This window comes from Astatotilapia calliptera, chromosome 11 (assembly GCF_964374335.1).
Source record: "Astatotilapia calliptera chromosome 11, fAstCal68.1, whole genome shotgun sequence".
NCBI lineage: Eukaryota > Metazoa > Chordata > Actinopteri > Cichliformes > Cichlidae > Astatotilapia > Astatotilapia calliptera.
In genome coordinates, this window is record NC_137432.1 from 32,810,888 (window position 1) to 32,916,929 (window position 106,042).

The following is a 106,042-nucleotide window of genomic DNA, read 5'->3' on the forward strand; positions in this document are numbered from 1 at the left end:
TCTATCATTTCTACTACACTGCTCCTCAGGTTCATGTTATTTTGTCCATTATCTCTGTTAGCATACCCTCCAGTATTTTGTATGCATATTTGTGATACCACTGTGTTCCTTTGAGCTCTGCGTAACATCACCTCGGCTGGGGGCCTGTTTTCTCATGTGCTGTGTAATGACTCAGATGGTCAGAAACTCACCTAAATAACACATAAATGCATAAACTTAATTTCATGGTAGAAAATAAAAATAATAACATTGTGTTTGTGGTTTTTCTAAGACCTCAGAGTAATGTCTGTGTGTGGTAGGGGTGTATCAAGAAACGCAAGGAATGCTAACAGACGGTTAGTCTTTATTTGGTCTGGCCCTGAGTGTTATCTAGTTCTGCCAACATTGTGCTTGGTTGTAACCAATCACAGTCAAGTTTAAGTTTCACTTCAAATGGGAGCAGACTAAGAAAGGCAGATCTTGTTTTCTTTTGAATGAGAAATCAAGTGTATACAATAATAGGTTCAAAAGAATGTAGTTTGAGATAGCAGGAGAAAGGGATACAAACATACCGTCTACATGATATCACAGCAATGAACAGGCAGCAGTTTGAAGCATTTTACTCTAAACCTGTATTTAAAGCTGCAGTGTTATAGAAGAGAAGGATCACTGCAGATAGAAAAGTATGCGTCTGTTATTATGTTCTATTAAAGGGTTTATTACAATTGCATGAGGTTAGTCTTGAACAGGCAAGCACAGGAAGTGCCACTGGACAGACATGTGAAAGAGCGGATGTTTCAAAGAACAGCAAGTAAGCTGAGTTAGCACACGAAAGCTCGAAAGCAAAACACGTGGGCACAGAATTAAGTTGCTGCTGCACTGCTGTGAAGTGGTGGAGTGGTCCACTGCGGTTTATACACAGCAGCTGTCTCAGACATGGTGAAGGATTACTATATACCTAAAATGCAGGAAAGAGGAGGAATGCCAGATGAGTGACAGTCAAGGATCCACAGGTGCATTCTTTTTGGAAGCGCTTTTAACCTTGACACATAAAATAAGCACGCTGTATTTCTTGACTATTCAAAAAAACAAAATAGAAAGAGGAGGCTTTAACAAAGACTTGTTTGTATTCATAAGTAATTTCAGTTCTTTAAGATGATCATGTGTGTTAAAACTTTCTGTCCTTAAACTTTCTAATCTTGTCCATCCAGGTCACTCCCAATGAAAATCTCCATGTTTTTATCTCTGCCACTTCAAAGTCAGCCTTGTGTCTATTTGTTAGTGCCACCATACATCATACTGTAAGAGGCCTCACTGCCATCTTGTCACCCCTGACACTTCTCTCCACCCTGCCTGCACTCCCTTCTTCACCTTTCTTGTGCACTGTCTGTTGTTTAGGTTGATTTGTGTTCATACACTTAAAAGTTGCTCAAATGAGAGCTTTAAGAATAGATAAAATATATAAAAAATATATATAAAATATTGTAGTAGACTTTAATATACAGGTATGATATTTAGTAGCCAAGCTACTAAATTTAACAGATATTGCTATAAGTTCGTGGCTCTGCAGCATTTCAAAATATCCCATTTCTGCCTCTTCCTCAGCTTGCCCACTCACATTGTTGGTAAAAGGAATTAAAATGGAAGGAGTGGAATCAAAGATGTACAAACTGAGAAATAAGAGGAAGTGGGGGTTCTATTGCTTACATTTGAAAGCCTTAAAGAAAATAGGGTCACTAACTAAATTAAACTGGAAAAGAAACCAAAAAAAACAAATAAGGAAACTTGGATATTTGGGTGTAGTCTGACTATTACTCCCAAAAGAAACAATCCACTGAGTCACAGGTGTGTAACTCATTTGACTTCATGACGTTACATGCAGCCCACTTGATTCTTAAGGGGTCTGACCAATAGAAATCACTTTATAATAACCTATAAAAAATTCCATTCCTTCAATTATGAAGTTTTTATAGAAAAATAAAACATGCAATGAATGAATCATCTATGTTATGAAAAATAAATGCAATTTCAGCCTGTCTCAATTTCTCTGTTTTCCATCAGTCTGCTGTCATTAAAAAAAAATAAAAATAAAAAATCCTTGTGAAAGAACTGTGTTGGCAGGCTCTTCAGCTTATACAACTTATACCTTAAAAATAAATAAATAAATAAATAAAATAACTTTGTGATTTTTACTATTTGCCAATCCATCCAAGAGGGTGGACTGGACTCTTTGGCCAACCACTGTAGTGTTGAAAAGGCAGATGAATTAAATCCTCTCTGAAGACCTGCTACAATGGGCTTGAATACGTGGCTACATGCTTAACAATGCTGATGTTCACTGACAAGCCATGACTTAACCAACTATTTTACCTTTGATCACTCAGGTTATACCTTCGTGTTCGCACCTCTTCTGTGAGCACGTCGGTGTGGTGTTAACAGACAGTTTTAAAGAAAACACTCTGAGCGAGAGCTGCTGGCATCCTCTGATCCTCACACTTCAAAGACCATAAACATGTCTCTTGTATTGCAGCACAAATTGCCATACGTACCATTTTGGTATTCATCTCTATGGATTTAAACAGTGTCTGTGTTGTTGAGGGTGCAACTGCAGCCACGGCCCCGGGGAATCCACTGGCTGAGAGTCTCAAAGCCACACAAGAGGAGCTAAGCTCTGCTAAAGAGAGGCTGTCATCCTCTCCAGGCTGCACCTGTGGAGACTGGCCTGCTTCTCCAAAGTCCTGGACGGGAAAGAGAAGGGAGCTTTGGGAGGATTTGGGTGAGAATGGGAGCCCACTTTGCACCATGACACTGTAAATGCCTTGAATGGATCAAAGATCTTCAGGATCAGGCCCTGCGGGGAAGAGATGAAGATGACACTGGAGCCACAGAGCTTGTACAGCTGTACAGACAGGAACAGGATGATTTAACTCAAACTAACTTATTATTCCATCAGATTGTCACACATACTTTTACAAGACGCACGACTGATTGTCATCAGTGGATTCTGAGGGGGACTATTTGTGAGTGCATAAATACAAAATGAATAAATCCACCTAATTTTCACCACTGTACAGTGTTTTTCTTTTTTTGCCTGCTATTCTTTTTTCTCTGTTAAGTCCATGGGAATAATTCCCTGCTAAACAACTCTACATTGTGTCAGGGGTCTGCGGTGGCAGACCTTGTGTTTCTGTCAGCGGACCCAAACGCAAACACTTGAGGCAGGAACAGTTCAATAAAAGGTGAGCCGTTTATTAGGAAGGGTGAAGATAACAACTAAGACAGGTGGATACTAAAGAAAAACTTAACTAGGACTAAACAAAGAGGAACTAAATGGTAGCTCAGAAATATGACGTAACACAGCAGAAAAACCAACAACAAATGACAGAAAACTCACACACTAAATACACAGAGAGGAGACGAGGGGAGTGGAAACACCTGTGAAACACAGCTGAAACACATGAACATGATGCAAACAGGGGAAGCAAAACTAGACACACCAGACATGAAACATAAGACTATCAAAATAAAACAGGAACCATAGTTGACGTAGACTGACACATGAGCTTGACACAGGAGGAAAGGCAGATGAGAAAGGGAGCGAGGGAACACAACAGAGAGGGGACGAGAAAGCACAAGAGAGAGAGACATGACGAGCTGGGGAAACATGGAATAAACATGGCCGACAGGGGAGGCATGGAATGACATACAGGAAGGGGACACAAGACATCTCGACAAGACAACGGGAAACGGAAATATATACTAAAAAAAAATAGAAAACCCAAATATTACAACACACAAAAAAACATAAACTCAAAATCTGGGTCAAATGACCCAGAAGCATTACACATTGTTATATGTCTTTAAAATAAAATGTCAGAGTGACTCTAAGCAGTTATAGTAAACTTTTTCCGAGATTTGTAGCATAAATTGTTGGTGCGCCATAAGCTGCAGCAGGACAGGAGATTATTTTTTGGAAATTTTAACTATGCTATACTATATATATTGCTCATAGTCTTCCAGGTACTCTCGATATTGTAGTTAAAAATGTTGAAACAAAGTTACAAGCGAGCAAATTTTAAATGATAAAAGCTCGAGCTAATTTGTTATTCTTGGAGGACAGATGTAGTGTCAACACTGAATAACTATGCATCTGCAGAAAGCAGCACCAAGTTGATCTGATGCCTAAATAATGAACCCTGACACTAAGTATGGCTATGGAATAAGGTTATGGTGGCAACACTGAGGAGGAAGAACTCCCTTTTAATGGGAAGAGCCATCTGCCATGACTGGTTTCTTTTAATGTTATCAGTCCTTTGAATTGGTGTCATTATTGGTAATTAGCCCAGGAGATATGGGTCAGAAGACACCAACTACCTAGTCAGAAGGTTTGTTATCATCAATTCACATAAAACTGGAACAGATGAAGACACCAGATCCAGTCCAAGGATTAACAGCCTGTGCCTATAAAAACATAACTCAAACTATGGTTCAAGATCACCTGATCAACCTGATTTATCAGAATCAGAATCAGAATCAGAAACTTTATTGTCATTGTCATGAGAACAACGAAATTAAGAATGGTCCCCGATCATTGCATCATCCCTAGCAATATCAAAATATAAATAAAACAATAAAATTCAATAAATAAAATAGATAGAATACTTAAAATACTAATAAGATATAACAGTAAAACATTCACATACATTCCCACACACATGCTTCAGACCGTGCATAGATTAACACAAGAGTGGCGTGATGGACATTTTTTTGTAGTATTCAGATGTGTTATTGCAGTTGGATAACAGCTGTGTTTGAGTCTATTAGTCCTTGCTCTGATTGCCCTGTACCGTCTGCCTGAGGGCAACAGTTCGAACAGGGAGTGGCCAGGATGTGAGGTGTCTTTTATGATGTTTTGGGCCTTTTTAAAACAGTGGGCGTTGTGTAGAACTTCCAGTGTGGGGAGAGGGCAGCCAGTGATCTTTTGGGCGGTGTTAATGATCCCTTGGAGTGCTTTCCTCTGAGCCCCTGTGCAGCTAGTGTACCAGATGCATATGCAGTAAGTTAGAACACTCTCAATGGTGGCTCTGTAGAAGGACACCAGCAGTCTCTGTGTGATGTTATTCCTCCTGAGAATTCTCAGGAAGTACAGTCTCCGTTGGGCCTTTTTCAGCAGCTCGGAGGTGTTCACACTCCAGGAAAGGTTCTCCTCTATATTGACTCCCAGGAAGCGGAAGCTTGCCACCCTTTCTACACAGTCCCCATTTATGAATAGTGGTTGGATCTCTGCCCTTTTCCTTCTGAAGTCTATTATGAGTTCTTTGGTTTTTGAAGTGTTGAGGAGGAGGTTATTGGCCTTACACCATGACGTCAGCTGCTCCACCTCGTCTCTGTACGTAGACTCGTCTCCCTTAGAAATGAGCCCCGCCACTGTGGTGTCATCTGCAAATTTCACAAAGATGTTACCTACAAGCTTTTTCAAAATTAAAAGGAAAGCTTTAAGACCCATTTTAAAAGCACAGAAGGTGTGTGTCCCCTGAACCCAAACTGGAAGCTCATTCCCCAGAAGAAGGCTCTGAATCACAAAGAAGTCTGTGGTGCTATTACTGAGATATGTTATTATAACATCTTTTTTCATGTTCGCTTCTAAAAAAGAAAAGAGACAAAGTATTTATGAATCACCACTCCTGCTTGCCTGTCAAAATGTATCTAGAAGATATCCTCACTAGGAATTTGGTAAACATCGTCATCTGAGGTAAATCTCCACAGGGTGTTTTAATCCTAAATAAGAAATGAGAGGTGAAAATTGATCTTAAACAGTTTTATATTTTTGTCTCACTAAAACATGCCTACTTTTATTTAACAAATCAGGATGAACACAGGTCTGAAACCAAACAGTAAGAAATATATTGTCATGTTTAATGGCAGTTTATTGTTAGTTTTATTATGGCTTTTCTCACATGGATGAGTTAGACATACATGGCTTTAAATTTACTTGATTTTCCCATCTTAATCTCTCCACAGGAGAGCATTTCACAGTCTGGTACTGAAGACATGTTTACACACACTTAAGCCTCACTGTATTTATTACCAGCACGATTCCCAGGTACTTATTCAGTCAGCCCAGAATTTAAAAACACTCCAGCGCACACTCTGACAAATAGGCTCACACACACTTATGAATCTCATGAAAACCACATTTTGTACACACACACTTTTTTCTCCAAACATGCAGCTAAGTATGCTGCTCCAAAGTACTTAGCGCATTAGAGAAACAAAACAGATCGACCTCTCAGCACACACTTTAATCCTCAGGCATCCAGCTCTGGGATGGTGTGAGAGTGTCTGAGGCTGAGCTCTGTATCCCAGCCGGTCTGCGCTGACAAACAGCGCTCTCTGCAGAGAAACAGGTCACCAGTTCATGTGACCTGTATTTGGATCGCCATGCTGTTAATCAAGCCATCCATCTTTGATATGCTGTCATCAGGCAAGTTAAGCCAGAAAGTGTAAGGAAACATGGTGATGAAGGTTGGAGTATAAAATTATCTCTAAACATACAAAATTAGTAACGAAAAAGTGTTTGTTTTTTTGTTTTTAACTAATGATAGCTCTGTATTAAAACTCTCTGCTTAAGTGCTCACAGCAGATCTTTCAGTATCTTGTGTTTGGTGTATGCATCTCATGTTTTAGCCACTGAACATACAACCCTCAAACCCTCAGCCCGACTTGATTTGACAATTGTTTTTAGGGTTTTCCATTATGTGGTAGTACCTGGTACTACATACTTTTTCAGTACCTGCTCAGCCAGGGTTCCAAGTGAGCTGAACCGATCCAAAAATGTGACGCTGTGACGCCATGCCACCAACTGGCCAGTCAATGACATCACTTGATGAGTCATGGAAGCGACTGTTACTCAGCTTGAGTTAAATGACTAGTAAAGAACTTTTTTGCTTTATAGTGGATATAAATATATAGTTGTGTTTAGATGTGTAAAAACATTTAGTTAAGGTCAGGATTTCAAACCTAAGAACACTGTGCCAACTGTCAAGCATGGTGTTGGTAGCGTCATACTCTGGGGTCTCTTTTTTACTGGCAGCGGTACTTACCTCAAATCACTAGCTATCAGAGTTGGGTTGTTCCAGTGACAGCCATCAATGGCAATGCCCCCAAACACATATAAACTGATTTTGGAATGGAAAAGTGGGCATTTTCATTGCGTTTCTGAAATTGCCCTCTCATTAACCTTGCTGAAAATTTGTGGAATATGCTTAAAAGCTGGATCTATGCTATAAAACCAACCTGTATGAATAAACTCCACCAAGCCAAAGTGCAACTTGCTAAGAAACATTAGACCAAATATCAGTGGAGCTCTATGTATAATTTTGAGGGATGTGTTAAAGGGAGAAAATCCCAAATAAACTTTGTGCACCCAATTTCTTGTTTTTTAAAGCCATTCAATTTGTTCAAAGAAATCATTCATTACCACACAATTCATGCCTATGATGAATAAATAAGCATCAGCGTTAACTTGTGATGATTTTAATGTTGGTTGATTTAAATGTTGGTTGCTTAACCCACAGATCGCCAGCTAGATGGCTGAAACTGATTTAAATGTTGGTGGCATCATCAAATTCCTTTAAGCTGCATACACACTGGAAGCGATTCATGGCAAAGAGGCGACAAGAGACCATAGAAAGTGAGCTATATTTGACAACTTCATGTGACTACGGGCGAAAAAAAAGTGCTGGTAACGTGTAGTAGGCAGGACATGCGAGGACCCCTTCTCAACTTCCAGGTGAGTGACTGAAGACACTACCCAATGAAACCGGAGAATACTGGTGACATATTATCTTCTTTGAACTCTTTTCCTTAAGCATTATTTTCACCTTTGATCAATTTTGAGTATGCTTCAAACATGCTAGATTAGTTTAAAATCTTTAATGCTTTCATCATTACAGCTGGGTGGGTTAAATCATAAAGTATGGATGTAAAACTAGAGGAAAAATAGCAGGCTTTATGTCAAACATGCAGCTGAACCAGGATCCACTCAGTTACACCACATAAAGATGTTTGCTGCAAGAAGTGGATGTGGACAGTTTGAGGAATGGAAGCGTTTATAATCTGTGCAGGAACAAATGGAGGGCTGAACGAGCACGAGCAAAGTACGTGATCGATCATGGAGCGGGAGGAGAGGATCGGAGGCGGGGGGAACGTGTGAGTGAGAGGCTGGGATGGAGATGGAGAGGCGGCCAGGGAGTGGAGGAGTCAGGGGGCTGTGTAGAGTGGGTGGGTGCAGATAAAGTCGAGCTCTGGAGGATTAACTTGTCTTGAGTATGTTTCAGAGCCGGCATGGTTGAGGGACAGGCACTCTGCTCTTGGAGGGCTCTGGATGTTCTCAGCAACATCCAGACGCCCTGTCTGCCTTCTCCCATTCACATACACAAAGACACACAATCAGAAACATAAAAATAACATCATGAACACCAAAACATCAAGATACAGACGTTCAATGTATTTCAGACCGAGTTTTAAGCCTGTTTATCTGCATGGCCCTAATTTTCTTCATTCCTCTTCGTAAATGGAAAACATGTGAATGACTAAAATAATCTATTTTATATTTACTGACATTTTTGCTGTGATCAAGACTTGGAAGAAAAACCTTCCCCTTCATCATTACCACCACTAACGTACCCTTGAATGAGACATAAGTTGACTGGTGACCCACATATTAGATTGTGGTCATCTTTTAGCACCCTCCAGCATGTCATGTGAATGAAAAACACATCTCAGTTTAAATGTCCTTAAAGTTTTAAAACTATTCCCCTGCAACTTATAACATCTCTAATACTCTTGCATGATTTTCCCGCCTCATAACAACCATTCAATCTCTCAGTAGCTTTAAAGCAGTCATCAATAGTATTGCCTTTATCAATTCAATTTCAGTTCAATTTTATTTATATAGCGCCAAATCATAACAACAGTCACCTTAATGTTAAATAATTTTTAAAGAGTCACACAAAAGTGTATGATGTCCAACAGCTCATAACTCATCATGTGTGCTATAGTGTGCAGATGATCTTCTGGTAACATGAAGGTAATTTTAGCGCCTGCCTTCCCATCACCTTACAGGTAAGTGGGTCAGAAATGTCAGAAGTAATTTATGAGTAATGATGGACGGTTTCCCTATTTGCAGATATTTGTGGACGTTTAACAGATCTGATCCGTGCAGCCTTTAATCAACCTAACATGAGTTAGCAGGTCTGTTTCACACCGTGACACTCTTGGCTCTGGCTGCTTCACAGGTGTCAGCTGAGGAAGGTGACAGGCGACCGTGTGAAAGTGCTGATAGGAGCGTGCTTTTCCAGAATGTTCCCACCCGGAGCATCTCCAGAGCCACTGATGCTGACAGCACAATGGGTACCGAGTCGGCCATGCATTCACATTGCTCCCGATGACAGTTAATTGATATAACATTGACTTTTCTGAGTTTTGCATCAATAAAAAAAGCATGGTGGTGTCTAGGTGGTGAATAAAGCGATGGTGGGTAAAGTCTCACTCAATTATGCCGAAAAAGAGCAATAAGTAAGGCCTTGCATATTTGTAGACTACATGGAATGCAGTTAAATACATTTTTTTCACTTAAAAATAAACAGAAATGTGTTTAAGGTCTAATAAATTTCAAAGGGTGTTGGTAAATATAAATAATCCATGTATTTATGGCAAAATGCATGTATGATTCAGTAATACAGACCATTTTATCTGCTGAGTGGACATGATTGGAGGAAAGATTCTGATTGTCTGCTAGAGGAAAAACTTTAATACAATATTGTAAAAATAGTGAATAGTGGATTAATAGTGGATCTTTTGTGTGTGAGGTAAATGTGATAACTAAACTATAGAAGCCACAATATGGCTGAGATGGGACTACTGACTAGTAGTAAGATTTATTTATTTATTTATTTTGTATCTTGATTGCTCCTGCCCACTAAAATTAACCAATTTGTCAAAAGTGACATGTTCAAATGTTAACAACAATGTTTAAAACAAAAAATTGCAACTACATTTATCAGAAAGTAAAAGTATAAAGTATCTACTTTAAGGTGTGCATATGTTTCATTTTATGTGCACACAATATGGGAACTCATCCTCAAGAGGAAGTCAGATTCAGACAACATGAAACATACAGTGAATTGACAAGCGTGTGTAAAAATACACAGATTCACACATACAAAGACACCTGCAGTCTGGATTATGTCTCTATGTAGAGTGTGTCTGTTTTCTGTGGAAGGACCTGCACTGTGTATGTGTGTGTCCAAACAACACAATTTGTGTGTTGTTTAGATGGTCATTATGGTCACAGTAACAGCGACACACACACGTAGTGCTGAGAGGACGGGTGTGTGAGAAGCCTCAGGCTGTGACAGGCAGCTAATTGAACCATTACCCTGTTTAGATAATCTCTCTGCTTTATAATCTGACTGATGGACAGTATTCATATGAAAAATATTAGTTAGCATTTATGACTGTGAAAGAGACGGCTTGTATTTATGTTGTGGGGACGCAAATCTTTTTATAGTCACATTGTGGGAAGTTGATATGATAACGAGCAAAGACAATTACCAAAAGCAAGTCCAGCTGCTGATTGAGGAGCTGTGCTGTGCTGAGAGTAACACATTACAAAGCACAGACTCCTCAGTTTACTTTTTTGTCCTAACAACTAACATAAAATATTACTGTTACCGTTCAACAATTCTTTCTTTTGATACTTTTACAGAAACACAGTGTCTCATTGGGGAAACTTTATCATGTTATCTGAGTTTTCTATTTTTTCATCATTTTTCAGAACAATTTGTTTTCTTGCCGAAATTGCCGAAAGGTGAGTAATTTATTTCTGTATGACTAAAGCTTACAAATGTATTCTTCTCATATTCTATTCTTTATATTTTTCTATACAGTCTGAATTAACCTGTTAAACTAGTAATCTCTGATGTTCTCCTGCATTATAATGCTCTTCTACTGAGGAAGCAAATAAAATTTCTTGAAAAAGACCTCTTCCGTCAGCCTTTTTCTGCAGTGGCTGTTCGCTCTATTGTGTCTGTGATTTGTCATCTCTTTTGCTTCAGGACACTTGGCCAGGGGACAGCGGCCTTTGTGCCGTTCTGGTGTTGAGCCCTGGTGAAAAGGCAACAGAGACGAGGCAATGAGCTAAGTGATATTTAGCTCTTTGCCTGTCTGAAACTGACACACACACACACACACACACACACACACAAAGACACACAACTACATCTACAATAGATCTACACAGACACAAAGTGCACACGCAAAAACCCCAAAACACTCACAAAGTCATGTTAGTACACTCAGCAGCTGTCATGGCTGGCTCCAAACCTTCATGAGCACACACACAGACTCACACACACATACTCGGTCAGTCTCGAGTTGACGTTGACAGGCCGCTCTTTTGTCCATCATTCACCCGCAGACGAGAGTACAAACAAGAGAGAGAGAGAGAGGGAGAGATAAAAGCCCTCCCCCCTGCCCGCCGTAATCCAATTACAGGCCTGCAAATTTGATTGGCGCCCTGGGAGTGTGCCTTCAGCTGTCCGTCATTAGCGACTAGAGAACAGGGGGGCTCGCTGAGGGTGCTATAAGGGAGGTGTGTGTGTTGGTGTGTGTGTGAGAGAGACAGAGCAGGACTTACATTTTATCTCTGTTGGCTCAAAAGCGTCTCCTCTGTCTTCATGTGCCAACGTTCGATGTATACTTCCCATTAGTGGCCATTAGAAAAAATAAAGCGCATTGAAAAATGCCTTTATTAAACATTTGTCAGATTATCAAATGTTCTGTAGATTCCTTTGCCAGGCCACCTATTCGCAGCAGGAGTAATAATGTATATATAGAGTAATAATATATATATATACATATATATATATATATATATATATATATATATATATATATATATATATATATATATATATATATATATATATATATATATATATATATATATATATATAAAACAAGGCAATAAATGCAGAAAAAAACACAGGGCATTTTCTGTGGTTTGTCTGATAAATCTCAAAAGTCCTGGCAATCTGGTCAGCTCAGCGTCGCAGACACTGAAAAGAAAAAACAGCGGAAATGTAAGAGATCTGGAAACCGATTGGCTAAGTGAAATGGCCTCAGTAGAAGCTTTGAAAGACTCACTTTATGACTGCATTTGTTTTTTTATTCACAGATTAATCATAAGATAAGATAAGATAACCTTTATTAGTCCCACACGTGGGAAATTTGTTTTGTCACAGCAGGAAGTGGACAGTGCAAAAGTTATGAGGCAAAAATTAGAATACAATAAGAATAAATACAGTACACAACTGTACAGAATAGAATAAAATAACATACTATATACAGTAGAATAAAATAAAATAAATATACAATAAGATAAAAATAGAATACAAATACAAATACTATATACAACTGAGTAAAAATACAACGATGACAGAAAGGATTATTGCACTTAGTATTATTGCATATGTATGGATGTGTGTGCTTGATCAGTTAAAGTCTTTATTATGGAGTCTGACAGCAGTGGGGAGGAAAGACCTGCGAAATCTCTCCGTCCCACACCGTGGGTGCCGCAGTCTCCCACTGAAGGAGCTGCTCAGTGCTGTCACAGTCTGCTGCATGGGGTGGGAGATGTTGTCCATCAGGGATGACAGCTTAGCCGCCGTTCTCCTGTCACTCACCACCTCCACTGGGTCCAGAGGGCATCCTAGAACAGAGCTGGCCCTTCGGATCACCCTGTTCAGTCTCTTCCTGTCCCCATCAGAGATGCTGCCGCCCCAGCAGACCACACCATAAAAGATAGCAGAAGCCACAACAGAGTCATAGAAGGTCTTCAGGAGTGGGCCCTCCACTCCAAACGACCTGAGTCTCCGCAGCAGGTACAGCCTGCTCTGCCCTTTCCTGTAGAGGGCGTCTGAGTTATGAGTCCAGTCCAGTCTATTGTTCAGATGAACACCAAGAGTAAGAAAAACGTTTCCACATGTGACCACATGAAAATTCGTCCTCTAGTTCACTCATTCACAAGTTTACCTCATTCACAGTAAAAAGGTAAATCACAGTAGTGATAATTTTCATTATTGATTCAAGATTTGTTTCTAGTTTTGTGCATCAAATTGAAAAATGCCATAAAGGCAAGGCTGAATACCCAGAGCCCAAAGGGTCCCAAAAGCCAATTGAATTAATCACACATTTGTCAGAAATTTGCATTACTTAAGTCAATTTAAGGTTAGCCATCAGTCTGTCCATTGGCCTCACTCATGCACAGAGACCCTCACAAATCAAGCAGTTTTAGCTTATGTTGACGCAATTTGTTGTTTATGTCCCCTAACACACAGCTGTTTTTTTTTCTAACAAAGATAAAGTACAAAAATAGTTTTCAAACACTGTGACCATGCCCAACAAAGTTTATTTGGGGCAAAGGGTGTGTTTGTATGGGATAATGTGGGACGAACTAATAATGCTGCAATGATGTAAACAATTTTTGATACACCTAACTATACAAAATATAGACTTTGAAGGTTATGACAGTTAAAGGTTTGGCATCAATCAATTACAAATAAGTATTTCTTTTGAATGCAGTCTTCTTACTTTTCCTACAATAAGTAAATAAGTTAATCTTAAATAGTGAATAAAGGTGACTTTGCAGGCGTTATAGCATCATGATTGAAACAGAGCACCGATACCAAAGCAGCTACACGCCCTTGTTTCATTATTAGAGGGTCTGCATATACTTTTCTGTACTCTGTAGGGGTTGGGAATATCTGTTTGGTGCATGTCATAATTATCCCCATAAGAGCGTAAACAACAACATCAAATCAAGGTTTTAGTCTTTATTTGGAAAGTAAATTAAATCTAATTATTTCAGCTCTAGGCTGCAGGTTGGTTTCTCAGTGCCTGTGTAATAATAAAACTGCCATGTCAATAAGGATCCAGCAATGTAATACCTTCTTCTTCTTTCCAGCTTCGTTTAGCTATACAGAAAGAAGGATTGATATTTGGTGACTTAAAAGTTTACTCTTTAAACTTCCAAACTACGTATACATTTCTTGCTGAGGTAAAGATGCTGTCCCAGTTTGTTTAAAATCCTGTCTGAAGAACTATGCCTAATGACCTTAGTCATAAACCTTTCATTATACCTGATATGAATGATGAAAATAACACCATGAATTCAGGTTCAGCCTCAGATAGGCCTTGCTCTTTGCTTGAACACCTCCATGTGAGCAGTGTATGTTTGCTTTCTCTGTGGATGCCAGTGAGACGCCAGACATATCAGTGCGGTGCCTTGTATCTGCTAAAGGAAGATCAGTGAGGAAGTCACAGACATGCCCAAGGTCTTATCTTTTATTGGCTGGCTCCTCTGAGGCTTATCTTTTATTGGCTGGCTCCTCCGTCAAGCTTATCTTTATTGGCTGGCTCCTTCTGAGGACAGCCTGTAAGCTGTGCAGGGCTGAGGTGGAGCTTGAGGGGTGCACTGCCTGCATGACTAGGACTGACACAGATAGCTCTATCACCAGTGTGGGAAAAACACGCAACCTTGTTTCCACCTTCAGGACAAAGGGACAGTCACTACTGCTTCTCCTCACTTCCTTTCCTTCCTAGCTCATCATCTGTCATTGTTTTGACCTCACACCAATTTTATGTTTCCCAGTTTTTCACAAAACGGTAACAGCAGTGTGACATTTTTTTTCTTAAGGCTAAGTCATCCCAGACTCTGATAAAATGAATACACTTAAACAGAAATGCAGAAATACAATCTGTCTAAAGTTTTTGGTAATTTTTGAATTTTGAAACATTTCAAATTTGTTTTTGTTTTTCTAAATCAATAGTGCAATAATTTTATCAAACTGTCTTTACAGTCTGTGTTTATCATTGCATCTCACGACCTTCTACTGTACAAGTCAAGGCAAGAAACACATTTAGCATTTTGCTAATAATTCATTACTTAGTAAGTCACGGTTAAATAAACTTTCACTTTTTGGAAATAGAAAAATAACAGGCCAGAAAGTACATTTGTAAAAAAAAAAAAAATTATTATAACTTTCTAACAAATCAATTACTTTACAAACAGTTACACGAAAACAAATGTTAGAAAAAATTAATAATAAAATATGTGTTCTGACCATAACTCAACTTATTGGCTAATGCTAGCTAGCTTGGTTACAAAGGTGGCTGTGCACTGTGCACATGCTAAACACATGCATGCATATCTGCTAGTAAGTAAAAACTGATTTCTTTCACCTTCAATAAAATGGTCAGTGCTCTCCCAGGTGTCACAACAAAGTTTAACATCCAGGCATCCATGAAAAACAGGATTTACAAAGTTCGTACACAGTTAAATTTTAGCAGGAAGTTAGCTCGTTAGTTTCCATCTAAAGCTGATATACCATTCTGACTGACAAATTTCTAAATTACTAAAATGCACAACTTTGCTATCACTTTGGACATAAATGAAGACAGAAATTTAAACAGCAGCAGTGTTTGTAGAGTTTCTGAATTTGGATTAGTTGGCGTATAATGGTGTGTTACCTGGTGGGTAACTACAGAACTATGGTTAGGTACACATAATCACATTAGCATTGTGAAGCTGGAGGATGAACATTAGCTTTTTTCCCTCAATAAAAGTTCATGTGAGAGTCTCCAATGGGAAGAGACAAATACAATCATATGGGAGAAAAAGATGCTGAAAATGGACCAAACTTCATTCAGGGGAACACTTGAGGATGGATGAATGTACATTAAATGTTATAAACTGAGCATATGCTTTTTGCAGTGAACCTAATAATAGAGATTATATGAGAGACAATACCATCATAATACTGCTGACATTTTGCTTCTAAAAATGCAAAAAGGTATTAGCAATATGCTAAGTGGGTACAGACCATATATCTCTGGTTTACTTTAAAGAATTATTTAGAAATTAAATGGACAAATGTCCCTGTAAAAGACAATGTTTGCTGTGTTGTCTATTTTCTGATTTTTTTTTTTTTTTAACATTTCCTCTCAATATCTCTGGTTTCCTTGAACAAACACAGGCTGACAGTCTGATGTGCTGCTTTCAGTCAGCAGCCTCCTTGTTGCTCATCACCTGTGGGATCACTCTGTCCTCTGTTAATGTGTGTGCGTGTGGCTGTCTGTGTGAAATGACAAAATAAGATGCTATTCTCAACACTTGTTTCCTGGAGTCTGGCCTATCAGCGAGATAAACAGCAGATATCCTTCAGCAGGTCTGTTACAGGAACTGCTGTTCACAGGCATTACGCTTTTATCATCCACAGGAAAGCTGATAACTGAACCCAGCAGACCCCAACTAAGTGTTAACAATAATTAGCATTCTAAGAAGACTGAGACACCTGCTGCTATTGTACACTGTGGAAAACATGATAGTTTCTAAATATGCAAACACCCTTACAGTTTGTATTGTTTTCAATACATTTTAAAAGGAACCTTCTGTCACTCATTATAGTCTGCAGATTTAGTGACAATTAAAACTATACAAACTGGATGTAGCCAGATGTCTAGTAGACATCTACTAAGGAGCTCTACTAAATTTTAAATGAAACTTTTTAAAAAAGAACATATTTTAGCCCAGTATAATAAATAAAGTCGGAAAATGTCACCTGGAATGCCCGAGTCTTTTTTAGAAAGTCAAGAGTGTTTGAATCCTGAAACAGCTAGCAGCAAGAACAGGAAGTGACTAGCGGCAGTGTGATGACAAGAGACCATAAAATGACAGTGTCCGTACAACAAGTGAAAAAAACCACTGGCAAGGTGAAACAGATGAGTGACAAGGAAAACATCTGTAAACTTTGAGGTGAGAGCTCCTAATGACTAACAAAATATACCACTGATTGCCATTTGAGGAGATAATAATTACGTTACCTCGGTAACCCGAGCCTGACCAGCCATCAGCTACAACGTGATGATTAGATGGGGTTTAGCTGAACAGATGTCCCATAATTTTAATGACTGAAAGATTTTATTGTTATAGAAAACTGTATATTTTAAAAAAAAACAGCTTAAAAGATTGATTAGTTATCAAAGCAACAAAAAATGTTCTCTCTATTGATGTTCAATTGTTCAGATAAATTCACATTCAGGGACAGTGGTCAGTTTTGATCTTAATAAGAAATTCTGGCCCCCTGAAGAGGTTTCTCTGCATCTTTTATCCTCTCTGGCTGTCCTGTCAGCTCTCAGTGAGGGGCTACCCCCTGTGCTCAGGAACCCAAGACCTCTTTATCAGCCCCACAACCAGCCAAAGTCCCCTTCAAACACCCATTTCTCCAAAAGTCCAGATAAGTGAGCGTGTTTGCATTATTGTGTCCTGCTGTCGCCTCTGTCTGTCTCCATGTCTGGAATGACATCACTCGACCAAAAAAAGGGGGAAGTGTGTCTGGAGGTGGTGGCTTGTCTCAAGGTTGCCGTGACAACAGCATCATCCATCCCGAGGGAGGGAGAAGTGGAGGCTTATCACTCTGAGAAGCTTTTAAAACAGAAAAAAAGAGTTGTGGCTTTAGGAAGCAGAGCCTGATGGGTAAATAAGTTAACCAGGATCCATGTCCGCCATTTAAGACCAGTTCCCGTATTCTCTCATTATTAACCGAATACTGTGTGAGGGTGCGCTTTTGTGTATCTGTGAGGTCCAGTCAAATTTCTTTCAACTTTCAAAAAAGGACAATGAACAGTAAATGTGTGCACATTTTAGAAGCAGACAGTAGAAGGAAATGTCATCTAGTGCAGAATATTCACTTTGCTTTATTTAAGGGGCAGAGCTGCATCATCACATGTGTTTCATTTTGTGATGATAGAAAATAACCACGATGTGATGTGAAATAAAGGGGTGCTTTAGGGCACAGCATGACAATCATGTCATGAGTTGTCATTCCAGCTGTTATATAACACCATTTTACCAGATGTCACCTGTTACTAACCCTTATCTCTACCCTCTTGATAGCGCCCCTTGATGCCACTACCAAGCCAGCAAGAGACCCTCTTGGAGACTTATAACATCCATTTTAGCAGACTAAAGAGTTGGTGGTCTCATAAGTTTCTGATTTGTGATGCATATTGTGTTGGGAGTTTTCTGTTGTTGTGTCATTTTTTTAAACCAATGATCAGTTTGTCCTTCCACAAATGCTTAATAGATGTGGGCACTGGAAAATACTGTGATTTCCCGTAACAACTCACCACATTCATAAAGTACGAGTTAAAAGTTACATTACCTTCTCACTATCACCACAACCCTGAGTGTTCTGTAACACCACCACCAAAGGATGCATGCCCAAGTGTGACACAGGTGGTGTCTTCGAAAAACAGTATTTGACAACAACAACCAAACTCAAAGGCGAGGCAAATCAAGCCCAGTTTGTACACACAGTCCCAAAGAGAGGTCTAATAAAGCAGTTGAGTAAGGCCATACTCACACACAGGCCAACGTGTCCACGTGATGGACCGAGCTGAAAAAGCAGGAGTCACAGGAATTATTAGAAAAATAGGGTTTCGGTTTATTTAACCCCAAAAAAAATGGCTGATCAGACCACTGTGACACACAAGGTGCAACTAAACAAAAGCACAATTGTAAATAACAAACAATGCAGTATAGTCTGGTTTGTTAATAAACTAAACATCAAAGAAGAAAATAAAAAAATACTAAACCCTAAATTCAAATATTTAATTAAGTACAAATACTTTGTTTTTAATTAGAGAAAACACACATTCTCCACCTCAGCAGGAAGTGGTGGTGCGGTCCAATTATCCCTCTTTGTATTTAATGGCTCTAAACCCTGGCCACCATCTTTTGTCTGGCACCTCCCAGGGTTGATGGCAGGTAAGAAGCAAATAAAGAAACAAGGATAAATCAAAAATCAAACAAAGTAATAAACTGGTATGCATACATAAGTAAACTAAATGTGCGCGCTTACAAATAGAACAAATGTACCCAAACCAATCAATAATCTTATTGGAAACTAGTGTGTTATTGTGTTCAAACAAAGGAATAAAAATACAAGAGTTACCGCCTTTAGAGTGTGGCCATGGGTTTGGCCATCACAGCCCGGGTTCAGCAATCTCACTTCTCATTGAGTTTGAATGGACTGACATCATGCACTGCCAAATTGAATTGTGGATCTGTTGCTTCACTTTGCTTTTAATAGAATGTTAAGAGGAGTTTTCAAGCTGCAGCGTAGCTCCCAACCAATCAAATTACATGACTAGTGGCATGACTGATCGCTGCTATAATCACAGCAGGCTCTACCACAATGAAGTGTACATGAGTTCTGCTTAATGCATTAAGCGAAGGGTGCAGTCAGTCTAAAAGAAAACATGTAGTACAACTGTCATTCTTTCTGGAATATTTTGGCTAAATGAATGCAAAATATGTGTGAGCGCCTCTTTCAGCTTTGTTTCATTGTTTAAATAGTATACTGGTGCAGATCCTAACACGCTACTGCCATAAAATTATGTTGTTTGTTTATATTTTAGATTCGTGGAGCACACTGAGGTCACAGTGTTCAACTCATGACATCTAACATCACTTCAACTTACACATGATGGAGATTCTCTGTTCAGTCACGTTATTGTGAGGGGTTTTCTGTGAGATTTTGTGGCGTTTTTTTCTATTTCTGTAGGTTTTTATTCTACTTCCATTATGTTTTGTGCGCTTTTGCCACATTTTTCTGTTTTGCCAGTGTTTTCTTAAGTTACAGTGCATTTAACCTCTCCGGGCCACCACACTTTTCTTTCCAAAACACGTTCCTCTGCTTTCATACTCCTAAAATAATTTTCTTCTCACTTTGTGCATCTTATCCAGATTTTTTTGTAAAATCAGGAATGACACTGTGCCATGACAATCTGCAGATCTCTCGCCTCATTGGCTAAAAACAGGAAGTTATCCATGCATTGAGTTTCCATACAAAACACAGCATTACACTTAAGCTTTAGATAGTTGTCATACAGCAGACAAACAAATGAGAAAAAAACAAAAGAACAGTCAGAATAAATCAGAAATATAACTCTCTTATGTGAACACACACACACACACGGTCTGTTAAACACACATACACCCTGTCCAGACGTCCCTCCTTATCTCTCAGCTCCTTGGCTGCATCTTAACACACTAACCATGTACAAATATGGAAAGAGCAAAGCACTGTCAACACCATCCCAGTCATCCCAGTATGGGCCAGAGCCCTGCTAGTCCCACTCAGCATGCACACACACACACACACACACACACACACACACACACACACACACACACACACACACACACACACACACACACACACACACACACACAATCATAGGTTCAGAGACACACAGACGGTGACAGAAACACTGTAATGCTCAATAACTAGCCAGAGATAACACACACTCAGTTTCACTTCCGCAAAAATAAACCCACATGGGCTGACTCACAAACACAACTTTCTCTTTCTTACAAGATGTTCAGACACTTTCACTCTCACAGTCTTAAACAAACAGTGATTGAGACCTGCCCAGTTCACCCCTCCTCCCTGGGAAAGGGTGAGAGGACAGCAGGCCATCACTATTAGCGCTACATACCACTCAGAGCGCGCTCAGATAAGACAAGCAGAGGAGCCGAGTCCTTCAGAAGACCACAACCAGATCTACACTGAGCTGCCCACAAGGCTGTTGAATACTAAAAAAATATAAATGCATAGCCAATTACTTGGTTATTATTAGTAGTAGTAGTAGTAGCAGTATTATTATTATAGTATTTTTGCACCAAAAACATTCTGTCTCTCTAACTTTACTGTTTAGACTTTTGATATCCAATTACCAAAAGAAAGAGGCATGTAATCTTTACAAAAATGGTGCTATTATCATTTTATCATGACTATTTTTTGTTTAGGTTTTTAATTTCACTTGAAAATGACAAAAAAAGAACATTATAAACACACACAAAATGAAATCAAAGGTGTTACAATGGAATATCTAAATAGTAAATCAAAGTTTGAATCAATCTAACCAAGGAGATTAGAAACAAGTTGGGGTTGGGGGAAGTATGATGGCCAGAGTAGAGCTGATAAAGGGAGGACAAGGTGTTGCATTCTCTTATTTGCTAATTTAAGACGTTCTCTAATTGTGGCTCTGTGATGGGTTCTATGGCTGCTCTTAGGATTGGTGAGATAGTTTATCTATGAACTGACAGGATACTCTATCTGCTAACAGTTAGCTAAGCTGTTAGCTGTCCATGTGCTTGTTTGGTGCTCGCACACAGAGAGGAGTTTTATGGGGTTTTCTTTCAAGTAGAACCACTTGTGGGAAAGGAAGCAGCTACAAGAGGCTTCTTCTTCTATCATAGTTTATTAAACACATTTTCTCTGACTCCATGGTGATAGTGATAATACTCTCTAATCTAATCTAAAATACAATTTGATCCAAGGCTCTATCACTAAGATCGTATTCTCCTCAATGATATGTAAAGTATTAAAGTTTTTGCTTAATCTAATTTTTTTTTACCTCACTAGAAAGATGCAACTTTCACCACATTAACATTAGTGGTTAAAGTGGTGAAAGTGCAGTTGGCCTTCAGTGTTTAACTGACTCTTTTTTGTGATCTAGCAGTTTGCAGCTCTGAGGTTATATCAGAGTTTGGGGTGGGGGGTCAGCAGGTCACTGTGGGAGGCCAGAGCGTTCAGGGACAGACTGTCTGTGGTCTAATCCTCAAGCACACACACTCACCCATAGACCTGACCTCTCTACCAGCAACACCTTCACAGACTGGACCTGGAAATTGGGAGTGAGTTTACATTTGCTTTGTGACGTTTGCATAAATCTGTCCTGACTGCACGTTTGTCACATTTGAGCACGAAAGAGTCCATATTACTGTGCATGTGCACTACAAAGTCCAGCATCAATCATCATGCTAGTTGCCAGATTGCAGTCTGCTGCTGCTGCTGCTGGCGAACAGCGACAGACTGGGAGGCAGGGTGAGGGTCAAAGGTCACAGAGAAACAGAAGTCCCTGGCCACATCTATCTATCATCACTCCATCCTTCTGCACCTCCTTCTTCTGAGCAGTGCAGAGGAATGGTCAGCAAAGTCATGACAGAGTTATCAACACTTCATCAGAAAAAAAACTGACGTCTGTCGATTTGTTTACATCTTCTGTTTGCGCCACATCATTAACAAACTCAATACACTATTTGTAAGTAGTCACCAATCCTTCGAGCTTCACTGACAAAATGGATTTCTACCACAAAAAGTTTTCTCTTTATCGTTTTACTGTTTTTACAGTTTCTAGACAACAGTCGAGCTCTGTGACAGAAAAGGTGAGCAGAAAAGCATCCTCACTGCTATTTCACTGCTAAAATTGGCCTCATTTTTGTGACTGAGACTATAAGCTACATGAACATGATGGATTTATGACGTCACTCGTTGGTGTCGGGACTCTCGATTTAAAGTCTTAAAGCAGTTATTAAGGCCATTGCCGTTCTTGGCTGGAGCCATAAGTGCCCATTTTTGGTATGATGATGAAGATGATGGTAACAGACTAATTAATAACTAGAAATAAAACCAGAGGCCAAACCTATTTGTGACAGTCTACAGTTTAGTACAATTACCCACACAGAAAGCCATGCTGTTTGCTGCATAAATCCATTAAAAATCTACTAACACCAGCCAAAGGCTCCAGTTCAGTCCATGAGGCGAAGCCCAACAGAGCGCTAACATGGTCAGAGCATCCCTTTCACGACAGTACATACATACAGTTTAAACAGTTTAAACTGGAGTGCTTTAAAATAGAGTTACAAAATATAACCAGCTGAACAGCTGTCAGAAGCTCTGAGTGTATGACTAACTTACCTTACTGATCCAACTTAAAGTGAGCATTTGGACACATTTTCAGCCATGGCGGTTGCTGCTTGGCTAAGGCAAAACTACAAACTATAAATATGTCATCTGGTGCGTTTATACCAAAATAACTTGGATTTAATATTTTCCCTAAAGAATACTTTCCAAACGCTGAAGCAAATTTGTGTGATTTTCTCCATCACTTGTAAAATTAGCATAACTGATTATTGCTGGCTAGCTCTGTGGCAGGTTGGCAACCTGTACCACACCTCAGCTGGCTGAGAATGGACAGGAGGCAATTTATTTAGTTTGGCCTTTACACAAAACAGATTTGGTGAATATTGTAGCGATGCTTTAAAATGGGATGTGTGGTGAGTCTCAGACACAAACTATGTGCAAATATTGGGAAACTGTAGTGCTTACACTCAAGCCCAAAGTCACATATGGAAATAAATCAATGATTAATGAATATAAAGTGGTGGCACCTGAATGACACTGGTGTTGAGTTGCATTTCTGACAGTCTGGTCTTCAGTTTGACTGTGAATGGGCTTGTGATGCCTAATAATTTGCTTAAAAAATAGGCGTCAAAGCTATCGGAAGAGCAATGAGACAGAAATTTTCAGAAGTCTATCCTCTTTCATAACTGCTGCCAAAAGATTTGGTGTAAAGTGCCTCGAGCTTGATTTATTTTTAGTGCTGTACATAATGTCCATTTTTTCTTTGTCTTTAAAACAATATTGAATTTTGTCTGTCTTTTTTTTGTTACGTTCAGTGTTGAACTGATGCTGTAAGGTTTTACCATTAAAGTCATTCAAGTTAAAGGCAGTAGTAATTCAATTCAGGAGGCAAATTAATTCATTTCTTTACATCTCTGAAAGTGAAGCTGGAGACATCAGTCATGCATGCTTTAAAACCTGATAAAACATTATTTTTATGTAGCGATTGATTTTCATTCCTCAGCGTTAAATGCATCAGCTGACAAAATGGACATAATTTTTATTTGTGTCGAGACTTGTGGGCTGCAGGGACATGTGATAGTGTGTATTTGTTGTCAGCCACAGATACAAGTTGTGTGTGTATGTGTGTATTGTTGGGGGACCATTAAGACGGGACAGTGTGTATGTTCAGTCTTCTCTCGATTTTAGCAGCAATGAGCATCACTCAGTTCTTAACAGTTAGTGTTTCTCCAGAGGCCTGCAGACAAAGTGTGTGTACATACAGTGCAGTGTGCACACAGGTTTCCCTTAAGACTTTCTTGAATTGTTCTTTCTTTATTTTGTAAGCTTTCAAATATTATATTAAAGGTTATTTGTACATGTGTGCACTGTAACATATTTTTATATATTAAATGTCAACTTCATAAAACACCACAATTGTGGCTGAATCAGTGTTTTTTTTTTAACAGTAGAAATCAGAGTAATCACAAAGCTTTTCTGACTGTCAGCAAAGGTATTTGTGTTGTTTTATTTGTAGGAAAAAAGCCGAAGCTTGTCCAAAGCATGAAGGACTGTATATATGACTGTTGATTTGTAATCCTGACTGATTATTGTAAAACTGAGACATTGTCTCTTAGGAGCAGTATGTAAGCCATAGACAGGGTTAACATTATAGAGTTAGACATTTGAAAATGAAACAAAATGTATTTTTAAGTCTTCACACTGTTCATCAATGCATTTAAGTATGTTTGTCTGTCCTGGGGTTACAAAAAATCAAATAAGTCATATTTTATTTTTTTTATTAATAAGGTTACAGTGAATAAAATCTTTCTGTATAAAGTAATACATTTAAATACATCCTCCTCAGTTAAGTGAAGGAGTGAGAGCTTTCTTTAACCCAACCAGGAAGCCAGCATCACCTTAGTTCCTTTGATAATAAATCTGAAAGGAGTTTTCAATAAGGTTTTAAATTATCACAGAAAAAAAAGTCCTGTGTAACATGAATATTTATGATTCTTACATGTTTCTGTCAGTAAGAAAATCCCCTCAAACTATAACCTGTGATTCTAAGTATAATTTAAACTGAACTAAAATGGTAACCTTGGGCAAATAAACACCGCGGTCCATGAATAAATCTGAATTTATGGTACTGGAAATGTGTCTGTCTGCACATTTCCATTCAGACCATGAGAGTAAAAGGGTTTTCACCCACTCACCAGTGTGCTCCAGTGCAGACCTCCAAAATCCCAATTGCGCATTGCTGATAGTGGACAAGGTATACGTATGTTGAAATTTGATTGGTTGAGAGGTGAAGTGAAGAGTTCACCAGTATTGGGAGAACCACAAAAAAAGATTTAAAAAAATACAGGAAAAGCACTGACAGTGGCTGGAGTGGACACTAACACTCGTTGTCATTTCAGCTCTTGGTAATATATATATATATATATATACACACACACTAACAACACCACTCTTTGCAGGTACATCATCCTGGGCTACACCTGCTGAGCCATAAATTCCACTTTTGTAAATCACAGAGTTAGACTGCAATTATACTTTCCACATGTCTGCTAGACACCGCTTGGGTCCATATAAGTACATTTCACAAAATGGTAAGAATGAATGTCTGTGTGGATGTCTGAGTGCCTGTGTGTTATTTTGAGGCTATGTGGATTTGTCTGTGGAGAATTAACATTATAATGCATCAACTTTGCATGCACCCTAGGTGCATTTCAACCAGGTTTGCAACCACCAAAATAAATAAATAAAATTTTAAAAAGAAATGCAAACATTTGATCTTTTAGGAGGCATTCCTGAGAAAATCTTAACATTAGTCTTTCTTATAACAGTATAAACAAAAACTGAACATTATTAACTGAACTGAACATTAAAATTTAGCTTGACATACCTAATAAACTGGAAACTGAATATACAGTAGAAACAAAAAGATTCAAGTGTTCTCTCCAGAGGTTACAGCAGTTCTTTGCAGCTGTTTGGTGTTTGGTATGACACCTCTTCAGGAGTGCTAATGCTGGAGAGGCATTTAACAGCCAAGCAGTCCGATGATCCCGCTGCTCCTCCTCGCTGCCAGGAAACAGTAATGGATGGCTGGACAGTGAGGGGGGGCACGAGTGAGGGAAGATGTTGTTAGGAGGAGTGTTCCTCATCCAGATCCCATGGCGGCTCTCCTGCTGCGCTGGATGAAAGCTCCCCGACCAGCAGTCGTCGCGGTAACTAATTTGCTGAGATTTTCTGCTTGACTGGAGGCACGAGGAAGAACCCCCTCCCCACCAAACCCCACCTCATCCTATCTAACAGTCAAGTTCCCCTCACCTCCTCCTCCTGCCCACTCTCTAAATCTCTGCTCTTTGTCTCTATGCATCCTCTTCAGCTTTTCGGAGATCTAAATCTCAATTCTGATCATGAATAATTGCAAATGAAATTAAGAATCACATGAAAGTATGAAAAAAATCACAAAACTTCTTTGTTGTCAGAACGTGTCAGAGTCATTTAAATATTCTTAGAAGTTGACCTGTCATGCTTATTTTTTAGCTTAGTTTTCATGTTTGGACTTTATAGCAATAGCATTGCATAGTTCGAAATTCTAAATAATTGGATTTATCATATACTGGGTCTTTGTGCAACAACTCATCCACTGCTTTAGCTGAACAGAATGTTTGGAAAGCAGCTGGGTGGCCTGTTGTGTTCACAATCAGAGCTATGCGAATGAGACAACCTTTTTAGGTTTATCCACTCTCATCGACATCATACAGAGCCAAGAAAAGAAAAGAAAAACTGAAACAAAGCCTTTAGAACAGTCTAAAGTCTGAGCTTTTGGACCACGAGCATTGTTGAGTTCATTCTTTGAAGTTTTGATCATGTTTTATATGAAGATGCAACATTGTAACAGTATGTATGTGACAGCAGATACAGTAAGTAAAAGTATAACAAATCTCCTTTAACTTAAAAGAAGAAAATCAGTTTTTAATTTTCTGACAAAAGTCAGTACAAAACGTTTTTTCCAATAAAACTCACGAAAATCTCAAAGTAAATGTTGAAATCAGTCTCTTGGAATGAAACCTCTGCTAACTGAATTATGATTTGGTTTGCTAACTGATTTTATGAAAAGATGCATCCATCCCTTTTCTGTACCATTTATCCACTTTGCGATCACAGTGGTGCTGGAGCCTGTCCTAGTTGTAACTGGGCAAAGGACAGGTTGCCAGTCCTTTGTAGGGCCACTCCATGTATGGTACTGTCAAATCTTGCCATCCACATACAAAGAAAAAAACACCAGTAACTTAAACAGAAAATGCGTGAAGAAGAAACATTATACTTATATTTTAGTTACAATGCAATATAGTAATATGCTGCTGTTATTAATGGCACTGATGCAGGCATGCTCTGTTAACAGAAACGTAAGTAATGCAATTACTATTGTTTGTGTTATTCACTGATCACTCATCAGATCCTGATGAGGGTATGGGCTCAGTCACTCAATGTGGGGCATAGTGAATAAAACATAAAGTTCATTTTCAAAATTTTGGTGATTCCGCACATTGATTCTCACAGTCAGCGGAGCCTCTTGCTCACTGTGTTGTCATGCTTTGCCATGTTCATCATCTTAGTTTAACCTACAGTATGGGTATTTGCTAATTAGTAATTACTGCATATTTTGTGTATTTATTATCTCACTCTTATTGCCTGTTTATGCCCTGTCCTTATCTTCAACATCATGCTGCTCTGTTGTATCTTAATTGCCTCTTGGGGATAAATAAAGTCTTTCTGATTCTGAATTGGCACTAAACACACACCACAGCTACATCTTAAAGAGATGCACATAATTAATCGTAAAGTATTGGTTAACAATTTACTTGGTGGCGAAAGGTGTAAAGCCAAAGGATCATCATAGTGAGCTTAATTTGAGGATCTGAGGATGGTAATCCATCCATGTTGTAGTTGTTGAGCTTTTTCATACTCAAGCCAAAGTGGAGTCAACAGACCTGCTGCTAGCATGGCTCAAGATTAACATGCAGCCACTCATAAAACCTCTTTCACCCTCTTCTCTCCCTATTATGTCTCAGCCCCTTCATCTTAATAATATTCACTAATTACCGTCGTGGCACCCTTTAGGGTTCAAACGGGTCATTGGCAAGAGGCCATAATCCTCTTTCTGAACTCTGACCCGCGACGGCCATTTTAATGGGGTCAAATACTGGAAGCGGATCACATCACAACCCGACCAGCGTTGCAAACTTTGACATATCGGCTGCTGGAGGTGAGAGAATGAAGGCTTTTTGTGTCTTTCACACTTTGAATTCAACAGTTATGTACCAGGAGAGAATAAACATGAGGATTAAATGCAGAAGGATCAATAATATTGATTGAGACACAGAAGAAGATGTGATCGCTCTATGAAAACCATGTAAGGGGCACCTGCGTGTGTGTGTGTGTGTGTGTTATTAACAAATCTAAGGGAACTGTGTGAAAACTGCAAGAAATGATCAATGTTGTGCTTGTAAGTGCACAAGTCTGTACGTGTCTTTGTGCATGTGCCCATGTGTGACACTATGTGTGTGTGCATTTTGGAGTTACTAAGCACAGATAATTCCAAGCATTAACAGCACTTGGACAACAATAGACCTTTTCTTGGGGCTGTTTGGCTCACCTCCAGTTTCCTCAGTGTTATTATAGCAGTAAGGCTAATCCCACATCTAGCAGTGTTCAGGCTAAGAGACTGCAAGATTATGGTTTATAGACTGTTTTTCTGCCTGACATGTAATCCATGTAAGCTTGTGTAACCAAAAGCTTGTACAAGTTTACGATTATGAATGTCATTCTTATAAAAAATACAATAAATGAAAAAAAAATTGGCTGAAGTATTTTGAACTTTAATAATATCTCTAATATCTTTTGGTCTTTATTTCTAGGGAACATTTAGCTAATGTTTTTCTGGTTATCTGAAATAAACTACATGGACATAACGAACAGGGCCAGCTACAAATTATACCCACAGGAGTTGTTGAGCCATGGAAATCTATGTCTTGAAGCTCCACTGCACAGTTTTTCTGCTGATGTTAATGCCAGAGGAGGTTTGGAGCTCTGCTGTTATTGAGTCAGAGACTTGGCAACTTTTATGCATTTTGCATTTCAGCACTCAGTGACCCCGCTCTGTAACTTTATGTGGTCTGCCACTTTGTGGTTGAGTTGCTGTGGTTCCTAAATGCTTCCACTTTGCATTAATACTTCGTCAAGAGAGCCCCAGGTCTAAGTTCTGGAAGCTGGAATGGGTTCTGTCAAAAGAGGATGGGTAGACTAAGAATTGTTACCAGTGTACCACAATTTCTGGCCCAAATTGGGAGACAGCAGAGGGTGGACAGGCTGGTGAGTTTCTTGGTGAGCTTTCACAGGAATGCACCAACACAGGATTGCAGGTGAGTATTCTGCAGAGGGAGTTCATCAGTCGGTAAGGAAGGCTACACGACATTCGATAGTGTCGGTAAGGAGTCATGCACTTTCCAGTATATGTCTACATTTTATGTGTGTGACAATTTACAAGACACGTGTTTGTTACATTTGTCATTAAGAGTATTCCATTGAGTTAAAAGATTTCATTGTTGCAGAAACCAAAGAGAGTCACTGCGAACTAAAGCAATTTTGACTCTAAGATCACACTATGTTTTAAACAAACTTATGTGTGAATTGAGGAAAAAATCTTCAAAGCAACCTCAGAGTGGTGGAAGAGCTTCAATATGGGGGAGGAGAACAGGGGTGATGGGTAAGGGAGGGTACTCGGGGTTGTTGAGGTTATTGGATAAAGGTTAAAGTCAAACTAACAGGGGCTCTTTGCACATGTGGTGCCTTTGCTGGTTGTTAGCACCTCAGATCCCATTGCTCTCCAAGTCTGCTGGCCCCAACTGCCCCAATACACAGCTATGCACAAATAACCACACACATACAATTGTTAACTGATACAGATTGAATATTAAACTTCTGTTATCTGACTTTTAGTGAGCTTTAAGACATAGTCTGTTGTTCTGCTGGAAGTAGCCATCAGAAGATGGGTATAGTGTGATCATAAAGGGATGGACATGATCAGAAACAAAACTCAGGCAGGCTGTGACAATGGTCAGTTGGAACTAAAGGGAACAAATTGTGAAGAAAATGTTCCCCCTTGCAATTACACCACTACCACCAACCCAAACTGTTGATGCAGAGCAGAACATGCTTTCATGTTGTTTGCACCAAATACCCTACGATCCAGATGTTGCAGCTGAAACGGAGACTAATCAGTCCAGGCAACATTTTGTAATCTTCTGTTTTCCAGGCTTTATTGGCCGATGTAAATTGTAGTTTCAGCCTCCTGTTATTAACTCATAGGAGTGGCTCCTGGTGTGGTCTTCTGTTGCTGAAGCGAACCTGCTTGCAGGTTCTGCATGTTGTGTGTTCATAGATGCTATTCTGCATGCATTGGTTGTAATGTTTATTTGCTCGAAGCAGTTTAGCCATTCTCCTCTGACTTCTGAAATCAACATTTTCACCCAGAGAAACTGGAGCCCAGTGGATTTTTTTTTTTTGGACAATATCTGTAAACCCTAAAGATAGTTGTGTGGGAGAATCCAAGTAGATCAACAATTTATGAAATACTTAGACAAACAGATTTGGAAAACCATACCAAGTCCCAAATCACCTAAATCACCTTTCCCTCCACATGCTTGAGCATGCCTACATGCTTAATTGCATTGAGTTGCTACCATGTGATTGGATGATTAGATATTTGTGTTGAATAACTGAACAAATATATTATTCATATTGCGTACAAATGTTGTATTTCTAATATATTCACAGACAACGTCTCGTATTCTTTTCCAAAAAAAAGCAAGGCTCATATTAGAATATCTAGTGATAGTATCAAAAACATTTCTTCAAACCGCATGACCCTAAAAGACTTTTTTATGTTGTGCCATTTTCAGTTTTCTGAAAATTTGCATCAGAAGCTGACCTTATACTGTCCTTGACTTTTCAAAAGATGACTTTTGTCATCTTGTTGCACCCTGTTTTTCAACACACATATGACACATAACAGTATATCTGCAGAACAGTAGATGAAGACAGGTGTTAAGTGTGTATTGTATTTTGTTGATTTTAGTGAGTTTTAGCTGAAATGTGCACTGCACTTACTTGGAAACCTCAAATACAGTAATAAGTATAATTTGTAATAATTTGACCTAAAATTAGTTTTATATATTTATGAAATATTCAAATGATCTGCAACTTTAAAATAAACAAAAAAATGTAAACACAACACCAGCTTATCAGGACTCTAGGAAATTAAACCCAGAAAATACATGAAAAGTAAGTTTCCTTTTTTTTTTTTTACAAGTTGTAAAATAACCTTAACTTTTAGTTTGACTTGTTATGTTTGGTGTGAAGGTTCCAGTGAGCACATCTTCTTTTCTCTCTTTGTCAAAGTGAAAATCTGTGGAGCTGAAGTGTGGAGTTCTGAAGTTGAGGTCAAACTAATACAAGGACATGGAGGTGAAGTCTACAGTCTAACATGTGGGGATAAATCCCCCTCACTCTGGCCATATTTAGAGATGTGATCTTGGCACATCTCAGAAAAAGTCTCCCTGGAGGTTTGAGAGGGTCGATCCGGTCTGGAGGACCACAACACAATTACAGTTCTGTTTCTTACAGAGATGTATAAAAGGGCTGAGGTGCACAGTGGGTGTATGTCTAAAATCCCACTGTTAGCTTTTAGCACCACACCCCTGTTGCTAAAATCTCCTGGATGTCCCTGCTATGTTGCAAAAAGGGTTCGGGTGTTGCAATAAGCGTGTTATTAACCTCTTGCTTCTGGCGTTTGTCACACCCTCTTTCTGACAAACACTGCAGGATCCTGTAGATGTGCATCAATCTGCCTTTTTCGTAACCACCAAGCTCCTCAATTATTCAGGAGCAGTGTGCAGTCAAACATTCCCATCTAAAGATCTAACACTTGTTTGACCAGCAGAATGTCCAATAGTCGTGTAGAGACATATGGAGGAAATGGCTCCAAAAAGCACATAGAGGATGGACCCAAAATTTTTTCAGGCTGAAAGACAGTCTGTATTTCATTTCATTTGAGCAAATATAAGCTAATGTTAATGGCATGGTTTTTTTTTTTAAATCTTCTATTGATATTTTGCTGTATAGGTCAGTTTTTTAAAACTGTACCGATGTACTGATGTACTAATTCACAGTCCATAGTGTCACATGACAGAAAACCATAAATATTCACCAAAGTACTGAAATGTTCACTGATACAGGCGTTACTAGTTACATGTGTTCTAACGAATGCCCGGACACAAAGGTCAAAAAGTAAATTAAAGCCATAGATGTACACACAATTATTATAATTTCTTTCCCCTTCAGATGTGGTCCCAACTCTGCCAACAGGAGTTGAGGAGTTGCCCCACAGAGATCCTGAAATATGTACGGAAGGGGCCGTGATACATCTTCAACTGCTGGATTAAACCATGAAATCTGCCTTGCTACTGCCTTCTCATGAGAATGGAATGAACCCAGATATTTAGTTACTTACTGTTCTTGTTTAAAAACATCGGGACCAGTTCATCATTGCTTGATGTCGATTTTGGTCTTGGGTCTGTGTGTACAAATTGAATGACAAGTTTGTATCCAAAAACTTGGGAATTTCGGGTTGTTTTTTTCACATCATGTTCAGTGTGTAATGGCTTTCAGAAAGATAGAGTTCATGTATCACTAGCAATACAGCATAATACTTGTTTTTTAGTGCTTAAAAACAGCACTGCAGCACATTGATGGATAGAACCTGATCAGTGCTCTGTATGTGCCTTATTTAGTGAGTCAAAAATACAACAGTGATGATGTTTTTATTTTCTTTTTAGTGGCTTTCAACTTTTACTTTCAGTCAATAGATATATTTATTCACTAAAATTACTTAATAAAGAGAAGAGGGACCATCTGGCTTGTTGACGCCCTCACTTCAAAAGCCTGGTTTTCTGGTGGTATTGAGGCACATCAGTGCCTAAGGAACTGGCAGCATTTCCTGGAAAGGCACCATAAAGGTTTTACAGCTACATACACTCCCTTCCAGGTCACATCTTGCTCTGGAAAGATCTTGTGAAACAGCACACTTCATCTAATTCAACAGCATAGATTCACAATAGAAGAATCTGGGTACTGAACCAGGCTACCTGCAGTCCAGATCTTTCACCAAATGAAAAGAATTTGGAACATTATAAAAAGCCAAGCTACTGTTTCATTGAGAGGGGATGAAGGGGGAATGCTGCACAGTCATAATGTGGTCAATAGTAATACGTCCCCATCAAATTTAAAGTTTTTTAATTGTTTCTTAAAAAGAAAATTTTGTCACTGTAGACATCTGATATGTGTTCTGTTTTAATAAAATTCAGATTAATAAAAAATTAATTATTGCATTCTGCTTTTATTTACATCTTAAAAGGCATCCCAACTGTTTTTTGTAAATAGGGTTGCATAATATATCATATATGCCTTTTTTTTTTAAGTCAAGAACTGTAATTAAAAATACAGCTTGCTTGACTCAATCAATTGTGATCAGGCAGTGTAGAAAGGAACAAACAAAAAATAAAGAAAGGAAGATTTAGTTCTTCAATAGTTTTTGCAGGTGACTTTGTGGCCCTGTGATGATTCGTCATCCTCATCCCTCTCCTACACCCACCCCCTTCTCTTTTCGTTTGACCTATCCTTCACCAAGGCCCAGTGTAATCCCTTTGAGTTTGGGCAAAACAGAGTTTACAGGGGAAGGAGGGGTGAAGGTTGGACTGAGGTTAAGAGAAAGCCTGCTTGTTTATTAAAGAGTCAAAGATGTGAGCTTCCTGCTACAGCAGTGTTCTTCAGGGAATTAATGTATTAATGTACTTTATGTATTAACACTCTCCAGTACAATGAAAATGGTTTTGAAAAGCATTTTCAGCATTTTGCAAGTATATAGTAGCAAATACAGTGTTCTAGATCATCGTTCAATTGTTGCTAGTCAACACTGCATAGCATGAAGAGTGTGCTCTGTTTGGACATAAAAAACATGATCATATTGACATCACTTCATTTTTCAACTCACAGTTCAGTTTATCAATTAACTAAGCCGACAAACAAGCTTTGGTTGGGTGTCTTTAGAAGACTTTACTCTCTCATCTGTCAAGCCAGCATTCTTCTGATTGGTTACAGCAGGTAGGTGGGGCTTCTTCGCTCTCAATGACTTCATGTAGAGCTAAGAGTAGAAAAAACATTCACAAACCATGAACCCTCACTACCACCCACCCCCACCAAAAGAAAAAAACAATGTAATATGCATTTGAAACATTTAGTGATGCATTCAATATCATCACTTTGTTATTTGTTAATACTTTTTTCTCATTTTCATTGAACTATACAAAATTTCATTGGATAAAAAACAAACAGAAAATGCAGTTATTTAGACTGTTACAAAGACCAGCTAATGCTGAAACCCAACTCTGCTTTTAAATCTTTGTTAAAATGTATACAAATGTAAATAAATGTATGCAAAATAAATAAACCTAATGGGTGGGATATGTAGCCTTGGTATATTCTTGACTCATTTCTATCCTTAGCTCTTTTGGGAGGGGCAGGGGGAGAGAGAAGTTAGTGGAGACGTCGGTCCTGCATTTGAACTTAACCTGGCTGTGGCCCGGGACTGACGCAGCAATTAGCACCAGGGATCAGCATCAAAAGGAACGGCACAGTGTGAAGCTGGTCTAATTAGTCATATGAACGGAGGCAACAGACCGACCACTGCATGCCTCAGGTTGTAGGGGTGTGGGAGTGTGTATGTGTGTGTGGAGGTCTGACTAAGTGTAGTCAACAGCAGGTGAATGAGAGTCCATGTTGGTGAAGACATGCTTCAGATCAAAGCTTTCTTATGTGTGCTAAGTGACCTGATCTGATCTGTTACTGAAATAAAGCAAAACATCCCCACTGCTTCTCTGCAAACTCTCACTACTCCAATAGGATTATTATTTTCATGCTTTGGCCTTGTTGCTTATCTCATGAGCAAGATGAATTCTTATCAGAGATTATTTGAAATGAACCATGCAACAAATTAAAAGAAGCAGAATAAGGTTTTAATGGTTGAGACTGGCCCTGAACAGTTTCATAATTGAGTACGTAAGTTGTGAACAGTTCAGGTGAATAGTTGAATAGTCCTTGCACATTTGTTACATTAATTTACTTATCTTGAAAACGGTTTTATTGCCAGGATTAAGAAAGTATCATTTAAGTAATAATTCTTAAGATTTTAAATAAAGATTATAACAGGTTATTAAAATGTACATTTTATAAAAAGCAAGCTGACTGTTAACAGTAAGCGAAACGGAGGAGGAGGTTAGTGAGGAAGAGAGTAAATTAATTTGTTGAAAGGAGACAGGTTTTTTTTGTTTTTGTTCTTTGAAATCACTAATATAAAATTTGTTTATAAAGAGGTAAACAGTGCTGAACTGAAAATTTATTTGGTCTAACAGTTAACCATGGTAGCCCGTAGTCAGCAGTAACAGTAATAGCAAAAGGGTGCGGCACTAAAAAATGTTTTAATCAAAAAGATTGCTTTAATTGTTAGAAAACTGCTGCTTCACCTGTAGTTTGCATGAAAGAGTTGTCCAACTTATGCAACTTGTCTGTAAACAATCCCAAGCTACTTGGCAAGCGGTACTGAAACTGGGAAAAGCACCACGTAAACCGGAAAAAGAAAAATGTTCATCTTGTAGGTAAAAAGTATTTTGAAATGTGCTGGTTGCTGTTTTTGAGGCACAACTTTTACTTTGAAAGTTACATTTCTTGATTTCAGGTTTATTTCACATTTCTGTATGTTTCACAGCTCTGTGGGGAAATGGCAAGTGTGTGCAGACAGGTCGACATCTTCCGTGCAACCACGGCAATCTTCTAATGATCAGAGCAATCACAGCAAAGCTTTTTAGTGCACCACACTCTTTGCAACCAATTTCACCTGAGGACAGCTAACAAACTTCAGCAACCACTTTTCAACCAGCTACCGGAGGTTGCCAGGGGGTCACCGATTGGTCTCTGCGCCTAACTGAGCCCTAGAACTCTTTCCTTTATTAACATATTCTTGGTCAAATATTAGTAGGAGAATCAGCACCTCCAAATCTGAAGCCATGGTCCTCAGCCAGAAAAGGGTGCAGTGCCCACTACGGGTCAGGGATGAGTTCCTGCCCCAAGTGGAGGAGTTTAAGTATCTCAGGGTCTTGTTTACAAGTGACGGGAGAAGAGAGCAGGAGATTGACAGATGGATTGTACCGGTCCGTCGTGGTGAAGAGAGAGCTGAGTGTAAAAGCGAAGCACTCAATTTACCGGTCGATCTACGTCCCTACACTCACCTATGGTCACGAGCTGTGGATAGTGAGAAGAACAAGATACAAGCGGTGGAAATGAGCTTCCTCCGAAGGGTGGCTGGCCTCTCCCTTAGAGATAGGGTGAGAAGTTTAGCCATTCAGGAGGTGCTCTGAGTAGAGCCGCTGCTCCTCCACATCGAAAGGAGCTAGTTGAGGTGGTTTGGACATCTGACAAGAATGCCTCCTGGGCGCCTCCTGGGTGGGGTGTTTGGGACATGTCCCACTGTGAGGAGGCCCCAGGACAGACCCAAGACACTCTGGAGGAATTATATCTCTTGGATAGCCTGGGAACACCTTGGTGTTCCCCTGGACAAGCTAGAAGCGGTGGATGGGGAGAGGAAGGTCTGGGCTTCTCTGCTGAGGCTGCAGCCCCCGCGGCACAGCCCTGGATAAGAGGAAGAAGATGGATGGTTGGAAATATTAGTAGGTGGGTGGCTATACTTGACTTCTAGTGGCATAGTGGTTTAATACCTAAACAAACAAGAAACTGGGAGACTACATGTGACCATCACTGACTTTTACTTTTCAAAAGAAATTTCTAACTAAATTCTACAATATGTTTTTGTAATAGACAATAGCTATACTAGCTGTTCAATAATACAGATCTACCACAATTACTGTGGTTAAATATTATTACAAAACTACTGCAATATCTACAGAAAGTGTAATAAATATAGCAGACGTATCTTAATTTTTAAATACCACTTTCATTGTCAATATATATTTATCATTTCATCTGTCAACCACAGCACCTTAATGACAAAATCACCTTACAAAAAGTGTCAGTGTGGAGTTTCTCCTGAAGTACCAAAGGGTTTTCAAAACACTGATGACCATTAATAGTTCTAATGCTACAGTGAATAATGGGAATTTGAAAAATCCGAATGCATGGGTGCAAAAATGTTCACAAACCACATGTTTTCCACACATTCTTGGTCAATTTTAGTCAAAAACAGTGAAGAGAACATTAACAAAGAAGGAGGGATGCTCTTTATGGTTCTGATGGATGATCGTGCAGGCATTCACAACTCTTCTGATCATGCCCACTCAGCAGAAACACTGGTATGCAATGTACAACATAACAATGTAATATATGTATGTAGTATTTGTATTGTATTATGTACCATCTTTGTTTGAGAGCATCTTTGGAATTTGATGCACAAAGATAATAAAATATATGTAAATTAGATAGTTTAGAAAAAGCTTCACACTAAGGTATACACACTGCTGTTAAAGTACAGCCATTGACTGGTTGTGCATAAATCAGGTTTCTCAGCCCCCCCCCCCCGGTTCCCCTTCGGGCCCTGTAGGTGAACAAAGACATGTAATATGCAGAAGTAGCTGTGATAATTGGGATTTACATTGGCAAAACAAACCTATGCACATATATTAAATATATTCCTGTAGGCAAATAGTCGCCCCTGCTGCCTGCCCTGTAATCTGGTAAAAAATCGTCAGGGAGGTGAAAGGGTTGGGTCACAACAACAGCCATTTCATTACTGTGGCTCAAATGTCCCAGGATTCAATTCAATCACAGGGCGATTATTTTTACTCAGTTTCCACTCTGCGGGGAATTGGCTGTCGTTTGTTGCTGACCTTTTCACACGGCGGCCATTTATCCCGAGGAATAATTGTTTAGATGGTTTCATTGTCATATCCCTGAGTGCTTGGGGCTCTCGTTGTGGTGAGATGTCACCTATCCTGTTATCTCCTGCCACTGATGCGTCGCAGGAAAGTACTGCAAACACTTGTATTGGGTCAAGGATTTTTTTCTTTCTTATTTTTAAAGAAACCTGTGAAATGACAGTTTTAGTCTTTCCTTGAAAACTTTTGTTGAGGTACTTTCAACAGTTTATGACTAAAAGTCACTGAAAAAAGGTGTGTTTTTACACTCAAACATGCAATGAGTATAAAAGTTCCTCATTCCTTTATTGACTCCATGTTACTGTTGTTAATTTGCTCCATGTTTATTTTTATCAGACTGCGAGGAGTCAGTTTAGGAAACCGTCAACTAGATTGAAGACTCATGGTGCAAACCACCAATTTTGTTAAGAATGCAGATACATATGAAGGATTTCATAAACTGAGATAGGATATGAATCAAATCTAGAGCAACACAGGAAGTTGATCCAGATCTCAAAATGTTTTAAAAAATAAATGTGTCCATAAACTTTGAAAACAAACAAACCAAAAATATAAACAAAAAGTATTTGTGTTATTTAAGCACAACCCTTTTTCAGTACAGTGGCAACAACTCGAGTTCTCTTTAATGATCACATTAACTCCTTAAGTGTGTTTACCGAAAGACTAAATATGAACAAACATGGACTCAGTGTAGGTGTGCTTGTTCCTTAAGCTTAATGCCATAATGGTCTTCTTCGGTTTAGGACATCGAAAGTGTCTCTCGTATGTTTATAGGTAATAAGATTTTTAGGGAATATTTAATGTAAAGTTTGGTGAAGATCAGAAAAGATTTAAATGCAGAGTTGGAGGGTGTGTGTTAATCTTAAAATGATGTTAAAACTGTTAAACATTGATGTAGGTTATATACTTTATAAAGAGTAAATCTTAACAATGCTTTTTCAATCTGGCCCAAGATTTTGAGGCAGGTTTTTGGGTCATTTGGCTTTGAATCAGCCACACAGACATTTTTTTCTGTTTTCTCTGTGACTCATCTTGTATTCAGGCACCAAGTCTAACCACCATCTGTGTCTCACTTCCAGGCCGTCTGCTTCTTTAAGGCTGCACCGGCCCCTCAAAGTGTGAATAATATTCAGTAAGGAGTAACGCTTAAGTGGGAAAGCTTTTAGCACATTATCCACTAGCAATTGCAAGGTAATCTAATTTGCCAGCGCAGGTCTCTTATTAAATATCTGCAGCAGCGGATTTGCATTCAGGAGTCTCCTAATGGGTTTAGCTGCCCGGCAGAGCTCTGGCTCAGTGTTTATGTAAGCCTCCATCTTTGAGAGAGAAGAGAGAGTGACATTGAGGACACACACTCGCACACACACTGAGAGAGGAGAGAAAGAGATACACCTTTAGAAGAAAAAAAAGTAGTCAACGCTTCAGAAATACGATGCTTTCAGGTGCTCTTCGAAATCTCAGTTTTCCGAGCTCAGCTGTGGCTTCCAGTGGTCTCTGTGATTGGTTGCTAGTGAATCAAGCAGTGCAGATGTTGTGTATCCAGGAAGAAAAAAAAGAAATTGTCTTGATAAACACTCTCCATTAGGTGACGTCTAGACCGGATTCAGTCCCTATCAAGTTAAAAGCAAGGGAAATAAAAGAAAAAAGATTTATTTAATCTGTCTTGAAAGCTTTCTTCTTTGATATAAGATTGAATGAGTGACTAAGGACAGTAATAAGATGATAACAGTAGGGGATCTGAGCCTGGCAGACCTGCAGTATAGACTACAGGCTGGACTTGTAGACCTGCTGGTGGGCCTCTTAAAAATAATGTGAATTTCCTGTTGTCACGTGAAAACTGTGTGTGTTCAAGATTAGGTGATTACTGGTGTGTGTCATAGAATGGATTAACTCCAGCACTCAGTAAGGTCCCTGTGTGTGTGTGCTTAAGGCTATCTTTGTGCAGACCAGTGGTGTAAGTTTTAGACCTTTGGAAAGTGTGGACATTTTGGTTGTTCCATTTTGTAAAGCACCCTCAGAGGGCTGATGGTGGGTTCATTCTTAATTCAGGTTAGAATTAGGATTAAGACTTGGGCATTATGCCAGTGTCAGAAAAGCAGAAGTACCAAAAATGATGGCAGAAACCCATGGACTGGTGCGCCTGGTTAAACTGGAGTTCAGTTCAGAGGACTTTGTCTGGATTTGGAAAGGTTAAAGGGTATTACACTGCAGTCAGCCAAAGATATTATTTGCTAATCAAGTAAATAAAAAAGACTTAAAATAAATTGGACTTAATACATTTTTAAATTTGGGCTAATTTCCACCTAAAATTAAATTTCTCATTCATGTTCACGTTGACTCCTTTTATAAATCATAATAATCTCATTGTTTCAACTTTAACAGCAATAACAACGTAATTTTACGCTTTTGTTTTTTATATATATTTAAACCTCACTAACTTGTCCAGTTGTAGTTTGGGGCCATATTTAGCATTCTTTAGTTGCTGGATGTGCTAGCTGTTATTCCCATTAAACAACACAGAGCCACAATTATTGAGCTTGAAGTGAGGCTGGGGTCAGCTGTAAGACAATGAAATCATTGTGGAAGATTTTTTTTTTAAATTACAGAACAACTATATAACTCAAAAAATGATAACTTCTGGCATGAATAGATAGTTTCATCTATAAATGAATTGTGAGTGAGTGTGTTCACACACCAGGCAGCACTGCAGGAAGGGGTTAGTATATGGAACACCCAGTCATCTCAAAAGGATGGTTAGTACCCAAAAGAAAGAGTGACCCAAAAAGGTTTTAACCACTTTAAAAAATGTGACTAAAATGCTTCAGTGTTTCTTTCATATCAATTCATAATTGTGACAGGAGCAGATATTGTGTATGTTAAGCTTTCCTCATCATCTCACTTCTGCTATTAATTATCAAATAGCTCCATCTTGGGCAAACATCTCCTGGAAAATCTCTGTTGTTGACATTTTGGGTTTGTGGTTCCCAACATGTGGTCTGGTGGGGGTCCTTGAGAGGGCTCCAAATATAAAGTACATTTCTCTGTTTATTTCTTTCCTTTGTGTTGTGCAATGACAGCAAAGAATTACATTTTCCGAACCATATGTTTGTCGTTTCCTTCTGTCATCACCCGAGTACAGACAGTCATAAAAATCTCACATCAGCCCTCTCCAACCACACTCTCTCCGGGGTCTTTGGCATGAAAAGGAAACCCTGTCAGGGTATTTAATTGGCTGCCTGGTAGCAGGGTGCCTGTGGGACAGTGGGACTGTGACGTGGAGAAAGAGGCAGCGATTGGAGGACAGACTGGAATTATAAGGGGAGCGTGAGCCGGAGTGAAGCGTCCCATAGAGCAGCCGGCCTCAGATCTGGCACTGCAGGACGCGCACAAGTCTGTGGAGTCAGCCCTCCTCCGCCTTCTCTCACCATGCATCCAGCAAGACTCTCAACTCGGCAGTGACAAGCGTTTCCGAAGTGACAAGTTTTAAAGCTGAGTATTTGCGCAGAAAGGCCGAAATCGAGGAGAAACTTTGCGTATTTCCCTGCACATTTTTCTTTACGTCGCTGGCAGTTGGAAGCAGGCGGAGTTAAGCCTTTCTGGGGATTTTTTTTCCTTATTCAAAGGGGAATATTCTGTTCCAGTCTCTTCACCAACATGGAGTATACTTCATCCCCGAAACCGCAGCTCTCATCCCGGGCAAATGCTTTCTCCATAGCAGCCCTGATGTCCAGCGGGAAGCCCAATAAGGACAAGGAGGCGGAGGAGAACACCATCAAGCCTCTGGGTAAGAGAAGAATTGAAGAATTAAATCAGAAAACTTAAACAGGCTCAACGTGAGTTTAGTTTTGGGGTTACACTTTCGAATTACTTCGAATTGCAGTTAAACATCCAATAATAAAAGCGAGTTTATCAACGAATGGCGTTTGTAACCTCAAAAATGTGGAACCGTAAAACAAATCAGTCACTATTTTACAAATAACGATGCGTTATAATAAAAGGAAAATGCTGAAGAAACAAATTAAATAAAGATGAACTGTGATAGCAGTGAGGTGAGGTTCTAGTCTGTAAAATGTAAAAGGAAATTCACGAGGATACATAGAGTGACAGTAAACATCCATGCAATTTATTATATACGTTAATCAAAAAGTAATGTGTTCAATGAAAGAGTTTTTAATATTTAAATGATTGCAAATAAAAAGGCTCTAAATTGACCCTGCGCATTCATTGTTCCAACATTTAATTTCCCTGTATTTTAAAGAGCATTTTCTTTTTTAATTCTTTATATTTTGTTTTGCCAATCGAATCAAAAGACGAGCTGCTTCTCCAAAATATCTTTTTATTTTTTTTAAAGCGGGCATGTCAGACAAGTATTACACTTTAATTTTCAGATTTTCTGTAAGAATGTAAATTGTGCTTCTTCTCATTAACGACAGACGTGTTCTACAGAGCTGATATGTGTGTTTATTTTATTTGACCTTATCCATGATAGAAGCCGCTCTAGTAGAAATGAGGTATTATAATAAAAAGATTTATTACATTTATTATGCTGCAACACAACAGCATAGCAGGATATTTTAGCAGACTGTGGTTACATACTTGCTTTCCCTGTTTAAGACAAAATCTTGCAGTTGTTCCTGATGACATCAAAATCAAATGAGAATAATCATCCCTGTTTCTCCACAAATCCACCTTAATTAAATAAAACAGAGCAATTCGTGGAGAAGTCCTCCTGCAACCAGCAGTCCCTGGCTGACCTGTCCTCCCTGGACGGGCATGGGGACTTCAGCGCGCCCGCCGTGTGCACGGAGCCGCTCATCCCCACCAATCCAGGCATCCCAAGCGAGGAGATGGCGAAGATCTCGTGCAGCCTTGAGACCAAAGAGCTGTGGGACAAATTTCACGAGCTCGGTACTGAGATGATCATCACCAAATCTGGAAGGTAAACTACCGCTAATTTTATTTTCATATTTTGATGTAACCTATTTATTGTCCCATAAATAGGCTATAAATATATCAGAAAAAAAGACGGGTGAGAGAAAAATAAAAGACGATATTGTGAGAAATACAAATAGAGAAATGAATTATGGTTCGTTTTTGTTTGGAACTTATTTGTGAGCCTTTTGAAAGTTGAAAAAATAAAATTAGGATAAAGCTCTTCTGCAGCTCTGTCTGACTTTTCTTTAGATAGAGCAGCGATCTAAACAGGAAGCTGCAGACATCTGATGACTTCCCGCAGGTGCTGTGAAAGGACATTTACACCGTGATCTAATGTTTCACTGACCCAAGAGCCACCTGAAAAACACACCGCAGGTTACTTTAACATAAAGGCAGACACTGCAGCTGGTCGATGTGAACCTTATTCACAAAATTAATAATAATAATAATAATAATAATAATGATATATATATATATATATATATATATATATATATATGGGTGTAGTTTTAAGGGAAACGTGAGGCAATGTTAAGGACCTGTGAACGAATTCGTGAAACTTGAACTGCATTTAACACATTTACGGACATTGGTGAGGCGTAGCGTCAAACCCAGCAAATGCAAATTAATAATTCACTACTCAGAGCTGTATTCCTGCACTGAGTATGGCTTGAAAACACAAACTGTTTGTGAATATCCGAAAAAAAAGTTAACTGTGCATTTACTTTATTTATTTTTATTATCTTTTTAGCAAGCGCTACATTTAGAAAGACCAGTGTTCTAACTCAGCAATTATTTCTTTCTGCTCTAACAAAACACCATTAGGAGGATGTTTCCAACCATTCGAGTCTCTTTCTCCGGGGTGGACCAGGACTCCAAGTACATCGTGCTGATGGACATTGTCCCAGTGGACAACAAGCGCTACCGATACGCTTACCACCGCTCCTCCTGGCTGGTAGCCGGCAAGGCCGACCCCCCTCTCCCCGCCAGGTAGGCAGACCTAAACTCCCTCTCTCTCTTTTTAAAATATGTATACCCTTTTTTTTTAAATCCTCTGTGTAGACTATTATTTGAATATGAAAATGTTCCAAAGACATTTTCAATATTTTGAACGACTTTCCAAGTTAGATGAAATGACCGTAATTACGTTGGAAGAATGGGTGGATATTCGAAAAACCTGAGAACAATTCGCTAATAATTCTGCTCTTTTCTGGCACTTATGAATATTTTATACCTGATTTATTTCAGTTGCAATATCAAACTTTATTCTTTATGAAAATATGGACACCGCTGACTCTCTTCTGGTAGGCTGTTGTTTATGTAACCTGACAATCAGTTACATTTTGTCTTACCTTTAACTAAATATAATCAACTTATAAAAAAGTGGAGAGCAGACTTATATTGATTTGATTCAAGAAAGAGATCATTTGGAGGCCTCTTTTCACTAACTATTTATTCTTATTTATTTATTTACATAGCTAGCCATTTATTTCAAGAACCTGGATTTTAGAGCCCATATGAAGATTGTAGTCTTCACTTAAATGCTGTTCAATTAAAAAATGCATTGATATGTGCTTATTAACGACTTTTCTATAGTTAGCCTATTAGGAATTATTAAATCTTACAAAATAAAATAAACACAACATATAATAATACTGAGTAAAAAAAACATTCTGACAAAGGTGTAATGCTGTTTGGCATTAATTACTTTTTGTGGTAGTTTTACATGTAGCGTAGCTAATTCGATCTCACACCAAGCGGCTGTTGTGAATTTATAAACAGGGCGTGTTAAAGTAGGCCTACTTAACCTCATAATTATAAATACAAATTCTTATAATTCTTATTATTATTATTACATCACAGTATTTATTGTAATTCCAATTAATTGGTTAGTCGCTAAGCGATTCTTAATTTGCCAGTTTGCTGAACGTTGATTGGATAGGAAACGAACGCCTTTCAGCCAATTAGAGGTGCTGTTCTTTTTCCCCGCAGGTTGTACGTCCACCCAGACTCTCCATTCACCGGCGAGCAGCTGATGAAGCAAATGGTTTCCTTTGAGAAAGTGAAGCTGACGAACAACGAACTGGACCAACACGGACATGTGAGCACCTGATTTTTCTTCTTTCTTTTCTTTCTTCACATCTTTTTGCCTCGAAACAACACGTCAAGTATTTATCTAGCATCATGGAGGCTTTAGTGTTTCGAAACCCCGTGAAAATGAGTTAAGCTAGCTTCATTTCAGGCGAAATATACGACTTAAGGCAAATTGTTCTTTTAATCCTCCCTTCACTGACATCATCATGGCAAGGACAAGCAGAGACCAGAACAGTGCCGAAAAAATAATAATAATAACTGTCATCCATTAATAAGTCAACAGAAGGGCACAGTCTGGGAAACGCGGCAATTATTAGTTTAAAGGGTGTGTGCACTTTCTCAGTCCAAAAATAGCACCTCAATTGAATCTATTGAGGTGGATGTCTCCAAAACAAATATACAATGTGATGAGCACATAAAATTAAAAATGCTCTACACTCCTTTTATTTATTTTAGTTTTGCCAGATTCTTTCTTCTGCCGAGTAACAGTGGAATGCAGCAGTAAAAATAATGCAGTGTATACATATAAATACATATCATGCGTTTAACAACGTATAATATATACAAAATAATACATTGCAAGACTATTTTAAATAAAATAAAAAATAACAGTAATATCGCTTCTTACCCCAATAATTCTTCTCATGCTATCATATAAACTGAATGCACACAAATTCCCATTATATACTCATCCGCCATTATTTCTGTAACACTGCAGCTTAAGTCTGATCATTTGAAAGGTCAGCAGCAACGGTAAAGACATGAAATTTACTAAAATATCACAAAAATATAATGACATTATATATTTAGAATTTAGAAAGCGATTTAAACATTAATTTTTAACTTTATAAACAGAATAATTGCCCACATATACACATGAACACACACCCACCACCACCACCAACAACAACAACAACAAAAAGTGGTGCAGAAATATAACTTTGTACTCTTAAAGACTGAAGTTATGTGCATAATATTCTATAAAATAAAAAATATTCGGCATAAAATTTTGATTACCTGTAGCAGAAAATTACGTTTTCCAATTTGAAGACATCACTTTCAGGTATAAATGAATTTTTCATCTCTGGGCTTCTTGAACCTTTTTTTCTGACAATGAATACTTGAGCCAGTTACTGTGAAGCAGTGTTTTCATATTGCATTATACTTTTTATACTTCATTTATTTTATTTTCCAAAACTACAATTCATAGTAAGGAAATAAAGAGAAGCAAGAAAAGAGAAAATATATCATAACCAAATGTAATATACATATAAAAAATTGCATATATAAAACATAAACCACAGTATGACAGGGAGGGGCTAGATTAGAAAGACTCAGCATTTGTATACAAATTCACTTTATTTAGCTTTACACACCCCGTGTTCATAGCCTTTCAAATTTATACTAAATGCTTAAAATGATTTTTTTTTCTTTATGGTTTTAATGGCAAAATTATCCTCCATGCAAATTAATCTTTTCTCAAATACATTTGTCAATTCTCATTTTGTGGATCATCTTTGTGGAAATCTTTTAAAATGAGTCACAAATGTCAGTGTAATTTGGTTTTTATATTTGTAACTTTGATGAAATGTTTGGGAACTATTTTATGCTGCACATTAATAGAACGCTTGTGGATTGCCGAGTATATCCAGCGGCAAAAGGGTGTGAATTGGATTGGGTAAAAGTAAACTGAAGTTTGTGTGTTCACACAATGAATAGTCACTGCGACAGTATGACTCCCTGGTATGTTTTAATGGACAATAATAGTGCTTTGTGGTGCAGAGATGGAATACATAATCGAATAGAATATATCTGAACTTGATCTTGATGCACTCTGACTCCAGTGAGCTTTCACATCATCATCATCATCATCATCATCATCATCATCATCATCATCTTCATCATCTACATGTCACTGTAAACTAATTCTTGCTCTTCTTGTCCTCTGCAGATCATCCTCAACTCCATGCACAAATACCAGCCACGGGTCCACATCATAAAAAAGAAGGACCACACTGCCTCGCTGCTCAATCTCAAATCTGAGGAGTTCCGCACCTTCGTCTTCATTGAGACTGTCTTCACAGCTGTCACAGCCTACCAGAACCAGCTGGTGAGTGATTGTTGACTCCTGCAGGCTTAAGGACTCTGCCAAAAATCTGCTGCTGGTTCCCATGAAATTTTTAAATTATAAAGATTGCCACAAACTCCATTTAAGAGTCAATCTGGAGCCTTTGATTGTATCACATGGGCCTTATCAGCACAGCGAGTTGTGCTGCCTGAGCAATTTAAGGACTTCTCATCCTTGGAAAGGGTAAAGGTTGAGATTAAAAGTGCACTTTAGACCTAACGAAGATCGAGAGATACCAGGTAAAAGCTCAAGCGTGCATCCACTTCTGCCTTTAAGACAGTATAGTGTAAATAATATATACAGTACAATATAGCGAACAACTTTGTTATTTGATTGACACCATATACCGTAATTAAAGCTCATCTTTGTTAGTGCCTCATTGGTGGGTGTATGTGTTGGACATGTATACAGTTGGTTGTTTCTATACCTATTCAGTTTAAAATTTCATCTGTAATAAACCCCATGACGCTAACCTGAATGTGTAAATCAAATAACAAAGTTGTTCTGCATAATGAAAGTGCTGAATAGCTTGTCTGCTGTCTTTATCCCCTTCTTTGTGCACCTTGTAAGTAGGTGAAGTTCATCCAGAACAGAATTTCTATAAGAAAATCACGTTTCTTATGATTTTTAATTAGTTGTGAAATTCTCACAGTTTTCCCCAATAAAACTAAAATAATTGATTAAAATTTTGTGACCTGCAAACCTTTTGGTGCTGTGCTGGTGGAAATAAATAAATCTGGTCATTTAGAATTTAATCAATTTAATTGTAAAAGTGTCAATGAAATAAGAGCTGAGAAACTGTGCTGCTTTTCCTGTGTGTCCCTTTATTTACTGCTTCTTTTGTAGCACAAAGAGGAGACATGCATACAGACATTAAAAAATATAAATAGCTTTAAAACCTGGCTATGCTTTGGGCTTCTGTGGATGTGGTAGCTGCAGAGAACCAGCGTGAAGAGACATGTTGACTCAAAAAAAACCAAACAATAAAATGAGGTGTCAAACCTGACCTGACTGACTCGTTTCACTCTCCTGCTCCTGTGTTTTCCCAGATAACCAAACTGAAGATTGACAGCAACCCGTTCGCCAAAGGTTTCCGGGACTCCTCGCGGCTGACGGACATGGAGAGGTACATGGGATTCTGGGTCCTGCACTGTTTGTTTACCTCTCTCCCCACCGCTACGGATAAGATACACGATTAGGGGGGAGTGTTAGATAGCCGGGGTTGCTGCTCATTAGTAAATACAGAAGCTGGAGTGTTTATTTCCCTCTGTTTGTGTCAGTGGAGAACAGATAATCCATGCTCCACATACTGTACTCTGTCATTCTTTCTGTTCTTGCTTTCACATCTTTTATTCTTGTTTTCTGGTGTCTTCATACAACCCTTTTACTTTTTATTCCCTGTCTTTGCTTCAATTTTCATTCATCCATTTTTTAAAAATAGTTTATATATTTCTCCCCAGTTTTGTCTTTTTTCTTTTACTTGGTCTCGGTACTTTTCTTTATTTTCCCTTTTTTGATTCCCCTCAATCCTTTTTCATTGTCCCCTTTTCTTTAAAATTTTCATTTTACTTTTTCTTTTCCAGTTTTTTTTCTAGTCTGTGTATTAGTTGTATCCTTCTTCTTCCTCGTCTCTATTTTTATTTATTAGTTCACATTCTCTTTGCTTACCTTCTTGATCATCCTTCCCTTGTATTTCTTTTTTCTTTCAGTCTTCCCTTTCTGTCCTCCCTCTTTAGCTTCTTTGTTCTTCATTTCCGTCTGTCTTATCTTAAACAAATTTTAAACACTGAAACTCCCAGCTATCATCCTTGTTTCTTTCCCCCATCACTTGTGCCCCCCCCCCCCCCCAGTCCTTTTATCTTGCTTTTCCTTTTGTTATATGTTCTATTTTCATTTCTCTATATTCTGCATGAACAAGAATAGTTTGTCTGTCCTTTATATACACACACACACACACACACACACACACACACACACACGTAGAGTTATAAATCACCCCTCCAAAGGATTTTTTTTATGAACGCTGCCAAAACACACACTTCTCGTAATTCCCGATTCCGGCACTACGGCCAAAATCAGCTGACAAAATCAGACCATCTGCCCATTTCCTTCAATCAAATATCCCAAACAGAGACTGTCGAAAAACAGCCAGACAAACACTCCTCCCTCCTTCTTCTCCTCTGTCTTTCTCTTTTTTGAGGGCTGTGAATTAGACCAGATCAATTGATCTTAGGGAGCTGCAGAAATCACATTAGTCTGGAGTCGGCCACTGCACTAAAACACACTGTAATTCAATTGGCTGCAATGACTGATTGAAACCAGCATGCCCCGCCTCTTCCCCTCCTTGTTTGCCTCCCGCCTGATGCTGCGTATTGTGGGAGTTCACGGTGGCCCCTCTGCCGGAGGGGCCCGACGCTGATAAAAACACACACATTTGTACTCCTCTGCTGACAGATATTGCACTTTCCTAACCTAATTGGAGGCAAAGGGGCTGCAAGGAGGGGGGCTGCTAATGTGAACGCATGGCTCTCGTGATGCAGACCACTTGCCTGTCCACCCAGCCATGCACATGCACTCGTGAACACTCACTACCCCCAACCCCCCGCAACAATTTGTGTCACTGTGTTTGAGAAGTGCTGTCTGACAAGACTCAAATGAGCTAATGCACTTTGTTGGATAGTAAACACACACAGAAGACGCACACACAAACCAAAATCTACATGCACAGTCAACACAAACGTTAAAATACACAAAAGGGAAATTCACACTTAGACATGCTGCCAAAAAAACATCACGTAAAGAGGAAAGATCCTGTTACTGCACAGAAACAAAGAATGGACCAAAAGGCAGATACTAGAAAATTGCACTGGTATTAAAAATAAATCTGTGACCTGTCAGTTTCAGTGTCACTAACCCCTGAACATTATCACATTAGATTATAGGTGAAAAACCCAACTCATTTAAAAAAAAATTTATTCTGCTCTTGATGTTGTATCTGTTTTATGTTGTCAGACATTAATGGATAATTGAAGTTTCTATCAAAACGATTCAACAAAACTATTCTGCAACTATTTTATTAAGCTCCTAATCAAATATTCTAGAAATTATGTTTTACAAAAAAAAAGTGACATAGTTTCTTTTTTGTTAAGTCTGCATCTCATCAAATAAAAAATGTCTTTTAAAATATTTAAAATGACAAAAAGAGATTTATTTTGGGGCTCTCTCTTCGGCTTTTGCTGTAGGGAAAGTGTTGAGAATCTGATCCACAAGCACTCATACGCCCGGTCGCCAATCCGAACCTACGCGGGTGACGAGGAGAACCTGAGCGAGGATGGACACGCCTCACACACCAGAGGTAAACACTCATAAATGCAGACACCACAGATCCTGAGAAAGCATTATATTTAGTAGATTTCTTTCATTTCCTTTTTTTTCCATCTTCCATATAAAATAGAAACGCATCATTCTCTTCATCATTTTCTGCAGTTACAATTTAAGTTAAGGAAGTTTACCATTTAAAAAAATATAGGTGTACTAATATTTGAGGGATAATTACAGTGCCACTGATAACCGAACATGACCTGGTGAGTGTATGTGGGAAGAAAACACAAAAGAACTACAAAATGCATAATAAAAATAATATAGAGGCTATTTGTCATATACACAATATATGACAAATATGATATTTTGATATAGTATTGAGATGAAGACCAATATCTGAGTTTTCTACTAAATGTAAACCTGTTTGTTTGGGGGGGGGGTGTTTGGAGCTTTATAACGTCATAGAGTCAGGAGAGAGGACTTCATTTTAGCTGATGCAACATCCAAAAATAACTGAAAAGAATAAGACTGCAATGTCTACACAAAGCAGGAATCCAAAAAACAAGCAGCTAAGTAACAAAAAAGGCAGAAAATAAAACTAGAACAAGAAACTCACCTTTAAAACAAAGCAGGAAGTATCACAGTATAAATAACTAATACTGAGACATGAAGACAAACACTTTACATAATGAAAGATGCAGGAGAATAAAGTAGATCAGGGAAACTAGAAAGATGGCAAAACAAACTAATACAGCAGATGTAGTACAAAAATCCCAGAGACCATGACAGGAATTTAAAGTTGGTTTAAATCCAGTTTTATTACATTTATGTGAGCCTTTTTCTGAAATCTATTTGTATCCCAACTGAACTGACATTCATCTGTCTCTTGTAGGCTCAGCGTTCACCGCCTCAGATAACCTCTCCCTGAGTTCCTGGGTCACCACGACTTCAGGTTTCTCAGGTTTTCAACACCCACAGTCCCTATCGGCCATGGGCACCGGCACCGCTTCCCTGCCCCACCCCATCCAGGGCTCCCTGCCCCCTTACAGCCGACTGGGCATGCCGCTGACACCCACCGCTCTGGCTGGAACCATGCAGGGCAGCGGCCCCTCTTTCCCCTCCTTCCACATGCCACGCTACCACCACTACTTCCAGCAGGGCCCCTATGCTGCCATCCAGGGACTCCGCCATTCCTCCACTGTGATGACACCATTTGTATGACTCTATCTTGGGGAGGAGATGGATGAACCTCGCTCTGACACTCACCCGTGTTTCGGAGCATCAAGCTCTGTCCTCACTCCTCATCCAGTTTGTATCTTTCCCTTCGGTCTTTGTAAATAGTTCACCTACAGTAAGTGAGGTGACGGTCATGACATAAAGAGGATGAGGTGTACTGACAGCCAATCAAAAAAGGACTGTGGCGCCATCCTTTGGACCTGCGGAAACACCAGCAGATCCTGTGGTTTCTACGAATGCTTAAAAGACACTGTACAAACACTTGTGACCTCAATACAAACTAAAAAAATCTAATGCAAGGTGATAACAGGAGTATGTTTGATCTTGGCCCTTCTTGAACAGAAAGTGGATCTTTGACTTATTTAAAGAAACAAGTAGAAAACCCTGTCTTCCCTTAAACAGGCACTAATGGTAGCAGGGGCTCGACCGGCTCTAAAGATGGCAGGCAATTCTGTGGTTCTCCAAAATGACTCACAACTCCACCGGATGGACACCGAGGCTCAGTCTGTGAACATTTCAGCATGTCATCAAGCCGGAGCAGCCATCTCAGGTTTCCTCTGTTTTGGAGAAAACCAGCCATATGTACAGTTGAAAGTTAGAACTTAACACTGTTTCTCCCACAGTGTTTCGAAAATAATGTCAAAAAACATGTTAAAATGCATTGTACAAAGGCAAACGTGCTACATTTACTCATAGGAAAATTGTCACTGTGGAGTTAAACAAATAATAGGACGCATGCTGACCGCAGTAGACATACACACTTTATATGGAAAAATATGAGCCAAAAAAAAAATGAAAAGGTGCTTTTTGCTTTGTTTAAAGAACCAGTTAATGGAAGCAGCAAAGTTGCTCAAACCACAGATGTATCGAAAGAGCTGGATACCATGCTACTACTGCTGATTTTTTTTTTTCTTTCTTGGTGCCCGTTTAAATCTCTATAGACACCTGAAACTCAAGGTTAATATGATTGCTGTTTGTTTAAATAGTGTTTAATCAGTGATCTAGAGGTGATTTGATAAGGTTCCTAGCAAGAAGATATTTTTGGCATTTTTAGGCAATTTTCCTCATATTTTAGTATTCCTAAAAAAAATGGCACTCAAGTGTCATTCAGAGGAGTCACTTTTAATTATGTGTAACTTCAAGACAAAGTACAGTCTAAATTGTTGAGTTACATAACAGTTCACTTGCACCACAGTTGTCATGAAAGGGGAAATTAGCTACAGAGGCCAAAACCAGTTTTTGTCACAGGCTGTAAACCTGTTTAATTCTCCTGTAAAGTTGGGCATTTTAACCTGGGTCAGCACTGACTCACTTTAGCAACAAGCCTCAAGTGGCCATTTAGGGAACTGCAGTTTTTGGCACTTCAATTTATTCCAGTTCTTATAACACGTCCATGGTAAACACATGCAGACCTTTAATCTAAGATTCATCTTTGAATTTAACACAAGTCCCACCACGGACCAACAGCAAACTTTCTAGACAGAGGTGTAGATAACCCAAAGCTATCATGGCCTCGTAATCACCACGTTTATCTGTGATAGAAGTGTCATAACGTCGAGTTCTTCAGCATTTAATTTTTTAAATACCTGATCAACTTTACTTCAGCATACAGTGTAGCTCAGTAACTTGTCCTTGACATCTGAAACCAACGATCCAACACGCCGCTTGCTCATCTCTGTGGAGTTGAGAAAGTACGCTTGGTTTGACGAAAGTCGTTCGGTTTAAGAATGATTTCACACAGACTGATGAATTTCACTATCTTTGTATAGTGACTGGACTCTAACTAAAATCACTTCAATGACACCTTTTTTATATAGCTGTATATTAATTTGCTTAGGTTAGTGAAAGTGGTTGAGTGGCCCTTATAAATCTACTCTGACTGGCCTCTAATGGGCTGAATTACGACTCATTCACTGTAGTCTGTTTTATATCAAAAGGCACATAAAACAGCGTGAAATGTACAGTAGAAATATAAACCCCGACTCCTCCTTGCTTTCAGCCTTTTGGTGGTCTGTCTTCATTGGGTGTTACAGAGGCTGAATGTGTGTATGTGGTGACAAGACACAGCTGGAAATATTGGCTCTTGGGTCTCATTTAAAGCATGCAGAAATGAGGAAGTTGGCTCACACACTCGGTTACAGTCATTTATTTTAAAAGCTCTGATGACACACAACAAAGTCATTTTAGCCAGTATCTGTGGTCTATAACTGAGTCCTAAAAACTGCAGTTGATGATAAATCATCCAGGCCAATATGCAGACTGACATCAATGTAATCTGAGCCTTTATGCCAGAAAAATCAAATTAGTTTGTACTCAAAAAGTGAAACGATTTACCTTAACAGTTCGATTAGTTCAACCTGTGCTGTGGTACAGACTTTCATTTTAAAGATGAACTCAAAAAATAAAAAGAATAATCCCATCACTACTGATAAAATGTGCGGTATGGATGGAGTTTTTTTGTTTGGTTTATTTTGTGTATTTTGATTAAAGGTGTCCCTTTAACACTTCTCTGCAGTTGCACAGCGATCAGCACAGAGAAAAGATTGAAATTAAGCTGAAAGAGCAACATGAGTTGGTTAAACAAACACTGTAAATGTCCCAGTTTGACTCATACCATATATTAACATCACATGTAGCCTAACGCAGCAGAACATGGGTGTAAGAGTTGGCAGTACTTGATTTTATCTCAGCTGTGTAGTGAGCAAGACGGGGAAATGTACGTGTTGTGGAAATCAAAGTCCTTTTCTGTTGTTTACTGAATGGTGATTTCCATGTTGATGTAAATGTTTAACACCTCTGAATCGCAATTCACCACTGAAAATGATTTGTTTTTGAAATTGTTTTGTTTTTAATGCCATAATCCAAATACACCCAGTGAGATTGTGTTTTGATGATTTTTAAGTGCAATATATTTATTTTATTCTGCTGTATGGAAATAATGTGTAATGTACTATGCCGCATCTAAAAAAAAAAAACTAAAAAAAAAGTTATTTGTAAACCATGAGAAATATATATATATCACCACCCAGACACTGAGCGCCTTTTATTGATGTTTTTTCATTTACATCTGCTTGATCAAAATCACAGATACTCAGTAATGGAATGAAATATTTATGTTTTGTCTTTTCTTGAAAAAATAGATTATAATCAGGTATTTAGAAAGGTTTGTGTAATTCTGAAATAGAGTAAATATAAAAGCAAAAACAAAAGTTCAGTATAAAAAAACAAAACAAATGAAGCATCATCAGGATTTAAGCTGCTTCAGCACATCCTGCATCACCACCTAGTGGTCAGTCTGCATCCAAGCCTCACTTAATGCTGATGGTATTTTTTTTGCTCTCTGAAACTTTGAAGCTTCATGCACTTTGACAGCTGCACTAATCAAGAACACCACAAGTCCAGATAATACCAAAGAGCTTTGTGGTTTTGGTTATGCAAATGATGAGAATTTTAACATTTTCAAACTAAGGCTGTGAGTTACAACACAGCATTTAACTGCATTCTATTAGTGTTGTGGTTTATCTCTAAATACTGGAAAGGTAATCAATTTCAGTTCAATACAGAACTCTTTACTTTACTGTGACACTGGGCAAACTAATACCAAACTATAAGCCATTAGGTTGATTTTAGGTTTATAAATTGTGTTCATTGTAAAATGAAACCATACCTATGTTACAGTTTGGAGCATGGAGCGGTTCACAGGTGATAGCAGGAACTGATGCCACAGGTTAACCGGAGTGAATCTGAAGCAGCTACATGAAACTCAGCTGCCATTTATTCAAGTCTTTACATCTGTGCTTCTTCAACTGACCTCCACAAAATTGCAGTGGAAGGGAAGTCGATATTTACAATGGGGGCGGGATTTTTTAATTCAGTGGTGTAACATCAGGCCACTGCTGCCCTGCTCCGACTGCAGAGTATAGAAAAAAATGTGTGATGTAAATGATCTAAGCAGGAGCTAAAAAAAAAAAATCACACTATATCATCTCTTTAAAAAAGAAAAGTGTAATTTATTTCGAATAATTCAGTATGTTTATTTATTTATATATATATATTGATTACTAGGAAACAAATGAAAGTGGTCACTGCACTGGTATACATATCTCAGCTATGTTTAAAAACTACCGTATTTCCTGCTTTTCATAAGCATGGCAATGAAACCCTGATAAAAACCAGGACATAGCAGTACATAAAAACTTTATCTGGGTGCAGAGGGTAAGAAAAAACATGGAGCACAATTAAGATGATACAAACTATAATCAGGACCAGTGTTGGTCAAGTTACTTGAAAACAGTTACTAATTACTGATTACTTCTCCAAGAAAGTAATCCAGTTACTTCACTGATTACTTATTTTCAAAAGTAATTAGTTACAGCAATAGACCTTTCAGCCCAATTTCTGCACAATCCATCATATAAAATTGAATCAAATTATTTTCAAAAGTAATTAGTTACTTTATTACTTCTATTTATTATGCATAATACAATTGAATCAAATGCTTTAAAAATTGCTTTATGAGTTTTAATCTTTTAAATTTATGCACATTGCATCAAGCAAAAATTAAATTATATGTTACTGTCTTTGTCTTGAAGAAATGTATTTAACATTTAAACCTATTTTCTGCTTATTCCACCATATAAAATAAAATAATGGTTTGTTTGCATTCACTCTTTCAAATAGATGCAAGTAAAACACAGAAAAAAGTAAATAAAATCAAAGACTCAGCGTCAGTAAGTCCTGTCTCTCCTAAACCTACTGTCACCTGTTTAGCAGGAGTGGGGCCGGTGGAGGTTTGCCCGGTGCTGCAGTGGTCATGTCAGTGGGGGGATCTGGGGGTTTCTCTGTGAAGTTCACATTCCTTTGGCAGCGTGCTAGGTGCTTGCTCAGATTTTAAGTTTAATTTTTCGCTGTAGAAAGAAGTTTTCTTCCCATGCAGGGTGTACAGCGGACGCTAATGTTTTTCTCACTTTTTAAGGAATCAAACTCAAAGGAATGTCAGTACGTCCACGCTTTAGATGCTGGATGGTCGTACTCTCTCCCGCACTCCATATTATCCATTGTTAATCTGCACGTCTGTTGCTGCCACAGACTTTGCACGCTCCTACGTCATTGTCATGAGACACAAACAAAATTACGGTTTTGAAACGCAGTAATGCAGTGTGCTTACGGGAAAGTTACAGTAATCTAATTACTTTTTTTGCAGTAGTAATCCCTTACTTTACTCATTACTGAAAAAAGTAATCGAATTAGCGTTGCTGCCCATCTCTAATTTAGTACGAACTTAAAATCCTTCAGACTGCCTGCAGCAGAGTTTATTCCTACTTGTGATGTTTTACTTCCATGAAATTAGCCTTTTAAATTCATAATAAATACAAACAACAAACATAAAAAGAAAAAGCATCAAAATGTGTGCTTTATGCCATTCTGGAGCTTCTTTCACTGCATTTGGACTTGATTGGACTTTCAACAAGTGTCCAAGGCGACTATGACAGTTAGCCATCATGAACAAAACAAGGAAATTACTACCATTGTTAAATAAATGTCCACGTGTCCTTTTCCTGATAAGACACACTGAAAACTGACATAAGGGTGGAATTTTTGTTTCCATTATTGTTAATAGAAATATTATGCAGGAATTGGGTAACCATGTATTTAAAATATCTTGAGAAAATGATTTAAGGTTTTACCAAAACTGTGACCTAATTAACAGCTGATCTAAAGATAATACGTTGCAACGGATGTTCATACTTATTCTAAACGTTAAAATAAATGATGCAGATACCTGAAGCCAAGAAATTTTAGTTTTTAAATTTGAATTATTATCTATTAAAACATCTAAATGCTTTAAAATATATATATCTTCTTCATCACACTATGTTTAAACACTTCACCACTAGCAACGAAGAAATATCTGATGTAAATATCAGCCAACAAAGCCGATATTGGTACCAACATCAATATCAAATTTCATTTTAAACAGTTAAGAGGAGGTTAAGGTTGCCACAGACAAGAACACAATCATCCACTCAAGAAGTCGTTCAATTAGCTTATTGTAGTGAATCGACTTTTGCAACACCTGTGAGGTGATGTGCTTTGAAGGTCAGTTTAAATCAAAGAATTGCAACTTCATGCATTTATGTTTTTTTAAGGAGACAATCTTTATGGCAGTGCTTGAGGTAAATGCCTGAATGTGTAAAAAAAAGTCATTTCTAGAATACATTAAAATAAACAAGTGAGAAATGAAATAATCTCAAAATCGACATCTTTTAATGCAATCTAGAACATTAAAAAAAAAGAAAACAATGTGTGCACTGATGACTCTGTTGCACACTCGCACATAAAAACACAAGCAGAAAAAGTCTTCTATCACCAGACGCATCACCCGCCACCGCAGACGAACTGACAGATCGATGGCTGGACGTTAGTCACTGTTTCACCAGGAAGAAGGCCCTACTTCTGCCTTGATAAGAATCGGTTACATCCTTTGAAAATAAATAAATAAACAAATAAATAACATCCAGCGTGGCTTTGATTGGATTAAAGGGAGAAGGGAAGGGCAAGACAAGCCACCATGAGGTATGGCCCAACAAATTGGAGCTAACAGTCGGGCCAGAGAGTCCATTTTGGGGCATAATTTACACAGTGAGGAGCATGAGCTGAATCTAATGTCATTTCCATCAATTTTGCATTTTGGACCCCTTTTTTGCCTCCCTCGGGCTTTTAGCGGTCATTTGAATCATCTGGCAGAGGACAGTCGGCGAGCATTACAATGTCGGAGACGACATTTAGCAGCAGAGTGAGAGGTGGTTCTTTATGGTGTGGTGACTGGCTGCAGCACAGCAGCGCGTATCCACGGCTGCACCATCTCACAAATGGCTAACAATATGCTAATAGGTTAAGAGTACTGAATTGCTCCAGACAAGACACTTAATGGATGCTTTATCTGCAGGTCAGGAGTCTCATCAGCTGCAATCTCTCCTGCCAAGACGTGCCAAGTCAAATTTAGCGATAAAGTGCTTTTAACAAACAGGCCGCAAAGTGCTTCAGGCAGGACAAAGGACACAAACACACGGGAGAGTTTGTGGTGAAATGTGAAACCTGTTGGCAAACAATGGAAAATTGTTTTAGAGGAAATACACCTTGAAAGCAAAGTTGTCCGAGGACAGACAGATACGACAGACAAAGTACAGTCTAATTTCACTTCCTGCCCACAAACGCTTGGATTTCTACTCAAGAGCAGATGATTTTGCCAAAAGGTTTCCCAAATGTAGTCTGACATTGACGCTGCTGCAGTGGTTTCCAGATTTCTTCTGATATATTAGTTTTAGTAATGCCATTACGAGATGAGAAAAGTAAGTACAGTACCTGACTTCTTCCGTATGCTTCGCCACATTTCAGAGGGATTTTATACCATTACATTACCCCGACAGCTATGTTTACATGGGCGATTGTGACTTTGAAGCGTAGCATTGCTTTGAATATGATTTGACTATATAAAGAACAATAAAAAGACCTACTTCTTATAGATAGGTCATTTTATTGTTCTTCACTAGAGGGTAAAAAAGAATATATAAAAAAATGATTTTAGTTATCATTTAGACATCCATTAGTAGAATTATTAACTGTTATGCGCATAAGTCATAATTGCCCCCATTTTAGCTCTGTTTTGGTCTCCACCAGCTTCTTTTCAGTGAAGGAGGTGCTTTCCCTGAAAGCAGATTCAAATTATTTTGGAACACGAACTGAGAAAACAAAAAGCATCAACAGTAAAGAGCAGAGCAGTGATAATTCCCACTTGTTACCAGAGATGGGCAGTCACATGTTAATAGTAACACGTTACTGTAATCCAATTACTTTTTTCAGATAACTAGTAAAGTAAGGGATTACTATTGCAAAAAAAATAATTAGATTACTGTTACTTTCCCGTAAGCACGCTGCATTACTGTGTTATTAAACCATGATTTTTCTTGTGAGAGTGTCTCATGACAATGACGTACGAGCGTATAATGTCTATGGCAGCAACAGACGTAACAACCTATCACGCTGCCAAAGGAATGTGAAATTCACAGAGAAACTCCCAGATCCCCCCACTGACATGACCACTGCAGCACCAGGCAAACCTCCACCGGCCCCACTCCTGCTAAACAGGTGACAGTAGATTTAAGAGAGACAGGACTTACTGACGCTGAGTCTTTGATTTTATTTACTTTTTTCTGTGTTTTACTTGCATCTATTTGAAAGAGTGAATTCAAACAAACCATTATTTTATTTTATATGGTGGAATAAGCAGAAAATAGGTTTAAATGTTAAATACATTTCTTCAAGACAAAGACAGTAACATATAATTTAATTTTTGCTTGATGCAATGTGCATAAAGTTAAAAGATTAAAACTCATAAAGCAATTTTTAAAGCATTTGATTCAATTGTATTATGCATAATAAATAGAAGTAATAAAGTAGTTAATTACTTTTGAAAATAAGTAATCAGTGAAATAACAGGATTACTTTCTTGGAGAAGTAATCAGTAATTAGTAACTAATTACTATTTTTCAAGTAACTTGATCAGCACTGCTTGTTACTACATGCAACACGGTAATGTCACAAGCAGCCATTTCATCTTTTGCTAATACAGCACCCCCTGTTGTGTAGATTTGGCATTCGGGAAATACGTGGCTCACAAACCCAAACCAAGTTCTGTATCATAAAATGCAGCTCTCAAAATGACAGTCAGCTTATAACTTACTCCCTTTTAACTGTTTTAACCTGACCCAGCACTGGGCAGTGTGATGGCGGTGCACTTTATTTACAGTCTGCTTTACTTACGGTGCTTTTCAGCTCCTCACCGCCAGCTCAGCGTTGCTTGCCTGCAGCTGTTGCTGCTACTCCTTCTCTTCCTTGGGCCCCAGCATGCTACTAAAATAGGAGAGACATGATGGAATTGAAGAAGGTCAGCTGTGACATCCAGCCTCCCCTAGCACTGCCCCTGAACCCCCTGCTCCACCCTTCGTCTGCAGCTCAGCCACAAACAACACCCCACCACACAACTGTTCACATTTACATCAAAATGATACACGATAGCCAGAAATTGGGTGAACTTGAAAGAAAAACACAAACAAGTACAAATAAATTGGATTAGAAAAAAAAAAATATATATAAATTATTTATATAAAATTTATATTAAAAATGTATGTATTGAAACTCATTAGTGTTGTGCAATACTGCAAACTTCAGTATTGATCTGATACCAAGTAAATACAGGGGCAGTATTGCCTGTACTTCTCACTTATAAAGGCAGCTTATGAAGAGAGCAGTCTGTTTTGCCTTTTGAGATTAATTCTCATCAATTTGCACATTTGGAACATGTTTGAGGTACTTTTTTCATTTCTAAACAAAGCTAATAATGGATCCAAAAAATTCACTGGGCTATATACTGAACTTAGAGGATAGTTTTGATCCTATTATTACGGTGGCCCTGAGAGGCCAAACGGACTGCAACTTAAGAAAACACCAGCAAGAAAAATGATACAAAAGCACACAAAACACAACGGAAATAGGAAAAAACAGATTTCCAAAAGCACAAGGGAAGTGTTTCTGGGGAGACAATACCGACGGACCAGTTGCAGGAACCAAAATATGCTAAGAATTGCGCAGGGAGACACTTAACAGAAGTGGAGGATCTATCGGTTTTGTGAGAAAACAAAAGATGAGAGGTAAGTGTGTTAGCCTAACTATTAGTCTAAAACTCTGTCATCAGTATTATATGAATCATGATAAAACACACCTACCATTTTTTCAGTTCCTGCAACTGGTCCGTCGGGTTATTGTCTCCCCAGAAACACTTCTTTTGTTGTTTTTTCCTATTTCCGTTGCAGTCCGTTTGGTCTCTCAGGGCCACCGTATATTATGCTAGTACCGTCCAATATCAATATCAGTGTTGGTATCGATACTGTCGATATCTGGCTCAATCCATCCACCTCTATCTCACATTTACACAAAGAATGTTAACCTTGTGCAAATAAATCCATGAGAAGAGACTGATGGCTCTAAACTGACTGCTGACTGTAGGTGTGAATGTGAGAGGATGTGGTTGCCTGTGTACATCTCCAGGGTGTACAATGACTTTAGCCCTGTGTGATCTGGGATAGGCTCCATCACCCCAAAACTCGGTTAAGAAAACAGATATGTGGAATTCAGCATTAAACCAAGGAATTTAAAATCAGGCAGAAGTAAAGACAAAATGGGAGACAAAATATCTCAAAGTCTCAAAAAAAGGGATAGATATTAAGCTAATAAGTCATCTCGCTTCCCTATTCCTTGGGGAACTTCCCATTGCCTGCGCCTCCTGAACAGAAGTTCTGAACAGCAGGTGGGCGGGGCTTCTGTTCTCACATTCAGAGCTGTGTACCCAAGATGACCATATAAGAGATCCCTGGTCTCCTTTACAAAACCAATAGTAGAAAAAACTTTACTTATTACTCCACTAAACTCATTACTTAACATAATCATGTTTTCTTTGAACATCAACCCCTGCAACAGAAAAATATTTTAAAAAAATTTCTGTCATATATGGTCAATCTATTGTAAAGTTGCCGAATTGTAATAATGACTTTGTCCTGTGTTCTTGGTTGGGTCTGTCTTGAAAAAGGTTTTAATCTCAGGCAGACTTCTATTTGGTTAAATTAAAGGAAAATTGAATTATACTCAGTATGGGACACTCCTTGATCAGTACAGTGAAACTCAGAGTAAATATCAAATTTGAGCTCTAAGCATATGCAAAAACAAAGGGATTTTTTCCTGATGTAGATGCACTTATGTTGGGAACCAATTGAATCACAAGATAATCACGTAAATCACAACATATCCTGTATGCACAGTGCTTCTGACAGTCGACAGCAGCACAATTACACTGGCCAAAAGACACAAACAGAAGTTTTACTTGCATTAATGGACACACCCAAAGAAATCCACTTAACATGTAATATAATTACAATGAAACCCATATATGCTAGCCTACCACACATATACTGTATATTAGTATCGACAGATATGCTTTACATGAAATGTAGGAAAAAAACAATTTTAGTGGTCTTACAAGCACAGCAGGCAACATTAGCTAAAGGCAGGGCGGCATCAAGAAGTGTCTGACCATAAACTAGCGAAACGTTCATAAATAATGACTGTATAATTTTTTATTTATTTTTGTATAATGATGGCTGATATGGCATAAGTATTGGTGTAATATTGATTGGCTCTAAATATAAAGTTACCTCTGTCAACTGCCTGAGGCTAAAGTCTGAAGTTTCAAATGTAATATATACTCACCAGATGCTTTATTAGGTACGATTGCTGTTACAGGGTTGGAACCCCTTTTTCCTTTAGAGTTGCCTTAATGTCTTTGTGGCAAGATTCAACATGCTGCTTAAAAAATTCATGAGAGATTCTTTTGATAGATATTGACATGATAACATCAAACAGTTACTACACTTCCATGATGTGAATCTCCCTTTCCACCACATCTCAAAGGTGCTCTATTGGACTGAGATCTGGAGACTGTGGAGGCCATTTGAGTAGAGTGACCTTACTGTCATGTTCATGATGATCTGAGCCTTGTGACATTATCCTGTTAGAAGCATCCACCAGAGGTCTAGAGGAACACTGCCATAAAAGGATGAACGTCATCAGCAACAACACTCAGATGCTGTGGTGTAAATCGTGTTCATTGGTTCTGAGAAACCCAAAATACCCCACACACCATGACACCATCATAAGGTAGGTTGGATTCATGCTTCCATGTTGTTTATGTCAAATTCTGACCTTACTATCCAAATTGAATAAGAGAAATTGAAATTGAGACGATGTGATAAAATACTGTAAAATGCACCCACAGTTCCTCTTAAAAACTAGCTTAAGATATTCAGTTTATGGAGTAAAGCTAAAAAATCCCACTGTTGTTGGGCTAGGTTTGCTGTGAAACTGACAGAAACACTATATGAAGTTAAAACTATAAATATGACTAAACTAGATCAGTTTTGTCCATTTTTTAAATCAACTTGCACAACCTGTTTTTTATATATTGTTAATCCACCTTCCATAACTGGAAAGCATTTTGAGTCAAGCTTTGTTGTTTTTTGGATGTGTTTGCAACAGCCTACAAAAACGTGTGACTTAACTTGAGGATAAATTTACAGAGAATTCACAGCAATTAGTTATTTACGGTCTCTCTGTTACTGGAGCAGCAAAGCAAACGTAGGTGTTTTTCACTGTGTGACATATATGGATACATCCAAAGTAACACCTGGCCTAAACACACTGTACCACGTTTACAGCATGTGCTCAGTCAAGGCACTTTTACTGAAAGCACTGCATCCCCATATCATCCTCACAGGTGTCACACTCCATCTCTCCTCTCCATCTCCTCCGTGTTCACCTAATGAACTCAGTCTATCTCTTCTCCCCCCGCTGTGGCAGGTGTCCAGCCCAACTGCTGCCTCTCCGAAGACAACGAGGCCTGATAGCAGGGAAACAGGAGTGAGCCGGCTGCATAACAAGGACTTATTATGATGATGAAATGTCCTACAAGGCCCCAAACACCCTCTTAAAGAAATCTCTCCCACTGATAAGGGGAGTCTCAGCCTCACCCCGGAGCTGTGTGGAGGTAGAGGAGAAAGTGTGTGTGTGGTGGTGCGTCCTAACCTGATTGGATCGGCGGCTCAGAGGGGGCGCACGTTACAAAATCAAATGGCCGTCAAGCCGCTGTCATGCATAATTAATTGGACCTTCCACTCCCAACTACACAAAAATCCATGGTCATTCGATTAGGGGTTTTTGGAGGACTCTCTGAAGTGCATCGCTGTCTGAGCTGCTTCCCAGCTCACCACTCTATCAGTGAGGATTGTGTCAGCCTGCACATGTTCAGCCAGGTAAATTTTAAACTTTCAAGCCCCTAATTCATTGTTAGGCTGTTTGTTGTAAGGACCAGCTTTTTACACAGCTCGGCAATCGAAACATTTGCTGATAGTCATTAAAATTTGTAGATGCAGAAAGCCTGCAGGTCTCAGCAGGTAAAGTTGGGGAAAAAGCCATGCTCTGTGCTGAAGGCTCAGTTTGTAGTGCAAGCAGTCAGAAGCAAGCTAACCCTGTATTCAAATCTTCCATTTTCTTTTTACTTTTAGTATATAGTCTTCTGAAGCTGCCTTTGCCTACTGTAGGGGTTTTATTTTATTTATTGCTTGTTTCTGTACAGTTATGTTTCTGGGTCAGAAAAAAGCATGTAGTAAAATGTGACCAGATGGAGCATTCAGGTTCACTGGAAGCAAACAGGAAGCACTGTTAACAGGACAAATGTACTCTGTAAATGTATCATTATGATTAACTTGCTGAATCAGGATTGGACTGCCAAACTGTGAGATTATTGGTGCCGCCATTAATGACCATCAGCATCTGTATGAAAAGAGAGCGTTCTCAAAAGGCAGAGACCACCACTGTGGACCCAGACTGCGAATGCAACAGTATATCAGCTGATCTACTGTCACATCCATCATCACACAGGCTTTGTATTAGAAAGGTTAAAGACCCGCTAATATTTTCATTCTCACATGCACTCCTGTTGGGATAACATTTAGGAAAGTTCAGGCAGCAAAATATGCGTGAAAAAGATTCAAGTGTTTGTACTTGTTTACATTTCCCACTTCAAGCAGAGATAGGGAGCCCAATATATTTTATTTTCAGCACAATCAGTGGAAGCTTTCTACTGACCTTTTAAGTTGGAGAGGTTTGTAATGGCCAGGCATCTTAATTTTCCTCTCTGTCTTGTACTGTCTTTACCTCGTGTTTTAATCTGACCCCCTTTTGCTTTTTGCTGTGAAGAATTTTGCACAACAGTTCAGAAACAGAAATCACACACTGATTAAGTGCCCGAACAAAATTTGTGTAAGATGGGACATAATACATAAGGAAACAGAAGAAAAATCAGAACTGACTTCCTGCAGACATCGAGCTTAGGACGCCATCTTTGAAAGACATCTCAAATCTTAAAATGCATCTGGAGAACAAAGTGATGAGAAGAGCTACAATCAAGGATGCATCCTCTGTGGAAGTGTGGAAAAGAGATGAGATGCACAGCTGTAAAGGCCAGCACAAAACCTGGCCAGAAAAGGCTTTCAGAGACAGAACCTTTATATTCTTATTTTTTTTGTCATTTATTATTTTATATGTTCAGTCAAACTCTCTACCCTTCAACTTTTTTATCTGTATATTCTTTAATATTAAGCTACACTGTAAATTTAATTAAAAATAGATTTAAATATATAAGCACATCTGACATCTGAGGTCATATGATACATTGGTATACTTATATTTTACTGAAATCACTTTAAAATGACGGCCTCAAAGCACAAGGGCGTCTTATTTTGTTGCCTCCTTATGTCTTTTCCTCAACTCCTGCTGCTCCCATATCTCTGATGGATGGAATAAGAGTGAGGAAAGAAGGAAAGGAAGAAAGGAACTGCAAAAGTATAATCTGGGAAACGAGAAGAGGAGGATACAATATCTGCGTGTGAATGCCGCCCCCTGCTGGACATCAGTGGAACTACATCAACTGCGCACTAGAGAAAGTACACCACAGCAGGCAAATTAAACTGCAGCAAGATTTTTTATTCAAAAAAAGCATATATTCAGGAATTAAAGATGCATATACTTACATGTGTAAATAGATATTTAAAATACACAAAGTGGGAAAACAATGTGCTTCAGTAGCTGCAATGTCTATATGCACACTGTGTGCATACATGAAAATGTCTTTGAGGATGTGTTTTCCATGGTTTGTTAAGGAAACGTTTCCCTATTATTTTAGAGAAATTCCTTACTTTGTTTTTCTTTTTATTTCTGGGTCACATCCATTATTTAAAAAAATAATGAAATAAAATATTCACAAGCATAACCATATCACAGCTCAAAATGGAAGACAACTCCCTTTAGCGTCTCTCGTCATCGCCAAGTCTTAATGAATTCACAAGCGATGAAACAAAAACAAACACTTTCACTGCTGAAGCTTTTACTCCATTAACACAGCACAGACATGACTTTACCAAAGGTTCCATTACTGCAGCAACACACTGCAACTGCTCTTACACTTCATTCATTGGTTGAGGACAGGAGGCTAGGCGGGCACTTCGGTCAAGGAGTATTTGACCACATGGGATTGTGTGAAGATGCGTTTGGGTTATTTATGGCCAGTAAAGGTTTGGTGGGGGTGGGGGGTGGGGGTCCTGTAGCAGGAAGAGGAAGTATTTTTAGAAGCAAGGGGGTCTACCTAGTTGTCTGGGTGGGGTCGTCCCTCGGGGATCAGTGAGGTGAAGAAGGTGCTGATGAAGGACCACGCGACTGTAATGAAACTCGGCTCGGCAGCAGCAGCCGCCGCCCGGCCCTGATCCTCCGCTCTTCCACCTCCATCCTCGCCACTGTCATCGTCCTCCATTCCTTCGTCCATCAGTCGTTCCTTTGCCACAAACAAACAGAGACAAAAAAGATTAAAGACGTTCTCTTTCAGACATATTCTGGACTGATTGCTTTAAACTCCACCTTAAAATGACAATAAGACCATTTATATTTTGAAAGCGCTTCCTGTGAGTTGGCAGGATATTATGTTGCATAATGCGCTGCAAGTTTATGTTTACTTGACACATCATCATGTACACAAATGAAACACTAAAAACCAAACGCAAACGAGTGAAGCTTAAAGATGAAGTCAGTGTTAAGAAACAGAGAATAAAAGCACTCTGAAATGCCAAGTTCCTTAAACCATTTTCCCTTTGCAAACAACCCTACAGCAGAAACCTTCCTGCTTTCATTTCTGTTTTTATCAGCACATCTCTCTGCTGTACTCTCATGTTAAGACTCAGAAAAGACCTGAAATTATTTGAAAAGATATGAGTGAATAAGAAGTTGCCTATTAAAAACAACTGTCTTTATTTTTTCCAACAAAAAAAAATAGGCCTTGTTAGAATAAACAACTCTCTTGAACAATTGGTTTTATATTAGAGATTAAACTGCTACATGCTTAAACAAAAGACATTCATTTGGCCAAACTCCAAGATATTTATAATATCTAGTGACATCTACAGTCTTGTTTTGAGTTGTCACATTATCAGCAATCTGAAATTCTTTTTTTAACAAAGGATTTTTCTGTTTACAGGTAAAGGATCATCCTAGGACTGCTGTTGATCAGCTGTAAAAGCTATAATCTATTCTATAATTTAATACCAAAAATTATGATTTTCACATTGTATGTATCCACTTCAGACATCAAGGTAGCAAAGAAATGCACAGAGATCAGCAGGCCAAGACAAGAAACTCAAAGTACAGTGCAAAGTATTCTGCAGTCTCTGCACATATTTCAAGTGGGGCAAGTGCTGATTTTTGTCACATCATCATTGACTTCCAAAGATGGGAAACAGTCCAGAGTGTACTTGGTGTGATGCAGCCAAACTTCATCAGGTCGTCTGTCAGTCTGAGAAATTTTAATTGATATTTGTCTTTGAAAACAACAAACTAGAAAAGTAAGGCAGAAAAACAGTGACAGACAGTGCCCAGCTCACCATTTCCTGCATGTCCTGGTGTCTCTCTGCTTCCTCCTGTGGAACTCTTCCTCCTCCTCTGAGGTTTTGCTGCTCTGGCCTGAAGGGAAACCAGCCAGCCTGGTGCCTGAACCATAGACACACACTTGACTTTAAAGTTGTTTTTAACAGATATATCTAAAATGACTGAAATGATTGGTGAAAATAAAGTTGCAGTAAAAACACATTCAGTACACTGTCATGAACACAGATGTGAAAATGTCAAAATTAAAAGTACAAATTATACGTTTTTTGTTTTTACAACTTCTGCAGAATTAACTCACAAGTAGACGAGCAACATGGCTCCGACCACCATGACGAAGCGGCTAAAAGAAGAGTAGAAGTAGACGATGCTGAGCAGGACGCCCACGCGAGACAATGTGTAAAGCCAGTCCAGCCAATCGCGGTTCATCTCGTCGTCATTTAGGACGGCTCCGCCCTGAGCGTTCATCTGGATGGGGTTGGGCGGCTGGTTCTCTGGCAAGGCGTTGGGGGCCGCGTTAGGTCCCAGTGGTGGCTGCACAGCATTGGGTTGGGCAGGCTGATGGGGTGAGGGGGTGGGGGAGGAGGGAGGGGAGGTGCTGGGAGGCTGCGAGGCAGCTACTGCTGCTTGACTGAGAAAGAAAATGGAGATAAAAAGAAGGAGAATAGGGAGAGAGAATGGAAACAAAATAGACAAACAAACAAATCAGCACGCGAAGTAATCATAGTAAATAAATGTAGTCTAACAAATATGTCACTGGGCAAACTGTCACTGGCATGATGATAGCAGGACAGTTTTTGCACTTACTATTGCATGTAGTAGTGACGAGCGTACATCTGTTGCCACCACAGCATCTGCATTGGCATGTACATGGGGTGGGGGGGCATGTTGGCAGGTAGGCCCCCATGAAAGGGAACCTGAGCAGCATCGGGCCTGTGGAGGGAGGAAAGCGTCATATTTGTTATTAAAGGCATTAACACAAAGCTGCACAACTGATACACATTCATAAACTGATGTTCCATCTTCAGGGTCGTCCCATTAGCTTCTCAGAACCACAGACCTGCTTTCAACCTGATGTCAAACAGAATATCTCACTAAACTTTAGTGAGTACTTATGTCATTAGCACCTGGCTGACAATCTATTGCAAGACCTATTTATACAGTGGTGATTCCTTTGATTTAAATCATATTATTTTATTTTATATTTTAGCACAAATTTATATTTTCTATAATTTAAAGAGGCATAGATTAGTTTGGGGGTAAATGCTCAGATGTGACTCTGTCAGAACTTTTTCCCATTAATATATAATAACAGATAGCAGACATTATAGCTCTTTGCTCTGTAAACCTGTTAACTTGTCTTTTTATTGTTTATTAAACAAACGAAAAACAATTCAAAAAATCAAAAAATAATTATCATCTTTCAGGAACCATCTGAATTTTCTCTCTAGCCCAAAATTGTTTAGATTAGATTAGATTAGATAGAACTTTATTAATCCCTCGGGTGGGTTCCTCTGGGAAATTCGATTTCCAAAAAAGCACAGCACCGACAGAAGTTACAGAATTATATATAATTATATATATAATTATATATATATATATATATATATATATATATATATATATATATATATATATATATATATATATATATATATAAAATATATAATTATATAATTATATATATTATATATATATATATATATATAAAATATATAATTGTATATATATATATACACACACACACATACACACACACATATAAATACAGAGACAATATAAATAAAATATACGAAGGGGATAAATAGAATAAATAGGAATAAAAAATAAAAATACAAGTGAATTGCACATTTCAAGTATATTGTTGAGGAGTAATGTGAAGTGCATGTGGTAAAATTTAGGCAAAGCTGATTTTTCTGTTTGTGTTCAGACAGCAGTACCTTGTGAATGCTTTGTGCTACCCTGATACACGGCACTTAAAAAGTGCTTGTAAAATTGCCCCTCTCCTGTATAGTGATACCATAAAAACTCACAAACGCTCATTTAGAGCTAAAAAAAAGCCCAGTCTCGTGTCTTGGTGTTGTTTGCTTACCACTGAGGGATACCAGCGGTGCTCTGAGGATATTGGGCGAAGCCGCCGCGGTACCTCAGCCCATCAAAACTCGCTGGATCAGAAGAGGAGGAGGATGAAGAGGCTGACTGACTTTCCTGATTTGGTGTGGTGGCAGGAGATATGGAGCCAGCACTCTCTGAACTCTGTGTGAACACCAATAACAAACCAATAATTAAATCAAGCACACACAGAAAAGATCAAGTTTGCCCTGAGAGAAGATGAGAGGAGCATGGAGGCTGCAGCCTAATCAAACAGCTTTCATAGTTTTTACAGGAAATCACAGAAACACATCCAGTTAAAGTTGATTGCAACTTAATCAGAATAAGTCTCTAACTGTTTTAATTATGACAGGTCAGTTTAATAAAATGTTTTTAAAAACATTTGCTTACCAGAGCTTTTAAAACTGTAAAAATACATTAAAAGCACGAATAAATTGTGTTAGTAAGTGTTGATCTACTCACGCTGGAATCAGAAGCAGTCGTGCTGGAGGGACTCCGAGGCATAGGTGAGCCGGGGGGACTGTGAGAGGTACATACGAGATGCATCATGTGGTATTCATCGTGCTGTGGGTCGACAAGGCCAGGGAGCGATCCAGATGTGTGGGAGGAAGAAAAAGGTGGTGGTGGAGAAGGCACCAGCAGATCACAGAGACAAAGCAAGAAAGAGAGAGAAAGAAAGGATTAGAGTGGAAATGGCCAGAATTCAGACAATGCTCTTCGTTTGTTGGTGACACACATCACATCGGCTATTGTTTCCCAGACTGCCCGTTTCACTTCCCCCACAGATGGAAATGTCTACGAGCAACAGCTAAACTACTACTGAGGATGTGAACAACTGACTACACATGCCTCCTGCACGGCCATCAGTCCCTCACACAATTTGTAGCTACTTAAATACCAACAGTTACAAAATTGCTTACACATAATTTCCCTATGGATTAATAAAGTATGTTGTTCTGACTTAATGCGCTACAACTACTCTACTGTAATTGTGTGAGACAGCTCACTCACAAACATCACTAATAAATTAGTTTCAGTGTTTTGTTTTCTAAAGCAAAGTACTTCTAGAAGCAAGGCAGACAGCCAAACACCTCAGAGGATGTATTTGGCAATTATATCAAAGAATCATCTAAACCACCTTTGTTTCAACACATTTAAATTCATGAATCTTTGAGAGCCGTGTTGGCTTCTTAAATTTCCCTGAAGAAGGAAAACAAAGATTAGTTTATCTCAGTTTTCATCTTTTGTTTCACATTTGGTTCAAACAAAGGCTACAAGTGGGACTGCAACGATACTAGAACACATTTCTTTCAATGCTTAAGTAACATTATTTTGAAGATTTAGACTGATATAAAATATAAATAAAACTGTATCAGCTAAATTGTATTAATATTTAAAAATATAAAAGATTTTTTTCTTCCTTCTTATTTGCAGGCCAGTAAAACTCAGAGGCCACTGATCTGCGTCTGCTATGCTGGACACTGAATTATAATAAACATTAATTATTAACATCTACACTATCAGGACATCTGTTTTCTGCAACAGGAAACATTTCTTTGAATCTGAGGTCAAGCCTGAGCTCTGAGAATGTTGATATGCTCGTTTTTCTTCATTGCTGACACCACATAGTCCTTTAAAGGCTTAAAGACACACACCTGCTCACTCACTAGCACAAAAACAAAACCAAATCTACCTCTTTCTTTTTTGCTTACAGTTTCATAAAAGTCTTACAAGAAGACAAAGCAAAGCCTATTTTATTTTATGAACTGGCTCCGTTGCATGTATAACTTCTTTTGCTTGAGATTATTGTACTTGTGATTAGTTATCTTTGAATTTAAGAAAATGTTTTGGTTTTTTAGGAAGATGTTTTATGTACGTTGTAGGTGATTTAATATTTTTATTGTTCATTAATAAGACAAACATATTTCTTACCCGGTTACTCAATGGATTAGAATAGTCAAATACTAAAGTAACTGACAGCTGTGGCACTAATTACAAGCCAGTGCACTCAACAAGAGTAAAGACACATCACGGTTTTGAACTTTGGAACAACTTTTGAAAATTTAAATTCAAACTCTGAACACACACAAGGTCAGACAAGAAAGGTAAGTTATTTCATGAAAGGCAATGCAGTGAACTTTATTTTATGCTTTGTTTTGTTAATGTTTATACTGTAAAACAAGGTGTGCTGTGTGCTACCTGGCTTGAAATTTAAAGAAATCTATATGATCCCTTATAGGATAAATCCAGATCCAATATTTTCTCACCAAGGAATTCCCAGGAACTTAACATCCCCTCCCAAAAACTCATCGATACGTGGCTCTCACCTTTCTAAGCACATCTCTGAGCTGCAGGTGGTCTTGAAGGAGCATTCCTGAGTACACCAGCCGTTGGTCTTTGGACAGCTGAAACACAAACATCACACAATGAGACAAAGAAGTGATACACACACACACACACACACACACACACACACACACACACACACACACACACACACACACACACACAGTGAGGGTAATTTTTTTTCCTTTCTTTCTTTTTTTAAATTATGCTTTTAAATATTCTGAAAATGACAGGCATTCAGGTCACTGTCTGACACAATCACACCAGTCTCCTCTATATAGTGTAACCTGATGCAGGATGATAAAACTGCTGGGCTTCTTCTTGAGACACCAAGCAGAGCTTGAACTGAGCGTCTGAGCAAACACAGCCCTCACAGTAAACTTAAACCCAAACATCCACAAACATGTTTTTATGGAAACACTGCCAGCTACTACTCTGTCACAACCAGCTCCCTTTAACCTTCATAGCTAACTCGGTGCAGCAACATCAACATGTTTTTGTTTCCAGTTGAGAAAAGCCTTTTGGTAGCTGATAGCAAAGTATGAGACATCAAACCTGTCATGTTTGTAAAGTGATTAGGTGCCTTGGGGTTAAATGAGAGTACTGGGCTGGATTAGATTTCAAAGCCTACTGAAAGCCTGTGATGTGTACAATCAAATATTCAGTTCTTCACAAGACTTTCGCTTCTCCTTATCCGTTTTATGAGAGCAACTTGACCGAGAAGGAATACAGACAATTCATTTTCACTGAAGAATCAAAGCAAAGTTGTCTTTGAATCACTGTGTTTCCACTTTTTCAGGAACATCACATCAGTGGTCAAATGATAATGTCTGCATGGGAGTAGTATTACATACTGGTGCATTAGGATCATCTGTAATACTAGAGAAGTACTCCAGTCTTAAAGTGGGGCACACCTCTGGGTGAAACACGAGTCTACAAATATAACCCCATTTTAGCACAGTGCTTGCTGCTGTGCTCTTTACCCTGCTGAAATATGAAGACCTCCAAGAAAACTTCATCCTGTCTTTAATTTTAAATCCATGTATTCTTTTAATAAACTGACCCCCCCCCCCCACACACACACACACACACAAAAAAACTCGCCCCACAGAAAATCTGATTATTCTGTATCAAACATAATATGAGGTTGGGCTCAGCAATCACTTGGATTCAATGAAGATGTTGTCTGTCAACAATTAATGAATTAAATAAAATAATCTCAAAAACAAATACTTTGCTCTTTGTACTAATTTTTTCTATACATCTCTTATTTTTGTTGTATTTATATATCAAGCACATCCGTTTCCTTTACAAAGCGCATTTTTGTTTGTTCCTAAAAGTGAAACTTAATGGTGCTGTAGTTCAGCTTTGAACAACAGAACAGAAACAATCTTTGGTCACTAAGCTCTATCTAGAGGAAGTTAAAGTTGGACCAAGATTTGAACCACTGGACCTGTGGAAAGACTCTATTATGCATTTTGCAAGCTGCTAGGGACCAGCAGCCCAGGCCTTTCTTCCTATTGGACAACATGGTGTACATCATCTCATTTACATCTATTTTTTTTAAACTTATATCTGTAAACTGATGATAAATGCCTTTAATAAATGTCAAGCAGCCTACTGAAAAAATGAATTACTGTTTCAAATTATATATGATTATTAATCAAAATAATCATGATTCTGGTTTCTTTCAGACGGACAAAACGCTACTCACCGGCTTGCTGGGGTACACACTGGAGATGTGACTTTTCAGCTTCTCCACAGTCCAGTTAAGGAAACAGTTAATGGTCTGGTCTTCATACTTCTGGTTGGGGGCCTTAATGACCAAGGTCACAGGACTATCAACTGCCCCAGAGTCCATGGCTCATATTACTAGAAAGTGGGCTCTGAGGAACCTTCACTGACACAACTCAGGACTGTCCTGAGGAGTAAGCTACCTCAAATTCTCTCCATTCTGGTACTTGTATAACACCAAAAACAGTCAATGCTGCAGGTAAGGGGCTGGTGGGTCCCCTTTTACAATATCTGCTTCATCTCTAGATCTTTTATGAGTTGGAATTCTTCTGGTAGCAGGTTGTTGGATTTCTGTTTTTAAAAAAGAGAGAGAGTAGCATATATAGATTACACATTATCCTAAAACATTTTGTTTTGATTTATACAAAGTATTTTTCTAATATCTATAATTTTATTTTTTGAAATTTAAATTTTAAGCACACATGCAACATGGAAATCTGTGTGGTCATCCTTCAGGTAAACTTCAAAGAAGTATTAAAGGGATAACTACTGCAGCTGTCCCTGTCCATGTCTGTGACAGAGTTAAATCCCTCCCCAAGTGTGCCAAAAAAACCTCTTAAAATATAGGATAAATAAACTAACTTACAAGCTATAAATGATTAATAAAGATAAACTCCAGCTTAACCATTCAGGGTTACGAGGCTGGAGCTGGTGTAGACCCTTGGCAGGTCACCAGTCTATAATTGTTCATCTGTCCTACCTGTCTGACACTCTGCCCCAAACTTCCTGCAACTGAGGAAACTGATCAACAAAAAGCTCACTTTTGCATACTGTAATAAGCAATGCACCAGCTCACTGCAACAACAATTCACAGCTGGCTCACAATGAAAAGCAATGTATCTACAAAATGTAGCACACGCAAGCGAAAATAACCGCAGGTGAGACGGAGGGGTCGGGAGTTTCGGTTAAACTTCCTGATACCTGCCATGTTGGCTCATCTTTACAGTAAACAATTAAAGCAACTTTAACTATAAATCACACCGAGTCGGGTTAAACCTGACGGTTTAGAGTTAGGTGAGCTATTAACACCGCTTATCTGTACAATCCTCAGGCGAACACACTAACACACATAGCAAACTAGCCTCACTGGGCCGGTCACTCCGATCAACTCGGCTTTTATTTTGACCCTTGGTTATGAAGCCAGGGTAACGCCGTTAGCTTCTTGGCTAATGCTAGCGTCGCTGTGGTTTGGTAATAATTCGGTGGGACTAGCTAGCCTCTCCCAAGGTGACAGCACATTTAAAGGTCTAACGATAATAAATGAGAACACGTTGCATCAGAGGGCTTTCTGTTTGTACCTGTTTACTCTGCAGTCAGTCAGTCAGCGTCGACTCCCCGTCCCAGCTCGGCTCGCCTGCCTTGTTGTTGTAATGTCGGGTGTGAGAGCGGAAACACGTCATTCTCTTTGCAACAGCTGATCAAAAAAACAAAGAAAAAACAAAACAAAACCAAAACCTTGCACCGCAGTAATAAATACGCATTGAAGTTAGTATAGTTTCGTGTTTTTGATTTCACTTTGAAATTTAGAATTGAAAATCTACAGTTCTGGTTTAGTATAGTGGTTTCAATCTATTAGTTTATAGTCTTGTGATATAAAGGTGTTTTAGAAGTTGACCATATACATTGTAATTTCAAAGCAGACAACAGTAACACGCAGACTATAAGAACCAATATTTCGTTCCTGGTCATTTTATTAGGTATGCCTTTTCAGTAAGTCATTAATGCAAGTATATAATGACAATGATTCAATATATTTAGGCATATAGACGTGGTCAAGACGAACTCAAGTTTAAACCTAACGTCAAAATGGACAAGCAAGTTGATTTAACTGACTTTGATGATTGCATGGTTGTTGGTGCTGATCTGGATTTTCTACACAACCAAAAAAAGAGAAAACAGCCATTCAGCAGCAGTTCCCTGGGCCAATTTTAAAAAAGCCCCGTTGATGCCAGACCGCACCAGATGCCACTCTTGTCAACTTAGAACTGGACACTGAGGATAAAATCTGCACCAATCACCAAAACTGGACATGTGGAGACTCTACATATATTGTTTGGTCTGATGAGTGTCAGGAAAAATACTACATAATCATCCAGCAAAGAATGACTCACGCAGGGTTGGAGCTTTATTTTTTTTTCTTCAGCAATGTCATTTAATTCCCCAAACATAAATATGAATAATGACTTCATGCCCCCAGTCAGCAGGTTTTGGCTTTATATATAGCCATGTTATTTCAAAGTGGAGTGCAATAAACTCTAAAAAGAGCCTAGTTTAAATTATTTATAGCTATAGAAAATGTAGATGGCAGCATATTTGCGTGTGCATACAATTCACAACACTGGTGCTGCACTTCGCTGATGATATGATGCAATATCGTAATTTATTCACCACATTTGGTACTCAGTCTGGTAAATTTTAAGCAAATTTAGGTCCTCTGTGACATGATGTTCTTACACAGTATAGTTTTGTATTGCTTTACCATTTGGTTACTAAAAGTGGAAAAACATGTAATACAATTAAGAAAACTATTTTTGAGACTTACATTTCATTATTCATCATTGACATTTTAGATACATTTTTTTTAAAAAGTCTATTTGTTTTATTTGTAAGATTTTCAATCTTTCCACGCCTACTTCAAATGAACCTCTTAAACAAAGGACTGATCGTTGGAATGGCACTCCACCACCAGAGGGCAGTGTAAGTTGCCTAACAGGCAAACTACATTTGGAGAAAATGTTATGCTTTTGTCCAACCACACAGCCAGACTTTAAGTCTCAGCGCTAAAGTATTTAGCACCTCCTCAAGTGCCGCAAAATTATTGAGTTTTTCCTTTCTCAAAATATTCGCACAGATTGTAGAAGTTATTATTTTAGGATTGTTTATACCCCACATTCTACAATAATAATGCTATTAGTTGCCTTTATTTTTTATCGGTGTTTCATAAATATTGCACATGCGGAATAATTTCCACTGAATACATCTTTGCATGTACTAGAATAAAATCCAGAAATGTTTTCAGCCATATTTCTTGCTTTTTGTAATGTGCGGTATTGATTTTAAAGTGCTGATATTAATTCACATCTGGGCAGCGAATTTGCAGTAGGCCATATGGAAAAGTAAAACTGCCTTAGCAGTTCAACAACTCTTATTTTCCCACAAATGACGTGATAAGCATGCTTCATTAAATGACACAGGAATGAATATGGGTGTGTACAGATTTCCTGGGTGCTTTGTGTGTTTATCCCAGGAAGACTTGCTGCATGGAAACTACTGATTACTGTTTCAGCTTGCGCAGAACCTCCTTTGTCAGCTGTTTACTGTATTGGTTGATCTTCCAGTGTCCCGGCCTCCATCCCAGCAGAAAACGATGAAAGTCTGTCCAAGCAAATGCAAACATTTCCCTCCACTCTTTCTCAAGGGCATGAAACTCCACGTCTTTTTTTAACGATAGCTTTAGTTCTGAAAAATAGTAGTCCAGTAGTCCTGGTACCCTCTTTTCACACTCCCTCTCCTCCATACAGCTTCCTAGAAAATATACAACATCTTTCATCCCGCAGCCCCCACCCACATACTGAAAGTCCACAGCTGCCACATCGTTCCCACTCTGGGAAAAACAGAAATTAGCTAATTTGGCATCTCCATGAACGATGGTCTTGAAGCGGCACTCACTGAGTATCCTGTCAATGTCGCCTGCTGCTGCTTTGAGCTCAGCATCATCCATGGCTTCCAACTCGTCTGGCCGGGTTTCCAGGTGCCAGTAGGTACCGACAGGCCACAGACCCTCTGGTGCCACACCCAAGAAGAGAGCGTGAAAGTGAGCAAGCCAGCTCAGGCAAGCCTTTATCTCCCTGTCTGTAACGCTCGTCCTAAAAAGAATAAAATATATTTTTTAACCACCATAAATTATGTTTGTTTCACTATTTGGCATGTCTTTATCATGGCTTTAAGGATATACCTATCCAGGCTAATAAAGGCTCTCTGCCAATTTAAGCTGATGATTCACTCACCAAATTCCACGTTTATACTAGCTTTATGCTGTCTATGGGTGGGAAATCAGCCATGACTGCTTAGGTATACAAACCATATACTTTATAAACATACACAAATATACACAAGTCACGGAGGAGGGGTGGGGGTTAGTATATCTGAATAACATGAACACTTCATAGACTTTTATGGATTTTATGCAACATGCTTTTTGAAGCTTTTTTCAGAGTTTCTAAGCTTATACCTCCTCTGATCGTAACCGGCCACGTCCAGATCCTCCAGCACGATCAGCATCTCATCGCCATAGGAACAGGCAGCTAGGCAGGCAGGGATGCGACAGCTCTGATTGGTGGAATAGTTTTGGTACCAATGTGTCTCCACCTGGTAGGATTTCACTTTACGTGTGTGGGATCGATCTGTGTTCCAACCCCCGGGGTGCTCGGCTTCCTCTGGAAACTTAACGTGTTTTACAACCACGGAGGGCCGGTTACAGCCCTCCAGGTGCAGCCGGACTATCTCCCCATAACCACTCCACAGGGTCTGGATCTTAGCACCGACTCGCAGAGATGAAGCATCACATGCCTGCAGGATGAGGTCCTGGTACTCCTGTTTCATTTCCACAGCTACGGCTGAATGAAAGAGGAGAGTTAGCAACATTTAAAAAGCGTCCTTGTATGCGCTGCTGGAGGTCTCTGTTGAAGTGTCGCACTCACCTGATTCTTAAAAGTTTTTGCAGCAGAACACCAAAGGTTTCGTTTCACCCACACGATTCACTGAATACTGAATAAGTATAATATCGATTTTCTCGCAAATGTGTCAGGACACCGACACGGTTTAAATCATCCTACGGTTCAGGAAGTATTCGGCATTTAAGGAAACCCGCGCGAAAAGTGTGCAACGCTGCCACCTACTGGACTGGAGTGCACACAAAGAATCCAATAAAAAAATGTCATCGCTCATGGACAATGAAATTGGATGCAATCTTAGCAACCCAGAGAAGCCATTATACGTCTGTGATTGCATAAAGTAGTTCTTATTATAGGTTTGTGAGCAGTCCAGATTTCAAGCACTCTAATGTAACATCAAATATTATTTTTTTGATTATATAAACAAAATAAATAAACTTTATAACAGCATAATGTCATCTCTTTTCTCTCAGCAATGTGTGAGTGTATTCTTAATGAAATTTAATAAAGAGTAAGATTAGCAATACAATAATCAATACAATTTAATTTAAATAATATTAAATGGTTGCTATGGTAAAAAAACGTATTGAAAACATTAGTAACTGTCTAAGTAAATATATTTCTAAAGGTCTTTTTGACATGAAATTCTCACCAGATGTCAGTAACAACTGATCCACACATGCAAAGAAATCAAACCACAGATGTCTATAAATTAAATTATGTGTAATAATGTGAAATGACACATGGAAAAAGTTTTGAAGACGCTGAAATTTTTCAACAACTGTGAAATTTATTTAATATTTTGTACAGAAGCCATTGTTGATGATCACAGCTTTAAGATGCCTCCTGTTTGACGAAACTAGTCGCATGCCTTGCCCAGTCGTGGTTTTGGCACGTCCTTCCACACAAACAGTCTTTAAATCCTGAAGGTTCAGTGGGCCCCTTACAAGAACTCTTAGCTTTAGTTCTTTCCATAGATTTTTAATTGGATTCAGGCAAGGTGATTGTCTGGGCCATGCTAGCAGCTTGATTTTTTTTTCTCTGAACACAACTGAGACTTTCCTTGTCTGTGTGTCCGGAATCATTGTCGATTACCCTCATTTTATCTCCATAATCTTTAAATGGCGGCAGATTTTTTTAAAATGTTTTTTTATTTTTTTAAAGTCAAGAATGTCTCACTACTACTACCTCCAAACTTCAATAGTGTTTCTGGGGTCATATACAGTGCCTCTTGACCACCAAACATGGTGTATATTATGGGACCCAAAGAGTTCAGTTTTGGTCTCATCTGATCAGGCTATATTTCACAGGCTTTTCTAAATGTTGTCCAGGAACTTTTAAATATGCTTCAACATGCTGTTTTTCAGCAATGGAGTCTTGTGTGGTGATTATACAGAAGGGCCATGGTGGTTGAGAGCAGAAATTCTTCTGTAACCAATGTGATCAGTATTTTTGCAGCAATATTGTTGCACAGGTCTTGTGAGAACTCATTGATTTTACCCATAATAAGATGTCTCTCGTGTGACACCTTGGTAATGAGACACCTTTTTATAGGTCATCAGCTGGGACTGAACCAGCTGATTTCAGATTTCAGCTGGTGTCATGACTTTCCCTGCCTTTTTGCACCTCCCTTTCGCCACGTGTTCAATACTTTTTATCCCCTGGGTTATTTCTCATTATTACACATAACACAATGTATGGACATCTATTGTGTGATTTTTTTTCCCTTTGTGCATTGCATAGATTGTTACCAACATCTGGTGAGGATTTCATGTCAAAAGCACATTTAGAAATACATTTATTTAAATTTAACTTAGAAATTTATGACATGTTCAATAAATACCATACCATACCACCTTTATTTATAAAGCACTTTAACATAAAACCAGAGTTCACAAAGTGCTGTACATGCTAATAGCATAAGTAAAGAAAATTAAAATGAGATAAGATAAAATAAATAACTAAAAAAACTAAAATAAAATATTTTACCCGCTGCAAATACAAATCCCACCCACTTTGAATTGATAAAATAGAGTACAAAATAAGAAGAAAAGATGCATAAAAAAGAGCAGAAATGTTTTCAGGATCAATGGCTGGGCATCTGGATTGTTTCAGTAGGCCAGAGCAAAATAACTGTTCTTCCTAAACAGGGCAAGTACCTTAAAAAGTGACCTAGTTTTGAGACAGCTTGAGTAATTTTGAGACTGGTAAACATTTTCCAAACATTTTGGCCTGTAATGTTTCAAAGTCATTTAGATTCATAATTTATTACCCATTTTACTGTATGTAAATGCTCTGTGGTTCTAGATAATGGCCAAAAAGCATGCATGCTGAGATCTGTGCAGGGGGAATTATTTGTCTAGATATTTTCATCACAAACTGGAGATGTTGTTGCTTTGCAGCCAGTTTTTAACAGCAGGAACTATTTTAGAGAGGATCAAAAAGACCTGCAACCAAAGAAGAATTTTGTCTTTAGCTTATGTCCACACAGTCAAAGATGCATCACAGCTTCATTTTTGGCTTTGTCGGCTTCATTTTATGAGAGAGAAAACAAATATGCTCAAATTCTAAGTTTTCAAAATTTATAATCAAACAGTTAGAATTTCAAATCAGTTTTACATGGCATCATTGAGACAAAGGCTCCCACACCGAGGCAGTAAACACTTTTATTGTGTGTGGTAAAAACAGAATGTTAACATGATTGGTCAGAAGTTGGAGGAAATTTTTAGGTCCGACATCCGGCTCACGTTTCATCTCCTGCACCTTTTGGACATCTCCCTAATAAAGAGATGACACTTCTCACATCACCATGGCAACCATCCAATGTTGCTTTCTGGCCTGTAGAGTTAGAGAAAGGGGAGGAATTGGGGAGAGAGAAAACTTTCAAACACCAGAATTTATAGACATGTTTTGGTCTAGCAGAGTCAGCCTTTAAGTTTTGTACCTTGTGGTGCCAACACTAGTCCAGGGCTCCAGGCAGACTATCCCCATCAAATTCCTCAGTGAAGGGGCTTTACCCTGTTCGTATCTGTTAGTGTTTGAGTGTAACAGTCTAAATCTAAAACTATTCTACAATACACATCCAAATGCAAATGTTGAGGTTATTGTGTAATATCGAATAATGGGGGTACATAAGTATGAGTATATGAGCCTTAAAGATAAAAAAAATAAATTGTAACAGCTTCACAAACTAAACAATTCTTATTTTTAGAATACAATAATCCTTTCAGTCGGTTAGTATTCTGAAAGCAACTAAAATTCTAAAGGTCTCTTTGTAAATAAGGAATTTCTTTTGGTTAAAATGAACACAAAAAGGTTCCTGCAGAGAACAGTTATAACAGTATTAAGACTGAGGGTATGGAAATTGACTATGATGTGTGAAAATGAGCATTGGTTAAGTGGATATACTAACCAATTATCCTAACTATATACGTGAAGACCACACCTGCTGACATCATGAGGTCACCGGACTACGACAGGGTGAACACAGAGAATCTAACCCAGAGAAATAACAACACACATTCTCATTTTCCAGCTGTAGATAATTGAGAATCACAAATTAACCAAACATAAATGTCTTTGAGAGGAAATCCACAGAAGCACAGTCTGTGGCCTTTCTAAGTGAACGCCACAGCTGGGCAGCAGATTCAAATTCAGAACTTCTTTAGTTTATATTTCCAGTAGCTTATCCACAGTGCTATATGTATACAGGCATAGCTCACTTGCAATATGAAGTGGAGGCTTAAGGGTAAAATTTTACAATGGAAGAGCTTCCCAGGGTTTGCATTTGTAATCCTTGTTTGCGTGTGTTTTGCATACAATATACAAAATGCATTTGCATGAACACTGAGTCTACACAAAGAAAATTAACCACAAAACCTCCACGCTGTGTAACCCTCTTACTGTAAATAAGTGCAACAAACAAAACAAAAGATTCTGGGTTACTTTCTATAACAGCATACAATGCACTGTAACAATTCAAGTCATATATCAAATGTTATAATGCATTATAAAATTACTTAATACATATATATAAATACATCTAAAATAATAAAATAAATATACAGATACATACATATAAAAACGTAAATACAGTCTATTTGCACATTTATATACAAAATAATGGAGGTGCAGAACATGGTCCATTTGGATTCAACATCTTCAGCCTGTCTCGAAATGCTGTCGAAGTTCTACCGGAGGTGGGAGTTAAATATCGGACCCTGCAACCTGCAATTATGGACATCCTTATCTTTGAACATGGTGTGTTCATTATGGATAAACTGTCGTGTGTTGACACAAGGTCAATAACAGAACAGACAGGGCAACAATTAGTTTGACTATAAAAACTTTACTAAGGCTTACAAATGACACTGATCAGATCAGGCTGAAACATCTGTGAAAAAAAATGAAAATCTTTCACTTTATTAAGTTATTACCACACAAATGGAAAATCATCCTCACCGGGGGAGTATTAAAGATGAATGCACTACCAGTAGAACACAAAGCAAATCTAGTGCTTCTGATCATGTGTTTGTATTGCAGACATGAACACCGACAGCTGGAGACTTAAGAGCTGGGTAATGTTTCCTGTATACTTTTTTTCCAGTCTGGTACCTGTCGCACATGTATAGCTCGTGTGCTGTAATGTAATTTTTTTTTTGCAGACAAGTTGGCACAGTCATAAAAATCATGTACAGTACATTAAAAGACACATATATAACAACATTCAAATGTTTGACACAGCAAAAGACAAGTCAGGAAAAAACTTGTCCTGACTTGTCCCATAATTGTCATTTAACAATATAAACCTGAAGCTACAGTCTCACACACCAACACAAATCCCTATCGTAATGAAGACACACACACACACACACACACACACACACACACACACACACACACACACACACACACACACACACACACACACACACACACACACACATATAGTCAGGTCCATAAATATTGGGACATCGACACAATTCTAACATTTCTGGCTCCATACACCACCACAATGGATTCCAAATGAAACGAACAAGATGTGCTTTAACTGCAGACTGTTGGCTTTTATTTGAGGGCATTTACATTGGGAAGATGGCCCCAACTGACCGAGTGCTCAGTGAATACCTCAGGCAGCAGAAACCCAAGAAAGAGGAGGTAGGCGAGGAACCATCATGGAAGGACAGGGCCCTGCACGGTATGTACCACCGGCAGATAGAGGAGGTGGCTGATATCCAGAAATCCTACCAGTGGCTGGACAAAGCTGGACTGAAAGACAGCACAGAGGCACTAATCATGGCAGCACAAGAACAAGCTCTGAGTACAAGATCCATAGAGGCTGGGGTCTATCACACCAGGCAAGACCCCAGGTGCAGGCTGTGTAAAGATGCCCCAGAGACAATCCAGCACATAACAGCAGGGTGCAAGATGCTAGCAGGCAAGGCATACATGGAACGCCATAACCAAGTGGCCGGCATAGTGTACAGGAACATCTGTGCCGAGTATAACCTGGAAGTCCCGAGGTCAAAATGGGAGATGCCCCCAAGGGTGGTGGAGAATGACCGAGCTAAGATCCTGTGGGACTTCCAGATACAGACGGACAAAATGGTGGTGGCTAACCAACCGGACATAGTGGTGGTAGACAAACAGAAGAAGACGGCCGTAGTGATCGATGTAGCGGTTCCGAATGACAGCAATATCAGGAAGAAGGAACACAAGAAGCTGGAGAAATACCAAGGGCTCAGAGAAGAGCTCGAGAGGATGTGGAGGGTGAAGGTAACGGTGGTCCCCGTGGTAATCAGAGCACTAGGTGCGGTGACTCCCAAGCTAGGCGAGTGGCTCCAGCAGATCCCGGGAATAACATCGGAGATCTCTGTCCAGAAGAGCGCAGTCCTGGGAACAGCTAAGATACTGCGCAGGACCCTCAAGCTCCCAGGCCTCTGGTAGAGGACCCGAGCTTGAAGGATAAACCGCCCGCAGGGGAGTGCTGGGTGTTTTTGGTTTTTTTATATATATATACACACACATATTGTATGTAGGAAGTAAGACAAAGCACAAAGCAAAAATGAAAACCAGCTCAAAGAGTTTTCAAAGTTATCTCCACTTTATAAACATTAACAGGGTTGTATTATTGTACATTAAGGGTCTTTACCTTACCATATAAAGCACTTTGAGACAGCTGTTGTTGTGATTTGGTGCTATATAAAAATATAAATAATATTACAAAAAAACAGGTAGAAACAGGGCTGCAGCCTGACTGCTCAGCCGCTTGTTACCTAATGAAGTCCAGTGGCAGCTGGCTTCACTGCAGCTCACAAATGATGGCCTAATTTGACTGCTGTTCTGGGCTGGGATCTGCATTCATTCAGCTTCAATGTCACTCTGGGTTCTTGGATAATGGAGCAGGTGATGCAAAGAACTGAAATTGTGTTAGCAGCACAACGCAGCTCTTTCTGTCATAAATGCAGTTTGCACTTCCCCATTGAACTCTTGTTTTTGTGCAATATAAATAAAAAAACTAAAATTAGCTAATTGAAGGGGGGAAAAAACAAAACAATGCTTGGACACTGCTAGCACAGGGCGCCCACACAAACGCAAAGCAGGAGATGAAGCATCTCTGTATATGTTTCCAAACCAACTTCATTCTAAGCCAAAGACTAGAAAATACGGTGAAGCATATCTTCCCTTTGGTTTCACCTGCACAAGTGCCGAGGTAGGTCTCCCCTGCTTAATTGGTTTTCCCTTTGTCGGGAGCAGCGCTGGGCTCTCCAAATCACGGACAAACAGTATCCCACATTCTTGATTTTTAGTTCACAAACTAAATATTTTTCTTGTAAAACAAAGGGGGGCCCAGCAAAAAAAGTTTGGGAACCACTGCTTTAAGCAGTCTTTATCTAGGCTAGTTTAAGTTTCACATTGTTACATATTGTTTCATTGTTACTATGTTTAATGTTATTGAAAAGAAAAGTTAAAAGGGGGAAAAGTCGCACTGGTCACATTTTGCAAAAAATGTCCTTAATATATCCTTGAAAATTATGTCCTGAGCAGAGACATGACACTGATTTGGATTTGGCTAAAGAAACAAATGTCTTTAGTTCCTGAAAGATTTGAATTAATGAGATATGAAAAGGAGAGCAAGCGAGAGCCATTAGAAAAGTAATGATCCTTGAGAGATCATTTTCAAAACACATTAGGTAAATCTGTCACAGTACTAATTCCTTCTTGTTGAAGAGCTGAAATTGTTGGGTAGGGCATCACCCCATATCTCACTTAAAAAGAAAATAGTTTAATATTTGAAGATTTCTTTCTCTTTTCCTTTCCTTTTTTTTTTTTTACTATTTTAATTATTTATGCTAATTTGATTATAATTGTTTAATTTGCTATTTTGTATTCATTATACATAAAATAAATATCTCAGGCCTTTTCTGGCTTTGAATTATTTGATTTACAAATAGTTCGTTTTTAATGGTATGGACTAATTCTGTCTGAAATAAATAAAGTGATAAATCTTTTTTTAGTACATTTGTAAATAATTAAACAGTCATAATCTGCATAGTGTGATCACAACAGGCTAAAGACTGAAAAGAAGCCAGCATCACTAAGAGAACAAGCTTTTTGGCCTAAGTGCCCAGGTCCCCTGGGTGTGCAGCTGCTCTGAGCGGAGGTTTTCCCCTCATAGCGGAAAGATTTCTTTGAAAAGGACCCAAGGCAAAATAGTCAGTGACGAGTGGGATCTGGAAGTGTTATTATTAATAACACTCAATTGTAGGTGAAATCTTAAGCGTGTGGGGTGAAGGTACAGACGACACAGGAGCTCTAGCTTTTTTCTCCGACTTTATTCACCACCAGACATGAACCCAACATCGTCATTGAACACGCGTCAGTGGTCAATGCGTACTCCGCTGACGGAAATGGGTGGGCCAGCAGGGCAGCATTGGCCAGCACCTACTTCGCCACGGTCCCATTCCTCAATGAACGTAACAGTTCCGCAACAACAAGGAGAACCAAAACTCTCTCATTCCTCCTTTCATTTAACCTCACTCTCTGCTGCTCTTCAACCAAGCCAACCCATCTCATCTTGTTCCGCAACATCAAAAACATTGATATGGGCATTCTCACTATCAGATTGGATAATAGTCAGATTCCAGACTTCTATTCTCCTCCTGATGATTTAGTATTATATTATAATAATTGTCTACTCTATTTCCTAGATTCTCTGGCTCCTGTATAAACCCACTGTTTCCTTCGCTCGTTCTGCTCCATGGTGTACCTCTGATCTCCCAGCATTGAGGGCAAAAGCTTGGCAACTAGAGCGTAAATATAAATGCAGAAATCTATAAATGTCATGTTCTACAGTATAAAGATCCCATCAATTAGGCCAAACAAAACTTTTACTCAGGTATTTTCGGTTTTTATGAGGGTAACACCAGGATCCTGTTTTTGCCTCTCAACAAACTTCTTCAACCCTTTGACACTTTACCACCACACTAATCACAGTACAGAAAATTCTTTAGTGTAGGTCACAAATAATGGCTTATTATAATAATAGATTAATTATGGCCTCTGGCAGTGGACTCATCTCTTTGCTTGTTGTTTTAGACCTAGGACTTCCAGATACAGACTGGTAATGGCTACCAGACATAGTAGTGGTGGAGAAGCAGAGGAAGACGGCGATAGTGATAGAAGTGGCTATACCGAGTGATAGGAAGAAGGACCACGAGAAGCTTGAGAAGTACCAGCTTGAGAAGGATGCTGTCTCATGGTGATGATGAAAAACTAGTTCAATTTATTAAATCTAGACTGGACTACTACAATATATTCACACAATATCTCCGTTCGTTAAGTTGACAAACTGAAGCCTATATTATAGCCTATATTTTGTCTGCTTTGGCTTCAAATTGCACTGTAAATAAAGTTATTTTGGCTGTATTACTAATTTGAGTTGGTTAGTTTGTATCAGCCTTAATAAACTGCTTGCTTATGTTAACTAGTTCCTGCCCTCCTGCGTCCTTTGCATTTGGGTCCTCTTTCTGCTTCAAGTTATCTGCGGTCTGCAAATGCTGACACTTTTCAAATGACTAAAGTTATTAATTGATGTCATTATGCATCCAGAAATTAAGTGTGTACCTGGTTTTATAGTATGCCATTCTGCCAGACAAACACCATCTAGGAATCATACTTTTGTACTGACAATGTAAAATTATTTACTAAATTAACATATTTCCACATAGTATGTTATTAGTATTATCATTTAATATAGTAGTATATAGTCTTCATAAAATTCTCCAGTGAGGGAAGGAAATTAGATGAATGCTAAACGATAATTTTTTGTGAACTGGTAGCATCAGTGACAAAAGCTCCGCCCTTTGTCACTGATGGGGACACTGCAATTACCTTGACATAAACAAAGAAAACAAGGTTGTTTTACATTCTGTATGAGTAACATTTACATGATCAGGATCTGGAAAGCAAAAGCGCGTAACTAATATAGTATCTAGTGCAGAGAAAATGACAGAAACCTCAGCAGAACACTTTTCAGGAGAATGGCAACTATGGCAACTCCTCCATCTAATGTACACAGTGCAATAGTTAGACCCTTCTGCACATGCTCTACAGTGCAAATAACAAAGTTTCATAGTTTACAGTTTAGAGTAAAATGCACCATATATATCTCTGTAATATTCAATTATACTTTATAATTGAGTTGTTTATATATATTAGAGCAATTTCTTATATTTTGTAAACTTTGTATTATGTTGTATTATTTAATTAAACTCAGTCTGTTACTATTTCTATTGTCTTGAAGCAACTATAACCACATAATTTCCTTAGGGAAGAATAAATTATCCTTATTCTGATTTTGTAGTATGAACCTATGTACTATAAGTCCTGCTGCATTAACACCATCTGGGAATCCTAGTTATGTACTGAAAATTAAAAAGTTTAATGAATTAGCATGTTAGCATGTAATACAGTATTAGTATAGTAATGTATGGTATTTAAATAAAATCCTCCAATGAGAGAAAGAAAAATATATTCTTGGTGAACTAGGAGCATTGCCATCAGTAACAAAGTCTCCACCCTGTATAATGCTGTAATTACCTTGACATTAAATTAACCAAAGAACAGGGTTGTTTTGCATTCTAGATGAGAAACATTTACATGATCAGGATCAGAAATGCAAACCAGCACAAAGAATGTAGTATCTGGTGGAAACATATATATACATATAACAGGAACCTTCAGCAGAACTTTGTCAGAAGAATAGCAACTATGGCGGGGATCATGCATCTTCTGCTGCTGTCAGGTTAGTGTTGTAAAATAATGTTAAAAGTTTTGTCAAACATCTTTAGCTTAGTGTATAGTGCATTTCAGTAAAAGTAGCTTTTTTTTTTCTTTTTTTTTTAGCATTTTCTATTAAAGCTCAGTAATGAAGTGGTAATAGTAGGGTAACACGGCAGAAACAAGACCGTACAAACAAACGTACCACGTAATAACCTGTTAATATCCAAGAAATATCATGGTAGCAGCAGTGGTTACACTGTGAAGAGGTTGCTGTGAAACTGACAGGAGCTACTTGTAACGTAGTGCCAGTAACGTAATGTAAATACAAATTTCAGTAATCTTACTGTATATTTTATTTACAGTATTGTTTTACTTTCCTTTACAGTATCTTCACTGTTTTTCCATTTACAGCATTACTGTAGTTCCTTTTACAGTAGTTCTACTGTGATCTCATTCACTTAATTTTTACTGGAATGTCTTGCGCCGCACTTTTTCTGTATTATCCATTTACAGTATTACTGTAACATCCTTTGTGGTATTTCTACTGTTATTGTTTATGGTACTTAGATTGTAGTCTTGCTTAAAGTGCTTTTGCTGTATATTCATTTACAATACAGTATTTTCATTAAATACTGTAAAACTGTGACACACTGTGAACAGTACTGTAAACCTACAACGTAACTGTAAAAGTGAGATACTCAATTAAGTTTGGCCTTTAAAAATGCCTTAAATTGATTGTAGAACATTAAAATGAAAACTTTTTTGGAAATTCAGTCTTCAACTTGTGGGTCTCAATAGTCTATTATATTAAAGCACTTTAAAAAGAAAACTATTACAAATTTTATAATATACCAAACTGACTCTGGAAATCACAACATCTGACATTAACCTCTGTGAAAATCTTGCCTTGTGAAAGCTAAAAAAACCTGGGCATCAAGAAAAATAAAAATACAATTTTGGCAAAAATATAATTTAATATTTAATAAATATAATTAAATATAATTAATTCAGCCTGCTGGTCTTCCTCTGGACCCTCTTTACAGACTTTTGGCTGATCTGTGACTTTGACGGGCATTTGGTTCCATCAGTATTCGTATGATTTGTAGAAGATACAGACAGAATGATAGAATGAACCTGCTATCATCTCTCTTCTTCTCCCCCCTTCCTCTCCTGTTGCTACTTCAATCATGAAACTGATCAATGATCAGCTGATCGGCTTTTCTCTCTTGTTTGTTTATCAGCGGATGTCGCGCTAAACAACAGCAGCACGTTTAAGCTTGATCAGCTGTTGTTAGAATTTATTTAATATTAATTTCTAGTATCAGCTGATGTTTGCTGGAGCCACAGCCGTAAAAGCTGCTGGTCATGATATCGGTTTGGATATGTTGTGAGAGGGAAACATGCAGATGAAACCAGGAGATGTCCTTACTGGATCATCAGAGCTGAACAGGTGATGGAGAAACAGGTTTACCTTTTAGGTGACATGAATGAATTGAAGGGAAGTTATCAACTGTTTCTGAGAGACAAATAACACCAGGATCCTTTTCTAAGTAGCTGACAGCTGGTAACAAAGTTTTGCCAGGGGGGCAGGTAGGGCATTAACAGGGAAAGGGGGGCACAAGGAAATACCTTTCTTTCTTATTCTCATTTAAAATATTTAGCTTTTATTAAATAACTTTCTGAATCTTGCGAACAAAGTTTTTATCTGACGTAAAATGAATAGAAATCATACATATACCAAAAAGACAGTGTACATCACTGTCACAACAGCGTTTGTTTTCATTCAAAGGCTTTATGGCTTTAATACCTGGTGGGCCGGTCTGTAGTCAAAATGCCCAATTTTTTGTCCCAGTCCAGCCCTGCAGGTTAATACTGGCAGTGTCACCATGCCAGCTGACTGTATTTCATCATCAGCCAGTGTTGTTCTTTATACATCAATATTACCAAAGTTTATCATAACGCAGCATAGAAAGTATTTACTTGCTTTCAGGTTTCATTCAAATGACTTTTTTCCTGTTTCAAAATTAAAAAACGGTTTGTAAGAAGATTATCTTCTTTTTTAACAGGCAGATAAAGTTTTGCATTGGCATTGGCTAATTTGCCAATTGTATGTTAAAAATGTTCGTATTTTAATATTCAAAAATGTTTTTGCCCAAAACATATGTGCACTATATGTCAGTAAAAATACTATGCAAATATTGATGTCCTCGAATGCTGAATAAACATTGACAAGCACTGATTGTATCTCTTGTACTTTATCAACACAGTATCTAAATACTTTGCACCGTAGTGGTTAAAACCTCATTCTAATAAGAGTTAAAAGCGTTTTCGGTTATTAGGTTTATAGGATTATTGAATTATGGTTAACAGTTGGTAGAATTTTTTTCTTTTTAACATTATCTGCCAATTACATCTGCCACCCTTCTCCAAATCTGTGCCCCTACCTGGCCCCCCAACAAAAATTTTCTAGACCCGCCACTGCATCTGTGAGGCGTGAGCGGTGTTTGTTTTTAACATAGTTCACGGAGGAGAATAGCTGCTGACATAATGTGGATCCGAAAATCCCTAATTGGCCTACCTGGGGTTGAAAGTCTCGATAAATGCACGGCATTTCGGCGGGTACATCGGCTTCCGCGAGTGTGACGCTTATTCTGTGCAATGAAAAATAATAAAATATAATTTTATTTTTGTATTTCAATATCACAATAATCTTCCAATTTAGAACTACAAGTTAAAAATAAAAGAACTAAACACAAATAAAATACACTTCAGCTAAATACTTCTAATTTATTTTCCCAAACCACCTGGAGCTGCAGTATAAGTAAAAAGAGCCGCATGCGGCTCCGGAGCCGCAGGTTGCCGACCCCTGCCCTAGGCCATCTGACCTCAGGAAATCACATGATAGGGTGGGGCTAGGTTTCACAATGAGCTCACCCAAAACTCTTTGGGGGGAATGCTCCTACAGGGTCTTTCAGTCAGTAGTTCCCCTATTCACTCCCATTCCACTGCTGTGAAAAAAAAGAAGCACACCATTTATTTAGGTTTAATATGGATTTAGATGAAATTAAAAATAGTTAGGACAATTGTAATATGTTTTTCCTACACTTGTGGAAAACATAGTGTGCATTACTTTAAATTGTCCCCTTTAACACAAGGCACTGCTGGAAAGAGCCAACTGCCACAATTGATATTACCTGGATAATAACATAATATCTAATGATGTAAATATATTGCGACTATCTGACAAATTCTGATAATTAAGCTCATGGTTTTTCTATTGTTTTTAGGTTTAACATATTGTTTGAATCTTCTACCTTAAAGTGTTTGTTAAGCAGATCTGCAGTGTTCATAAACCCACTTTATTTTTGTTCTAGACTTAATTTTCAGTGGTACACATGTTGCTGAAATGTTGACAAATTTTACAGTAAACATCTTTAATTACATTCTAAGTAAAGTTTTGAAATATCAGTTTTTGTGTGTGATTTTTAAAGATCTGACTACTGACAGTAGTGGGTTTTATAATGGCTTGTCATTAAGTATTTCATATATTTCTGTTCCACAGGCCTGTCTTTTCAATTTTCACATGGCCTCCAGCCCCAGTTTGTCTTCTTTCAAACACCAAAGACCTGGTCTGAAGCCCAGAGCATCTGTAGGGAGCAATGTTTCGACCTGGCCACCATTAATGACATGAGAGAGATGGAAATTGTACTTGAAGCTGTCAAAGATAAATATGATGATGCTGTGTGGACTGGCCTTTCAAAAGGCACGACCTTCAGGTGGCACTGGTCTCTGGCAGACGACGACTTCTACAAAGAGGGAGAAAGAAACTACTTGTTGTGGAGCTCAGTAACGAATAGCAACTGTGCAGTTTCCAGCAACGGGAAACTGAATATGTTGTCCTGTACCAACCAAAAATATTCAGTTTGCTTTGATGGTGAGTCATTTTAAATAGTTGTTTTTGCCATACTCTCATCATGTGTGCATTATGTTCTGTTTTGCTTCCTCTGTCTCTTTGTCCTCTTGTTATCGTGTGTGTGTGTGTGTGTGTGTGTGTGTGTGTGTGTGTGTGTGTGTGTGTGTGTGTGTGTGTGTGCGTGTGTGTGTGTGTGTATTTAAGTCCTCAGTTTTCCCTTTTCCTTGTCACATCGTTGTTGTTTACCTGACTGTGTGTGCGCTCTTCTAGAGTCTTAGTGTTGCCTAGTGTTTCCTGGTCGCTGAGTATCAGAAATAAAGCGACTGTTTCAGTTGAGCCTCATATATGAGTCCTGCATTTGTGTCCTTCCCTTGCCTGCAACCCAGCAAATCCTGGCAAATTCATGGTTACCTGTTAGAATGTGTCTCTGATATTTAATGGAAATCCATCAAATAGGTAAATTTTCAGAGGGAGGAAGGAGACAAGACAAGACAAAAGACAGGCTGTGGAAAAGAGTTAGTGTTTAATAATAAGTAATAATTAAATGAAAAGTGGTGTATACAGTGATTGCATCAAGCTCGTGCCAAACACTCAAACTGGTTTTCACTAAATGTAATGGCACTTTTTTATTTTCAAATCTTATTTATCCTTCTTTGATTAGTACTGTAATATTTGTAAATAGGTTTAAAGTTAAATTAAAAAAAAAACCTGTCTCTTTATTTTGATCAGTAGTTTGTCAGTACATAAAAACTGTCTTGCTTTGATTCTCTGGAATACTACAGAACACACTGCACACTCTCTTGGCTGAAACCTGAGGACCATTGCTACATAGTAAATGTTTTAACTGTGAATTTTGTGGAAATGAAAAGTCAGTGAAGCTCATTTTATTTTACTTTGCAGCAACAAAACAAGGTGCAGATCAATACATCCTTAACACACAAAACATGGTTTGGACTGCTGCTCGGGATTATTGCAGAACACACTACACAGACCTGACCAGTCTAAGGAATGATGCTGAGTACCAGATAGTCCAGCAAGTAGCCAATGGCAATGAAGTGTATGTTGGCCTTTTCAGAGACCCCTGGGAGTGGTCAGACCAGACTGACTCCTCATTTAGATACTGGAACCCAGACAAGACTGTCTGGACTGATAGCACTCAAACCTGTGTTGCTATGCTGAAGGTAAACTCTGGTAAATGGGGAGACAGGGCATGTACAGAAACACATCCTTTCGTCTGTGATTGCAGTGAGTAAAACTCTTTACTAGAAAATTTATAAAACATTTATATTTCAAATAGAAAAAAAAATATCTATGTCTTTCTCCATGACAGAAATGTATAAAATGAAGGATCCAGACTAACTCTGTTTACATCTGTTTATATTAGGGAACAAGCTGAGTTTCATTAAACTGAGGATCAGCCCACAGGACTCAATGCTGGATCTAAGTAATCCTTCGGTGCAAGCAGACATCCTGGAGCAAGTAAGTGATGCAGATCTTTGTTAATGATGAGCAGTTAAATTTGAGTATATCATATATATGTTTATTTAGATTGCGACATGAAATAACTACTTCATCGCATTAGGACCTTCATGGTTTTGCTATAGTAAATGGAAACATGAATATTCTCTGTTTAATAGATGAACCAGAAGCTAAGGAGTTATAACACGACTGCTGTTTTTCATCTAACGTGGAGAAAACAATCTGATGGAAGAGTTTTTACCAAGGAGCCTTGAAGAAGTGGCTGACGAGAGAAAAATCAGGGGAAGTGATTAATATGGATGATAAATGTACTTTAACAGACTAGCACAGAGCAATGTGAACATAGAATAGACACAGTTTTACAGATTAGAATATTTTGGCGCGTAACAGCAAAGCCAGATTACAGACATTTGCCAACGAAACTATGTGTAAGAAAAAGTACACTATGATAATGAAAAGTTATACACCGTCTCTCTCTCTCTCTACATATATATATATATATATATATATATATACACGAATATATATATACACGAATATATATATATATATATATATATATACATATATATATGAATATATATTTGTGTATCTTTTTTCTGTCCTTACGTGTGCATTTATGACTGTTTTGCATTGGAAAGTTTTTAAATTTGTTTTTGAGAAAACAACATCTAGCACTTGCTTGGATTAACTCGTTGCAATTCAAGGCAGTACGACTCGGCTCAACAATTTTTCAGTCGGCTGTTTTTATGCTCGCCACGTGGCTTGTGTCATGGGTGTCTCACGTATCACATAACATCCTGTGTTGTGCGACACAGTTTTTATTGTGTGTTGCCCAGTCATGCACCTCTTGATTTTTTTTTAACTTGTGTCAGATCATGCCTGTTTATACCTCCATCACTGAAACTCAGGGACATACAGACACACAGAGTGAGATGTTGCAACTGTTGTGGAAAGAAAGGATGCAAAAAAAAAAGCTTCCAGTTGTGACTTCTTCTTGTTCGTATCAGCGAGTATGACATGCATTTCATTGCCTTGTACATATGGCGTGTGCAATGACAATAAAGATGAATTCTATTCTATTCTATTCTATTCTATTCTTCTATATTGTCTTAGTAGTGACACCTATTTTTTTGGTGAATACTGCAACAGCTTCTTACGTCTTAACAGCAGGTATGAATGGTTGGATCTGTGTGATGATGGCATGGCAGTGAGTAAAATATGATCACCCTATGTTTGCTGAATGATAGGTACCACAGGCCTTCAAGCTTGCAGTATTTAAACCGTTATTTACAAAGCCATCACTTGACAAAGCTGTCTTAGGTGGGTCCTCTGTAGAGGAATGATTTCAGTCGGGCTTCAGAGTTAATCACATCACAAATACAGCTTTAGTGAAGGTTATAAATGATCTTCTTATGGCCTCTGACAGAGGACTAATCACTGTTCTTGTCCTGTTAGTGCAGGTACTGGTCAATACTACTGAAAATAACATTTTGTTACAGTGATTAGAGCTTGCTGTAGGCATTATAGGTACAGCACTACTGGAGTTTGAATAATATCAATCTAATAGACTCAAATGAGTTCATGTAAATGAAGAGTACTCTTTACACTAAGGTTAATTATGGAGGTCCACAGGGTTCCATAAGACCCTGTGGACCTCCATAAATGTAGACCTTATAAATGTAGAAACTTAAAATAATCTGCAAAGCTCTCTCAAAGAGACTAGAGAAAATAACCCCCTCTTAATTCATCCTGACCAAACTGGTTTCATAAAAGGTAGGCACTCATCAACAAATACATGTAGATTACTTAATTTGATAGACTACTCAATCAATCAATCAATCAATCTTTATTTATAAAGCACTTTTCATACAGAGAAAATGTAGCACAAAGTGCTTTACATAGTTAAAAGCAGCCCACCCCACCCTCCAACTCACTCCCCACACTCTCAATACACATATATCCCCCCACCCACACACACATACACACACGCGCACACTTAAAGAGTAAAAATTGGGCTGGGCTCGCATGAGCCAAGTGAGGAAACACTATAACAGGGAGCCGTCTGCACCGGGAGCCGGTCACAGACCGCAGCCTCCAGGCTGGGCACACAGCAGGAGGGAGGCAAAGGAGCCCCCCAGCCAGGCTGAGAGGACCCCAGAGACCCAGCAGCCACGGTCAATAACAGCCCCGGTGCAGAGAGCGCCCTCCGAGGAAACTCATACATACTCATACAGTAAAAACCTTGAAACTTTGCAACTTTACACAAATTTGGTTTTGGATCCTCTTTCATTAACTGGGTAAAAATATTATACAATTCCCCAACAGCTTGTGTCAAACCATATGACCAAACATCCTCCAGCTTCTGTCTCTTGAGGGGCACCAGGCAGGGATGCCCACTCTCCCCTTCACTGTTTGTCATTTTTATTGAACCACTAGCAGCAGCAATTAGACAGAATTAAGTAATTAAGGGCATAAAATGCAAGAACGTGGAACATAAAATCAGCCTTTATGCGGATGATGTGTTACTTTTTCTCCAAAACTCACAAACCAATATCTCTGGGGTGATTGAATTGATAAACTCTTTTGCAAGAATATCAGATTACTCAATTAACTGGTCAAAATCTACAGTCCTCCTGATTAATGGCTCCTTCCATAATTCTTCTACACAACTGCAATCGGGAAATATAAAATATTTAGGTATTAATGTTTCTACCAAGCTTGCAGATCTAACTAAATTAAACCATATCCCACTTTTAAAGAAAGTAGAAGGTGATCTGGCTACATGGAAATGTCTACCCATATCACTCATGGGAAGGGTTGCCGCTATAAAAATGATGGTCTTACCAAAAATAAATTATTTATTCTCAATGATCCCAACTAAACCGCCACAAGATTGGTTCAGATCTCTAGATTCATGTATGTCCAAATTCCTTTGGAAAAATAAACCCCCACGTATAAGCTTAAAAACACTACAAAAGACCAAGGATAAAGGAGGACTAGAACTGCCTAACTTTCAGCACTACTTCTTAGCCAACAGGCTTCAGTTTATCTCAGGATGGCTAAAACATACCCTCTTAGATGAACCTTGGCTAGATGTAGAACAAGCACTTTGCAATAATCTATAGATTTCAGACCTACCATTTATCAGCTCAAACATCCAACGATATGAATGCTTCAAAAGCGTCCCACCATGCTGCTCTTCTCTGACAGCATGGTGGGAGTTTCTAAAATTGACGGCGTCTTCATTAATCCCATGCAAACGTACACCTATCTGGAACAACCCTGACATATTACAAAACAATAATATGATAAACTTTCCAGGTTGGAGTGGTAAAGGAATCAAATATTTAGAACATATATTAGAAGGAACAGAATTTATTTCATTTGACAGACTAGTTACACAATATGGGATCAACAAGAAAAGATTTTTAGAATATCGACAAATTAAATCCATAGTAAAAAAAAGAAATTTAAACCGGGTCAAGTTGAACTACAAACACCACCAAGTGTGGTACAATTTCTTACTCTTAAAACCCCAAAATTACTTTCCAAAATATACAGAATGCTTTCTAAAACAGATGAATCAATATCACTTCCTATTGCAAAATGGGAAGCGGACTTATCAGTTAACTTAGACCAAAACTTCTGGTCTCAGATTTGCTTAAAAACCTTTCATCTAATTAGAAATCCCAGTCTTCAATTAATTCAATACAAAATACTACATAGAGTGCACTATACCTGTCATCGGATGTTCAAGATGGGCTTTACGTCTACCAACAACTGCTCACACTGCCAAACCAATTCACCGGACAATTATATCCACGCTCTTTGGTTCTGTCCACCAGTTCAGAAGTTTTGGCGCGAGATATGTGAAGACTTATCAAAGTGTCTGAAATTTAACATTCCAACTTCCCCCTTAGTGTGTTTGTTGGGCAGCTTAGATAATGTCACTACAGAAAAGAATATAGCCCATATGATTTTCACTGCCCTATGCATAGCCAAGAAAACAGTCCTCATGAACTGGAAAAATAAAAATAATCTTAATTCTAACCAATATAGAAATTATCTATTAGATTACATTAGTCTTGATACGGCCTCTGCCACCACATCAGATCAATTGCTCTGGGCTCCTTTGATCAGCTCCATCACCTAGTGGAGGAGGGGGGGGGGGTCATAGTTTGGTCCCACCTTCGCTGTTGTGATTGGTGTAGGGGTAGGGACAGGCTTGGGGCGTCGGGGGATTCCCCAGGAGCATCTTCCTTGGAGGGCTCCTTCTCTGGGCTGGAGCCTTGGCTGGGCCTTGGGGGCTTGGGTCCTGGTTGTTGTGTCGCTGGGGTTGCAGGCGGGTGGGTGTATGGGGGCCCAGCCCTGGCGCAGGGTACCGCCAGTGCATCGAGCCATCTGGGGGGCTCTTCAACTGGTGGGGGAGGCTGTTACATCTTGCAAGAGGTCTCCTCTCTTCAGGAACTCACTCTGCAGAAGGGAGAGATATAGGAGAGGTGGAGGAAGATCTCAGCCTGGGCGTCTATTGTCTTGTGTAGTCTGGAAGATGAGTGGATGACAGGGTGGGTGCAGTTTTCTCTGTGAGCTGTCCCAGGCTCTGTGGGGCCGGGCACGGGCACGTCACTGCAACTCCCCCTGGCTTCTGCTCCGCGGCTGCTGAGTGACCCCTCATCTGGGGCTCTCCTCAGCTCTTTCTGGAATAGTGGCGCAGCTGCCCCTCTGTTGGTCTTCCTTGGTCTCTTGTGTGCTGAGGGCCTCTGGATGTCTGGAGTCTTGATCTCCTCCATACCTGCTTCAAGCCCTGGAGGACGGGGCTGTGGCTCCCCACATCCTCTAGCAGATCATTACATGAAGGAACCTTTTAAATACAAGCGCGTTCATGCTCACAGGTGTACACACGGGTGCTCACACACACAAACTACACCCTTTTTGGCTTCTACCTCAAAGCACACTGTGCGCTGTCGATCTTACGTGCTGCACAATAATGTTTAATATTTACTATTATATTCCCATAGATCATCGTAATGATGTTGTTTATTATATTTGCTCTTTTTTTCTGCTTGTTTTCTCTTTTTTCTTTCTCAACAGGTGATCCAGGTGACCGATATATGTATTCTCTGTCTGCTTATTTTGTTGGTTTTTGGTTTTTTGCCCTTTATCACCATTCCTCTTCCCCGCTGTTTTTCTTTCCCTCTTTCTTTCTCCCCTTTCTTTTCCCCAGTCAAGTCTGTCCCATATTTAGCAGGTTAAAATAAAATAAACAATAAAATTGGTCTTAGGTCGTGTCTCTTGTTTAGTATAGGTTCGGTTTAGTGCCTGGTCTATGCCTGTTTCTTGTTTTATTGTGAAATGTTGTGCCTCATGTCAGTGTGTCTAACTTTGCTCCCCATGTCTCGTTAGCCCAAACCCTCCCCGTTGTGTCTCCCTCCTATTTTCCATTCCCTGATTACTCCCCTGTGTAAGCCCTGTGTTTTCCTCTGTTCCCTGTCGCGTCGTATCTTCAACTTGCTGTGTGTTCGTGATTTCCAGTCCTCCAGCACCTCAGTTTGCATCGAGCCCGGGAGGCAATACAAGTTCGGGACCGAGCCGGCTTTGCCGCTGCTGTATCGCAGTGGCCTCGGCTCATTCTAAGACATGTAGTGACAATATTGTCGAGGCTGAGAAATCATTAACTCAACCACAAGTTGCAACTTCACCACAAACGTTGTTGCAGCCAGCCACTCCGGCTCTTTTTCAATCACCCACTCAGCCCTTAGCTGCAACCCTTTTAGCTGCCCAGCCAGAGGCCCGTTTAGCTGCTCATTCACTCAATCATCAACTCCACCTTCACCACAACTGCCACTACAAACTGCAGCTCAGGCATCAGCTCTCCCACCAGTTCATACTTCAGTACAACATCCAGTAGCTCAGCTCCCAGTGTCCCCTGTAGCTCAGCTCCCGGTGTCACCTGTAGCGATTTAGTCCCCTAGTAAGCTGGTACTCTACACACTCACTCACCTGGTCATCTACACATTCAGCCAGGGGTCCCTATACCCTCTGGCTCTACATCAGCTCCTGCTGGAAGCTCGGATGAGTCCATCCAGCCCTCCGCGGCTCCCACCCCGCCACCTGCCTCATCCGCTGGGGTTTCTGGAGAGCCCGGCCAGCACATCCTCATCTCCGCTGGAGGGTCCGAGGGGCCGCTTCAGCCTCCTGTATCCGCTGGAATGCCTGAGGAGCCCGTCCAGCCTCCTGTCTCCGCTGGAGGGGCCGAGGAGCCCGTCCAGCCTCCTGCCTCGTCAGCTGGAGGGCCCGAGGAGCCCGTCCAGTCTCTTGCCTCATCAGCTGGGGATCCGGGAGGACCCAGCCAGCACGTCCTCATGTCTGCTGACGGTTCTGGCGAGACCGTTCAGCCACCACCGGCTCCACCACCTGCAACCTACACTCCACCACCTGCGACCTTCACACCACCACCTGCAGCAGCAGCTTCATCCACGCCGCCTGCAGCAGCAGCAGCTTCATCCACGCCTGGTCCAACCTCCGCTTCAGCTTCTGCCTCGCCTGGTCCAGCTTCTGTGTCTTCGTCAGCCTCGCCAGTGACTGCCACTTCACCGCTGTCCGACCCAGCTTGGCCTGAAATACCTCGCCTTTGCCGGCCACTTTACAGGCCCTTGGTTGGACGTCTTCGCCGTTGAGGGCGGCCCCGAGACCGAGGTCGTTGCCGCCGCTGGCTTCGCGGCCGGCCTCCAGACCTGCTTTATTGCCGCCACTGCCTTCCGCGTGGCCGGCCTCCTGATGTGTCTCGTCTGCGTTGCCACCGTTGCCGTCCGCACGGTCGGCCCCCTGAACTGTTTCCCCATTGCCACCATTGCCGTCTGCGCGGTCGGCCCCCTGAACTGTTCCCACGTCGCTGCCGCTGCCTTTCATGCGGCCGGCCCCCTGAGTACCTTGTGTTTGACTTTTGTGCTGTCAGCCTCCGGGTTGGCTTCCTGAACTTTTTGCTTAGTGGACTCATGGTTGACCCAGTGGGATTTGTTTTGAGTTATTCCGGTATCTCGGTTCTTGGGCTCCTTATGTTTTGTTTTGTTTGTGACAAGAAACGGGGAGATGGAGGACTTAAATACACAGGCAGGATGACAAAAGGATGGGGAACAGGTGGACACACAGCTGCAACTAATCAGACATAACAAGCCAAAGGGGAAGCCAAACTGAAAACGCTCAACACAGGACATGAGACAATCAAAGTAAAACAGAAAACCAGAGACATTAACAAAGATGCGGACCTGACACTGAGACATAAAGACATGACTGACTTAGGAACCGAGACAGGGGAAGACTAAGAAAAATACAAAGGAAGGAAAAACTAAAATCACTAAGCACAAAGGAAAGATAGCCAAAACCAGAAATAACAATAGCCAAAGTATATGAAATCAAGATCTGAAACATAAATACTGGGTTGCAGACCCAGTACCGTAACACTATGTTTGTGCTCTGTCTGTTTTGCATGTCTTTGTTAATTTGCTCAAGCGCCTGGCTAGTTTAGGTTCTGTGGATTCTTGCAAAGTTCTGTAATAAAGTTGCTTTGCGTTCAAACCTGCTTCTGAGTTCTGCATTTTATGTCCCAAAACCCCCAGGAAATCAAAAAGGGCCACAGTCCAACACAAAACGCGGCCTGACCGCAATTCAAACAGCAACAGCAAAACAGTTCTGGAGGCCAACTTGGTGGGTGGTGACAAAGGCAGGACCACTCAGCTGACCAACCTCGGGTAAAGCAGAGGCAAAGAAACAGTTTGGGCGGCCTGCCACGGGTCCGGCGTCGGCAGGGAAATGGTTCTGGTGGCCGACCCGGCGGTGGCGACAAAATAGCTTAAGTGGATGGCGACACAGCACAGCAGGCGATCTGGGACGTGCTGGACATGGACGTGCAGGCCATACTAGATGTGCTGGACACGGACGTGCCAGAAAACTCACAGGAAGCTTGGCAGACAGCCGGCGTGCAAGGTCAGACAAAGCAGGACAAGGTGGCGCGACGACCTCAAGGGCAGGTGTGGCAGGTCCGGGCGGCTCACAGACCCTTGGTGCGGACTGAGCGGGTCCCCCAGGCATGCTGACGTCTGGCATGGGTAGAGTGAGTCCAAATGGTACAGGGACCTCTGGCTCGGGTAGGACAGTGGTTGGGCCTGCTGGTGATGTAAAAGGTAGTGCAGATGGTAGAGCTGAGGGCGGCGTACCTGCCACAGACGATGGTGATTGTGGAGAAGGTGGTAGCGTGGCAGCTGTGAGCTGTTGAGCAAGTGTGGAGACAACTAGCAGAGGCAAAGCAGGTCCAGCCGATGTGATGACCTCTGGCTTAGATGAGGCTAACTGTAGCTGCGCAGGGCAAACAGCCGGCTCAGAATGCAGCGGCTGGGGCTGCACAGTGCAGTCAGTCTGTTCAGGCAGTGCCCGCGAAATAAGGTCCATAAATGGCTGAGTGAACTCACCTGAGCACTCAGCCGATGACGGAGAAGGCTTTATCAACCTGAATAGGTGATAAAGTGACAGGTCTTTCAGCCCAATTCTACTTTTTCTACATAATCCATCATACAAAATGTAATCAAATGGAAAAGTCCCTTTTTAAAACTTGTTTTATTAGTTTTAATCTTTTAACTTTATGCATCATGCATTCTCTGACTGGAAGAAATTTGTTTAATATTTAAACCTATTTTCTGCACATTCCAGCACATAAAATAATTTTTTTTGTGTGTGTTTACACTCACTCTTTCAAATAGATGCAAGTAAAACACAGTAGAAAATAAATAAAGTCAAAGACTAGCGGTCAGTGGAAGAATCCGCGAGTTTCTCTGTGAATTTCCCATTATGTCGTAGCACACTCGGTGCTTGCTCGGAAGTTTAGGGGGTTTTTTCGCTGTAAAAAGAAGTTTTCTTCCCACGCACAACGGACGCTAATGTTTTTGTCACTTTTTATGGAATCAAACTCAAAGTAAGGTCAGTACTTCCACGCTTTAAACGCTGCACGCTCATACTCTCTCCCGTACTCGATATATTATCCATTGTTGATCTGCACACAGCTGTTGTCACGAACGTCGCACTTGTTTACGTCACTGTCATTAGACATTCTCGCAAAAAAAATCACGGTTTTAGTAACGCAGTAACGCAGCGTTCCTACGGGAAAGTAAAGGTAATCTAATTACCGTTTTTGCAATAGTAATCCCTTACTTTACTCGTTACTTGAAAAAAGTAATCGGATTACCCATCTCTGGCAACATCACAACTAATTTTGATCTAAAAAGATCAGACCAACTTTCAGAGAGGTGAGAACATGACCAGAGGGGACCACACCGTTTCTGCAAGATTGCTTTGAATGCACAGACTGGGATATGTTAGAGAAGCTGCTACAGTACACAACCTTAGTGACCAACTACATCAGAAAAAGAATTGAGGATGTCACTGTCTCCAAGACCATCATCACCTATGCAAACCATAAACCCTGGTTCTCTGCAAAGCTACGCAACCCTATGAAAATCACAGACTCTGAATTTAATTCCAACAATAGAGAAGCTTACACTACAGCCAGAGCAGACCTGTCACAGGCCATTAGAGGCAAAGTGGGAGTATGCAGAAAAGATCAATACACACTTCACAAGTTCAAAGGACAGATGGTGCATGTGGCAGGGCAAACAATCACAGGCTACAATACAACACCTCTGGCATGCAGCAGTGATCCCTCCCTGCCTGACAAACTAAAGGACTTATTTGCACATTTTGAGGCAGAGAGCCAGCAAGAAAATGCCCCCCTCCCCCACAGACCAAGTACTCTGCCTGTCCACAGCAGATGTTAGGATAACAATTCGCAGAGCAAACCCATGAAGGGCTGCAGGACCTGACAACATATCTGGCCAGGTGCTTCGGGAGTGTGCTGACCAGCTCGCAGGCATCTTCTCGGACATCTTAAATACACCACTTAGCTCAGCTGTGGTACCTGCATGTCTCAAACCCACAAAAATCATCCCTGTGCCAAAGTCCACTGTGTCCTGCCTCAATGACTACTGGCTGGTGGCACTTACGCCCATCATCACAAAGTGCTTTGAGAGGCTGGTGTTGAGGCACATAATAACTCAGCTTCCACAGAATCTGGACCCGTTACAGTTTGCTTACTGCTCAAACTGCTCCACAAATGATGCCATCTTGTCTGCTCTTCACCTTTCTCTCTCCCATCTCGACAAAAAGGACACTTATGTCAGAATGCGGTTTATTGACTTCAGCTCAGCATTCAACACAGTCATTCCCCAGAAGCTGGTGAAGAAGTTGGACCTACTAGGAATAAACACCACTCTCTGCAATTGGATCTTTGACTTCCTAACTGACAGACCCCAGGTCTTTCTTCATAGGAAATACCACCTCCAAAGTCCTCAGAGTGAGTACAGGATCGTGGCAGGGCTGTTTGCTTGGTCCACTGCTGTTCACCCTGCTAACATGTGACTGTACTGCAGAGTACAGCTCAGCAGTCGGGACTCAGCACTCAGGAGCTGTGGGAGGCACCTTGGCAGCAGAAAATGATGGAACTCTGCAAATATGAAATAATTTTGTCTGTAATGTTTGGAAATATAATTACAAGGGTAAAGGATTACAACGTGATCATTTTAAAAAAGAATTACTATAAAGTGTTTTCCTTATAATGCTGTGACTAACTCCAGTAAACACGGACTAATGCTGTTTTGCATTCTGAGTGGGAAGCATTTGCATGACCGGCATATGGGAATCACAGTTCATATTTTAAAAAAAAGTAGAAAGGAGCAAGTGATATCACTCTGGCACATCCATCCTAGACAGACACTGAGGGCTCTCCAGCTCTCCCATATTTGCCACAAATTGACAAGTACGGCAAGGATCATGCATCTAATTCTGCTCCTGTCAGGTCAGTGTTGCTAACTGTCAAAACAGTGATCCTTTTTTACTCTTTAGCTGGGCATACCTGTGCATTTTAAAAGACAAAAACAAAATAATAAATAAATAAATAAAACTTTAATAATACTGTTTGCTTAAAGAAACCCTAAAGGTTAGGGTTTAGGGTTTATATTTAAATGATGCTTTCTCTGTGTGGTTAATGAATGGTGAAATAATATAGGCTTTTATAACTCAACAAGTGCAAAAAAAAAAAAAGATGTTTGGTCGCCCTATCTAAAAAAGCCTGAGCTTTAAAGCTCATAAGTTGTCCTATTTTGTCCCTTTGTTTGTATTTTTTAAAATATTATTTTGAACCTTGTACTTCGTTTTGC

The 106,042-nt window shown here is 39.2% G+C and overlaps 4 protein-coding genes and 1 long non-coding RNA gene across 6 annotated transcripts; 2 read left to right on the plus strand and 3 right to left on the minus strand.

Annotated features, from left to right (window-relative positions):
- The first annotated feature begins 40,745 nt into the window (after window positions 1–40,745).
- tbx20 (T-box transcription factor 20) lies at window positions 40,746–54,611 on the plus strand. 2 transcript variants are annotated; one of them, XM_080308122.1, is made up of 8 exons: window positions 40,746–41,651; window positions 42,575–42,806; window positions 43,628–43,792; window positions 44,795–44,903; window positions 46,848–47,006; window positions 48,074–48,149; window positions 50,263–50,379; window positions 51,238–54,611. In XM_080308122.1, the coding sequence occupies exons 1-8, from the start codon at window positions 41,522–41,524 to the stop codon at window positions 51,564–51,566; spliced, it is 1,317 nt and encodes a 438-aa protein (XP_080164248.1). In that variant the 5' UTR covers window positions 40,746–41,521; the 3' UTR covers window positions 51,567–54,611. The 2 variants fall into 2 exon arrangements, with proteins under 2 accessions (XP_080164248.1, XP_026039790.1); XM_026184005.2 differs by having other exon boundaries at window positions 40,748–41,651; window positions 48,074–48,150; window positions 50,267–50,379.
- On the minus strand, window positions 52,002–63,532 carry LOC113031701 (uncharacterized). The gene is made up of 4 exons (XR_003273767.2): window positions 61,367–63,532; window positions 60,405–60,494; window positions 53,168–53,256; window positions 52,002–52,138 (listed from the first exon to the last, which is right to left on the minus strand). It is a non-coding gene; the product is annotated as an uncharacterized LOC113031701 (long non-coding RNA).
- A 2,680-nt stretch (window positions 63,533–66,212) lies between these two features.
- Window positions 66,213–75,859, minus strand: herpud2 (HERPUD family member 2). Its single transcript, XM_026184006.2, has 9 exons — window positions 75,728–75,859; window positions 74,350–74,720; window positions 72,617–72,694; window positions 70,752–70,853; window positions 70,270–70,433; window positions 68,985–69,110; window positions 68,479–68,808; window positions 68,177–68,282; window positions 66,213–67,077 (listed from the first exon to the last, which is right to left on the minus strand). Exons 2-9 carry the CDS (start codon window positions 74,494–74,496, stop codon window positions 66,892–66,894), a joined length of 1,239 nt encoding a protein of 412 aa, XP_026039791.1. The 5' UTR covers window positions 74,497–74,720; window positions 75,728–75,859; the 3' UTR covers window positions 66,213–66,891.
- A 1,475-nt stretch (window positions 75,860–77,334) lies between these two features.
- Window positions 77,335–79,297, minus strand: pkdc (protein kinase-like domain containing). The gene is made up of 3 exons (XM_026184007.2): window positions 79,130–79,297; window positions 78,661–79,045; window positions 77,335–78,295 (listed from the first exon to the last, which is right to left on the minus strand). The coding sequence occupies exons 2-3, from the start codon at window positions 79,029–79,031 to the stop codon at window positions 77,704–77,706; spliced, it is 963 nt and encodes a 320-aa protein (XP_026039792.1). The 5' UTR covers window positions 79,032–79,045; window positions 79,130–79,297; the 3' UTR covers window positions 77,335–77,703.
- Window positions 79,298–89,127: 9,830 nt separating this feature from the next.
- On the plus strand, window positions 89,128–95,512 carry LOC145431863 (lymphocyte antigen 75-like). The gene is made up of 5 exons (XM_080308140.1): window positions 89,128–89,408; window positions 92,949–93,320; window positions 94,200–94,544; window positions 94,684–94,778; window positions 94,937–95,512. The coding sequence occupies exons 1-5, from the start codon at window positions 89,249–89,251 to the stop codon at window positions 95,030–95,032; spliced, it is 1,068 nt and encodes a 355-aa protein (XP_080164266.1). The 5' UTR covers window positions 89,128–89,248; the 3' UTR covers window positions 95,033–95,512.
- Window positions 95,513–106,042: the final 10,530 nt, after the last annotated feature.

Excerpts from the sequence above, each read along its gene's own strand:
- tbx20 (XM_080308122.1), top strand. The coding sequence starts at position 41,522 with ATGGAGTATACTTCATCCCCGAAACCGCAGCTCTCATCCCGGGCAAAT. Across the intron at positions 41,652-42,574 it reads GAACACCATCAAGCCTCTGG|AGCAATTCGTGGAGAAGTCC; the intron begins GTAAGAGAAGAA and ends TAAATAAAACAG. Across the intron at positions 50,380-51,237 it reads ACACGCCTCACACACCAGAG|GCTCAGCGTTCACCGCCTCA; the intron begins GTAAACACTCAT and ends TGTCTCTTGTAG.
- herpud2 (XM_026184006.2), bottom strand. The coding sequence starts at position 74,496 with ATGGACTCTGGGGCAGTTGATAGTCCTGTGACCTTGGTCATTAAGGCC. Across the intron at positions 72,695-74,349 it reads GTGTGTACCCCAGCAAGCCG|CTGTCCAAAGACCAACGGCT; the intron begins GTGAGTAGCGTT and ends TTTGTGTTTCAG. Across the intron at positions 67,078-68,176 it reads ACCAGGACATGCAGGAAATG|GAACGACTGATGGACGAAGG; the intron begins GTGAGCTGGGCA and ends TTTGTGGCAAAG.
- pkdc (XM_026184007.2), bottom strand. The coding sequence starts at position 79,031 with ATGAAACAGGAGTACCAGGACCTCATCCTGCAGGCATGTGATGCTTCA. Across the intron at positions 78,296-78,660 it reads GCCGGTTACGATCAGAGGAG|GACGAGCGTTACAGACAGGG; the intron begins GTATAAGCTTAG and ends TATTCTTTTTAG.
- LOC145431863 (XM_080308140.1), top strand. The coding sequence starts at position 89,249 with ATGAGAAACATTTACATGATCAGGATCAGAAATGCAAACCAGCACAAA. Across the intron at positions 94,545-94,683 it reads TCCTTTCGTCTGTGATTGCA|GGAACAAGCTGAGTTTCATT; the intron begins GTGAGTAAAACT and ends TGTTTATATTAG. Across the intron at positions 94,779-94,936 it reads AAGCAGACATCCTGGAGCAA|ATGAACCAGAAGCTAAGGAG; the intron begins GTAAGTGATGCA and ends TCTGTTTAATAG.